The sequence below is a fragment of the Puma concolor genome, chromosome E2 (assembly GCF_028749965.1).
Source record: "Puma concolor isolate L17-30 chromosome E2, mPumCon1.1.hap2, whole genome shotgun sequence".
In the NCBI taxonomy this organism is placed as follows: Eukaryota; Metazoa; Chordata; class Mammalia; order Carnivora; family Felidae; genus Puma; species Puma concolor.
The window spans coordinates 33,976,093-34,084,438 of NC_141681.1; the positions used below are offsets into that span (position 1 = coordinate 33,976,093).

The 108,346-nt window shown below is 54.0% G+C and overlaps 1 protein-coding gene across 2 annotated transcripts; it reads right to left on the minus strand.

Moving 5' to 3' along the window:
* Positions 1 to 634: 634 nt before the first annotated feature.
* On the minus strand, positions 635 to 84,498 carry NKD1 (NKD inhibitor of Wnt signaling pathway 1). Of its 2 annotated transcripts, XM_086689461.1 has the most exons (10): positions 84,292 to 84,498; positions 84,131 to 84,163; positions 83,275 to 83,408; positions 29,335 to 29,401; positions 15,444 to 15,550; positions 12,258 to 12,353; positions 6,968 to 7,115; positions 6,348 to 6,432; positions 4,842 to 4,969; positions 635 to 4,126 (listed from the first exon to the last, which is right to left on the minus strand). In XM_086689461.1, exons 1-10 carry the CDS (start codon positions 84,314 to 84,316, stop codon positions 3,537 to 3,539), a joined length of 1,413 nt encoding a protein of 470 aa, XP_086545587.1. In that variant the 5' UTR covers positions 84,317 to 84,498; the 3' UTR covers positions 635 to 3,536. The 2 variants fall into 2 exon arrangements, with proteins under 2 accessions (XP_086545587.1, XP_086545589.1); XM_086689463.1 differs by lacking the exons at positions 84,131 to 84,163; positions 84,292 to 84,498 and adding an exon at positions 80,834 to 80,953 and having other exon boundaries at positions 83,275 to 83,399.
* Positions 84,499 to 108,346: the final 23,848 nt, after the last annotated feature.

The window sequence follows — 108,346 nt, forward strand, 5'->3', positions numbered from 1 at the left end:
TCACAGAGAAAAGTGCCTGAGTATGAATACTATGTTACTCCTTGGGTAAAAATAAAAGAGTGGGGGCGGGAAGGGGATTAAGCAGCAATGGCAGTGTTTTCTTTCTTAAAAATAGATCTGAAATAACTATTGTAATCTGTCAGCATTTGTAAGATCTGGGTGGTAAGTTTGCAGTTACTGTTACACAGTTTTCTGTTTCAAATCTTGTTTGAAATATTGAATAAAATAACAAAACGGGGCAGGGGAGAGAGGAATGGGAGGAACACAGAGGATTTTTAGGGCCGTGAAAATACTCTGTATGACATTAGAATGATGGATATGTGATTACACATTTGTCCGAATGCACAGAATGTCCAACACCAAAGAGTGACCTCCCCACCCCCGCAAGGCAAACTATGGACTTTGGGGTCATTACAGTGTGTCCCCGTAGGTCCATCCTTGGTAAAAAAAAAAATGTTACCCTTCCGGTGACAGATGTCGATTATGGGGGAGGCCGTGCATGCATGAGGTAAGCAGTATATGGGAAATCTCTGAACCTTCCCGTCAATTTTGTTGTAAGCCTCAAAGTCCTCCGAAACAAGTAAAGTCTTTTCAAAAAAAAAAAAAAAAAAGTAACAAAACTTAAGTGGAGAGATATCTTCTATAAATGCATTTATTCTTGTAAATAATGGCAGCTAACATTTTCATAGTGCTCCCATGGGCCGGGCATATGTTAACTCACTGAATTCTCCCAACAACCCTGTGGGGTAGGTCTCTTATAATCCCCCTGTATAAAGAGGAAACTGAGGCTTGAGAAGTACGGTGTACGACTTGGAACACAACGCTAAGGAAGTCAGAACTTGAACCCAGGCAGCCTGGCCCCAACGTCTATGCTCTCAACCACCAGGCTTCACTCAACAGCCCGGGAAGGTAGAGTCAGGGATGCTGAAGGGAAGTGTACTTTTTACCGAACAGCATTTTGAACTATTCGAATCTTTAACATGTGCACCTGTCACGATTTTTCAAAATGGTATTTTAAATAAGTCCCAGCCACTAAGAAATAGAATCCTGACAGGCGTGGGGCTCGGAGAGATGGAATGGGACGTCTTCTCAGAGGCTGAGGAAATGCTCTAAAGCCACCGCAGAGATACTCCCTGTGTGGACACAATTCCTGCTTCTTTTCCATGTTGCAGCAGTTCTGGTCCTGGGGCCCCATCAGTGTCTGCCTGCTTAGCACCCTTCCTCTCCTTCCTTCTGGCACAGACCCCGCCCCCTTGCTGCAGGTTGGACATGTGACCCCAGGTGGGCCACGGGGATCGGCCCAGGAATCAGTTCCGGCTCTAAGCCCGGCCAATCAGCAGCCTGCCCTGGGCTTCCCGGGGCAGAAGATGCTTTTCCACGTGGTAATGGGGCTCAGAGGGCCAGCAGCCCCCTCCCGGTGACCCAGTGGTGGAAGTATGAACCCAGAGAGGGAGGGCTTCATTCAAACCCTGGCTCCTCTCCTCTCCAAGCCAGCTGCTTCCCTGCCTTCCCTGCTTTGGTTACATTCCCACTGAGTTGGATGCTAATAGAAACCCACAACTCAAAACAAGGGAAGCCCTGACCCAGTGGTTAAGCACTCCAGTGGTTAAAGGGATCACGGGGAGGGAGGGGGGGATGGGGAGACTGGAATCCCAGCTCTGCCACCTGCTGTGTGATCTCAAGCAAGTTAGTTAACCTCTCTGAGCCTGATGTGCTCCCCCAGCTCACTATCAAAACCAACTCCTTACCAGCCACATTAAACCAAAACCAGAGGCTCTGGAAGAGGGGGTGCCAGCTGGCAACCAGGCAGCAGAAAGGCAGGCAGCTGGCCACTCCTTTTTTTGTGTCCCTCCACTCACTGTCTGCCCTGAAAGAATGTCCATGTGACCCTCAGTGACAGCTCTCTGGCCCCACGGCTCCCAGTGGCTTCAGTCAATGGGGTCTCGATAGGATGCAGGGCAGGAAGGAGTGAAGCCAGGATATCCATCATATTTCTCTGTAGGGTCCCCATAGGCTGGCTGCATCCCAGAGTGAGGGTCCCTCACGGCTCCTTCAGGGGGCCCCCCCAGCCCCACCCCTCTGCTGCTGAGGATGACACCCCCCCTCTCTGCTCCACTGCAGGGGCAGGAGCCACCCCACACATTGCTAGCCCCTGATCCTGCACTCTTTCGAAACGGAGGCTCTGCCCACAGTTCATAAATATTCCCTCAAATTACCCAACGTGTGTGTCATCTGTTTTTCATGGGACCCCGACTAGTTGCCAGTGGTCCTTTTCCTAGTCTCTCCAGGCCCTTATCAGATAAAATCCTGCTCTGTGGAGGACACTACTCCAGGGTCCCAGCTCCGGCCACTGTCCTCATTTCCCTCCAAGCTTCTAGATTCCAGCAAGCCTCTCCCAATCTGCCAGACCCCAAACCCCAAAAAAGGACCTGCCAATGAGAAGCAAGTGACCATTCGCATCTGATGGAGAGTGGTCTGAACAGGAGGCACACAGGGTCACATCTGGGGTCAGGAAATGTCTAGAGAAGTAAGCCACTGATCTCTGCACACCAGAACAGGTACCTGAGAGTGTATATTTATCGAAAGATACATAGAAATGGACAGATGGCACCTGGGTGTAGATACAGGAGCTCCGATAGAGAACCGTGTAGGAACGTGTGTATTTGCCAGCGGCAGAACACGAGGTCTCTACATCTTCGGCCACAACCAACAACACACAAGCGCCTGATCTTGGAAAACCACAGTTGTTTCTGTGGTTGGGTTCCCTCTCCAGAGGTTTCCAAAATGAGAAGGCTGGTTTTGGGGGCAGTCTTTAAATATGTGTGTGTATCTTTCTAAAGAAGAGAGAAAAGCGGAAGGGAGGACCGGAAGCGTATTTTCCTGTTGTGCATGGCAGAGAAGAGGGGACCGGTTCTGGGCAAGGACGTGATCCCACTGGAAAGGCGTGAAAGAGAACGCCAGAAAGGACAGCTAGGGTTCCTAGGTTGGGACGTAAAAAACCACGACAGCCAGGAAGGTCATGCGTCTGCAGTCCGCTGAAATCCCTTGTAGCACGTTACAATCAGTTAAGGGCAAAATAAAATCAGAATGATACTAAGAGGTAGCAGCTGTTTATCTTCTCGGAGATTTCGAGGGTCTCTGGAAGCGGGCCAGGTAAGGGCGTTCTCCTGGAAGAGACTGGGGTAGGGCACCGTTCTGGCCGGGGGCTCCCCCAGAGCTGGGACGGGCGTGGGCCAGCCTGCGTGGAAACCGCAGCTCGGGAGCCCGCGCGAGCCTCCACCGGTCGACAGGCCAATTCCAAACCCAGAGTCATTTCTCGGGTAAAGTTATGCAGTCCTCACAACATATAAATAAAAGTTTAGTTCTGTGTTTCCATAGATCTTCTACATGGAGGCTAGCTGAATATTAGTGGAGTAACAATAATTATTAATAACAATAATCATCATCATAACAATAATTAATAGAATAATAATGCCTGGGTGGGCAGGGGGAGGGGGGTCCTTCATATGGCAGGGCGGGGCTTCCTGGGGAGGGGTCTATGTCTGGTAAAAGTGGTGGTAATGGTGGTGGTGTTCGTGGTGGTGGTGATGTTCGTGTCTCTGCACCGCCTGGCCGGCCGGGCTCTCGTACACCACCACAGCGGGCAGGTCCCTCACGCGGTCCCGCCCCGCGACACTGCCGCCCACGGCCAGCGGCACCTGCGGCCCCCGGCACCCCTGCTGGCTCTCCTTGGCTCGGTGCTTGTGCTTCTTGTGCCCGAGGGGTGCCAGAGTGGGGAGGAGGGCCGGGCTGGCGGCCAGCTGGGCGGCCGGGGACACCGCGGGGACGGCGGGGCCCAGAGGGGGCTTGCTTCTTGCCCCTCTGGCCACGTGGCCCGCACCCACGCTCTTGCCCTGGGCCTTGGGGGACCTCACAAAGTGCTTGCTCCCATCCTGGGTGCCCCGGAGCCGCTGCTGGACCTCCGAGACCTTGGCGAATGGGGCGTCAAGGAAGTGGAAGGAGCCCGGGTCCGCGCCTTGGGGCTTTCGGTGTGGGACGTGGATGGCTTCTGGCTCATGGGAGCGAGACCGAGTGGGGTTGGAGGTGCGGGGGGGCAGCTCTGACTTCTGGGCCACTGACGGGGAGCCTAGGAACCAATTTAACAGATATTTCATGAGCACCTACTGTGTGCGGGTGCCGCACTGTGCCCCCAAAACCACGCCCACGCCCAGTGCTCCCGGAACACTAACTGTTCTGACAGCTCTTCTCGCCCCGCCCCCCCCAGCCCTGACTGCTCCACGCTGCCTTGGAGGAACCTCTCTGGAACGGAACTTTGCCATCTGCTAAACGGGAAGAACTGTGTCTTCGTCGGGTCCTTAAAAAGAATTCATTCCCCTTCCAGGAGACGGACGAGAAAGAGAGACAGAGACCCTGCTACGAGTCCGAGGTCATGGGAACACGAAGGAAATTCAGGCATCTTCCTTCACTTACAGAGGTGATCGACACAGGAATTACACGTGGGAGGAAGGGGAGAAGGGGTGGGGGTGTGAAATGAAGTGGGCCGCCTCTTCATTTATTTCAGCAAGGCGTCAACACATGTCAATGGCTGAGGAAGACAGAGCAATGGCAAAGGGCCTGGGGTAGGGGCACAGAACTACTGTGTTCATTGCATTGTAGGCCCCAAGATGCTCTTTGATTTTGTTCAGCTTTGTGCACGTGTTAGTCTTTTAAGTGTTTTTAATGTCATCTCCTCCCAGAGGACTCTGTAACCCGTCCAATCAAAGCTGTACCTGCCCCCAGCCCAGGGGCATGATGAATGCCCCCCACCCCACCCCACCCTGCAGGTGTAGGAGCTCCCTTACCAGGCCCGAACTGGGATGTGTAGTTCTCTATCCCGGCGAGATCTAAGTAGTGGTTTCTCCTCTCAATGTTCTCGTCCACGCAATGGTGGTCGCAACCAGACTGCTCCAGACGGCTGTCCCCCTGGAACCTATGACAAGGAAGCAAGTGAGTGGGTGGGCAGCAGCCCCCCCCCCCCCCACCTGGGGAGCCACCAGGAGGAATCCTTCTGAACTTTCCATTCATTTCCTTCTGGGTCTTGGGAAGGGGGGTGAGGGGAAGGGAGTGGTCATCTCGGCAATCTGTGTCTCTATTTCCTTCCCTGACGGCGGAGATAAGACCTCTTCTGGCCTCCCTGGGCCTTCTGGGAGGACCAGATAGGTATCTGCTTTGAACAGATCCAAAGTAAAGGTGAGAGGTTACTGGTCAAAGCTTCAGGATGCCCCAAAGTCAGGCTTCAAACCATGTGTGCCCATTGCAGACAAGAGGCCTAACTCCTCTTAGGGCTGGAGCCCCAGAGGGTGTGGACGGAAGCTCCCAAGCCATTGCCACAGAGGGTGGCAGGCTCTGTACCCTGCCCCAAAGCCCAGAATGGGCCTTACCAGTGTGTGCGTGTGTAAGAAAGGGGGTGGGGACAGAGGTGCCCCCAGAGGCCACATTTCTCCCACTGCGGGAGCCTGGGTTCCCTGCCTCTCCCCTCCAAGGCTCTCTGATCTGCCAGCCCCACCTCCCTCACCCTCCCCACTCCCCAGCACAGCTAGCCTGTATGCCCAGATGCCTGGATTCCCAGCCCCCTCCCCACAACAAGCCTCGGCCCCTGCTTGGACTGCCTTCTCTCTCTTCCCTCTGGGCTCCTGCTTCTCACATTCCGGCCACTTCCTTTCCATTTCACAACAGGTACAGACACCCCGCCCCTGCCTTTCTGGGCCACTGAGGCCTCCTCTCGCCTCCTATACTGCCTGCCGTTCCTCTCTTCTCTTCCCTTACCTCCCTGCAGTTAACAAAATAACAACAGGCGGAAGAGAACTGCAGCCTTAGAGTTTCTTAGCCATGATTCTGAAACCCAAAAAGCCTGAAGACCGAGACTGCTCATGACCTGTCAGGCAGCCATGCTGCCCTAAACGGATGTGAAGGTAGCCGTAGCCTTTCCATCACTTCATGCAGACAGTCCCGCGGCTCCGTGCGGAAATGTCAGTGCACTAAATCCCAAGGTGCTGCCCAGACACCACACAGAATACGTAACTACGCCAAGAACACCTTGTCTCAAACCCGGCGAATGCTGAATGCCAAAACATCTTGAGCCCAAAGCGTTTGGGACAAAGGAATGCGGACCTATATTTAGTTATTTTTAAAACCTCAGCTTCATTTGTGAGCCTGTTCTCTGAAGTCACTGCCCCCCCCCCACCCCGCCCCGAAGAGAACACAGTCGGGAGCCCTCCCCCCCACCGCCGCTCAGGCGGCACACAGCTGGCGTTCCATATGTGCTCAGGTGCACTGGGCTGCCGTCCACCCTCCCGCAACCGGTGTACCTGAGCGGGGCTCGCTGCTTCTTCTCCCAGCTGCGCAGCTCCTCGGCGGGCTTGGTCTCCGCTCTGGGCCTCGTGCTCTGCAGGTCTGAGTCCCGCCCGAGAAAGAGCCGGGTGAGTGGTTTGCTCTTGCGTCCGCCAGCTTCCTGGCTCTGCTGGGGTTTTCTAAGCTCCCTGGCATGCAGCCCTTGACAAGTGGCCCACGGCAGCTCGCCGTGGCTCTGTGGAAGGGGTTCGCCAAGCCAGGACCAGACAGGGGGGTCTCGCGGCTACTTGTCCCCTTACCGTCTCCCCGGCTAGACTCCCCTCCTCCCCAGGCTCCTCAGCTGACATTCAAGGCCATGCCCTGCCCAGGCTCATCACAACACAAGCCTTCACTGTAGCTGCAGCTATGCCCACGCGCCCCTCCAGGGCTTTGCCTCCACAGGGCCCCCCACCTGTGATCCCTTCCCTATCCAGATCCTGCTCTTTCAAGGACCCGCTCAAATCCCGCCTGTCCACAGAGTCGCTCCCAGTGGAAACCCCCAGGACTCGCTCCCGCTCCTCCCAGGCAGGGGTGTGATCCTTCCGAGAGCTTGCAGTGGACTGGCCCCTGTGGCCCGGGCGGCCCTCCAACCCCTCACCAGGGTGATTGAGAAGGATGCCCTTCTTGCCCTGGCTTCCATCGGGGGCCACGGTGAGTTTCACCCGCAGGGTCTTGCTGGACGTCGGGGAGTGGTTGACGGAGGAATCAACCACCTCATAGATGGTGTGCAGCAGGCTGGTGATGTCCTGCAGGGGAGCGAAGCAGAAAGGCACCCGGGGCTTCAGTCTCAGTGTCTCAACAACCCAGGAATCAGAGGGCCCGGTGAAGCCCCACCGGCTCCCCCAAAGTCAAGACGAAGGCACAAACTTGCACGTGAGAGGTTCATTTGAGAAGGGGTCCTAGGACACAGAAGCAAGGGGGCAGCAAACAGTGGACGCCCCGAACGAGCAGGTATGGCCGTGGCCAACCAGGCTCAGTCCACTTGGGCCCTCGGAAAGACTGTGTGGAACCCACCTCGGCAAACTCCGTCCCTCGGTGGTTGAGAGTTGCCCCCCCCCACCCCCACCCCCACCCCAGGGATGCTCTAGCCCCTGGGCTTCCGGGCTGTCTTGCAAAGGCTGAGCCGGCTCCCGGGCACCAGAGAAAGGTCTTATGGCGGGCACTGTCCACCACAGCAGCAGGTCAACCTAGAAGCAGGTCAGCGATCTTGCTGGGAACAAAGGCACCCACAGCACCTGCTTCAGGTCTGGTGAGCTCCTTCTGAATGCAAATGGAAAAGCAGATGTGTCCCTAAAGATGAAATACCCTGCAAGAACTTGAGCAAATCTCATATTGTCTCTGGGCCTCAAGCTGTCCCCTCAGCCAGAACACTGGTGTCCAACCCATGCTCCGAGAAACATCTCAGACGCTTCTGACCGGCGAATGCAGGGATAAACGGGGTCTCCCTTTGTTCTGGGCATCCGCTAAGGTCGTTTGTCTGAGGCGGGGCTTCCGGCTTTACATGGTGTAGGAAACCTCTGGAAGAGATGTCTGCTCTCTATAGGTCAGGCCCACAGAAGGCCGGTTATCTGCCCTGCGGCTCTTCGTAAACACAGACGGGCTCAGCCGTCACTTCATTCCGTACCCATCAACGGTGCCTCCCACTCACCACAGCTGACTTGCCCTGTGGCCATGCGAGCTGAGTGAGGGTCACCCCAGAGGTCCAGAATCTCCTGCTAAATCTTCGGACTCTTTGATACTGGATAATTCTCATTTAGTTTTTCTCAGCTCCCCACCTCCCCACCTCCCCAGCCCCTGGCGACCACCATTCTACCCTCCGTCTCTAAGACAAGCCATTCCGGGTGATCGCACGGTATTTGCCTTTTTGTGACTGGCCTTGTCATTTTAGCGGAAAGTCCTGGAGGTGCGCCCACGTTGCAGCACGTGTTAGAACGTCCTTCCTTCTTAAGGCTGAATAATGCTGCATTGTGTGGATGCGTCTATCCGTTCATCTGTGGACGGACCCTTGGGTGGCTTCTGCCTTTTGGCTGTTGTGAAGAACGCTGCTGTGAACACGGTGTGCAAGGATCTCCTCGAGACCCTGCTTTTGGGTGTGTACTCACAAGTAGAATGGCCGGGTCCCGTGGCGATTCTGCGTGTCGTTGTTCGAGGAGCCCCCGTGCTGTTTCCCAACTCCAAGCAGTTACATCGTCTCACACCCCCACCGACAGCACGCGGGGTTGATCGTGCCCCTTCCTCAGCGACACTTGCTCTTTTCGGTTTGGGGTTTGTTTTCAAACTTTTTTAATGGTTTTTTTTAATGTTTATTTATTTTTGAGAGAGAGGGAGAGCGAGAAGAGAGAGAGGCAGAGGAGCCGAAGCAGGCTCCGTGCTGACAGCAGAGAGCCCGACACGGGGCTCCGACCCACGAACCGTGAGATCATGACCTGAGCCGAAGTTGGACGCTCAACCGACTGAGCCACCCAGGCACCCCGTTTTTGATGTAGTCAACGTATCTATTTTTACTTTCGTTGCCTGCAATAACTTAATTTTTTTTTTATGTTTCTTTTTGAGAGAGAGTGTGTGTGTGTGTGAGCAGGGGAGGGGCAGAGACAAGTGTGGGACAGAGGATCTGAAGCCAGCTCTCCGTTGACAGCAGCGAGCCCAACACGGAGCTCGAACAAATGAACCGTGAGACCATGACCTGAGCCGAAGTCGGACGCTCAGCCGACGGAGCCATCCAGGCTGATAACTTAATTTTTAACAAAACCTTCTGGGGGGCTGGGCTGGAACATCTGTGGAAGCGGCCAATTTGAGACCCAGTCTTGCTGGCCTGCTCAGCAATCCCACCTCCTCTGGTGAGGCCCACAGGGGACTCCTCTTTTCTTCCCTAGGGCTGCTCTGCACAGCCACGTTTGCCCCCTCCCTCTTACCATCTTAGGAAGCCCAAGAAGGAGGCGTCAGGAGGAGGAAAGTGACGCCCTCCAACATCATCCCCCCCCCGAGCGTCATCCCAAGCCAGGGGGCCCAGGGATTCGGGCTCTAGGAACCGGCACGCTCTGGCAATCCCCGCTGAAAAATCAACTCTTGCCTGCATGGGGCCCAGCACGCAGAAATAGGTGCCTGCGAATATTTATTGCCCAAACGAACAGGCGCTTTCTTCCGAGTTGGGAAGCTGGCCCAGACACCGGCTCCGGGCTGCAGCCGCGGTGAGGAAGGAGCCCCTCTGCCCTCGCACACAGAAGCATGCACGCAGACAGCCGGAGAGTATGGAGGGGACCGGTACTTATAGCCAGGTTTGAGGAGTGGCCTTGGGGCTAAAAATAGACCAAGGGAAACACTAGGCTGGTTTCTCCCTGGACCGGAAGCCAACCTCCTCGCTCCTCAGCAGAAGGGAGACACGATCCAGCGATGCCTTCTCCAGGCCGGGCGGGAGCACCTTCCTTGGAAACCCTCGCTTCCCTGCTCTTCCTCTGGTTGCCAAGACGCACAATCAGACAGCAGTGTCTGCGAGCAGGTTCCTGTGAGGCCTCCAAGGTTGGGGGGCCGGGGCGGGGGGAGGCGACCCTTTTACGGTCAGCACGTGAGGCCCCTCAGCATTTCCAAACCAGAAAGGAATGAAGAAGGCAGCGACCAGAGGCAGCATGGCCTTCACCACTGCACGCGTCAGAAGAGAGGGCAATGCCACCACACCCCTGAGAAGCCCGGCCTGGCTGCCTGCGTGGCCTTAACAAACAGCTCGGGGCCTCCGCAACTCAGCTCGCCTGACCAGGTTTCCAGATTGCAGTGTGTCCCCCTGTGAAGATAATTACACCACGGCTGCCATATTCCCAAACAGGATGGGGAAGAACGGTGGCTCTGACTCTGGAAAAACCATAACCCCTCACACAAAGAACCACAGCTGGAGGGGACGGGGGTTCACCTGGACCTTCCCCAGCCTCCACGAGCAAGGTGTCCAGCCAGGAAGGGTTTCGCTGCTTCCCAAGTACCCAGGCCCCTCTCGGGGGCCTTGCCTGTCCACGATCCCCTAATAACAGCCCCTTGATTTTATTTCATGAGCCAAACGCACGTTCACCTTCAGTCTGTGTGGCTCATGTATCACATAACTTCCCCTGGGCTCCAGAAGGAGCACCTGACCCAGAATAGGCCATCTGAAACATCACAAACCCATGGCAAAAACGACCGGGTCAGGGCCACTCGTGCGAGGCAATCGGAGCCTGTGAAATTCAGTTCTGGAACTTCCACATGGTGGGGTGGGGGGTCGCTGAGAGTCTCAGATAGAGAGTAAAATGTCAGCCACCACCTTGCTACTGGCCAGGGGAAAGGCTGCCAGACATTGAAGGAACACAGAGGAAACAGAGCCGCGAGGACAGCTAGTCCTGACGACACTGAGCCTCTGGATCCAGCCGTGCCTGAAGTCAGTGCCCTGGACCACACTGCAGTTACATGAACCAATAGATTCCTTTATTATTATTTTTTTTAACCTATAGCAGTTTGCTGGGATTCTGTCACGTATGTCCCAAGGAGTCCTGAATTATTAAAAGTCACTCATGGCTTCTTCCCCCTGTTCTAACATTCCTTAAGCCCCGGCTGAGGAAGAGACGCCCTTTTTTCCAGCCAGGTCTCCCCTCTGGCAGCTTCTCCTGCACCACCCACAGAAAAGAAAACCCGTAGCCCTGCACCAGGTAGGGAGACAAGACAGCAAAGCTTCTCTGGGCACACCCCTGATGCCCTGGCGAGCCAGAGGCGGCCAGCCATGCTAATCTCGGACCCCTCTGCAGACCTGTCTGAAAACCAGAGCTTCCTGAGGAGGGAGACGATGTCACAGAGGGAACAGTAGGAAAAGAAATAAGGAGGCAAAAGGGGTGATGCCAAGGTCCAGGGTAAAAGGGAGGCAGGGACTGCAAGAATTCAGACCAGGTCATGCTCTTGCTTAAACTAACCCACCAGTGGCCTCCCTCAGCACCAGGACTCAAAGCCAGGGCCTGCCCTGCCAGCTCCGGCCGCAGCCATGTCTCCTGGTGAGCCCACCGGTCTCCTCTGGTTCCTTAAACACCCGGAGCACTCCTGCTGGGTCCAAGCCCGGGACTCTGTCCCCACAGGGAGGCCTTCCTAGACACACTGGTCCCTCTCTGTCGCACTGTTTACTTCCTTCACTGAACACGTCACCGCCTACGGTTACCCTGTGATTGCTTGGGATCTGCCTCCCGAAGCAGCTGCCAGAGCCACAGGCTAGGAACTCTGTCTGCACTGTCCCCCCTGACCTTGTCCTCACACGTAGGGCACAGTGGATGCACACAGGGGGTGCTCAATATTCAGACGGAGGCGTGGGAGAAGGGTGAGAGGCACACAGGGAGGAGAGAGGCGTGGCAGGAGGGCTGAGGGGAGAGACGCAGGTGTTCGGAGGGAGTCGGGTGTTGAAGAACAGGCCTGGGACACGGCCGTGCACAGAGCTGCTGACACAGCCCTCGGGGCTGGGGGTGCTCGTTCCTGTGTGGGCGCAGGGAGGCCCCACCGGGCCTCTGTGTGCCCCCCCTGGCCCCAGCTCCCGGGCAGACCGGCTGAGGTGGGAGGTGGCCTGGGGTGGTCCCAGCTCTGGGACTACAGACGGGAGGAGGCAGGACCTCAGGCACCTGCCTCCTGACCTTCCTCTTCTCTAGTGGGAGCAGTGCCTGGCCTGAGTCCCAGGGAGCCGGCCGCCCCTTCCTGTCACCTCTGCCCACTCACCAGGCAGCTCTGGGACATTCCTCCAGGTCTCCCTGGAGCTCCAGCGGCCCTGCTCCCCTCCCCACGTCCCACCACTGCCCGTCAGGCTGCCCGTGGGGGCAGGACCGGCCTTAGGAGAAGGAGAAGGGGCAGGAGTGTTCAAGGGCATGGCCAGTGGCCCCCTGCCTGCCACGTGCACTCACCTCGCGCGTGACCTTGCCATTATTGTCAAAGTCGTACAGGGTAAAGGTCCACTCCTGCCGGCTGTCCTCTTCCACAGACACGTCACATTGTAGCTCCTGGGCATGAACAGACAACACACGGGCGTGGCTGGAGCGCCCAGGGGCCAGGTTCTGGGGCTGCCACCTCCCTGCTGCTCTCCCCAGACCTTGTGTGAAGGAAGAGCAAAATGACCGAGACGTGAGGGATCAGAGGGGAGGCCAGGCTGGGCACCGGAGGTCTGGCCCAGGGAGGCGTGCCCACAGGGGTGCCAGACCGCATCTGGGTCTTTGGAGGCAAAGGAAACACCAGGGGTGTGAGTCAGGGGTGTGAGACGAGGCTTCTTTGTGGCCTCAGGGAAACTAAACCTGGACCAAGGGACAGAAGTTACTGGAAGACACAGGGCCCAGTAATGAGAGGCTATGGCAGGACTCCCAGGGTGGACACCTGACCCGGAAGGCAGGAGAGGGTGAGCATTAAAAGGTAAAGCTCCAGGTCAGCCCAGATGCCAGCCAGTGCTTAGCCCTCCACAATGGTGTGACCCAGGGCATGGCTTCTCTGTGCCTCAGTTTCCCCTCATATAAATCATGGAAAAGGACAGTACTGTTCTCCTAAGGCTGTTGGGAGCATGAAGTGCCCCGCCCCACATCCCCTCGGCTTTCCCCTGCAGCCATGGTGGACAGTTCCCCAACCTCCCACCCCAAGCATCCAGCTTCTGTGTCTGAGTCCCGGCTGCCCTGGCGGGGATCCACCCATCAACCCACTGGCATTGGCTTCCCTCCATTCCTGCTCCCTGGGATCACCTCCCAAGTCCTTGCCTCAGGGTCCACCGTGATGGAACTGGAAAAGCGTGGAACTGCTTGGCACATAGAGAAGTCCAATTAATGGTAGTAGCTGCTGTGATCTTTGCTGTAGTGCTAACATAGGATGTACGTAATGTTAACAATGACTTCATTATCATCGCTCACATAGCCCAGCGTGTCTCACCACAGGGACCCGAGCTGGGAGGTGGTGAGCTTGGTCACTGGCAGCACGTATACAGGGGCCAGTGGAACACCACATAGAAAGTTCTAGAAAGGTGGGCTATTTTGGAAAAGAGAGTCACAACGTTCCATAAAAACAAGCGACGATGCTCCCAGACCACTCTGTGCCACGTCTTGCCTCCGCTCCCCTCTCCTTTTGCAGGAAGACAGGCTCGGCACCCCCAGAGAGGGGTGGTACCTGGCCTCTGAACGCAGGCAGGAATGTGCCCGCGCACAGCGTCCCTGCCCCCAGCCTCTGCAGCTCGAAGCCAGTTCCCTCCAGCAGTCCTCGGGCGGCCCACGCTGAGTTCAAAGTCGGCCTTCCCTCAGTTGTGACATGCCCGTCTGATACCTGCCAAGTGGCCACTCTGCTCTGCGAGGCACCGTTTCATGTAGCACAGCACTTGCCCTGCACACACACACACACACACACACACGCACACACACACAGCGGTTACCCGATTCCTTCTCCCTGGCCCTTGTGCTCAGCCCCGAAGACAGCTCAGGGCTGAGTAACTATCCCTACCCCCACCTCCCTCAAGCTCTGTCATGTGCATTTTTTTGTCCTCGTGCCCCCACTACTGGGACTTCTCAGGTGAATCCTCCTCATGGGCCCTGGCTGAGTCCCAGGCAGTCGACCCGGCCCTTTCCAGAAACAGGCCTCCAGGGAAGCGAGACATCAGAAGCCTGCCCTCTGAGCTGCCGACCACCCCAGAAGACACTAGGGACGCCGGTGGGCCCCAGGGCGGAAGCTGGCAACCTCAGCTCCCCGACCAGGTTGTGCTCACCCGCCTCAGCTCCTGCATTCGGGGCCCGCTGTGACCTTTCACCCTCTCCCGTGTCATCCCCCCGAGCCCCCACCATCACCGCTCAGCACAATGCAGCTTGTTATTCCCACACAACGTGTGGCACCGGCAGGCCTCTGGGCCTTTGGTCCTGCTATTCCCTCGGCCTCAAGTGCTCTCCTTACCCCAAAGGCTCCGTGTCATGACCTCTCGCGACTCCTACTCCTGCACTCAGAGGCTCCACTCAGACGCCCGTCCTCTCCCACCCGTGCTCGCAGCCACCGCTGCGCAAAAAGTCTGTCACACCGCATCCCTCCAGCCTGACTCAGGTGACCACCCCCTCCACGTGCTCCTAGGTCCCCATCCCATCGCCGGCTGTGCAGTTCCTGGGTCTGTCCCCTGTGAGGGCAGGAGCCCTGCCCAGTTCACTGCTGGGTCCCCTGGTAACCAGCAGCTGTCAATCAAGCTTGGTCAGAAGGAAGAAGGAAAGTGCTTCTGTGAGACTGGGACACCCTTTTAAGCACGTTAGATGCATTAACTCACCATACTTACAATACCCCGATAAGATGGATACTGCTCCTACCCCCCATTTCATAGGTGAGGCCAGTGGGGCAGTGGCAGAGCTAGGAAGGGAACCCTAGCCTCCTGGTTCCAGAGCTATTTGTGGTCTCGTGGAGGAAAGTAGAGAAGGAAGAAGGGAGGGGGAAAGGAGGGCAGAGAGAAGCTTCCAGAAAGCGCCGTGCCGATAAGCCTGGGTTTTGCTCTCCAAGCACCTGGCCCTGCTCGCTGCAAAGAAGGAGCTTAATACCCTATTTGGGATGGGGCAGGACAGACAGACTGCAAGCTCTGGGAGGGCGTGTTCCTTGTGCTGTTCACCACACAGGGAAACTGAGTCCCAGATAGGGTCAGGGACCTGTCTAAGCCCTCCTGCCCCCTGGGCACCAGCCCATGATGAGAACAGGCCCCAGGAGTTGGACAGGAATTGTTTCTCTCACTGGTGAGGAAATCTGAGGCCCAGAGAGGGAGGCGGTCACCTCGTACAGTAATGGCTGCACCCCCGTCCATGCTCGCGTCCTTCCCCCGGACCACCGGGCCACAGCCCAGCGGGGGCCTCTGGCCACCACCCCACGCTGCACGGCTAGGGGCCAGGGCCGAGTGGGGTGGCAGCGGGGAGTCCTCAGGGCCTGTGCTGAGCTGGGACGGCCCCAGACGTGGCAGGACAAACCTCCCACAGAGGGCCGCTGTTCACACAGGAGGTGAAGGGCCTTCACATCTGGAAGGGCCGCAGCCTCCCTCCTCGAAAAGTACCACTGAGAGGAGAAAACCCTTCCCTCCAGAGTCCGCGCCAGGAAAGGAAACTTACTTCAAATTTCAGCTGCTTCTTGGGACCCGGGCAAGATTCACTCGCCTTCTCCCTCCTCTTCTCGTCTCCACTGGCCAGCCCGTCTGTCTTCTCGGGAGGAAGGGCCACTGCGGGGACGGCAGGGGAAAAAGTATGAGGACAGTCCCCAGCAGGGCCGTGGGGCCCCCGTACCCACCGCGGCTTTGTTCTGGGGACCGTGTGCAGGACCGCCAGGGTGCCGGGCCCCTCCTGTCCGGCCGGTGTGGAGGCCAAATGACTTTGTGCTCTCTGGGCTCTGATAACATCCAGGGCTGCCCGAGGGCAGACCGCTCCCGGGATGCATCTGTGCCAGCCTCTCAGATCACCCAGTGGGCCTCTCAGACCTCCATCCCCTGCCCCAACGTTACAGCTCAGAGAAGCAGCCTGCAGCCGGCCAGGGCAGTGCCAGACCACAGAGGGGGGTCGCAGACCAGGGCCGCTTTCCACACAGTCCCGCTGCCTTCCCTGCTGACATCCTGGCCTCCTCAAAGACGCCGCCTGACCACCGGTGCGTGGTCAGGAGGAGTGAGGGAAACGGGGAGCGCGGTGCCTCTCTCAGCCAGTCCGGGGAGGTTTAGTCTCTGCTTGGGCCCGGATCTTTCTGACACTATGTGTGACCCAGGGCGGGTCACAGAACTTGTCCAGACGTCTCAACTAGTCTCCCCCGCTGTAACACGGGGATCATAACAGTCCCCTCCCCAGAGGATCCCTGTGTGGACTGAATGAGCTATGACTGTGAAAGGCCAAGGCCCTAGGGCCAGCACACAGGGTCCTAGTGATTAGTAGTGTTGGAGGAATGATGTCTCCCCTGCCCCCCCCCCCCCCCCGACTCAATCTCTTGGGAATCAGCACAGCTGTTAGCTAAGTTTTCTCAAAACTGAGGCTTCTGGAATACAAAAGGACACAGAAGCATCCTATCAAACACAGGCAGCCTGGCATGGGGAGCAGGACAGGGAGGGAGGAGCTGACGATAAGGACGCTCGGGTCACCAGTCAAGACAGGCGGGGACAGGAAGGCCGTGGCGGCAACCGACTGACCTGGCCCCATCCATAGCTCCCCTCCCGCCTGGGCCTGAGCGCCCCCTTCTTTCTGTTCACTCCGGGCACACCCAGAGAGACGCGGGGAGCCCCCCGGCCCGCGATGCCCCCACAGCAAGGCAACCATTCTCTAGGGCTGTCAGGGCAACCATTCCCCAGTTGCAGTCGCAGACCCCAGCTCCCTTCTGGTGCTTTCACAGAATGCAGCCAAGGAGGACATAGGGAGCACTTGATGGGGCGAAGGCGACCAACGCTGGCTGCTTCTGATATACTGGGTAAGACCAGGCCCTGCCCTCCCTGCTCCTCCAAAAGCAGAGACCGCAATGGCCAGGAGGTGTGCCACTCCAGTGTGACCCGAGCCCCGGGACAGTCAAGTGGGCAACCAGCCAGTGACCCGAGGACAGCCAAGCACACAGCCTAGGCCACCCTGACTCCCCCGTACTGGCGACCCGCTGGGCCAGAGCAGCCGCCACCATGGAACCAGACAGGGTACAAGGCAGAGTCGCTTCTACGAGGCGACAAATAAGTAGGCACTGCTGTCACCTCTATTTAAAAGAAGGCAAAGAGGTCAAGAGGCTTGTCTGAGCGAGTCGGGGGGCTGGGTCTCTCTCCATGCCCAGCCGTCTGCTCTAGGAGCCCCCCAGCACCTCTAGGGGGTGCCAGTGAGCTCGGCGGGAGTGTCCTGGTTGTGAGGACCGACGTCCTGGGTCCATATCCTGACCCTGCAGCTGGCTGGCCTGGGCAACTTTGGGGTAAGGCGCTGGACTTTTCCGGATCTCAGTCTCCTCGTATGTTAAATGGGGATGAGATGGTTTCTTCCCCACAGAGTTATGGGGAGGAGGGGGACACGGTGAGAAAAGTGCCTACTTAGCACGGCAGCTTACGGGCGATAGGTGCTCAGTAACACTGGCTTTTGCAAATGATGGAGATGACCCATGAGCCCTGCGGATAGCCCGGATCCCAGTGCCCCCCCTCAGCCCAAAACCGCCCCACTGGAGAAACCATGGTGCTCTCCTGACCTGCAGGGCGGGGAGAAGAAAGAGAAACAAAGGCCAGCCCCATCTTCAAAGCTGCAGCTCCCTCCACAGAGGTCCCGGCTGGAGATGTAAGCCAGCCAAGCTTATCGAAGCCAAACTTCAAGTTCAAAGAGAAGTTATCAGAAAACCACCTTCAGGTTCAACATTGCCTTTCAAGTTCCACTTGATAAAACCCAAAGAAAAGAAACCTCTGTCCCTGCTCTCTCCTTTTCTGGAGCACACCCCCCCCCCTCCACATACAGGCCCTCCTCCCTTCCACTCCCCTCCTCTCTCCTCACCCGGGGCGGGGGAGGGGGGGTGTGGGAAAAAACGTCCCCTCCACCGCTCACCCTCTTTATGTGTCTTCTCTAAGGACAAACGTGGTCTGGATTGCCTTCTCTTCACCAGGGGGTCCCTCATCCCATCCCAGCTCAGAAAACCACCCGGACACCCATGGGGCTGGCCACCGACAGGCGGGGGAGACTGGGAGCCACCCTGCCCCAGAGCCCTGGGGGCCGGGAACAAGGAGAGTAAGCACCCTTTGTCCCCACCAAAGGCCCTTCACCTGGTCACTGTCCCCTGCCCAATGGCCAGAGGAGGTACCAGAGAGCTGGTCAGAAAGCCTGGCGGACCCCAGTGTCAGAAGGAGGGACTGGAACTCCTGTGAGTTCTACACCCACATGTGAACCCTCTCGAACCAAACAGCATCAACTAGCCCCCGGCCCCACCTGCCGTGTGCAGAACAAACCGCCCTCTATCCATCAACCCCGAGGCTCACGGGCAGGCACAGCAAGGGTAAAGGGTGCTCACCTCGGGCTGCCCAGGTCCCACCAACCAGCAAAGAGAATGGCATTTTTGTCAAGATGGACTTTGGCTCCAGATTTCGAGCCCTTTCTCTGTCTCTTACTCCTGTTCAGCCCAGCGGATTTATTTTCCCCCCGGAGATGATCTTTTGGGGGGCATAATTTCAGAGGCACTCTGATCACTCTTTAATCATTCACAGTAACAGCTGGCCATCCAGCTAATTTCAAAGAAGAAAGGAGGGCTGGAGGAGAGGTAGGAGAAGAAGGAAGGAAAGGGATAGACTGAGGAGGAAAGCAAAGCCTTCAAGTTCAAAGACTCGTATTCTGGGTTTATATTCTGGGCTCACAGTGTCTGTGAAGTACCTTTGGATGAGAGAGCAGGATGCCCTGGGAGCCAAACCCACCCAACGCCTATTTTTGTAAATAAAGTTTGAGTGGCGCACAGACACGCTCATGTGCACCGTGTGTGGGTGCTTCACTCTACAATGCAAAGTTCAGGAGTCACGACAGAGACCGTATGGCCCATAAAGCCCAAAAGATGTATTCTCCCGGCCCTTTATAGAAAAGACTGCGGGGGCACCTGGGTGGCTCAATCGGTTAAGTGTCTGACTCTTGACTTCAGCTCAGGTCACAATCCCACAGTTCGTGAGATCAAGCCCTGTGTCAGGCTCTGTGCTGACAACGAGAAGCCTGCTTGAGATTCTCTCTCTCCCTCTCTCTCTCTGCCTCCCCCTCAACAATCAATCAATAATCTTTTTTTAAAAAAAGAAAAGATGGTGAACTGTACTTAGGTAAATGCAGCCCTCCCTCCCCGCTAGGGTACCCTGATAAGCAGGGTGCAGGCTGGATTTCACCTGCTGGTCACCTGCTTAACTGGAAACTCTTGTGCAGTACACAACCTGCCCAACCATACACAGCAGGCATGGAAGAGAGAAAATGTCAACTCTGCTTTCTTAAAACCAATTCTCAGCTCAGATGAGTCTGGGGGGCAGTGGGTAAGCTCCTTCTCCTCGGAAACTACTCCCTGTCCTTCCTCACACCATGGCTGCAAGGAGCCTGCTGGCTGTGTTTACCAGATGATGGCTCTCTCCCACATTAGCTCCCAACCTGGCATCTCTCCACCCCCAGCAACTGCCAGATTAAATGCATTACTTGACCATCTTCACCCGGCTCGCTTTGATGTTCCCTTCTCAAGCTTCAAAATACCTTTTGGAGGGAGATCAGACAGCATTAAACAGAATTACTAATTAATTAAGCAAAGTTAAATTTTAAACACTGTTTGTTGTGTTAGCCAAAAGCCTGAACAGAACAGACTTTTTTCCTCCACTGAGATCAAAGACAGTCTCTTCCCTGTCCCTCCCCCAGTTTAAAAAGAAGAGGGGGCTGGGGAGGAAGAGAGGGAAAGAAGAGAGTGCAGGGGAGCGTCAGTAAGCAAGGAAAGACCCAAGTGGGGGTGATCTTTGGGGGTGGCCGTGGGGTCTAGACTCCCAGCCCTCACCCTGCACCCCCAGTCCCAATGGGAGGCATCAACAGCTCATTTGGGACTGCATGCTGGGAGAGCCACGGTCACTTTCTCAAGACTGTTTAGCCTGGCAAATAGCAGTGACCCAGGGAGCCGGATGGCACAGCCCACCCAGCCAGAGCTGCTGACAGCCGGCGCCACCCAAACAGTGTGAGACTCAGGCTGTGAAATAAAACAGACCCGCCCTCCCGCAGCCCCACCCTCCCTGGCACCCAGGTGGGACCAGCACCTCAGCGTTCTTCCCCAAGGGGCCTGGGCTCATCTGAGAAGCAGGTTGTGTACTGCACAACTCTAGGGGACTCCGTTCACAGGCTGGACCCCAGATGCCTGTGTACTGCTGGTGACAGTTTTCAGACAGACGGCAGAAAGGTGTCTTGAGGGGGGCTCCTTTCTCCAATTTGCACAAATGCATTTGTTACGCGCAGAGCACGGTCTGTCCCCACCTGGACTAGCCCTTCATTCTGCACAATCTGATCTGGGGTCTCTTGACAGCTTCACAGGAGCCTGCCACATGCCGGCAGGCAGACTGCAGGTCTCGTGGGAGCCAGGGTCCTGCTGGCTAGTGCCCCTGGGATGCCCAGAGCACACAACACGTACCACCCATGCACAGGGCAACCATCCCACCCCAGTGTGCTCAACTGCACCAAATCCCATAGGCAGACGCAAGGAAGCCTGCATAACAAACACGCCATAAATTCTGGCCTGATTGAGACTAGGAACCGGAGTGAGGAAGGGGGTGGTTGAAAGAGGTAGGTCTGATCCTGAATCCCATACTTAGGCTAAAATCCCAACCCTGGACGATATCAGCAACTGCCAGCTTGCTTTAACACAATCCAGAAAGGCCTGGTTGATAATAAACTTTGGAAGTAGGGGACAAGTCTGAAACACAGTTATGACTACATCAACCCCACCAAAGACCAGAAATCACTAACACTCAAAGGCATGGCTCTCTTAGCCCGGTTACCTGCCACGTTCTTCCCAGTTGATACGACGTAAAGATTTAACGCAAGCCAGCGCTTCCTTGCCGGAGGTTGGACCCCCGCCCTGATGTCCCCACAGGCCTTTCCCAATTGTCCATGTACAGATTATCTGCCGCAAATATTTTAGTCTCAGGGTGGCTCGCCAGGATGTTTCTGACTCCCCAGCCCTCCGCCAGCAGCTGCGAGAGGGAATGCAGAGGAATTTTAATATTAGCCTATGCCAAATATAATTAGGCGCGTAAATCTGTTGCCAGTAAAAAGAGAAAGGTATCATATGTACATTCCAGGCCAAATGGTTTCTTGTGTTATCTGCACGAGGCTCTCCTCAGGGAGCAAGGATCCCAGAGACACACAAATCTGTCTGTCAACGAGCGCAGCCGTGGGCTGGTGGAGTTAGTGGGTGTGCGCGTTACTCCATCAGGGCCTCTAAGTAACACCAGGCAGGATAGGTTACTGTTTGCATCTTACCAAAGAGGAAACTAAACTCAAAAAGCAAAGTGGATCAAGCCATTTCCCTGCCGAGATCGATCTGCCCGCCGCTGTCTCTCAGCCCTGTCTCCCCACAGAATCGCTTTCCAGTTTTTGACCCAGCCGTGCTCTCACACTGTTATCCCTGCCAAGAACGCCTGTCCTGGCTCTCCAGCTCCTGCTCACCCTTCAGGTCCTCAGCTTAGGCCTTCCAACCTGGGAGATGGTGCCTGCATACCCCCGGGGGCTAGGTTAGGGTTCCCTGCTCAGTGACACTCTCTCACACCGCCGTTATCATTACTCAGTTCATCCTAGCTTCTCGCTGTGGCCCCAGAATACGGTACAGTGCCTGTCGCACCACATCAGGTCCGCCAACACCATCATCACCGTCAAAACGACGGTAAGTGGCAGCACCAGGATTTGAACCCAGAAGGGATAGAAACAGAAGAACTAAAAGCCTGGTTTCCTGACTCCCCAACCACTGGTCTCTCCACTCTGTCACACAATCGTTGACACCTGTTCCTGCCTGTCTCACAACCATGCTCCTCCTTCTGAGCATCTGGGTTTCCTCCGGTGGCCGCCCCCCTCCCATCCCAATCCACTTGGTTTACAGAGGGCTGATTCGACTCCAGCTTCGGGGGTGCACCCAGCGCCCAGACCCGACATGGTATATTTCATCCCGGTGGCCACTGTGGCCGCTCTTTGGTCAGTATAACGGGAGAGTTCGTCCTGAAGCCAATGGAGTGAAAGCTTGTGGGCCCCTCACTTGCGTGGGACAGGCCCTAAGCAATGTGTTCACATGCTCACTTGCTTTTCTGACACTTTCCAATTAGGCATTTTAACCCCAGTCAGCTACGACCCTTGTCTCTTCCCATTCTGACTTCTGTACATCCTCTTGTGTCACACAGTTGGGGTGAACACAGGCATTTCTGGAATCGAGCTAAGGGAGGGCTGAGTTGGAGATACAGGTATTTAGGTTTAACAGGACACATATATAATCTGGTTCAAAGTTATAAAAGGATCATACAAAAAAATAAATCCATAAAAGAATCATGTGTTTCTTTTCTTAAAGAAGGCCCCCAAGCCGGATTAAGTTCGGGTCCCACAAAACCTAGATCCACCTGTGCCAGCAAAGTGAGAATCACACTTTTGCAAGACGTAGTGAGACTTGGGGGCTTTCTTTCACCTGTGATGGTTGAGTTCATAGAATGTGAGCACCTAGAGCTGGGTAGCCATCCTTCCCACCTTAGCAGGACAGACCAACAAAGGGGCGGAGGGCACCGGTGACGGAGACAGAGGGAGAGAGGATGGGAGGAAGGCAGCGAGAGTATGTGCGTGTTGGATGACACAGTTTGAGCTCCCAGATCCAGCTGGCCCTTTTTGGGCAAGATCCACCCTAGAATTTTTCAATATCGTGAGCCAAAGCTTCAGCAAATTTGGGCTGAATGTCGAAAGAAGCCAAAGAATCCTGACTTAACTATCCATCACTCTGAGCCCCTGCTTGTCAGGAAAAACCACCACCAAAACAGGAAGTGACATGATGAGTATTCTCCAAGGTGGCTTCTGGCACTTTCCACCAGCGGGTGTCTACCCCTTCCTGAGACCAGAAATGCCAGCCAGGGTGTTTTTCTTCACAATCCTGCCTCCCCAGGGTGCACTTTACCGTAGGGAGAATTTCTTTAAGGACCGGTTGTGACTAAGGGGAAAGAGGAGAGGAAAAAAGAAAACAAAGGAAACAAGCCTTCCCAACAAATAGCATTCTGGCCTTTTCCCTCATCAGAGCATAAGGTTGATGGCCACTCTGCTTTGAGGTTTGTATAGGCTTGAGACGAAACATCTGTTCAGGGAGGGAGGGGGGGAAGCCGGGAGAGGGAGCAGGAAAGAGAAAAAAGCCTTTTGGGGCTAAAAATACCATGTCCCTTCCACTCTCCCTCGGTCCCCGCCCAAGTTAAAACATGTGATGAAATCCAACTTTTAGAATCTAACCCCGAGCTACTTGAAACTACTAAAGCCTCTTCGGTATCTGACACAAGTCAGAATTTCCACTGTTCCAGCTGAGCTTTTATGAAGAACAGACTTGAGAGAAGCTGCTGTCACCGCCGACACCCGGGCTTCTGGGGGGACTGCCGCGGAGTGGAGTCGGGCCTCGCTGACACTCGCAGGAGCACAGGCTCTGAACTGAGACACGGCAGCCAGCGGGGTGTGGCCCGCCTGCCCTCCGTCGGGGGGGGGCCCCGCTGCTCACCAGTCGTGTCTTCTTCGTCTTGGGCTTCCAGGGAACCACCGGCCAGCCCCGCCAATTGACCGGCCCTGCCAGGGAGTGGTGCGGAGCCGCCTGTGGTGACATCCTTAGAAGTCCCCTCCCTCCCTCCCTCTCTTTCTCCCCCCAGCTGCTCCCTGACCTCCAGACTCAGTGTCCAACTGCCTACTTGGCCTCTCTACCTGGATGTCCAACAGCCATCTTGAACCCAATGTGCCCCCAACAAAAAGCCTCCACTGTCACCCGCCTAAGCCTCCACGTCAGAAGCGGCACCACCACTGCCTTCCGTCCTTAAGCCGGACGTCGAAGGCGAACCCGGGATCCCTTCTTTCCTTCATCAACCTCCCCTCTCTCACCTCTACCCCCAGGGCCACCCACTGCCCTCCAGCCCCCCAGCCCCGATGCTGGGTGACGTCATCACCTCTCACCCGCACTACTGTGACCGTGCCCCATCTCCATGGCCTCCTTCCTCCCCACACGCGGCCCATCACGCTTTCCGGAAGGATCTTGTTAAAACGGATGTCAGAGGCTGGCACTCGCCTATGCCTTCTCTTCAAAGGCAGCGTAAAACCCAAGCGTGTGGTCCCACCCCTGCCCACTGGCCCACCCTTGTCCCCAGTGGCTCCTCCTACCACATAGGCCTCACTTTTGTTCTTCCCTAAACCCCAAGTTCCTTCCACCTTGGGGTTCTGCTTGCTCCTCCTGGCTGCTCTCCCTTCACATCCTCCCAAGGCTGGTCCTTCCTCAGCTGAGATGTCACCTCCTCCGAGAGGCCTTGCCACAATCTACCCCTCATGGCGTTTTACCACTACCAAAAATTTGCACGGCCGTTCTCTGGATTATTCAGTCACTACCTGCCTCCCTCAGGCGAGCACCCTGCCAGTAAGGCCCACCTACCTGGTTCATGGTCGAGCACCCAGGACTCAGCAGGGCCCCACGCCTGCAGGCGATGCTCAGCTAAATACTCCCTGAATGAGCAAGAGTCAGAGGCCTGAGCTCCATTCTCAGTCTGCTGTGTTACCTTAGACGGCTCACGTCCCCTCTCTGGGCCTCAGCTTGCCAACTACAAATGAAGGGGGCTAGAGGCCTTCCCAGGGCTCCTCGGGTCTGTGAGTGGTTGACACATCACACCTGGGGGCCGAGACAGACGGACCTGGGCCGCAAGAGGGAGTACACAGGACCTCCCTGGGTGGCCCGAGGGAGGGGACTGTCTGACTTCATGCTGTTGACTTCATTCTTCCAGTGAGTATTTATTGAGCACTTACAGCATGCCAGACTCTATGTCAGGCACTGGGAGGAGACATTCAGAGATGCTAATAGGATTAAAGAAACTTTGAAAATAGGTCTTCTTTGATCTGGACTGGTAAATAATTATAAACACCAGTTGGCTCCCCTTCAAGAAAAGACCCATAAAACAATAAGACTCATGACAGCTCACAGACACCGGGCACTTACTCCGCACTGGGGCCGTTCTCTGGGATTACATAAATGACCTCACGGTCTTCACGGGAGCCCTGAGGAGGAAGTGCTAATGATTACCCCCCCCCCCCCACACAAGGAAAATGCAGAACAGAGAAGTGAAGGGATTCACCCCAGGTCACCCAGTGAGTTGTGGTTTAAAGCCAGGCTGCTCTGGGGCCCGACTTGCAAATTCCCAAAAGGTCCAAATAAAGATAGGAAGGTACTTCCCCTGGGTTCCGAGGGGGTGGGGGTGAGACAAAGTTCGGGGCCCATCCAGAGTCAGGCAGGTCCTAAGCTCACAGTGGGGCCACTCAGACCCCAGGGCCTCAATCCCAACACCATGGCCGTGCTGGGCAGGACTAGCTACTCTACCACAGCCTCAGGCTGGGGAAGTGGCGATCCCATAGGCCCCGTCAGGCCAGACCCAGGCTGCGCAGAGGGAGGCCGCCCCCCCCCCCCCCCCCCGCAGCCCTGGGTCCTGGAGGGAGGACCTGGGCCCCCAAAGGGAGGGGCCTCCTGACTTCACTCATCCTGAGGGTTCCTTGATGGGCGTTCTGTGAAGTCAGCTCTCCACAGATGCCAGGCAGGTTGCTCTTTGCCTGCTTTCATCCCCAAGTGGAGGTCAGAAGACAGGAAACAGACTCGGTGTTAGGGTCAGTGGGCAGATACTAGAGGGGGAGGGGCAGAAGTGAGTCAAGGCACGGGGAGGGAGGGGGGACCTAGAGAGGAAGCTGCATCCTACGCCGAGTGGAGAGGACACCCCCAAACACAGCTCTTCCGGGGGCCATTCAGGGTGACACAGGTCAGCCAAACAAGGGTGGCACCCGTTTGCACCTCAGGCCACAAGCCACAGGCTGCCACCGCCTGTCCTACGGCCCAGCCGGGGAGGTGGGGAAGCCAGGTGGGTACTGGAGTGACGAGTGGGGCTGGCCGCCCATGCTCAGACCCCAGCCGGGCCAGCAGAGGGAGGGTCCCTCTCCCCTTCTCCCCTGGAAAGCCAGCCTCCTGTCCACCCCTGCCACGCCCAGCCAGCTCTCCTGGCTTGGGACTTTTGATGTTTACTTTGTTCTCTCCACAGTTCAAAAGGAGCTCGGAAGCCTCGCACCAAGCCCAGACTTAATCTGCCGTCCCGCGAGCTCCCAGCTGGCCAGTTAAGGCGGTTAAGATGCTGGATTAGGGCCGGCTTTACATAACAACGCAGGAGCTAAAGCTGTCCTCTCCTGGGATGGCTAAAAGACTTCTTTTTATCTTCACGCCTCAGATGGCCTTTTTTCTCCCTTAAACAGCCCTCCAGCCCGCCAAGAGGCAATGAACTTGGCCAACAGGAAGACAAAGGAGAGAGTCAGGATTCCGCGCGCTCTCCCTTGGCCGGGTAGCACAGAGGGACGCCCCCAGGCCAGGTGGATGCTTCTCGGGGGCTCAGCAGCACCTGCTCTTACTGTGGCCACGTCCCCCCATTCTGGGGGGTGCGGCCTCAGGCCTCTGCACCGAGGGCGACCGTGGCACCACAGGCAGTCACGGGCCCAGCATCCTCCCAAGGAGTCCCAGGGCCACGCGGGCAGCCCAGGCGCACACCAGAGCAGTCTCGCTCTTAACTGCTTCATCTACGCAGTGCTCTCGCTTTTTAATGCTGTGGTTCGTCTCTCAATTCATCCTCCTTGTGAAAGTTTGAACATTCATCACTATCGTCCTCTTTGTGCACACTTTCTGATTTTAGTATCCTTCTCCCACGCCCAAGAGGAGCTACTGTCTTTGTGTGTTGAGGCCTCCAGCCACCCCGTGATATGCACGCGGTACACACGCATATGTGCAAGGAAATACGGAGTGCTGTGTCATGCCCTTTTTTACATAAAATATACTGAGACATGCTGCATCTTTCTGCAACCTGATGTGTTTTGTATTTTGTGCTTCTGCGTCAGCTTTGGCTTGAAGAAAGAGGCCGAAAAGCTTGACCGCCAACAACTTAGTCCGACCCCTAGTTGGGAAACTGAGGCAGGAGAGTGGCCTGAGCCCCCTCCCTCATCAGTGGTGGCACCAATGTGCCTAGACATCATCAGTAATGAGCAAGGTGCCCAGGCTGCCCTTCAAGGCCAGGAATGCAGCTGGGGCAGGGGGTGGGGGGGGGCATGGGGTCAGACTGAATGATGCCAACCTCACACCCTTTTCCCCAACGGGAGCTGGGACCCCCAGGCACCTCATATTCATCCCCCATCCATCAACCAATGTTTGTAAGTGTCGCCCTCCCCGTGTCTCAGGGATTCGTTCTCCCTGCAAGGAGCCCACAGCCTCCGTGCACCCACAGAGTCCGGTTCCACATCCTCACTCATCATGTTACAGAGGGCAAGGGGGGCCCAGAGCTGGAGGGACCTGGCCACAATCCACAGCAGGTCGCTACCAGAGCTGGGAGGGGAGCCAGGGCCAACGTTCCTTCTACTTCATTATAACAGCATGCATGCTCTGAATGCAGACATCAGAGGGAAGTGGATTCCATGGGCGGGCCATTTCATGTCTGATTGAAGGCAAAGACACCTCACTTGAAATCAGTTACATGATTTCAAACTGAGCCTCAATGGACAGAGAACTGCCTTGTTTTGAGCAGTAACTAGAGGCTCAACAAATGATGGATAGAAAGACAGATAGATGATGATTGGAGGATGATGTTTCCGTGGATGAAGGGATGATTGAATCCATCCATGGGTGGAGGATGGATTATGGGTGGCTGAGTGATAACAAAGAGCTGGCTGGCTGGTGGGTGGGTGACAGGAGAGTAGAGAGGAGAATGAAAAGGCAATGGATGGATGGATGGATGGATGGATGGATGGATGGATGGGGCGTGACCAGTGGGTGGGTGAGTGACAGGGGAACGAAGGGACAGACAGATGAGTGGTGGTTGGATGGGTAGTGAATGGGCGATGGATGGAACAGGTGGAGGGATAGATGAACAAGAGAATGAACTTGCTAATGAGTTATGGTGCGAATGAGCAAATGAATACCTAACAGGAATGAGGGCTGATGCCCATGTAATCAATGTCCGGGATCAGCTCAGTCCCTGAGGGCTTACACCCTGCACACCCTTATCTGACTCCCCAGATCTCTCGGCACCAACTCCTGACATCTCTCTCCATGGAGCCAAAGATGACAGCTGAGGCTTGAGGGGAGCCAGGGCATGACAGAATCAGAGCTGCAGAGCCCCTGCATGCAGCCACCAGGTCTTCAAGCAAGCACGCTCAAGGGAAACACCCCCAAGCCTTCACAAAGCCTTCCATCCATGGGACTCCCCACCCTTGGTTCAGGACCTGCTCATATTTGAGTCTGATAGATACCTGGGTCCCAGCCTGCCTCCAGCTCCTGGGCAACTGAGTGGATCTCTTAAAACAGTGCTTCTCAAAGTGCACAAATCACCTGGGGAGTCTCTTACAGTATAGATTGGATGCAGCAGGCCTGGGGCTGAGCAGGGGGACCCTATGCTTATGACAACTGTCAAGCTGGATGTGGCCACAGCCCTCAGGCCTGGCCCAGGCTCCCCTTGAGAAACCCTTGGCACTGTCTGCTCTCCTCTCAAGGCTCTACAGGGGCCCAAGGCCTAGGTCCCCCTAAGACCCTACCAGTTGCCTGTCCTCACCTCAACAGCGAGGCCCCTACCATCCTAAGGCTTCCCCAGTGCAGTGATTCTCTTCTCAGATTCTGAGCGTAAAACGGAAATGCTATCCCGCTTCGCAAATGCTTTCCAATCAATGCCACCTATGCTTGCATCAACTCAGGGAGTCCAGCAGGGAGAAGGCTCTCATTCCTGTTCTGTAAGTGTGGAAACTAAGGCTCAGAAAGGTGGCGTGCCTTGCCCAAAGTCAAGTCGGTGCTCCAGTGTCCGCCTCCTTTCCACAACAGGTGCTTCCCCTTGAACAAAGACAGGAATGAGCGGAGAGCGGCCAGTGGGGCGCCATTTGTATGTATTCCAGCTGAGCGATGTGAATGACAAATGGGGAAATAGATCAGCTACGTGCCGAACACAGTTTGAGGGGCCAATGAGCTGCTACTGTGATCACCCCCCAATGGGAAAGCTGAGCTCCAACAACCTGTCCAAGGCTCCACAGCCAATACAGAGCAGAGCCAGGATGTGAGCCTCGGGAGCCTGGCTCCACTCTGGGCTTGGACCTGTGAAGGGCGATATTCCCTTTTTGCCTCTCACCCCCACTCACCCCCACTGACAGGGTCCAGTCCTCCGCCTGGTCTGCAGATTTCCAGGGCACACAGGGCACACGGTAGACTAGATGGCCCCTTCCCCATCTCACTGCACCCTGGGAAGAAGAGAGCAATGGATTCCAGTACCTTCTAGCCGAAAGCCTTCCTCTTCCTCCTCACTGAGCGTTTCTCTGAAAATTTCACCCACGAGCTCCTAGAGGAAGACAAAGCAGGGACATTAAGCAAGAATTGGACAGAGTCAGGTAGGAGCCTGGTGTTGGGACGTCATGAACGTGTGCCCAGCTGGTCACAAGGAAGCGGGGATCCTGCTCTAATTCTTCCAATGGGAATTTAGGTCAACTGAGGTGGATCCTATCACACTTGAAAAGTGAATTATCACCATGCTTTTCAGGAAGTAACTTTTTCTCAGCTCACTATAAAATACTATACCCGACCACACTTCTCCCTCAGAAAGGAAGTTCCACCGTCCACCCTGGAAAAAGACAGAGACAAGATGAGAAAATGTCTCTCATCTACCCCTTGGAGTCAACTCGACTCCAGCAAGCCGCCCCTGTGGGTCCCGAGAAGGGATCTCAGTTTGAATGATTCTCCAGCAGAGGGTCCCGGGCGGGCCGTCTCCATGGGTTTACAAAGAGGGCCTGGAGTGCCCAAGGGGAGGTCTCTACTACCCTTAACATAAACCCCAACTCTTCAGCATCACATTCAGAAACCTGCATGCTTTGGCTCGGGCTGATCTTCAGACAGGCCTGCCACATCTCCGCCGTGCACACACCTGCCAGAAACCAGCCTGATCCTGGCACATGCCTTGCCTGGTGGCATCCTTGAGGATGCCTGGCGGCTTATCCCATATGGCAGAGTTGGTCCCAACCAGCCTGCTCAGGCTGTCATTCAGATGTGGTCAGGTTGGCCAGGGGACTTTGGTTGGGAAATTTCTGGGATGTCGACAAAGGTACGACCTATCTCACCCCACCCCTGCAGGATGACTCTAGATACGGAAGAAGCAGGGCCGGCATTTGCCAGACTGTCTTCTGCATTTTTTGGTATTCTGCCCGTAAGAGTTCTGTGATCTAAAAAGATTGTTCTGAGGTTTCGCAAGATCCCGTACTGAAGAATTTATGACGGTAATGGACACTGTGAGTATCCAAGTAGTAACTGAGGCTACGTTCCCCAATTCTCCTCCTATTTAGACCGTGGAGATTTGTTTTACACAAGCATCACATGGGATTCGTGTTCCGAGGAACCCACTTTGGGAAATGCTCCTCTTCTGGGGGAGAGACAAGGTTTGAGAAGTTATACCGCCTTATCTCTTCAGATGCCACAACAATGCTACGGCAGCATTTCTCGAACCACAAAATGACAAGCAATAAAAAAGCCCAAACTCAGCAGCTGTCATCAACTTCTCTTTTTGAAAAAAAAAAATGGGGGGGGCAAAGAGAAAAAGAAATGAGAACGTACCCTTCTCGTTGAAAACTCAGAAGGAAAAAAAAAAATCCTGCACCTCAGATGCTTAACAGAAAAATCAGGGCTTGCTTTGATTAACCAAACAAAAATAATGCTTTGTATATCTGATCTTATCAACTGGACACAGCTGGAGCTAAGTCTCTTCTCTTCTTTTCTCTTCTTTTCTTTTTTTTTTTTAAAGGATCAACAGCTGACATTTTATGGATCAGGGCCGGTGTTCACCTCTCGTTCTCCTTTCAGATCGTTCGGGGGCGTCACACACTCTTTCCTACGGTTGTGAAAATGTGGCCACTCAGACTCCCGGGGTCCCACTGACTTCAAAACCAGGCTGCTTGATTCCTGGAGAGAGGATGGCTTCTCCCTCCTCCTCCGCCAATTATCATAATCACCGAACACTTCCCGGGCTTGTAAACTGGCTGTTTGTGTTAACGGTGCTGGAGTTGACAGGGAAGCAGGGAGCTGGTGACAGGGAAGGGACGCACTCAGGTGGCATCATTAGACGGCTGGGACGCTCCGGCAGCCAATTAGAGCCCATCTTTCATGCCAGAGGAAGACGGATGCCATCTCCCCATAAAGGAGCACTTCCTCACAGGAGCAGCTGACGGTCTTCAAGGGAGTCAACAGCCCGCTTCACGCTCGGCTCTTCTGGAAAGCGGGGGGCTCAGTGCTGACCTTGGCCCACCACCCTGACCGCTGCAGGCAAGGCAGACAGGACCTGCCAGACCCATACTTTTGAGCGCACGTGTCTTCTTATTGGCAGACTTGGAGGAGTTTAAAGACTCCGTCACTCCCAACAAAGCAGCCGTCTGGAACCCCGATAACGATGCCTCACAGTGTGTATCATGCACTCTGAGAACTGTCTGCTGTGAGGACGAAGCTCTCTGACACAGCAAAGACACATCTCTGCATATTAAAGCAGGCTTCTGGCAAGCTCCGGGGTCGGCCTCTTCCTGCTAAACCTTACCCTGCTCTGTATAACCCTGTGAGAGCTCCTTTGCATCACGGTCCACTGACATACTGTGCAGTTACAGAAGCTCGACATTGGCAAACGTTCATTTCATCCGCTGAGCCAGGCGGCCCGGGGCCAGTGCCATGCAGTGTCTGTGGTCTTCAAGCTTTGAATCGCTAAGCTAGAGGCAATGCAGTGTGGGGCCAGACACAGGATCACGTCCTGGCTCCCTTGCCTCGCTCGCCCTTGGACCGGGCTGGCATTGCCCAGCCACTGCCTTCTTGGGACCTCAGTCTATTTCTCTGTAAAATGGGCACAATGATGAACCACAGCAACGATAGGACAGCTGACCTTCTCGCATGTCTCCTAAGTGCCAGGCACCGTGCGAGGCACCTTATGAGTATATCATCTCCCTCAATCTTTGCCACGGCTCCGCGCTTTCTATCTCTCAAGGAATAAACGCTCATAAAAATGATCTGCAATTTGTAAACTCAGAGTTATAACTGTTATTATTATTTTTTCTACAAAGAAAGCACCCTCAACCCTCCAGGGACATAGAAGACAGGACATAATGGTAATGACAGCCACTTGCATCATTTACCAAGTGCTCCTGGTGTACGAGGCACTGACTGACAGACTCCTCACAAGAACTTCCAGAGAATGGGGTTCCCAACAGCCCTGGATTTAAGTGAGGAGGCCCCAAGGGGCCAGGCGAGTGGCTCTGGATCATCAGCTAAGATTGGAGCCATGCCTGGCTTGGGCTTGTGCAGTGGAATCAGGGCTCCTGTGGGCACGGGGACGGAGGCAGCCAAGAGTCTGGGCACTTGCCAGGGACCACGGATCACACTTAAAGAAGTGTAAGAAAAACAGGCTGGCTAGTGGCTCCGTGGGTGGTGGACAAGTACTCCTGTTTGTCCTGTGCGACTAGAAGGGCCCACGGCTCCTCCCCGCCAGGTCTGGGACTTGGCAGGGCCCTGGCCGGGAGGCCCGCCTGCGAGGTTTGGGGCCAGGCCCTCAGGACCACCCTTCAGGAAGGCGCTCAGACCCCTCGACAGCCACGAGCCCTGCTGGGAGCCCCAGTGCAGCAGGTGCAAGGCACAGTACTGGAATGGGTCAGACCCTGGTTCAAATCCCAGCTCTGCTTCACACAAGATGCATCATTGGGGTGAGGGAAATTTCTCGGCCTCCCCACGTGTACACAGGGATGATAGCACTCATGATGCCTCGGGGCGGGTTGTGAGGGTTAAGTAAGCCATGGCAGGTAAAGTGTTTAACGTTACACCTGATACGATTGAGGCTCATGAGACCGGTAGTTATTGTTTCCTACTTCTTCTTCTACTCTGATTGTCAAATGGCTACCAGAACTTTGCTCAGAGAAACTCAAAGTCTCACCAGACCCAACATGCCCTCAAAGACACTGGGAAACACCCTCCTACCCGGCATACTGTTTTTAACGCTTCGCATTTAATCCTCAGGGCAATCCTTTGAGCTAATACCATTATTGTCCCCACTTCGCAGATGAGAAAACTGAGGCACAGAGAGGTTAAGTGACTTGCCTAAGGTCACACAGCTAGTCAGTGTCAGAGCCAGGATGGAAGGCAGGCTGCCTGGCTCCAGAGCCCACACCCTTCACTGCCCCCCCTGTAAGAAGCCCCAGTATGGGGCTTGGGATGCAGTGACTTCCCTTCACTGCTGCTTTGTCTATTCGGCCATCATTCTGGCCCCTGGTCCCAGGCCCTTTTTCCCCTGACCCTCAGGACAGTTGGCCTCAGACGAGGCTCTAAGTTCTGATCAAAGGCCTCTCTGGACCCCCAGGCCTCCTGTCGCACCCAGCCTGATGCCAGGCTGCCCCCTGCTCAGCGGTCAGGCTTGGTGGCCTTTCAGGCCACAGGACCCAGAGCCCCCTCCCTCCCACGTCCCAGCACCGCTGTTCCTCTGCCCCACGCTGGGCCCCAGGAAGAGAGGCCAGCTCCTCCGGGTGCTAAGTGCAGCCAACACCGACCCAGAGTCCAGAATTGCAGGCATGAGGCCTTATAAGGCCTCCGGGGACGGGAAACCACATCAAAGCAGGGCTTGGGAGCGGGCTGGAGTTCGGTTAGGGTTTTTCCTCTTTGTCTTTGAGACTCGTACTCCTGAGCTTAATATCTTCCCCCACCGCCTGCCCCGGCAGTCCTTTGCCAATCTTTCTGTTCTCTAAGAGCTAACAGATGTTGGTGCCACGGGTTTCAAAGAAAACTCCTGGTGCCCACAGAACACGGCACAACTTATAGATTCCAAGAATGCACAGGGTTGGGACATGCCGGGGGAAGAGAAGGGTGGGGGGCACGACCCAGCCACCCAGTAACCCTTAGATCCAAGTAGTCCGCCCTGGAGCTGCCCCAGGAAATTTCTGGCAAGCCCCCTCTTCCCAGCACACCGTACAGACGCAGCCCGGCCAGGCGTGCCTGGGGAACCGGCACCGCCGCGGGCAGGCAGGCCGTCCAGGGCAGGGATGCTCTGTCCCCGGAACCCGGCCGAACCTGGGAGCCCGGGCCCCTGCCGGCCCACCCTCAGCAGCTGAGTGGCCGCAGACGCCTTGCTTAACCACTCTGGCTCCCACTTTGCTCTTCTGTAAAACGGGGATTTAGATGTAAAGAAAGTCAACGAGAAAAGGGAGACAAAATACACGTAGCGGGATACGCTACACATGAGCTTTTCTTCTCCTTCTGTAGGGCCCTTCTTTTGCCACGTGCTTGGAACATCCTCACATTTTATTCCTGCAAAAACCTAACGTCCAGTGGTTCAACGCCCCAGGGTCCACCCCCGGATGACATTCTCATGAGAGCAGCAAGGAGGCACGTTTAAGTTCAGTAGTGTTAAGGGTATAATGCTACCTGTACATCTAAGAAAATACCAGACCCAACGTCCACGTATCCCCATGGTTACCCCCAGGAGGGAGGGACACGAGAGATGGAGAGTGAGAAACTTCAACTTTCTCAGAAGCAGTCTAATTTCTGAGACGAGTATATTAATGTATCACTTGCACCACTAAAATCTAATTTAATAAAACGCCACACAATAACCCGCTTTACAAGAAGGACCTGGGGCTCAGCCAGGAAATTAAGGGACTGGTCCAAGGTCACTTAAGGAGAGAAAGTGACAGAGCTGGGGTTAGAACCCTCCCGGCCCCGGGCCCCTTGTCTCTAGAATGGGGTGGGGGTGGGGCGTGCAGGATGATGCTCATGGTCCCCTTGAGAAGAGATCTTCTGGGGCTCCAGTCGCCCTACCCAGCAGGAATCAGGAGTGGAAGGAAAGCCATGGCCATCCACTTTCGGGGCCTCAATGTCCCCATCTCCAACGTGCACTTTAACCTGTGGACCTTTGTTACTTCTGTCCCTGAGAGTCACTCTACCCACCAGAATGGCAGGTCAAAACTTCGGGAATTCCCCACTCCACCCCAACCTAGGCACCATGCAACCCAGGGCTGAAAGGTAGGCAACGTGCAAACCAGGGCTGAAAGGTAACCACTGGTGAAGAGCCAGGGGTGGGAAGGTTCCTGGGGCCCCGGCTCCAGTGACAGGCCAGGAGGGACTGGGGGTTCCCTCCTCCCCGACGATGGGAGGGAAACAGACTTATTCCTCCTGGACATCAGCAGAACCTAGACCTGACAGCTGCTTCCAGAAAGACACAGCACCTCTTCTCAAACAAATGACATGTGGGGCAGAGCCCTCCGACATTCCCCTGAGGACAATGCAGCCCCCCCATGGCCATGTAGCCCCCATTGGGGGCTCCGGGCTCCGCCTGCCCAGCACCTGTCCCCCAGCTAAGCAAATTCAGAGTCCTCCCCCTGGGGATGCTTCTCACAGCGGCTGGCGGGAAAGAAGTCTTCTCCGGTGCCAAGGCTGTGTATAATCTCATCTCCAGCTGCTTGCGACAGCGTACCCCAGAAGCGAACTCACAAAGGGACAGAGAGAGAGACCAGTGCCCAGGGGAGGGCACTTGTTCCAAGGCCCTAGGCCAAGTCGTTTCTAGAAGTCAGCTCCCCAAGGGCAAGCAACTGGGTCTAGAACAGTGCCTGATATATAGTAAACAGCAAGTATCTGTGGGATGAACCTTGGGGCCAGATACACCCTCGCCTGTGCTTCCTGGGGGAGGGGACAGCTACAGAAGCCACTGAGCTGCCCTCGTCGCTTACAGCAATTCACGGTGGGCTTCTGCTGCTTTGCCATTGAAAGCTGTGACCCCCAGAGCCTTCAGAACCACATTACAGCCCCCCTAAAATCAGAGCCCAAGATCCCGGCCAAGCTCAGAGGCCAGAGGGAGGAAGCTGCTGCCACCTGCTAAGCAGGGGGGCACCTCCACGGGTATCCCCAGCTGGAGAAGGGCAGGGAGGCTGAGCAGAAGTGGCCTGCCTCAATTCCCAGAGCTGACCTGCATGTCTGGCCTACAAGGACCAGGCCTTCAAGACTCCAAAGATGTGCAACGGTAATTAAAATTCCTTGGATTTCTCCCCGACTGTTTTTATCTGCTCAAGATATAATCCCTCTGTTCCCATTGGCACATCCCAGCCTCTGCCCCCCACATCCCAGGGACTCCAGCCTGAGCCGGCTTTCTGGACTTGAGGGAACACTTATCAGGAAGGTGGACGGTGGTGGGCAGGGGCTGGGATGGCAGAGCCGAGCAGGAAGGACTTCCCACCCGGGGCCTGGCCCTGGGGCCACCACATCCCTTCTTCCACTGAGCCTCAGGCCCTAGACCCTACAGGGTGCAAATAACCTCCGAAGATGGCTTTGCCCAGTCCCGTGTCCTGGAGACACAGCTGGCCATAGGCGGCAACGGGCCAGCAAGGTCCACTTCCTGGGCTGTCACCCCAGCAAGCTGCCGGCCTCCACCTACCGTCATCCCAAATGCCCCCAGAACTGGGTCCCACCTGGGCGACCAAGAGTACTTCAAGTTTTTCTTTAAATTGGCCCTCTCTCTCTCTCTCTCTCTCTTTAAAACCTAGTCTTACCGATAAGATCCGTGAAATCGTGGGTGTGATGTCCGAGTTATGGTCGGGGTCGTCAAAAATAGAATCCACGTGAAACAAATGCAGAACCATGAAAATACAAGCCGTCCGCCGACCTGTCTCAAGCCCCATCCCCCCAGCAGAACGCAGATCACAGATCACACCTGGGGAACTACAAGGTTTCAAGAGCCCAGAGCTGAAGTCCTCTGCCCCCTCCCCCACCCCCAGTGATCAGGCTGGTTCCCTGGACAGGTGGGAGGGGGTGGGGGGGGGGGAAGAGACACCACATGAGACAAGCACCAGACGAGGACAGAAGCAGGAATGCTCTCACGGCCCAGCGGCTGCTCCTCCCGCCCGGGACAGGCCCTCCTCTAGAGCGGGTGTCCGGGGACCATGAATCCTAGGCACAGATTAAAATAACTGATGCCAAGAGAAGACAGCAGAGCTTGGCATGACCCAGGACCTGCCTTGATCTCCAGTCTTTGGGACTTCAGAGCTCTCAGGAGGAGGTGACCCAACGCGAGGCAGACTGTCCGGGGCTGGGCGGGACGTGGGGCCTCAAGGGTCTGCTGTTGGCGTGACGAGAATTTTCCTACTAGATGGCAGTTCAAAGGAGTTTCTACAGTGGAAACCAGGATCCGATGGGCCTGTCAGGGCGTGGGAGTAACTGAGGTCAGGAACATAAAGGACTCAATGATAATAATTACCAGCATTTCTTTCGCAAGCGCCTGACGTGTGCCAAGAGGTCTGTTCTGCCAGCACATCAGGGGCCTCGCTAACCGCTCCCAACAGCCCTGAGAGCCGGGTGCCATTGTTACCCCCTGCAGCCAGGAGGTTGGAGAAGTCAAGTGACTCACAGGAGGGTCCGACTTGAGCCCTGGCCCCTCTGTTTTATACCGTGTGACCTCATACAAACGATTTCCCCGTCAGTGCCTCCTCGGTTTCTCCATCTGAACAGGGAAGTGACAGCAGCCGCCAGCAGGACCACTTACAAGGGGAGAGGAGACTGCGTGTGTAAAGGGCCCGGCACACCCACCGGGTGGCCAGCGTGCCATCACGCAGCTGTTCCCTCTCTGCTCTCAGGGGCCCCTGTCCTTCACTCCCCACCCTCCCATCCTCTTGTCTACCCCCCACCGCCTTCAGGGAGGCCCCACAGCTGATCAAAGCCGGACCCGGGAGCACCTCAGCCACCCACAGGCCTCCAGCTCCAGCCGGCGGCTGACACTCAGCGCTTCTCAGTCTCTGCCCCCCTCCACCCCCGGCCCGGCCCACGGCCAGCCACGCTGCTGACCCTGCTACGCCACGGAGCTGCCCGCCACTGGCCTGCCACACCACGCAGCCGAGCGCTGATAACAGGAGAGGCCGAGGGGGCTGTGGGGCGCCTCGGATCGCTGAGCAGCTGGGGCAATCTCTGCCAGCGGCTCCTGGCCCTGGGACAGGGCCCGGGTCTGCTGCCAGGGGCCAGCGGGTACGCCCTGCTGAGCAGGGTGGCCGCGAGCCAGGCTGCTGGTGACTGACAGCGCTGTCATCTGTCGCCCGGGAAAGCGGCGCCCCCATAGACGGGGGTCACCTTGTTGCGGGAAAGGATGTGCATCCCGCCCGGGGCAGAGGTCGGCCCGGCCAGGAGCCCTGTGTGGCCTGGGGACCTGGGGAAGTGTGTTTCTCTCAGCCTCAGGAGTGAGGGGCTTTGGCTTCTCGTTTCTCCTCTCTTGGACACATGCACATGCATGGACACACTCAGGCCACCCCGTCTGCCCTAAAGCTCTTGCAGAAGCCGTCGTTCTGCCCCTCCGATGTCTGCCCCTGCCAGGCCTCCCTCTCCTGCCACACCCCTGCTCCCAGGGCCTCTCCCCAGGCCCCTCACAGGCTGGACCCCACCTTGGGGTCTCCCGACCCCTGCCTGGGCTGTTTCTGCGGTCTGGGGAGCCCTCTACCCTCAACTGCTGACTGCCTGCTCGTGAAGTCCTGTCCCCGGGGCCCCAACCAGCATGACTGCTGACCCTCAACCGCCCCCCATGTCGCTCTTGGGCAGAATCAAGGGTCACACGTCTGGTCTCCCTAAGGACTCAGTTCATTTGGAATCTTAACTGTTTATGTGCCACCAGATCTGTGCCTGTCAGTCTCCAAGTCCGTACCTATAAAATGGGCCTGTGACACAGACGTGCCTAGAATGTCCCATAAGAAGGCGGACATGGAAGAACGGAAGGGTTAGCGGCACTGCTCGGGAACCCAGGCTCCCAGGCGCCGGCCGGTGGGAGAGCAGGTGAGGACCGCCGAGGGGCCAATCCTGTTGTGCTCCGAAACAAAAGAGGCATATTCTCCAGCACACTTCTGGAAGGACACGCTATGCTTTGCATGTAACAGTGGCTACCCTTGGGGAGCAGGCATGGGCAGCCAGGGAGCCGTCCCCTTCAGTTGCCCAGCTTTCTGGACTCTCTGGGTTTGTCCTGTCTCTCCCCCGCTCCCATCCCCTCCCCTCCTCTTTCTCTCTTTTTTAACCAAGAACGCGCAATAGTCTTATACTCAAAAGACACTGAGCTTTCTAAAGCTGTTGCACTAAAGGGAACGATGTGGCTTCACCGCCCACTCCACACTCACCAAGCTGTTCCACAGGCATCTCCGACTTCACGCGTCCAAACGGACTCCCGCCGGCCTCCCTGATTTCCTCCCTGCACCCAACCAGGGCAGCACCCTCCTTCCTGTTCTTCAGGCCAGCAGCGCAGGGGTCAGCCTGCCGCTGCCCTTTCAACCCTTCCGCCAAGTCCCTACAACATCCTGCCGGCTCTGCCTACAAAATGTACCTGGAACCCAACGCGCCCTCACCTCCTCCACACCTAAGGTGCACGCCAAGCCAGGGAGAGAGGTCCCCCTCTCTCACTGGGACGATGGCCACCATTTCTTAGTCTCTGCCCTTCCCCCTCCATTCTCCAAAGTCCTCCTAATGCCCTACAAAGCCCCACCCAGCCTGTCTGCCCCATCATCTACCTGACCTGCTGTTACTCCCTTTCATGCATTCTGCCCCAGCCACCCTCACCTCCTTGCTGCAGACCTGTCGGGCACACTCCCACCTCAGGACCTTTGTACATGCCGTTCCCACCGCCTGAAACTCTTTTCCCACATATCCTCTCCTCCTCCCCTCCTTCAGGTTTTGGCTCACCTCATCACCTGGGTGAGGTCTCCCAAACCCCTCTATTTAAATGGCAGCCCCCACCCCACCCCCCGCCGCCTTCCCTCACCCCTTCTCTGCCTTAGTTTCCTCTGGGGCACTTATCACCATCTGGCGTACCAAGTACTGCCCGACAGAGGAGGCGCTCCATGAATACGTGTCAAACAACTAAATGCGGTTCTGAGTTTACGGACCCAGAAAAACATTCCCCGCATTTTCCTGAGAGAGACAAGCAGTCGCCACAGAGCGGAGAGAATACGATCGCATCCACGAAGATCATCCGCATGCGTTTTCCAGGCACCGCGGTCACACAGGCGCATTTGGAAAGAGCGGCAGCAAAATGGTCCCAGAGGTTGGGCCTGGGCGCTGGATGCAACATTGTCCAATTGCTTGCTGTGAACGTGCACGACTACTTCTACAATCAGAAATGACGGGAAGCGTTTTGAAGAAGACACACGCAAGCAAACAGAACTGGGGGCCCACGGCGGTTCGAGAAGGATTCGCAAACAGAAGTCTGCCGCCAGGTGGTGTGGTCTGAAACTTTCCAGTGAAATGGGTGGTTTCCAGATCCCATCTGGGAGGGAAGCAGGAGTACCAGGCCTCTCTGCACCCCAGATCCCACGGCCCCCTCCCACGGCCCCACCACGTGCACAGCCCACGAAGAGAACCCTCCAGGAACCCGACTGTTTCCCAGTGCTCTTGGCTGTGGGTGCGTAGGAAGCCGGGGGCGCTGGCAAGACCCTTCTTTGTGGTCATGTAATGCAGACAGGCTTTGATTCCAGAAATGGCAAGAGGCCAGCTGAGCATATAAAACTGGGCTGTCGCTAGGAGCGGGGGAGGGCAGCTCTCTCTCTCCCGACCCCAACGGCTGCACATCAAATTCTACTATTTCCATTCTCAGGCAAGCCAAAATCTTTTTTTTTTTTTTTAAGGGGGGGAGGGGTTGTAGGAATCCGAAAGGTGGCTGCCTGCTCCCATGGGTCATACCAGGGACCCCTGCCGCCACAGTGGTCCCGCCAGAAGCCCAGGGAAGCCTAGGAGGTGCTAAGCCTTGGCTGGCATCCAAGTTCTAAGGATGCACTTCGACCTGGGGACAAGAGGGCATTCACAGCAGTGACTGTGTCCATCGCACCTTGTCCCACTGCGGTCCCCGGGTCGTCTGACTCACCTTGTACCCTAAGAGGTCAAGAGGGAGCACTCACCCCCTTATAGACGAGAAGGCTTTTAGGCTGTGAAAGGGGAGGCAGGAACATGCAGTACAGTCGGGAGGAACCAAGACCCCCGAGAGGAAGGCCAGGGCTCCTGACACACGACATCTGGCGTGTTCCTGGACGCAGAGGAAGAGTGGCCTGCAGACGTGTACAGGCAGCCCCTCAGATCGCAGGCATCCGGGCCACACCCGAGCCCTCGTGCAGGGGTTCTGACCTGAGGGAAGGTCCACACCCCCTGAAGACTGGCCCCCCAGGAAAATGCCACACAAACAAAACTGCACGCTGAACCTTTCTGCGAACGTTTCAGGTTAAGAACCTCTCGGAGGACACATGGGGAAACTCAGGCCTCAAAAGGAGATAGCGCTTGCCCCTAGTCGCAAAGCGTGGCACAGCCACAATCAGGATCCAGAACACTCAAAGCAGGCCGCAAGAGCCAACAAAGGCCAGTCCCCCCCACAGGGGCCAGAAATAAAAAGCAGAGCCCCTCCACTCCACCAGAAGGCAGGGAGCGGGTGCCCCGGGTCAGCAAGTGCAGACTCAGACCGGTGTCCCCACAAGCAGGGTTCTATGGCTCGTGCAGTTTGGGGAGGATCCCAGGTTCCTCACTGTGGGATTTCTCAAACGTTGCAGCCGATTCGCATCGGGAGCCCCTTGAAGTGCTCGCAGTGCACAGGTTTCTCCAACTTCCCGAGACCCTTTGACTATGGCCCCTATTTCGATCCCTTGCCATTTCCGCATGCTACCCACACCCACCTTCAGGAAGCTTTCCCCACCGGCGGCCCACCCCTGGGAGGCGTCTTCAGAGGACTTCAGAGAACTGCCCGCCTCCCCCCTGCCCTCCGCCAGGTAGCCCTGAGCCCCGCTTCCTCACCTCCAGTGCGGGCCAACTCTGAGCCAGAGGTTACCTTCCAGAGCTCCTTGCAGGATAAGGCTCAGACCAAGATTTTTCCTGAAATTGCACATAGCTTGCCTTCCCTTTGCCGTGCTTTCTCCCCTTCCTTCCTGATCTGCCCTGGGAGAACATCCTTCGTGAATCACTTGCACATGATCCTTGTCTCAGGCTCTGCTTCTGTGGTACCTGATGGCTCTTCACTGAACTACCAGTTGATTGGAGGAATCTGGACACGTTTGGTGAATTCACAGGGAACAGACAGGCCGACCAGCAGGTTGGTTAGTCTCAGACAAAGGGATCACCCCACAGCCAGTCCAGCAACATGAGGAGCCAGGCGTCCCATGCCGGGACTCAGGTCTCACTGGCAGACAGAAACAGACATTTTCTCCCACCCACCACTCACCCCACCCCCATGTCAATATACACCTCTCTCCATCTCTGGGGCCTAACTCAAGTACAGGGAGCCCTTCCTGAGCACTTCATCCTCCAGGGACCTTCTCTCACTGAACGTCCATAGCTCTTGGGGCTGGATTCACAGATGTACCTTCAGGAGAAATCCAAGGCTGAAGGAAAGCTTTTTATCCTTCTCTTTGTCTCCATAGTGAGCACCTGTGATTTGGACAAACAACTCCCCACCCCATCCCCCCAACATCCATTTCTCCTTCTTCTGGTAACACCTTGATTTTCCCTGGAGAGCCACCCCTCCACAGGCTTGCCAGACTTCACAAATAAAAACACAGGACACTCAAATCTGAATCTCAGATGCACTCATGCAGCATTTGGGATATACTTGTGGAAAAAAATGTTGTTTATCTGAAATTCATAAAACTAGCTGTTCTATATATTACCTAGAAATCCTAGCCCTCCACCACTTTCACTCATGAGGTATGGACAGGGTTGATTTGTCCCCCTAACCAGAAGGGTGGGCACATGTTCCAGGCCCGATCAGTGAGAACTCTGCACATCCCTGGTCATAGCGATTGGTCAAGGCCAGACACATGACCCGAGCTTGGGTCAAAGAGATGCTTCTCTTCGACAGCTTCTCTTTTTCTGCTGACATTAATGAGATGTGAGGGTGGGAATCTGACCCTGAAGAAAACATTTTACCTCTTTACAGAGAGATTCTGTCTAAGAAAGAAGCCAACACAAAAGAAAACAGAACCAGGAGGTGAAATCATGGAAAATGGGTCCTGACAACACTGTCTGAGTGCCTGGATCAAACTATGCCTGAAGCTAGTCCTCTCCCTCGACTTTTCAATTACATGAACCACTAAATCACCCCTTTTTACTTAGACCAGTTTGAGCTTGTTTTCTGTCACAGGCCCCTGAATGAGTGCTGCTCAATCCGGCCTCCTCTGACGCCATCCACCAACCCTGGCACGATGCTGTGTGGAGTCACGCTCAGCAAATATTTCAGTCGCTTGTGTCTCTAACTTTACACTTTACTGTGGCAGGTGGCATGGGATTATGGGAAAGCCTGGGCTTTCAAGTCAGACAGGCCCTGATCCCATCCCAGCTCCGTCCCATTCCAGGGCCTTGCCCTACTTCCTCGAGCCTCTGGGACCCTCAGTTTCCTCGTCTGTAAAACGAGGATACTACTGACTGTATCTGTGTCTATAGCCATACAATTTTCTGCCCAAACCAGGTCACTTTTGAGAGTGAACGGGGGAGCTATTAATAACCAGGCCAGGACAACAGGAGTGACTAGGAGTGTCATGGATAAATGGGTCGGCAGTAGCCCTACCTACAACTGGCCTTGCCCACCTGCACCCACCCCCGTGGTCAATGCCTTCCACCCTGTCTCCCCATCACTGCCCTCTGCCCAGGCCACTCCCACTATTCTCTCCACCTAGGTGCCACCTCGTTCCTTCTCTTCCAGCTCAGCTTTAATGTTCCCTCCAGGGGAAGAAGCCAGCCCAGGACCCCCCAGACTCGGCATGGCCCCGCACTCTGTGTCCCCCCCCCCCACCACCTGGGATGCCCTCATTGCAGCCCTCGGCGCTCTGTACGACTACTTGTGGATCGCCAGTCTCCCCACAAGGCTAGACAAGCGCATGGAGGACAGGGACCCCACATTTCCTCACTACTGAAGGCCCTACCGACCTGGCACAGTGCCTGGAAGGCGTAAAACATAAGCCAAAAAAGTAAACAGCTAACTCTCCTTTTGCCTCCTGTCTGCAGGTCTCGTGTTTCTTCCGTGTGTCGACGGGACCGTCGTGGGTGAGATGGCCAGCAGGGACGAACGGGGCTGTGAATCACGGAGCAGGGAGGGCATGGGGCAGGGGTGGGACCCGCCCCCTGGCAGGCCAGGACACGCTGATAATGTTCTCAGAGCCGAGGGCTCTGGGGACCGCAGCCCTGGGAGGCCCCGCCCAGCCCAGCGGCCCGCAGGCGGTGACGGCGGCAATGTGCTGGCCCTACGACAGTTTTCATTGATCAGGGGCCAGTGTGGACTGGACCTGGGCCGGCTGCCTGTTCCAGAATCCAGCCCTGGCTCCTGCTCAAAACACAGGCCCGGCGTCTCCCTGCAGCCTCAGCCAGCTGTCCTCAGCGGCGGCCAAGTCGCTGCCCAGAATGCAAATTGGGCAGGTGCAAAGGGCCTCTCCAACCCGAAACTGAGGCCATGACATCCCACACACAGCCCGGGTTGTTCTACTCGTGAGCAGACAGCGTCCCCTTGGGTTGCCGGGCCCCCCGCCCACACAGCTCTCCCGGCCTACCCCGGGGCGGCCTCGCCCGCCTCATTTCTTGGTTCGGCCGGGCTCCTAGGCTGAGGTCAGCTACCTGGAAAATGTTTTGCCGACTGGCTCCTTGGCTCACACCCTAATCCGGATGGCACACTACTTCTTTATTTCCATGGGATCCCTCCCCTGCTCTGCAGCCTTCAGTGGCTCCCTCTTTCCAACCAACTCAGGTCCCGGTTGTTTTGCCCTACTTTCCCAGTCCTGCTCACCGGGACACAAACGGTTATGGCAGGAAAAAAAACGCTGGCCTGGGAACGTCATATTCTGCCTCAGTTTCCCCATTTGTATAAAGAGAGGAGTCAAGAGGGTGTCTCCAAAGGCTTTCCTGCTACAGCAGGCCATGATTCCATGGCCTCATGGTAGGGTCAATTCAGCGAGGCCCAGACCTCCATCCTTCCTCTGCTCTTTTTAGGCCCCTTCATAGGACCGTCACCACTCACAAAGCCACCAGGCAGGTCAGTCTCTCAGGACTGTCTGTCTCAGGAGCAAAGGAAAGATTTATGAGATTTGAACATGTCCCTCAATCAGATTCTGGATCAGTCTCACAGGTCGGTCTCTCAGCCCCAACACCCTGCTCCAGGAGTGCTGCGGTGACCCCAGACAGAAAGTGATGTGTGGCTCGAAGACTGAGAAACAGCAGACACATACCTGCATGAAACACCCCAGGAAGGACCCCAGCAGCCTCAGCTTGACAATGTGCATCTCCAAAAATAATGACTAGCGGGCTAATTTTACAATAGGTTGAGTCCTAATGGCCGTGAGCTCATAACTGCACCACAAGGAGCCTGAAGCATCGCTGAGTGGGGTGGGGCCCAGCTTCTGCCCCAGACCACCTGGTTCTGTCACCTTCCAGCTGTTAACTCCTCTGTGCCTCAGTTTCCTCCTTTGTATTGCAGGGAAATGATATTATCAACCTCCTGGAGTTGCTGTGATGATTAAAGCAATATTTGCAAAGCACTTAGTGCCTGGCTTATCAGAAGCCCCACATAAATGTTTGCTTAATAAATAAAAATAAACACAGAAGGATTGATATGGGAGACGAGAAGTTGAGCCCAAGAGTCCTGGAAAGGACTGGGCCTCTTCTGAGGCTGCACTAGACCTCTCATGCCAAAGGCGGATATTCCACTGGGCCAGTGGAATGAACTGGGAGTGCTGGCCACCCAGGACTTCCGTACGGAGCATGCTGGACCTCAGAAACACAAACCCAAACAAAAACAAAACCCCCTGAGTTTCTTGTAGGCAGCACATAATCCGGTTATTTTCTTAAATCCATTTAGCCACTCTGGGTCTTTTGATTGGGGAATTTAATCCATTTGCCTTTAATTCTTGACAGGGAAGGATTCCCTAGTGCCATTTTTTTCATGTCGTCTGTTAATTCTTATAGCTCTTCTGTCCATCTTTCCCCTTCTTGCTGTCTTCCTCTGTGTTTTGTGATTTTTTTTGGACTGACGTGCTTTGATTTCTTTCTGTTTCTCTTTTGTGCCATTTTAAAATTTTCTCTGTGATTGCCATGGGGCTTACATAAAGTATCTCATAGTCCCAACAGTGTAGTTTGAGCTGCTAACAGCTTGAGTTCAATTTCATGAAGAAATTCAACACCTACTTCTCCCTCCCAGCCAAACTTTAGGTGACTGTTGTCACAATTTACATCTATTTACACAAATTACACCTATTTACATCTGTTGTCTATCTATTAACACATTTTTATAGCTATTTTTCATATTTTTGTGTTATAACTTTCATAGAATTCAAAATGATTTACCCACTGCCATTACAGTATTCTGTATTTGTACATTTTTACTAAGGAGTTTTATACTTTCTTATGCTATTGCATTGCTATTGAATGCAACTTGAAGAACTCCTCTTCCGCGTTCCTATAAGGCAGGTCGGGTGTCCCTCCGATCCCAGCTATTGTTTGTTTGGGAAAGACTTTATCTCTCTTTCATTTCTAAAGGACAATTTTGCTGGGGATAGTAATCTTGGTTGGCAGTTTTCTTTTCTGAGCACTTTAGTTTATTTTATTTTTTTCTTCTTTTTTTAGAGAGAGAGCATGTGTGAGTAGGGGAAAGGGGCAGAAGAAGAAGAGAGAGAGAGAATCTTAAGCAAGCTCTATGCTCAGTGCAGAGCCCAACGTGGGGCTAGATCCCATGACCCGGGATCATGACCTGAAGAGTCCGACGCTCAACTAACTGAGCCACCCAGGCACCCCATCTTCTTTGAGCATTTTATTTATTTATTTATTTATTTTTAATTTTTTTTCAACATTTATTTATTTTTGGGACAGAGAGAGACAGAGCATGAACGGGGGAGGGGCAGAGAGAGAGGGAGACACAGAATCGGAAACAGGCTCCAGGCTCTGAGCCATCAGCCCAGAGCCTGACGCGGGGCTCGAACTCACGGACCGCGAGATCGTGACCTGGCTGAAGTCGGACGCTCAACCGACTGCGCCACCCAGGCGCCCCTCTTTGAGCATTTTAAATATATGAGGATACCGAAGATATATTAGCACTCCCATTTTCACTGCAACACTATGCACAATAGCCAACATATAGAAACAACCTAAATTTCCATCAATAAATGAATGGATAAAGAAAACATAGTATACACATACAATAGAATATTATTCAGCCTTAAAAAGGAAGGAAATTCTGCAATATCCAGCAACATGGATGAATCTCGAGGACATGATGCTATGTGAAATAAGCCAGTCACAGAAGGACAAATACTGCATGATTCCCCTTACGTGAGGTATCTAAAATGGGCAAATTCATGGACTCGAAGAGCAGAATGGTGGTTGCCAGGGGCTGGGGGAAGAAGTTATAGGAAGTTGCCATTCAACTGGCATAAAGTGTCAGTTAAGTCAGTGAATTAGCCTACAGATCTGTTGTACAACATTGGATCGATAGTCAACAATATTGTACTGTACGCTTGAAATTTTGTTAAGGTGGGGGGCAGTGGGGGAGGGCGCCTGGGTGGCTCAGTCAGGTAAGCGTCTGACTTCAGCTCAGGTCATGATCTCGCGGTTCGTGGGTTCGAGCCCCGTGTCGGGCTCTGTGCTGACAGCTCAGAGCTGGAGCCTGCTTCGGATCCTGTGTCTCCCTCTCTCTCTGCCCCTACCACTTATGCTCTGTCTCTCTCTCTCTCTCTCTAAACTAAATAAACGTTAAAAAAAAATTTTTTTTAATTTGTTAAGAAGGTATACCTTATATTAACTGTTCTTACCACAATAAAATAAAAATAAAAAGATTTTTTTTAAGTTTAAATAAGAAAACCTAGGAGGACGACATAGTCTTAAAAAGCTCTATGATGCCACAAGTGAAGTTTAACACTTAAAAAAGATGTCAAGAGGGGCGCCTGCGTGGTTCAGTTGGTTGAGCATCCAACTCTCGATTTGGGCTCAGGCAATGACCTCAGGGTTGCAGGATCAAGACCCGCGTCAAGCTCCACGCTGAGCAGAGATTCCCCCCCCTTCCGTCTCTGCCCCTCTCCCCCACTTGTGCTCACTCTCTCGCTCTCTCTCTCTCTCTCTCTCTCTCTCTTTCTCTAATTAAAAAAAAGTCAAGAAAGTTGATTAGTTGTTCTATCTGGCTAATTGTTTCAAGGGAATTCATTTCCATATTCTCTATACTTTTGTATATGATGGAAATTTTCTGCAGTAAATACTTTTCTAAGTAGTGGGGGGAGGGGGGAAGGCAGCTTAGCTGGAAGAACAAGAGCTTGACTTTGAATCATCTTGGCAAAAGCCGCCAGACCCAAGACTCACCAGGAATAAGCTAGTCAACAATCAAGATCCTGTGATGTCAGGTTCTGGGAAATGCTAGATTTCACCACAATGAGATCACAACATAACAGGAGGACACCAAACATTGTGCGGCACCATGGGCCAGACACCCTCCGAAGCACTTTGCGTTTATGAGCTCATTTCATGGTGACAACAACTACAAGGTAGACGTTGGTATTTTCCCTGTTCTACAGATGAGGAAACTGAGGCACAAAGCAGTTAAGAAATGTGACCAAGTGGCTAAGAAATGGCAGCGCTGGGATTCAAACCCAAGCCACCTGGTGCCCCAGGCTGTGCTAGATCTAACCACCAGGCTGGACTGCCACTTCCTTTCGGCCCAGAGCAGATCAAAGTCCAGAAGAGTCAGATAAGGCACCAAGAAACACAGGTTAAAGTTACAGTACCACCACAGCTTTGGAAGGAGTTGAATGGTATGTGCACTGATAAGTTGATAACCAATGTATCTGCTGTTAGGGGATCTGGTCTGCCATTCTAAAGTTGTATTCTCTGTCCCACTTGTTTATGGGAATTCAACTTGAAATCAGCATTTAAAGCTTAAAGAAAAATCGGTTTCTCTATTATGGAAGTTGAATGAACTGAGCAGTGAAACTGCAAAGAGGTGTAGGTGGTCCTCTCCGTGTGCGGAAGTTACCAGGACGTTCTGGAATCCCATTAGCAGCAGGGCACCGACCCATCACCCACACCAGGCTGCTTCACTCATGACCCGCCTGAGCCGGCCACCCCTGTCATGAGGAGCTCCGCTCTACGGGACCCTGAGAAACTCCCTTCACTGACTAGCTTTGGCTAGTCAGACGATACGTCCCAGGTTCAGGAGCAGAGAGAATTCCAGAGGCGAGGCACGTCCCTCAAAGATCCTCAGGTTCCTTCAGATCCATGAAGGATAAATGCAAACCACAGGACAATTTTTCCATAAATCACTGGTTCAGACTGGAAGCCAGAGGACAAAGGTTACCTTGTTATCCAACATGGTACTTCCCCCCCCCTAAGTAATACAACGTTAGGTTGCATTACTGCAAGTATTGCATCTATATCACGGGAGGTGATGATTCCGGCATCACTGGAAGAGGGTATCTAGTTTTCCTACCTGGAAAACGAAGTTGCATTCATAAAGAAGACGTGACTACACTAGCCTTGCTATTCAAAGAGTGGGCTGAGGGCCAGCAGTCTCCACACAGTCTGGGAAGTTGTCAGGCAGAGTCTCGGGCCTCGCCTGACCTACTAAATCAGAATCTGCACACTTACATGAAATCCACATAATTCATATACGCATTCAAGTTTGAGAAGGCTTGGTCTGGGGACGACCAGAAAGATGACTGCATAATTAGAGCCGATATTTATTTACTCAGCAAGCCCTGTATAAGTACTTTATATGCACAAACTCATTTACCACGGCCAAGAAGTCTAAGGTAAGGACTCTGACTATTTTATATTAAGACAAAATCTCGCAGACTGTAAGACGTAGACTCAGACTCAGAGACGCTAAGTAACTTACTCCAGGGCACACAGCTTCAGAGCAGCAGAACTGATAACACAATGGGAGAGGTTAAGAACTCAAGGAGCAGCTGAGGGCTCTAGATGACCTGTGAGAGATGGTGGGAGAGGCCAGCTTCCTGCCTTCACACCCTTCAGCAGACGAAGAAGGCCAATTCTGGGTGTCTCCTGAAGGCAGAGCAGGACTCACAGCCGGGAGGGCCGAGAGTCTCCATCCTTCCGGGAGCTGAAGCCTTCCAACAAAGAAAGAGGCGACTCAGGATAATGAGCTCCCTGTCACAGGAGGTAGTCAAGCGGAGGCTGGGTGGCCTTCTGTATGGGATGTACTGGAGAGGATTCCTACTTTATGAAGGAGTCAGGCTTGACAGGTGGGAACTTCCTCTTTAATCCCAGGGTTCTAGGCAGACCAGAATGTCCCCCTTTCCCACCAAGGGCTGGGTGTAGATAACAGTGGCCCCTGGGAGACTGAGAAGTCTCTGGCTTTAAGAGTCTGAACAGAGGATGCAGCCTATTTTTAACCCTCCTGCCCAAAGATCTCCATCCTGGATCCGACGTGTGGCATGGGTGGTCCTCAGAGAGTAAGTAGAACTAACTGACCCCTGGCTGGGGATGGGTGGGGAGGCGGGCAGACACCCCTCACTCCCTCTGAAGCAAGGAGATACCTCTGTGGCTCCGTGACCCGAGCTTTGGCAAACAGGAAAAAACCCTTGAAGAAGATCCTTATTTGTTCGCCCATGGCCCAATGCCTTGGCTAACCAGACTACTCACAAGCGTCTTCAAGTAACTGCAATTTGTACCCAGCTTGTCACGGAACAGAGTGAAAATGGAAAACTCTGATGGGGACCTGTCTCCTAAAATGTCAGGCCATGGAAATCTTTTCTGAGGCACACAGCACGGCCGAGGGTCAGAGCCTGCCCGCTGGAGTTGAAATCCCAGGTCCGCCCATGAACTGACCACACCGTGCCTCGGATCCTTGTCTGGAACATGCAGAGAGTAACAGCACCTAACTCCGGACACATACCTAGAACTGCACCAGGCACACAGCGAGCACATCCGATGAATAAACACAAGAAGCGGACAGAAACGTCCTTATAACTCCAAAGAAGGGCCAGCTTTACCGGCTACGTTCATTAAGTAGCACAAAGACTCAATGAAATAACGAGCCTAGCGCCCCTGGCATGTCCGTGGCAGACGGAAGTCTCTCGAGAAATGGTAGTTGTTATCACTGGTGATCCTGCTGCTATCATTTTTATTACTTTAACCAGATTCTAGCTGGAGAGAAGAGAAGAAAATCAGCACGGGCCACACTGTGCAGCCCTGGGAGGGGGGGAGGGGGGGTGCTGAGGCACAGAGCAAGGCCGAAGAGGGCAGCGCTGGGGAGGAGGGGAAGGCACCGCCTGGGCAGAAGCTTGGTGGCTGGATCTTGGAGGCAGCTAGGCCTCTGGAGAGCCAGCTCCACAAGCCTCAGAAGTCAGGCCAGCTTTCGGTTCCTGGCATTCCGGCCCCAAGTCCCTAGTCGGGCCTGCTGCCCAGGGTGCTCGGATTCTTCCAGGGCCCGGGATGTGCTTCCAAGGCAGCCTCATCCCCGACTCAGACCCAGCATTCCTTGGCTGGCGGGGACCACGTCTCCACGAGGCTGACAGAGCCCAGCTGCTGGGACACTTTCTCCTACACTCCCACCAAGGCCCCGTCCAGCCCCTGAGTGGACCGAACTGGAATTGCCAGTGTCCCGGGGCCCTGTGCCAGCCACATGTGTGGTACAGTGAGGGGCTGTGGCCGCCCCTCTTGGTCCCCCTGGTGCCTGAGTGGTGGCAGGCACTGCGTGGTCAAAATCTGAATCTAATGACAGGTTTCCCCTGGAACAAAATGCCGGAACAGGCCAAGTTTTGAGGAAAAAGAAACAAAGGAGAGCAGCATATCCTGAATCTGGGAGCCTCCTCGATTCTTATGGGGGGGGGGGGGAAGGCGGCTGGGGAAAATGCCATGGCCTGGGCCCCCCCAGCAGATCACTTCATCAGGAAGCTCTGTGCAGTCAGCCTGGGCACCCTTGTTCCTGATGTCTGGGACTTGCTACCATCTACAGACGACAGCCTGGAGCCTTCAGGGACACAGGTGCTACAGGAGAGGCTCTGGGGTGTCACAAGGCCCTCCTGCCCAGAGTTAGGGAAAGATGGGCTCAGCAGGCACCATCCTAGATAGAACCGACCCCTAGTTTATCCTCAGAGGCCAAAGAAGAGAAACCAATCAGCCCCAGTAGCTACCAATTGCCATGTGCCTGTGACACAGGGTCACTTATAAGTTGGCAGATAATTGTAATTATTGCTGGCATTTACCCTGTGCCAGACATTGTGCCACAGGCTTTACATGTATCTTCTTTTTAAACCCTTGCAACATTCCTTCTATTATTATGCCCATTCTACAGATGAGAAAACCAAGACACAGGCTGAGTAATGACTAAATCACCTATTTGGAGAGTAGCAGCTCTGGGACCTGTGGGCAGGAAAAAAGATCCCTCAGCCCAGTTGCATCGAGCCGATGTACTAACGGTCCCGATTTGTCCACCCTTCCCTTCAACCCACAACCCTTCGGTGGTGTCCTCCCACACCGAATCTGGGCTTAGCCGTGTGACTTGCTTTGGCCAATGGGACTGCAGCAACGTGACGCAAGCAGAGACTTGATAAGGCACTTGGGAACTCCACTTCCTGCCTTAGACCTCTGTCCCTACAACGCGATGTGCCCGGGCTCACTTGCTGGAGGAATGCGAAATGCTCGGGAAGGAGAGTCACCTTGTCCCAGTCCATTCTTTTCCAGACCAGGCAGCTGCCAGTTGACCTGTCAACTGTCCTCAGAAGCATGAGCAAGCCCTACCCAGCTCAGCCCAGCCTAGCCCAGACCAATGAAACTGCTACAACCAAAGCATACTTGCATGAGGAGTAACTCACGGTTAAGTCACTAAGTCATAGGGTGGTTTGTTACACGGCAAGAGCTAACCATATACATACAGTTATTTATATACATGCTTACGTATATACTTATACATAGCACATAGTTATACGTTAAAACACACACACACACACACACACACATATATATACACTATCTCACTGCCCAATCTCTCTCTTTTTCTTAATGTTTATTTATTTTGAGAGAGAAAGAAAAAGAGAGAGAGCACGAGCAGGGGAGGAGCAGAGAGAGAGGGAGAAGGAGAGAGAGAAGCCCAAGCAGGTTCCGCACCACCAGTGCAAAACCTGATGCAGGGCTCGATCCCACGAACCATGAGCTTACGACCTGAGTCGGAAATCAAGACACTTAACCGACTGAGCCACCCAGGCTCCCCTGCCCATTCTCTTTTGACATAGGAAATAAACCTCAGGAGAGGCACAGGGTGAACAGTGATACTATTTTGAGTGAGAAACACATTAAATCAAGGGGTTTCCTTTAAATGAGGGATTCTCAAAGGGTTTCTGTATTTAGAGGCGGCTTTGAATCCTACAACTCTTGACAAGACCCGTGAAGGGATCGAGCCACGTCTGCCATCATGACCCTGGTCACTGCGCCATACCTGTGCGCTGTGTCCCCCAAGCGAAACCACTTACTGCCCTGCCCTTCTCTCTCCCACACTTACGAGGCAGCGCTCTACCAGGATACCAGGAGACACATCATCTTTCTTCCACGCAAGCCGACACGAAGCTACCCGTCCATTTTGATTTTCTGCTGTTGTGGAGCAAACCACCCCCGAACTTGGTGGCTTAAAACCACCGCCGTCTAATGTCTCACGATGCTGTGGATTGACTGGGCTCAGCCAGGCAGCTCTGCTCGTTGGCCCCGAATGTCTCGTGTGGCTGCCAGAGGCCGGAGCTTCCACGGAGCTGCCAGTGCGGTTATTGAGGGCACGTCTGGGCTGGAAACCCCAAAAGTTGTGCCCCAGACGTGGCTCTGGGATAAACAGCAAGGTGAAAGCAGCGGCCTTGGGACCGCAGAATCCCTGCTGGGTCACCAGGAGGCCCAGAGGCCCCTTCCAGACTGAACGTGTGACATGACTAGCGAGGGCCACTGTTCCTGTTTCCTGCACATACCCAGGGATGTCCGGGAGGTGTGAGGTCACCATACTGTTTGCAAAGACCTCGGTCTGGAATTGAGCCCCTGCAAGAGCCAGTCTCCCTTGGGCCCTGGGTGGGGAGGTTCTCTCCCAGGACAAAAAAGAATTGCATCTTGGCAAGGGCTCTAGGCAGAGGCCAGAGGGACTGCTGTAGGGAGGGCAGCCCGGGGGGAGCCCTTAACCGTTTAACTAAAATCACATTCAAGGCATAATTAGCAGACAGCTCCAAATTCATGATCTGAGGCCCATCGGCTCTAATGGACTAATTAGTTGAGACATCCTTGGGCAGGCAACACACTCTGGCCTTCTCACAAACAGCCCAGGGAGCTCCACAGATCAAGGCTGGCATCTGGTCCCGGAGCTGCCTTACTATGGCCGGGCAAAGAGACGAATGCGTCATCGGGCAAGAAATACACCTTACGGCACACGCGGCTCAGCGAGATCAACCGGGTGATCTCCCCACACCCGACTCCACCCTCCCCAGATCCCACTCGTCGAGCCCTCGTGGACTCACGGTGACTAAGAGCTGTTGCAAAATAGCCCAACGTCATCCTGGAGCAGAAAACAACCACCAGCTCTGTGGAAGCCCACAAAAGACCCAGAGCTACAAACCGACCACAGGGACTGGGCAGTAGCCATTCAGACAGCTCTTCACTCCAAGTTGCCTCTAAGCAAGTGGCAGGGGCCCCACACAGCAAGGAGGACTCAAAATCTCGGTAGGGAGTTGGCAGAAGACCAAAAGCAAAGCTTGTATCCTTGGGAGGCCCTCCGTGCGTCCAGCGTAAGAGCAGGTACATGCGGGGGATACGCAGTACGCAAGGCTGGGTGAACGTAAGAGACCTCACTTAACAGTGTGAGAGCACTCAAACCCGACCACTCTGCTTCCCAAAGGGCTCCTGGCCAGAGGAGATGGGGAAGCGGGCCACCAACCTGAAAGGACACCAGGTTATATTAAAACCCCATTTTGAGATCCGTCGTGTGCCTCGGCACAATAAAGGCACTGAGAATTCCCGCAGCAAAGAAACTTATTAATTGGTTATTAGATCTACTGTTTCCCAAACCTATTTGAGCATAGCATCTTTTACCCCCACAGAATTCCCAGCGGGATACTGCAGTGAGGAAATACTGTCCTATTGGAAGCAGTACTGGGGCTAGGTTATTTAAATGAATGAAGTGGGCCATGTTTAATATTCACATAGGAAACATATAGAACCTTTCATCACCAGGAAGCAATACGTTGTCATTTTTCTGAGAACCATCTTGGTTCATCTTCCCCCCTCCATCTTTGATAGCAACTTTTTTTCTTTGCAAGCACTAGAAAAACTGATTAAAGAGAAACCTATGTGTATGAGAAAACACGGGCAAGAGCCATGATGAGGGGCCACAGAGAGAGAAACAGGGTTGGCGGGTACCACGGGGCTCTGGGAGGCGTATACCGTGTCCAAAGGCACAGCCACACTCAGCTCCAGCTCAACGGTACCAGGTTAAGAAGCTGATGCTAGTATTACCAGCTTTTCCAATTTTCAAGAACTCAGATATCTGGGCTTGTAAATGAAAACCTCCATTTGTAAGCCATTGATCCATTTGTTTTCTAATTGAGCCGGTCAAGCAAAATATTCCCAGGGACAAGATTCAGGCCACCCAGTTGCAATCTCTACCAAAAGGAAGGGAGTCAAACATTAACCAAACTGGTGTCGGCAGGCAGAACTGTGGGATGAGAGCACTCTTGCTATCTCGGGTGCTATGTCTTACATTCACCCAGCACGGGTACTATGTTTCCTGTGTGGACCTGTGCTTACATCAGACGTACCAAGGGCCTCCCGAAATTGCAGGCTTTGCCTTTGCAAAGGCTCCACCCCAAGCAAGAGGCCCCATCCTCTGCGTGGGCTCGCCCTGGTTACACACAGGAAGGGGTGAGCTGTGAGCTGGCACACAATGAGAGGCCAAGGCCACCAAGAAGACCTGGGGGTGCCTGGGTGGCTCAGTCAGTTGAGTGTCCGACTCTTGATTTCAGCTCAGGTCATGATCCCAGGGTTGTGGGATCAAGCCCCATGTCAGGCTCCATGAGTGTGGAGCCTGCTTGAGATACTCTTTTTCTCTCTCTCTCTCTCTCTCTCCTCCCCTTCCCTGCCTGTGTGTGTGCTCTCTCTCTGTCTCTGTGAAAGAAAGGAAGGAAGGAAGGAAGGAAGGAAGGAAGGAAGGAAGGAAGGAAGGAAGGAAGGAAGGAAGGAAAGAAGGAAGGAAGGAAGACCCATCGTGGTGCCATAACACTCAGGTCTGTTTTTAAAAATACGCTATGTTCTCAAGCCAAAAGTAAAAACAGAAAACCAACTTGGAGAGACCAACAAAGGAGTGGCCCATGGGACAGATTGAAGGCACGTGTGTGTAGCACGTTCGATTACACGGCAAGGGACTCAGTAGACCCTCGGAGTGGCCCGTGTCATGGGCAGCCAGGGTTTTATTTGAGTACGTGTTGATTTCATTCTCACAGATGAGGCCCATGGACAGACTTTAACGTCTCCAGGGTGACCTAGTAACACATGCATCCCCAGAGACACTTGATCAGATGAGGCATCATGAAAGCCATGACCCAGTCACAGCCTAGTCCTGTACCCCAACAGGATCCCCGGCTGCCCAGGACCACAGGCCTGCAGAAAGGCCTCCTGGGCATCCTCAGAACCATGAGGAATGGTTCTTAGAATCTGACCACCAGCCACAGCAGTGCAAGAAGTGCATGCAGGGTGGCCATCCAATAGGAACCTGGGTGTGACCCTCCTAGCAACGCACCAGCAGCCCTCCAGGGGACATGCCACTCCACGTGGACACAGGGGCAGAAGCTCCCAGAACATGGAGCTAGACGTGGCCAGCAGAGGAAATCCGCAGAAAAGGAGGCCCAGGCACCAAGAGACCCTGCAAAGGATACAAGGGTGCGAGCGGGGGCTGGACAGACAGACACCTGCCCCCAAAGTGTCATGCTCCCCTTCCACGGTGTGGGCTTGTCACTGGGAGGTGGCTGGCCGGACAGAACTGTATTTCCCAGCACCCACTGTATTGGGGCAGGGCCATGTGATTTCATGCCACGGGCCATCTCACAGTCAGGGATCTTAAGGAGTGGGTAGTTTTTTTTTCGTTCTTTCATGAATGAAAGAATTCATGCCAGAATTTTGCCAGCTAGAAGCGAAGGATTTGGGGAGCCTGAGCTATGAGACGGAAAGAGCCTGGGCCACTAAATCACTGCCCGGGCAAGAGTCACCTTCCAGACAAGATACCTGGCACATGGCACGATAAATAAAATCCTAGCACAATGAGCCACCCCAACGTCAGAGTCTATTTGCTACAACAACTAGGGTCACCCCATCTAAAACGGGAAAGGAAAAAAAAAATGCCATGGGTCAAGAAAACAGGTCCTCACCAGAGTGAGCAGCTCAAGGCAACGACCAAAGCAGAAAAAATTAGCCTTAAGTCAGATCAGCTACCACCTCCTACATGCAGCCCACCTGAATGCCCCCAGATAGAGGTGAACTTTGAGACCGTTGGGTGCTCAGTTATGCCTACCACCTTGATCAAGAGTGACTTGGGGCGCCTGGGTGGCTCAGTCAGTTGAGCATCCGACTTCAGCTCAGGTCATGATCTCGCGGTCTGTGAGTTCAAGCCCCGCTTCGGGCTTTGTGCTGACAGCTCAGAGTCTGGATCCTGCTTCGGATTCTGTGTGTGTCTCTCTCTCTGCCTCTCCCCTGCTCAGGCTCTGTCTCTCTCACTCTCAAAAATAAATAAACGTTTAAAAATTTTTTTTCAATGACTTATGAGAACTTATTTTGAAAAAAAAAAAGTTACCTACCGAGTGTATTCTGCCTACTCAACAACCTGCCAGAAAGGCATTCCCTATGTCCACTGACAAGCGAGGGCCACAGGATGAAGAGATTCAGGGACTGGTCCAGGGTCACACAGCAGGGAGAGGCGGACTGGGTGTTGATTTAAGCTCCTGTTTTTTCCACCACCCCCTCCTGCTCTGGAATAGTTCACACCTTTTCCCACGAATCCCTCTCTGCACCTCCCACTACACTGGGCTCTTCCTGAAGCAGGTGCTGACGCTGTCCCTCCCACAGCTCAGGGTGCCCCTCTGGGGACCCCTTAACACGAATTGCAGGGAGTCACACGCCAACCAGCAGCCTCTCTCAGGCCGACTTCCAGTGTCTCAAACTGAGCTCTCCAATCCAGCCCTGTCCACAAAAGACACCCAGAAGCATGATGACGGACGGACAGGCACCGCTTCCGCTCCAGACCACCGCTTGATCGCAGGAATTTAGCTGTGGATCGATGAGCATATTAATCACTAGTTACTGGCATTGAAACCAGGAATCGCTACCACTGAGGGGTCTGCATCTTCGCTGCCTGAGGAAGAAGGGGGGAAGGAGGGGCCGAACACCTTCAGGGGTAGCTGCTCCTGTACATTCTGTTCTGAGGCTTGCCTAGTGGTCATTCCACACGCCAAGCACCCATCTGTCTGGGGACCCAGGCAGGGCCCCGGGAGGAGGGAGGCACACCAGCATCCAATCCCAACTCTGAACAAAAGATCAAAAGATGGGAATAAGCTGTGAAGCCAGCAACCAATCTCAGGAACTCAGAACCTTCTAGAAGCCAGGAGTGGAGTTGGCGGGCTTTGCAGATGCTGCCCCATAGCAGGGTTTGTCAGCCTTGGTGCTGCAGGGGCCAGATAATTTTGTCGTGGGGCTGTCCTGTGCACTGTTCGATATCTACCAGCACCCCTGGCCTCTACTCAACAGATGCCCCCGCCCCCCCCCCCCCCCCCCCCGCCCGGTCTGACAACCGAGAATGTCCGCAGACCTTGCCAAACGCCTCTGCCCCCACTGGATGCCCCGCTCTAACTGGTGTAACACGTGGTGACCACACCAAAATTCAGTCCTCTCATATCTGGACTTTTAAGTGAGATGTCCTGATTTTTAGATTTTGGCAACTAATTAAAATAATTGTTTTATGCTATGAGAGCCAAAAAAAACATGTGTGCGGGGCTCCAGCCGAGCTTCTGCTAAGTCCAGATGGAAGACGAGAAAGGACACAACCCCCTTCCCAACACCAGAGCCCCGGGGCTCCCTAAAAGCCAAACTTGGACCCCACAGCCCTCGGGAAGGAGCCCTCAGACGTGAGACCCATACCACTGAGGCAGAGGCAGATCCGGAATCTGACTCCTTTCTCGGGGAACACTGTCATGACACCGCTGGCTTGTCAAATGCCCCCTCCCAGAAATGCAGGCCGGCAAACCCATCCGTCCCCAGAAACCCAGAGCGGATTCCCTTTGCAGGAGAGCTGACTTTCCTCACCAACATCCCACCCACCCCCACACTTCACCCCTTCTCCCCAAAATACAATTACCCTCCTGCTGATGCTCTTAAAGCTGGGGCCCTGAGCGGTTCTGGTCTGTGAAGCAAATACCTGTGAACCGCCTGCCTATAAAAACAGCCGGCCTCTGGGCACTGGTGAATGTTTCAGTGCCAACGTTTCCCCCAGAGGACTGGTCGCGCATCTTCTAGCCCCTAGTTAAAGAACTTGTTCTGAGCAAGGTTCCTTTACTTCTAGCAAAAATCTGGGTTACTAGGGGGAGGGCAGCGGAGAATCTAATAAATCTTAGAATATACTTCTTGGCTAAAGGAGAAAAAAAAAAAAAAGCCTACTTACTGGTGTCATGAAACACCTTTCCTGCTCTCTGAAGAGAGCCGGGTTCAGAAGTTACTATTGTATTCAAGCTGTATTAAATCAAGCTGTGAGCGGCACCAGGGTTATGCTTTTAAAGAATGCCCTGAGCCAATTCTGATGTTTAAAGGGAAAGGGAAAAGTTTCCAAGGCTTCCATAAATTCCGAAGAGAGGAAGTTTCAAACTTGGGTGTTCACAGTCCGTGGCCCCCACATGGAAACAGCTTGGTTTCATGTATTTGGTTTTACTGTTCAAACTTGAGGGTCTTTTAACTTGTTATTTTTACAGGGCTCAGAAGAAAAGGGAGAGGGAGGCATCTGCTCACCAAGTGCCAAAGAAAAGCCCAGAGCCTCCCTCAGAGGGCCTCTGCCTGAGGCGGCGGTGAGTAGGGGTGTGGGGAGGGGACCCCCTGGCTCCTGGCACACCCTTAGCACAGCCCCTCCTGCCCGCTGGAGGCCAGGCCTGCAAGGCCAGCCGCTAATTAACTCCGACAAGATCAATTCAGGCCAGAGCGTGAGTGGAGAGCAGGCAGGACAGTCATTTGGCCGTGGCTGGGCTTCGGCCGCCCGCAGGCAGCAGGAGGAACAAAATGGAGACTTTCCAAAAACAAGAGGAGGCCCAGCCAAGAGCCGAGGAATCCTAAATTTAGTCCCTGGGGGGAGACGGCTGTGTCTGCTCAGCCAGGGCACCAGTGAGGCCCAGCATCTCTCGGAAATGTCAACGAAACCAAACAGGCCCTCCCAGGCCACCTCAGCCCCAAGCCCTGACTCCAAGGAGCTCCCCCTCAGTCAGGAGGGGTGACTCACACACACCCGGTTCCCCACGGCCGGTCCCGCTCTCCAAGTGCTGTCTACCCAGGAGGTGGTCAAGGCAAGTGGAGTGTTCCCATTTGACAGGCAGGAACACTGAGTCCTAAGAGAGGCAGTGACGAGGCACAACAGCCCGGAGTTTGGATCCGATACCGAGCTTCATTTTGGATACTGACCTGGAAGAAGGCCCCTTGTCACTCCGAACCTCAGTTTTACCATCTAGAACATGAAAGTGAGAGTGCCTACGTCAAGCAAAATTTAGACATCCGTTATGTACCGATATGCACGTATCATACATACGCACACGTGTGTGTGTGTTTTAAAAAGAGACTCCTGGGCTGCACCCCAGACATATATAGTCAACAGCTGTCGCTCGTGCGGCCAGGCACCCCTCCCCCAGCTGTGCCAACAACACCCTGATATTCCTTGGGCCGCTGCCCCTCCCCCTTTCAGACCCTGTGGCTGATCAGAGCCTGACCTGTTTCCACAGGGGTCCTCAAACACCTACTGAGTAAGACTTGCCGGGGGTTGAACCCAGAAGTTATTTACTTATTGAATTTCCCCAGGTTAGTCTGATGCACACAGGGCCAGCTGCCAGAAAAACCCCAGAGGGCTCAGAGGCGACGTTCAGAGAGGGTGTTATTCCCCGCCCCCCCCCCCCCCCCCAGGAAACTGCACATCTGCAAGGGGTCTCGGATTCCAAAGGGCCGTCAGGACAGGACCCTCTCCTAGACCTGAGCCAAGATGAGCTTCCATAGGGCAGAGAGCAGACAGAACGCCGATCTGACCCCAGAAACACCTGCTGGCCCTTCCCCCAACAGCATCCGCCTTCGAGCTGCACGGCAAGGATGGATGCCCAGAGTCTCCAAACCGGGCCTCCCCTTGTCCCCTTGGCCATCACCCTTCCGCCCTAGGCCAGGATCACCGGATGTCCACCCAGCCACAGGGCAATTTCGGCATAAGGAAGTCTCCATAGCAACCCTCCAGCTGGAGTAACTAATGAGTCACCTGGTGACCAGATCGGGTGCAGGGGGACCATGGAGGGACGGGGACAGGGTGATGCTGAGTGTGTAGGGGTGAGGGTTTTCCAGCTAGGACGAAAATACCGAAGACCTTTCCATGGGTGAAAGAAATTTCTAGAAAGACGTTTCCTTCTGCTGTTTCCTTCTCCCTCGCAAAAAGCGATCTTTAAGGGAATATTTATTGGGGCGCCTGGGTGGCTCAGTCGGTGAAGCGTCCGACTTCAGCTCAGGTCACGATCTTGCGGTCCGCGAGTTCGAGCCCCGCGTCGGGCTCTGGGCTGATGGCTCAGAGCCTGGAGCCTGCTTCCGATTCTGTGTCTCCCTCTCTCTCTGCCCCTCCCCCGTTCATGCTGTGTCTCTCTCTGTCTCAAAAATAAATAAATGTTAAAAAAAAAAATTAAAAAAAAAAATAAAAAATAAGGGAATATTTATTAGTCATAACAAAAGGAGCTTTTACTGAGCACCTTGCCTATGCCAGGCACAGACACATCTGTGTCCCTCAACTGTGATTTCACGTGCAAGATCTTCACTGAACTCATACACCCTGGTGAGCAGACACAACTGGTAGTCCCATTTTACAGACAGGGAGACTGAGGCCCCGGAAGGATCAGGAAAGCTGCCTCAGGCCACATAACTGGTAGGAAGCAGACCCAGGATTCAAATTCCTCTGAACCCCAGAGCCCATTCTTTGTACCCTCTTCCGCACAGCCCATCGGCACCCCTTTTAACCTCAGTGTTCGCTGGGCGGGCCAGAGACCGGCTCTGGATCCGCTTCTGCCTGACTCAGGGTTCGCTCAAGCCCCAACGCCACGCTGCCTCTAAGCTGTGAAGCAGCAGCATGATGGTGGTAGTGAGCGCCCATTTTTATGGATGCACTAGTTGGCACAGAGGATGTCTCTTTTTCCCGGGGTGCCGCCGTGGACCCCCCGAGCCCCAGTCTGGCTACAGCACAAAGGAAGGGGGTGGGGCACGTGACCTGTAACAGCCAGCCTTCCAGCCAGCCCAAAGTAACGTATGGGGTAAAGGAAGAAGCACCAGTTAATTCCAAAAAATACCCAAGATGGAACAAGTTAGAAGTGACTGAGTCCAGCTACCCCTCTCCACTACTTACAGACGGGGTAGGTGAAGCCCAGCAGGGAAGGACTGTGTCCAAAGTACACAGCAAAGCAATTCCATTCTGCAAGTATTAATGGGTGCCTACGACGTGTCAGGCGCTGTGCTGGGCCTAGAGCTACAGGGGTTGAGAATAACTGCCCTGGACACCACACAGCTGATGTTCCTGCGGGAGGTGAGCAGAAACTCAATCATCACGTGAATAGATCGCTAATGACCAATGGTGATAAGCACCCCAAGAAGTGGAAGGAGCTGGGTGTCATGAGAAGGAGCAGCAGTGAGGAAGGAAACTCATTTCGAGTGGGGCCTCAGGGGAGGCTGCTCTGAGGCAGTGATGTGAAAGTTGAGTCCTAAATGGTAAGGAAGGAAGACCCAGGCAAACTGTATCGGGAAGAACATCTCAAGTAGAGGGGCCAGCATGCGCAAAGTCCCTGAGGTCAGAGTGTGATGGGTGTGTTCCAAAAGGACCAGAGTGGCTGAGACCGAGGTAGTGAGGGGAAGGCAGTAGGAGGCAAGGAGGGGGAAAGGGGCAAATGGTACTTAGTCTTGTCCACTATGGGAAGGATGTGACATTCTTCTAAAGGCTTCAGGCAGGCGTGGTAGGGATTTAAGGAGGGGCATGATTCTGTAAAATCCCAATGTGTACTGGCTGAAATACAGAAGGTAACATCACGGGCTGTTGGAACCTTCCAGGTGAGATATGAGGGTGGCCTCGACCAGACTGGGATAGTAGCGAGCAGCAAATCTGAGATGCATTTAAGTCACGGAATTGACAAAAGTGACCATCTGTCAGCTATGCAGTGTGGAGCTGAGAGAAAGAGTTGGGAATGACCTCCAGCTTCCAAATGGAGCAGCAGGTGAATGGAGGGCCAGTGGTGGGTTTCCCAGGAAGATGAAGGGAGCCAGTTTGGACATGTTATGTTCGGTGTGTGAGTGGCATGGGGGGGAGGGGGGGTCAAGCAGTGGGCACCCAAGACCTCCAGACCACCTGAGACTCCCAAGGCCCCCACTCGCCCCCCAAGGCCATCATGTGCGGGAAGCCCGGGGCATCTAGCAGGGGGAGCGGCCAACAGGTCTCCCCCACCCCCACCGTGCTGCTGACCGGCCCCTCTCACCACCTCCTCGCACAGAAGGCAGAGCCTTGGCATCTGTGTCTCTCAACTGTGATTTCAGAAGACGGAATTTGGTTTTACTATGGAAAGGCAGCGGTCCCCAGGCCAGGGTCCATGTCACTAACAACTTCCAAGGCTTTGAAAGGGAATTTTAATCCAATTGTCGGTGTCAGTGGTCAGCCCCTCTTACCCCTCCACCTTCCTCCCGGCTCTCCCTTTGCAGGTGGCCCCAGGGAGAAGATGTCCAGCACCGCCCCGGCCTGGCCCTGACAGCTGGACACCCGCCTGCCCAGGAGAGGCGGCCATGAGCCTCTGCCACAAGCCCGGCAAAGGTCACTGATGAACAGCCCCCAGTGTGAACCCCCCAGTGCCCGGCACGGTGTTGGTATGGCTGGGGGTGGGAGTGACCAGCGCTCAAATACCCCCCAAGCCACATGCTGCGCTCAGTGAAAAGCGCTGTGCATATGTTAAGGTCTGCCCAGCAACACATTTCCAGATGGAAAAACAGGAGAACAGACATTATGGTCACTCTGTAAGTTCTAGAAGGAGAAATCCCGCCGCACCCCATGCCCCTGCCCTCGGTTCTGCCTCCAGAAGCCTCGCTTATCACATATGAGTAAGAATTAACAGTAACTTCCCTATTTATTGGGTACTGAGCAAAGGGCTTCACATTTAATCTACACAACAGCTCTGTGGGGTAAGTACCATCTCTCCTCCCATTTTACAGATGAGGAAACAGAGGCACAGAGAGGTTAAGGAACTCACCCTAGGTCACACAGCTAATAAGAGGCAGAGCCAGCATGTGACTCAGGTCTGGCTGTCCCTGTAGCAAGGTTTCTCAGGCTTCATTATCTGCCCCCTGCCCCATACAGAGCCTACTTAAGACGTTTTTTCCTAATCACTTGAAATTTTAATACCACAAATATACTGTGTAACTATTTATGTAGATCTATATGTATATTTGTGCTTCATACCTATAAAGAGTATCAAGTTTTTGCCCCTGCCCCAAGAACCAAGTTTTGCCTACTTGGAGGCAATATCATCAAGAATGGTCTAGAATCTAGACCAATGCTGCTTGATAGGAATCAAACGCAAGCCATATATATAATATATATATATATATATATACATATATATATATACATATATATATGTATATATATATATATATACACATATATATAGTTTTAAATTTTTCTAGTAGCCACATTAAAGAAAAAGAAACCGATGAAATTAATTTTAATGATGAAATTTCATCAGGGCGCCTGGGTGGCTCAGTTGGTTGGGTGTCCAACTTCGGCTCAGGTCATGATCTCGCGGTTCGTGGGTTCGAGTCCTGCGTCGGGCTCTATGCTGACATCTCAGAGTCTGGAGCCTGCTTCGGATTCTGTGTCTCCCTGTCTCTCTGCCCCCACCCCCCACTCATGCTCTGTCTCTCTCTCTCTCAAAAATAAATAAACATTAAAAAATATTTTTAAATAATGAAATTTCATCAATGTAGCTAAAATATTGTAATTTCAAAGTATTATCATTATATGTAATCAATGTAAAAATTGTTGACAAATTCTACATCCTTTGTTATTATACTAAGCCTTTGAAATCTGCTAAGCATTCGCAATCCAGCCCAGCCATATCTCACATTGTCAACCGTGTGGAGCTTGCGGTTACCACAGTGGACAGAGTTCTAATCACCCTGCTAAAGCAATATTGTTTCCCTTGAGAGGCAGGGATTCTGGGCGCTCAGATGCCTCAGCGCGTAGCCCGTGCGCGGGGCATTGTATAAAAAGGGTCCGGGTCCAATCATCCGGCCGTGGAAAAGCACCCGCTGCCCAACCCACGGGCCATAATGCCAGCGGAATCCAGCTTCCCAAAATATTTACCAGAAGGCACTGGGCACCAGACTCCATTCTGTAAACTTGGATGCCATTCCGAAGCTGAAGCGATACATCTCCTGGAGAACAAGATAAACTCTCCCTCACATTCTAAATACTGAAAGGGAGGTGAGGAAGAGAACGAAATAAATCAACCGTCGCCAACCGCCCAACTTAAAAGGGATTTTGGTCAGAAGCAAGAAGGGGGCAAGGATGCTGTCTCCTTATCAGGCACATGGCAGCTCCAGGCACAAACACAACTTCTGGCAGGCATTCTTCTTCTATACCAAGGGGGGAAGGGGAGAACCAAGTCTTAGTCCGCGGAGGTCGAACCCATCCTCCTCGGGTCCAACCAAGCCAGTATCTTTTCCCCTGATTTCCGGGAGAGAACAGTCCCTTCCGTGAACTGAAATCCTGACCAGCTCCAGGAATGAGGCCCGTAAGTCTCCAACCGGCTGGGGTGGCCCAGATTTCAGACGCCTCACTGCGGGCGTTATCAGACCAGAAGTCTTCGGGACTCAGGAAACACGCCCGCTGCACTGTACAGCACCAGTCAAAGAAGCGGCAGGATGAGATGGTTCTGGAATGTGGGCGGAAGGCCAGTCTCCCTGCCTCCAGTAATCACTGCGGACACTACGGATTGAGTAAATGAGTAAATGCCGGACGTGGGTCCTCTCGCTTTATCCTCCCGGGCCTGAGTGCCAGATAACTGGGGAGGCCCCACGATGCGCCTGGAAAAAGGACACTCCGATCGCTGTGGACCCAGAGTCACACACCTGATAAATGGCAGACGGCTCTGACCCGGGCGTGCGTTCTCACCAGCCGGGGGTCTCACACACTGGCGCGCCACCCCGCCTTCTTCCCCTCTGTGCCTCGCGCCTCCAGGCCAAAGCCCACCTCTGCCACATCCCTTCCCTGCTCTGTGACCTTAGGCTTCCTTCCATCTGCGTAACAAAGCCCCCAAACGCCCGGGGAGGGGTGAGAGAAGGTGGGTGCTTGCCCAGCAGCACCCCTCCCCGCCCCGGACCCCCATCTGGTGTCACCCACTCCCGATTCCAGAAATGCGGCCCAGCCTCTCCAAGGGCCCATCCAAGAAGCGGGCTTCCTAGCATAATATTTTCCTCCCACGGAACGTGAGAATAAAGGGCTCTTTGCTTGTCTCCTGAAATAACCAGCTCTCACCATAAAGCAATCTTCTGCCCAGTAAAAATATTTCTGTAAAACTTGGTAACTCTATCTGCGGTTCCTTTTCTGAAAGTCAAAAATCTTGGAGAGTGAAACATGGCAGCGGCAGACTTTACGACAGGCTCGTGAAGTCATGTCTACCCAGACCTTCCCTCCTTAATACTGTGATTAATTTGCTGTTAACCACAGGGACTTTGTGTCTTAATACTCTCAAAGCAAAGCACCAGTTCGCATTTCTGCAGAACAATACCCGCCAGCCCAGACCTGGTGTTCAGCCAGGCAGGCGGTGGAGCCACGGACCGGGGCGCTGCTGAGATCAGAGAACTCCTTCAAGTCCCCTAATGCACAGCTAAGCCGTCACCTGCGGCCTGACCTTGGCGGGCAGGAGACACAGTTTTTAAAATAAGCGAGGGGTGTCCTGAGATTAGAATGTAACGGCACTCACAGCGAACCCAAACCAGCCGCAAGACACCTGGATGAGTCACGAGGCCTCCTAGGTCTTAGTTTTCCCAAACGGAAACAGAGGTGATCGGCCCCCAGCGACTCCTCAGCAGAGATGTTCTCTCTGAACCTCTTCATCCACCAAACAGCAACCAAGCCCCTTCCAGCTCTTGTGCTGGATCCCCGAGAGACGGAGTGGGGCTTCCCGGGAATCTTCCAGAACCTACCAGCAGCTCTGGCGGCCTTACTGGGTTGGAGAGCATGGTTACAGAGGGCTTACTGCAAGCCAAGCCTTAAGTTGCTACGTGCATTATTTCATTTCATCCTCAAAACGACTCCAAGAGGTGGGCGCTTTTATCCCCCTCTCATTTTACAGGTGAGAAAATTAAGACCCAACGTCAATATGGTCACCACAGCTGCCTATGAACCCAGATCCAAAACCCAGATCCAAAGCTCTGTGGTCCCTGGAATTAGGAGAAGACCCACGTAAGAAAAAAAGTACATAAATAATGAGGTTAAAAACAAAAAAGCCATACAAACTTAGGCAGAGAGTCTTAACTGGGAGGTTATGGGTGCCCTGAAATTGGAATTAAAGGTGTAGAAGAGCATTTCTGTGAAGCGAATGACACCATCAGATTTAGCAGACTCTCAAAAGGGTCTCTCAAAAGAGAAGCTAGGGGTTTGAAAGAAAGGCCCGTGTGGGCTGCATGGAGGAGGTGGCAAACTACCAGGGCCCAGGAGCAGCTCTCCCCAGATAGGCAGCTAATTGTCGTCTGCTCTGTCCCCACCCACGCTCGCCAGCTGCTGACAGGAGCAGCAATCAGTGAGTTTTACTCCCGGGACCAGGCGGTGCACAGATGTTGTTGGTTTCGCCCATCCAGTGTGCTTTTTCCTCACAGGTGCACCAGTGAGGCGCCCACCACCGCCCCCCCCCCCCCCCCCCGCCGCCCTTGAGGTTTGGGGCTGATCCCAGCCCCCACTCCAGGATGACCACGTGACCCAGGACCATCAGAGGCAGAGGCATGGTTCTGTGATAGGCTTGTGAGCCAAGTCAAAACAATGGGAGCCTAGCTTGGGCTTTAGCTGAAACATCCTCTTCCAGCCTGGAACAGCAGCCCGGAGCACTGGGTGCCAAACTGCCACCACCTGGGGAGAGTCTGCCTGAGAACAAAGCCGAGCCCAAGAAAAGCAGAGCAAGGCACAGACCACAGACCCGGGACAGAGTTGGAGCTCTCTGGAGTTGGAGTTAACACAGGCCAATAACACGCCTGTGTACGAAACAGTGGAGTGGGTTTAAAACCCAAGGGATCCTGACTAAGCCACCCCAAGAAAGGTTATACTGACTTAACCACAACAACCCCCTGCCCCACCCCTGAAGCTGCTGTCCCCCTGAATTTTGAAAATATTAGCCCAGGGGAGAAACTCTGGCTTTGCCAGAAAAATGGTAGAGTCACACCTGGAAATCACATCGGGTGTGTATGTCGAGGCAGAGGTGTGTGTACAGAAGCGAAGCTGCAGAAATGCACAAAGCCCATAAGCAACCTAGCTGCCCAACGATAGAGAATCAGTGCAACAAATTATGGTCCATCCTTAGAATGGAAGGCTTGAGAGCCATGAGGAGCAGTAAGATTAAATGTACTGATAAGGACTGATTTCAAGATACACTGTTAACAAAGCAAGATTACCGACAGGCAACTGAAGTTAAAACAAAGTCTCCTCTATCACTTTTTCATGATTTCCCACCTTAACTCCATTTTCCAATCAACCTACAAACACCAGTGCTTCCCAGTCCTGTTGGCCAAGAGGGCTTGTGCTATCTGCAAGGGAAAAGGGTGCATCCGCACAGAGCGAGGCGAGAAGCTCCTTGAGGAACCGGAACCAGATGCCTGGAGAGAGGGCGCTGGCAGGACAGTGGTGGAGATGGCAAGGAGGCTTCCTTTTTATTACATAACTTTCACTACTACTTTGAATTTCTTTCTTTTTCTTTTCTTTTCTTTTCTTTTCTTTTCTTTTCTTTTCGGTTTACACTGCTTCATTTACGAAAAGGAAAAAGATGAGGACCCTCTCTGAGGGGCAGGGGAGACGTGAGCAGAGGCTCTCTTCAAGGGCTCAGAGCAGCACGGCTCTGTGCAAGGAGGTGTGGACCGGACCCTAACTCCTGGCCCTCTGCGGCCGTGCACCCCCTGACCAAGCCGTGAGCCCGTCTGAGCCTCATCCACCTGGCAGACGCTTCTGGAGCAAAAGGCCCTGAGACACGGTGCCGGGCCACGCAAAACCTGCCCCGTGGACTCTGCAGTCTGGCTTTAGTTTCCTCCGTTCTGGAAACATTAAATGCCTGACAAATGACTGCGAGGAAGGCTTTGCAGACCATAAGGCTCTGGCCCTGCCTCCTGGAGAAAAGATGGCCCCTCTTGGCACCTGCCCCAGGAGTGGGTTTTGCCTCCCAGCTCTGCACACCAGAGCCAAGCAGGCAAGTCCTCGCCTAAGAGCCCCGGAAGCAAGATGTCAAGAAGGCCCTTGCAGATTAAGAAGGCCAGGAAGGCCTGATCTGTGACACCAGGAGAAGATGCTCCAACCCACCCACCTGGAAGGACCCCACGATCTCTCCCATCCCCCACGCAGCAGTGGCCAAGCAGTGGCCCTCCGAGGCTGAAGGAAGCCATGCCTCCAAGGAGCAGGGTCTGGAAAGACCCCAAGAAGGGTTTCCGCAGAGCAGCGCTTTCTGGGGGCAGAGCTCTTTCCACCACCACCTGCTGCAAATAACCCCTTTGACCCTCCCCCCTTAGGATGGGGTCAGCCTGATGTGCTGGAGCACAGGATTTTCTCCATTGGTCCAGAGCTGCGCTGTCCATGAGGAAGCTGCTAGCCTTATGTGGCTATTTACATTTACATTTAAATTAATTCCAATACGATATAGTTAAAATTCCGTTCCTTAGTCACAGAAGCCACATCCCCAGTGCTCAACGGCCACAGGTGGCTAATGATTCCTCTGTGCAGACACAGAGTATCACCATCATCACAGAAAGTTCTACCGGACGGCATTAGTCTTGAGGTCCTTTTAACATCTCCTTCCTTCCAGTTATAAATCGAGGGTCCTGGCAGGTCTTGAAAGAAAGGCCAGGTATCATAACTGCCAGTAAAGCTCTAAGCCCACGTATAGGTTTACAGAGCCACAGCCGTGCGGAAATGCACAGAGAGAAACAGAACCATTGACTGAGCTCGTCAGGAGTCAGGGACTGTGCCCCCTTCTCCACCCCTCCAGCCCTCCAGATGGGCAGTGCCCTCCCCGCCTCAGCCCTCCCCCTTCAGCCCTTCCCCAGCTGCCCTTCCTACAGGGTCCAGGCCAGGACAGCTGTCGGCCAATACAGAGAGGCTTGGATTCAGAGAGCATCCAGGGGGAGGGAGACCCAAGTTCTCCGCATCTCAGACCGCACGCGGGAGGTTCTGATGCAGATGGTCCTCGACTGTGCCCTGCGCCCTTCCCAACCCCACATCCCCCCTCCCCCCACCATCTTCCCTCTCCACCCTCTCCAGCAAAGCTTCTCCACAGAGTTCCCGCACATGTGATCCGTTTCTCATCTCTCATTCTCTTCTAAAATGTATTGGCTTTTTGAAAAATACAAAAGTAGCCCATGCTCATTGGACCAAAAAAAAAAAAAATCAAACAATGTAGAAACGTATAACGTGAAAAGTGAAATTCCTTCTCTCCTCACCACCCCCCACCACCCCAATCCTTAGGGAAGCAGCCTTTGGCAGTGTATCCTTCCAGATCCTTCTCTGTGCACCTGTAAACAGACAGACACAGGCCTGAATAGATTTTTGCATCCCGCAAAAACGGGACCCCGTTATACTTATGTTTTGCTCTTGCTTTGCTCATTCAGGAGCCTTTCAGGGCCTCCTTCCCGTCAGCCCACTGCCCACCCTAACTCACCCTGGTTTTACCAGTTGCAGAGAAATCCGTGACCCAGCTACCCCATGGTCTGTTGTTAGCCTGTCTCCTGGTGATGGATATCTGAGTCATTACACATTTTTCACTCTTGCAAATAACGCAACCCAGGATGTTCTCACGAGTATGTGCTCGGCTCACGTGCAAGGCTTCCCCAGTCCCCTCATGACCCAGGCCTGTCCTGCCTCTGCTGTCATTCTGCCAAGACAAACTCCCGCCACACCCGGCTGTGAGCAGCAGGTTCCTAAGTCCAATGGACACCTTGAAGTCCTTTTTCCTACTCAGCCACTGGGCAGTTTCTCTCCAGAAGACACATCCTCTCTGCAAGACTACCTTCGTGGCCCCCAAGAAATCCCACCTCCCAGTATTTTTGCCCCTTCCCCTAAACCTGGGCTAAACCTGTGACCTGCTTTAACAAGGAGAACATGGGGTCACCAGTTCCGGGCCCAAACCTTCAGAAGGCCTGGCAGTTCCCACTTCTGCACTCCCGGGAAGGCCGCCACCATGTAGGGAGGCAGATTACCCTGGGACCGCCATGCTCTGAGGGAGCCCAAGCTAACCACGTGGTGAGGCCACGTGGAAGGGAGCTAAGGCCCCGGACATATGACCCAAGTGGAATTCTTGGCCCCTTGCTGCTTGAGCCACCCCAACTATGCCACGTGGAGCCACAGACAAGCTGCCCCTGCCTGGTCCATCCCAAAGTGCATAATGTTAAGCAAATCGTACAACATAGTACTCTGTCCAGACCCTAAAGATTCAGCCATGTGTTCCTGCAGGATGCAGCTGCTGCTCAGAGGTTGGTTTCTCAGGAGGAGGACGTGGGGGCCCGCAAAGGATGCCTCGTTCTCTTCATGCCCTAAGCAAAGGGAGTAGGTGGGCAAGAGAGCACCCCTGGCAATCCTGGGAGAATCTGTTGTGACCAGAAAGTCAGCAAACCGAAAGACCCTGAAGCTGAGACAGAAAACTTTGGTGCAGAGAGGTTAGGGAACTTGCCCAAGGTCACACATTTAGTAAGAAGCTGGCCTAGGGTATCCAGGCTCAGAATCTGTACCAGTGACCAAACATCAGTGTCTCCTAACACCTCAACCCACAGTAAGAATTACATTTTAGAATGGGCCTCCCTATATATGGATTTGAGTATAGATGTGTATGTAGATATACAGAGACCTAGATTGATCTAGCTATCCATCTATTATCAATAGACATGAATATCCATGCCTACAAACTAAACACAAAGTTACACAAAGCAGTATTTCCTCTCACTTTCGTCATTGTTCTCTCTTGTTTTTATTCTATTTTTTTTTTTTAATGCTGGTCACTAAATTGATTTCATGAGCCACGAAGGGGATTATTACATATAGCTTAAGGGGGAAAAAAAATCTCCTCTATAACGATTTAAGGCAGTTCTAAAACCAGATTAACCTGAATTTGAATCTTGCTGGAGCAAGATTCCACTTCCACACCGAGTGACTTTGGGCAAGGAGGGAGACTCCTTTCGAGCCTCAGTTTTTCCAGCAGTAAAATGGGGACGATCCCAGTACCTGCCTTACAATGGCGCTGTGAGAACTGAGTGGTAAGAACAGCGCCTGGCTCAGGGCCTGACCTACAGCAGATGGTTCAGCATGGGGTGCAGAATATACTGAGCACTTAGGAGCCCCATTGAGGGTACAGCCACAGAACACTGAAAACGGAGGCACGTGCCAAGACCAACCAAGGCACCAGGCTCTTCGGAATTTCCAGGGCAAAGGAACAAGAAGGGAGTCCCCAGTGCCCACTGAAAGGGCAACTTCATTCCTGGTCTGTAGTTTTCTTACATCCTCTTTTTGCTTTTGAAGTCGCTCTAGATCACTGGGGGGGAGAAGGGTAAAATAACAGAGTTTAGGTCAAAAACTGCCCTGTAACTGGGCTCCCTCAAGAAGCCAGGTGTAGACTGGCCGTGGCATCCCTCAGCAGCACCCCCAGACCCACTCAGGGGAGCTGCTGGAAGCCAAAGCCTCTGTGTGAGGGGCCTGCCAGCATGCGTAGCCTCCTGGAATTAGAAAAACATCCTTGGGCCTGAGTCCACTTGGGAGGCTCCGGTCTTCCCCAGCCCTTACCTGTGGCCTGAAGGCAACAGGGGCCCTTTATGCTCTGCCCCAGCCTCTCCAGGGCCCCAGAGCAGTACTCGAGGCCGGGGGCCCCGGGCAGCACACAGCAGGCCAGCCAATCAGCTCCAGAGGCTTCTCCCCTACCTCCCATCCAGCCAGAAAGGCGAGATCAACAAAAAAATAAAATCAGGGCGCCTGGGTGGCTGAGTCGGTTAAGCGTCCGACTCTTGGTTTCGGCTCAGGTCACGATCTCACGGTTGGTGAGTTCGAGCCCCACACTGGGCTCCGTGCTGACAGTGCAGAGCCTGCTTGGGAGTCTCTCTCTCTCTCCCTCTCACGCTATACCCTCCCCCGCTCTTTATTGGCCCACCACGGCCTGCTCTTTTCCGCATCACGTGCAGTGCACACGCGGGCGATCATCAGCAAGTGACACCGGAAAGCTGTAAGAGAAGAGACACCTGCTTTCCTCTCCCTGATTTGCCAAGAGGAACTAACTCATCTCGCTCTTAGAACAACTCCATGAGCTAGGAGCCAGGACTCTCCCCATCCCACAGATGTAAAAACTGAGGACCAGAGACGAGCCACCCGGCTGGGGAGACACGCAGCTAGGACTCAGACCCAGAGAGTCTGATTCCGAAAGTCACACCTCCGACACCTATTCTGCGCACACGCCGGGCCTCAGCACAAAGGGGCCCGAACCGGACGGCGGGTCTAACGGAGGTCAGGAAAACCAAAGCAAGCTTGAAATATGGACTACAGCGGTCCACCAAGCGGCCCAAACCACATCTCTCTGTGCTCACCCCCACCTGCTCCTCCCAGAGCGTTCGGCCAAACTGAAACCTACTGTCCCCGACTCCCCAGCACCCAGCCTTCGCTTGGGCTGCGCTCTCTGCTCGGACGCAGCCCGAATCCAGCTCTGCAAGGCTGGACCCAGGACTTCCATTTGCTGAGCCCACCTCTCACCTGCACCATATGGGGGAACAACACGTGCAAAAGCTGCATGTAAAGCCTAAGACCTGTGCGTATACGCTATCACCAGGAACACACTTGTACCCCACGGACGTCTCATCTCACAGGCCAGGGCGCAACAGGCCAAGTCTAGCTGCCCGGGCCCGCCCAAAGAAACTATTTTCTAAAAACGGTATTCGGTTGATGATAATCTCTTTAAATCAGAATGATTTCACATAAAAAGCCGGACAGCTGGAGGGCACCTGGGTGGCTCGGTCGGTTAAGCACCCGACTCTTGACCTCAGCTCAGGTCGTGATCTCACGGTTCCTGAGTCTGAGCCCCACATCAGGCTCTGTGCTGACAGCGCGGCGCCTGTTTGGGATTCTCTGCCCCCCTCTCTCTCTGCCTCTCCCCTGCTTACGCTTGCTCTCCCTCCCTCTCTCTCTCTCTCTCAAAATAGATAAATAAACTTAAAAAAAAAGCCCAGATGGCTGGATTCTCTTCATGATCAGAAGGCAGGGCCAGAGCCACATTCCCACACCTTGGTCAGCAGGCTGGAGCTGAGGGGTGCTGCCCGCTTGAGACAGGACGGGTGCCCCTCAGGGGCCACCAGCCCCCACCCCTCCCGCTGGTCTCCACCCAGCCTGCTGCGCTCATTAATATGACTTCTCTTCCCTTTTCAACTCTGACCCCTGCCCTCAGCCTCAAAATCCTTCAGAGCCCTCCTCACATGCCATCTCCTTCAAAAAGTCCTCCCCAAATCTCCAAAGCCCGGTGCCTCTTGATGGCCTTATAACTTGTACTGAGCACTTACTTACGTGCCAGGCAGTTAGAACCATTTTGCAGTTTGAGTCCCCACAAAAGCACCCTGTGGAGCAGGTACCTTCACCATCCCCGCTTTACAGATGAGGGAACTGAGGCCTGGAGTTGATTCTTCTATTGCTATCCCCAGCCCCGTCCATTCCCTGCCCTCCTCGACGCTGCTCTGTGCCCCCAGGAAGCCGACCCCCTTCGACCAGTTTGCTGAAGCGTCCTGCTCTCCTACTCCTGGTCCTCCAGCTGCTGGTGGCCTCCTCAAGGGCCCCCTGGATATCCTCTGAGAACCAAGTGTCATGCCTGAACCAATGCAGACATTCCAGAATCTCTCACTGAGCCCAGAAGATACAGTCACTTGACTCCTCTTTACCCTCCACGGTATTTTTACAACCGAGAACCGGTCTCCACATTCCTTCTTCCCCTGCATGAGCACTCCCCCACTTCTGTCCCGCTGGCCCCTCACTTAGGGCCCGCCACTTGCCTCCCCTCTAGACAAGCACTGAGGTCCATAACGTGTTTGAGAAGGCCCCCGGGCCCAGAAGGTGATCCCTCCTCAGCCAAATGAACCGCGATCAGCATCTCAAATGAACCGCCCTCTAGACTCCAAGGCTTTCTCACTCGCTGCTGGCCCATCTAGCAGACATTCTTACAACTATTACACGGCCCTTCCCCTTGCCTTGCTCTCCACCACCCCTTCCGCGATTCACCTCTGGGCCTAAATCACAGCTCCTCCAAGGCCACCTCTTACCCAAGGCCAGTTGGCGCTCCCTGCTCCAGACTCTCAGAGCCCCCAGAGTGTCCTCCAACACTCCGCTAACATTGTCTCCATTGTGCAGTATCCACCTTCCCAAACTATGAACCCATCTTACATGGGTACCGATGCAAAATCCAGAGGAAAATATCAGCAGGTCCAATGCAGCAACATTTTAAAACAGCAATGTCTCATGACGAAGAAAGATGGAGTTTAGGGACGCAAAGGAAGTTGAACACGAGGAAGTCTAGTGATGTAAATCACGCATCTGAATCATCTATCACATTAGCAAAGGATGAGAACGCCCCAAGAGCACTTGACAAAGTTCAATCATTATTCCCGGTTTCAAAAATATTAGCAAGCCAGGAGTTAAAAAAAGCTTTCTGAACTCGATACGCAGCAAACAGTTATTAAACAGTAAAGGGGATTCTAACCAATGCAATAAGATAAGAAAAACGGACGGGAGGCAAAGATGAACGTTTAGTTCCGCTAAACTCGAGGTTAGGTGAGGCGGGAACCGAGCCTTATGCTTCCTAGTTTCCACGACATCGTAAGCACACTCGAACACCTAGGGAATGAACGGCCACCCAGATTCACTCTGATCCCGAATCCATGTTCTCAAAGCACCCAGTACTCCTCCTGTGAGGTACGAATCACAACTTCAATTGTGTCATTTGTTTTTAAAACTATTTTCCTTTTCCTACTGGAGTATATACAGTCCGTGAACCAAGTACCAGCTCTACTGGCAGAGCAAATGTATACCTGGCCTAAAATAGGTACTCAACATCTAAGGCATAGATGCAGGACCGACTTGAATAAAATGCATTCATAGTTGCTAAATAATAATAAATAATTTTATCCTACTTCTCAGCTGGAAAACCTGAGGCCTGGAGGAGGGAGGGGAGGCCACACCACTGCTAAGCCCCCTCCCACCACCCCCCAGGACCCCTGGGTCCTCTGAAAGGCAGCAGCCACACACAAGGCCACGCACACAGGGCGCCCCCCACGTGGCTCCACACGTATGGAGAGTGAAGCCCAGACCAATTCCTTGGAGCCCTCTAAACAAACTCACACCCGGGGCACGCCCGGGTAGGCAGAGCCGCCTTTCTGGGGCCAGGGATGACCCACGGAGGGACCTGAGCTTTTCCTCGCAAAGCCCTGTGACTGCTGCCCACATGGATAAAGGGCCCCCTCTGCTTCCCCGCGAAGTTATCAAAGAATTACTTATGTCTCTGGAAGTGCTTGTTTGGAAAAGGTTCTCCACCCCACCTGGGCTTGGCAGGAGGGGGCAGCATCATCAGGCCTGCCCTTCGGGGAGTGATCAGGCTTTTCCTCCAGCCCCTGAAGGCTCTAGGCCATTCTTCATGCAGAGAGTCTGAAGCCAGCCCTAAAGAGGCAGGCAGCCTCCCAGGATAAACGGAGCCCGGTGACATCAAAGATTCCAGATTAAACAACTGAGGCCTTCAGCTCTCTCTGGCGTTTCTTCCAGGATATTCTGGGCTCCTGCCTCAGTTCTCCCTCAGATGGAATGGCAGATATTTTGTTTGTGAGAGTCTGAATTTTTTCCTACCTCGGGGAGAGGGGGAGAGGAGGAGAGGGCGGAGGAGAGGGGAGGGGAGGGGGAGAGAGAGAGCGAGAGGAAGAGAAAGAATGTCTGTGAGAGACAAGAGCCACAAAAAGAACATGTGTGAGTGAAAAAGAAAAGGGAAGTCAGGGAGGCAGCCGGAAGCGCCTGCTTTGGAATCCAACAAGCGACCTAAAAATTCCAAAAGTTTCTAAATCGAAGCACACTGGGAACTCACAGCCAGCAAGTGAGACTATAAGCACCCCCCAAGCTAGTACTTGCGGGGGGGGGGGTGCCTGGCTCACCAGAGGTAGCAGATCTCTTCTTGGCCAGGGCACTGGCCCCTTGACCACAGGGTTCCTCGGCACTCCCTTTCCTCAGACACATCTGGTAAACCAAGGCAAGGGACCCTCTACCCTCAGGCACAGGCTCACAACCGTTCTCTGGGATTGGCTTGTCCCTGGCTCTTGTCCCCTAGCCCGTGGGGTGCCTCTCTCTGCCTTGAGCAGCCAATCCAATCCCACCCCTCAGGTCCCCTCTATCCCCCCACAACTGGGCTTCTGGCCCTACAGGCGCCCCTCCTCTCCCCTCAGGGTAGCAGGGGCAATGAATCCATCCAAACAGGCGGAGTAAAGCCCCCAAGTCCCCACGTCCATGACGATCCACATTAATCACATCTAAGGGGCAAGCTAATGGCTGGTGGGGGGCACACTGACTACCCACCCGGTTCCACCCCACATACCTGTCCAGGGGGGCAGGTGGCTCAAACATGCCAAGAGCCACTCACGCACAGGGCTCTTCAGAAAGACTGAGCACCAGGAGAGATCTGTAGTCCCCACAGGCTGCGAGCCCCTTGGGGTCCACCATCCCAACCCAAACACCACCCAGTTCTCAGGGACAATAGCAAGCCCGGGGCCTCGGTCGGCTACTCCTTGCGCAAAAACCAACCTGCCGTTCCTCACGGCCTTTCCGGTCTCTGCTCGAATGTCACTCACACAGCTTCTCCCAAGGCCTGCTGCCTGTTAATTTGGCTGTTTATGTGTGGATTTTTTGTCTCCTCTCTTAGACTAGAAGCCACAGGAGGACAGGTGCCACATCTCTTTTCTGTGCCACTATGTCCTCGATGCCTGGTACAGCTAGGGAGTTAATAATAACAATTCATTATTAATCATAATTAATAGCTGACGTCCTGAAAGAGGGGCTCTTCCTGAATTCAAGGAAACACAACACGCACCGGCCTGGCCCAGGGGAACTTTCTTCTCAAAGAAGAAGAGTTTTGAAGGCAGGATGAGACGCTCCTCGAAGTCTCCCAGAGACCACATCACAGAGATTCGTTTAAGCCTTCAGAGTATGACGCCCTCGCCCACCCCTGGCACCACCCTGAGGGACCCAAGTCCTACTGGAAACCAGAAGCCCCCCCCCCAGCACCCTGCCCAGTTCAGACTTCCCCAGTCTCTCCTCCCTGCTCCCCAGGGGTAAAGAAAGCTGCCAGGTGGGGCTCTGAAGTCCCGGGTGCCACGGACAGAGGAGACCCTCCATGGAGAACCCAAAGATGCCAGCAAGTGGAGGCCCAGAGGCCTCCACCAGCCTCAAAGCAAATCATCTTTTAATTCTGAAACACCAAATATTTAATTTATGCTTTACCTCAAATGTCAAGTGTACCTCCCGGCACATAGCTTTGAAACCACGTAAGGAGGCCTAACGCTTTCCATATGGTGAAGACATGGGGCCTTTTAATTGTGCCAACTGGTATCATTCAAGGGTAATTCCCCTGGAATCCGGCAACTCGGGCAGCAGCTGGGCCAGGAGCCAGCCTCCAACCCCATCACCCATCCGCACACGTCCCCGCGGGCTCCAGCCCGGCCTGCACCCTCCCAGTCGTCCCCCAATATCAAAATGCGCTAGGTGCCCCCTAATCAAATTACCAGCCCTCCTGGCAGCCACCTTCGATCCAGAGGCAGGCCGACCGGCACCACGGCTCTCAGCCGGTTTCTTCAGGCAGTTTTGCCATAAAAGAACAAAAGGGCCAAATGCGGGGCCGGTGGGGGCAGGTGGGGAGGGGACCGCCTTAAATCTGGTCATCCACACTCACGTATGCTCTCGCATGTACACGCCGCGGGAGCAGATTCTGCTTCTCCAGGTGTTTTCCTATCAGGCTCTCTGGGTCCATTAAGCTGTTCCTTCCACCTACCGAGCTTTTTTACTTCGCTCATTATATTATATTACATTTTCCAGACCCAGTAGTTCCAATTGGTTCTCTTTTGTAACCGCCTGTTGTAGCTTCATGTTTCACTATCCTTCTTTATCTCTTTGAGGTTATGCTTATGTAAATTTCTAATTGGTTAGCACATTGTTGTCTGGCATATAAACTGTTCGCTTTGTTGTTCTTCACTCGTAACGTGGACACCTCCTATTTCTCATCACTTTTCTCCTCTGAGCTCCAGTTTCCTTGAAGTTTGTCATGTACCCACAGAAAGAGCAGAAGCCCCGGCCTTAGCCTGTGTCCCTCCATGTGCTTCTATACGGTATGGCCGGGCAGGGGAGGTGGGAAACCTCTGGATTTGTAATCTGGGCTCCCGTCTCCACCCCCACCGGTGCCTCAGCAAACCTCCCGGTACCTTTCTCCCTTTTGAGCTCTTTGAGGAGTCATCTGCCATAACCCTGCCAGGGATGGGAATGTTATTATACCCATTTTGCAGATGAGCTTAGGTAAAATGGCTTATACAAGGTGACCAGCTCTGGTGGCAGAGCCTGACCTCATTTATTTTTGTATTCGGGAGGTCAGGCTTAGGTTGGTGCCAGCGAGGTCACCCTCTCACATCCCAGGACCTTGCATGCAACCGGGACCCACCCTGAACATTTACTAAGCTACTCAGACCCGGTCAGGGAGGAAGACGGCAAGCAGGGGCCCCTTCTGCCTGCCCCACAGCCTGCCTCTTCCCAAAGTACTCAGCAGCGGGTCAGCATGCCATCTCTCTGGACATGAAGCGTGGCGCCCTCGGGGCAGATGGTCCAGCACAGGGCTTTACCACACGTGGCCTCTGTGGTCTAGACAGTGCTCCAGAAAGGGAGAAAGACAGAGTTCACACAAGCTGGCTGGCAACTTTATAGGGTTATAAGGAGGAGTAAGATAATGTAAGCAAAGTACTTGACATACACGTGGCACTTAATAATTAGTTCTCATCGCAATAATAATAATGCTACTTGGATGAACCACTAATATGTTTCCAGCCACTCTGGTGAAAGGCCATGTGAAGGAGTGAAGACAGAGGCCACCACCAAGCCGGGCCTGGAGCTGGTGGGGGGACCTCTGACAGCCCCTGGAATCCGGCAGACTCTGGAGCCCACACCCTACCTCCCGCTGCGCTAATGGAAGAACCCTTTCTGTGCCACTGGGAATCATGGGAATTAAACTGGACAAAGGTTGCTCACTGCTGTCTTACTTACCATTTCTCGGTGTTTCCCAAACTCTGAGCATCCTGTTTCCACAGTCACGACTTTGACCACTTGTACTTAATATTTTTCCCGGAATCAACTTTCACCGCTCTCTTTCAATTTAGCTTCATCCTAAGCGATAATATCCGTGAAATCGGGGGTTTGATGTCCTAGTTACTACCTTTCCTGGGAAAAGCAGCGCTTCACTATTAAGATAACAAACACTCCTCGAGGCACCACCTGAAATCATTGCACAGGCCCCCACCATGCAGGCCTACACGTTTGGGCTTACCCTGACCTCTCCCAGGGTGGGCTCCCCAGCCCCCGCTCTGCAGATGCGGTGGCTGGGCCAGGGACTGATAGGAACGCAGGTGTCTGGACCCTAGTCACCAAGCATAACTCCCAAAGAAGCAGAGGCTTCCTCCCCTTAATATCCTGGATGGCGGGGCCCACCCTCCGCCACCACTAACATATGTCACGCTGATGGCTCTGTGTCTCACATCTTCAAAAGTGCTTTGAACAAACATTAATGACCCCTCAGTGTTTCTCCGAGAGAGGGGGGCGAGGAAGGGAGGGGGCAAGCACCACCCCCACGCTGTCCTCAGCTGGGGGAAGAAACCAGGCAACAAAATTCCGTGACTTCACCAAAGCCACAGACTTAAGCTGGGGCCCCCTCCCCACCCTCCCTCATTTCCCCCAATGGCAACTTTTACTGGCTCACATTCCTCTTGCTGGGAACACTACTATTTAATTAAAAACGACAGACTTTTGTTTTCCTCTCCTTCCTTCCTCCTCCCTCCCATCCTCCAGGACTGGATGCCAAGGAGACCCACCAAAAACATGCGGGTAACATTTGTTATGGCTTTGAAGATAAAAGTCAATTGAAGTAAGCCCTCGCTGTATTTCAAGTTTCCCCTAAAGCATGGAGCAAGCTGCCTGGCAGTTGAGGAAAGGAAAAAAAAAAAAAAGGTGGGGGGGGGGGGGGACTGCAAATAAATGTCATTCTGCAGGAATACTTTGTAAAAATAAACAGGCTGAAAAAACCCAAAACTTGATTAATGGAAATCCACTCAGTTGGCCTCTGTCTTGAGCTACAAATGCATTTGTTCATAGGGCTAAATCGGATCATTTTCACTGGGCTTTAAATAAGTAAGTAGATCAAAAACTATAAACGCTGGGGGAAGAAAGGGAAGTTTGTGGCTCTGTTTCTCAAGGGCCCCAACCGCAGTGCCCCCCACCCACCAAGTTTTGACCTTTCCTAGGGGAGAGCAGCTCCAATTCCAGCCCAGCCAACAGATGAAGAAAAATGGTGAAGAGAAAGCCCCCAGCTAAAGCGAGCCACCAGAGGAGGAGGCGGGGGCTTGTCCCAGACCCAGAGGTTACTTCATACAAGAAGTATGACAAGAGTCGACTTTATCCACAGGCTCACCTCCCAACACCGGCCCCCTGCGACGGGGCTGCTGCAAAGAGCCCAGGTGCCACCGCCCGGAAACACACGCACACCTCCAAAGACTCCCCAGGCCCCTCCCTAGCCCATGGACGAGACCAAAGAACTAACCAGACCTGAGACTCAGTCTGTTCCCCCTCTAAGTTAAAAAAAAAAAAAAAAAAAAAAAAAAAAAAAAAATTAAATGTCACATCAAAAAGTTGATTGATCCTTTGATCCTTGGCTTGCTCGAGTTCCACGCAGACCATCTGAAAGCCCCGTGCAGAGTTCCAGAGCTCACAGGACATCTGTGAACACCAGTCCCAGGCCAGGAGCTGGGGCCTGACTCACTCGCTCCCCTGTCACGTCTACTGCTCCCCCAGGAACAACTCCAGCCTCGGGGACCTACTGGGGCAAGGCCCGGGCTGCAGTGGAATGAGACCCTCTCTCTCCCTGTGGGCCAAATGACGGGGTCTCAGTGCCCCCCAAACCTACCTACCAGGTCTCAGTGCCCCCCAAACTCTGCTACCCAGATCACAGCCCTTTCTACTGGGGTTCCTGGGCAGATGGCACTGATGAACGCCACAGACACTTGGAACACATTTGGAGGCCACCACAGTCCTGCCCTCCACCCAGACACCCCTCCTTCATGCCTTCCCTGTCTTACTAGCCACCCCCCTCCAGATCCACCTTTGAATGCTGGCGCAGAAACAAGGCAAGAAGTCAGAGCAGGCCCCCAAATCCCTCCAGCGCAGACAAGATTCCCCACAGACTGGACCTGTACCACCTCATCACCTAGGACCTTCCCCCCAAACAGCCCTCTTTCCCCAGCTGGGCAGGAGACTGCATCACCTGTGCCACCTCTAAGGTTCCCCAAGACATGGGGGTACAGGGTCATGTTAGGGGGCAGGGGCAGCTGAGAAGGGGCTTCTGGACTTAAGCTGTGCCAAGAGGGTGCTAAAAGTTGGGGTGGGTGGGTGAGGAGGCCCGTCTCTGAGGTTGAAAGGAGGGTAGGAGGGGATCGTACCCGGGTTCCTCTGCCAACGGTGCCCGCCGCCCGCAGCTGTCTGGGCCCAGAACTGCCGCCGGGGCAGCGCTGCCTCCCGATCCACTCCTCGATGCCTTTCCGAGCCCAGGCGGCGCTCACGGCGAAGCTGTCACCTGGGGCGGGGAAGACACGAAGCCCCCTGAGTCTGGCCCCTGGGCGAAAAGTTACCCGAGAGAGCAGGGCGAGTGGGCGCGGCAGAGGCAGCGGGGGCCAGGAGGGAGTTGAGAGCCGGGACACAGTCCGAGAAAGGGACGCAGGTAATCAGGAGAAAAGGGGTCCAGCGAAGCCCCAGGAGCAGGGACCTAACGGGGTGCGCGAAGGGGGAGCAGCACCCCGGAGGAAGGGTCTGAGGATCAGAAGAGCGAGCGCCGGAGGCCGCGACTGCGGAGGAGAGGGGTGAGGATCAGAAGATGGGTGCAATGAGCACGGGGTGAGGGGAAGAGGGAAACGGAGGGTGAGGAGAGGGAAGCAGCGCGCGCAAGAGCCCAGATCTCGGGGGAAGGGGCTGAGGGCCGGAAAGAGAGGGAGCAGAATCTTGGGGGAAGGGGCTTAGGAGTCTGAAGAGGGGGCGCAGTGAGCGCGGAGGGCGGGGACGGCGAGAGGAGGGCTTGGGGGTCAGAAGAGAGAGCACAGGACGGAGAGGAGCGGGTGGATGGAACAGAAAAGGGGGGGGGGGGGGCAAGAAGGCTGCTCCCGGAGCGGGTCTGTGAAACTGGTGGCCGGAGTAGGGGGTGGGGGTGGCCCTGGTAATAAGATCCCGCGAGCTAGGCCATTCCGCCGCCGTCCGCGGTGCTTCCCCGTCCATCCCCCCGGTCGGTGCCCCGCGCGCCCCTACCTTCCGGGCTCTCCCTGCGCTTGCACACGGCGGCTGCAGGCACATCGCGCGCGGCGGCGGCGGCGGCGGGAGCCGGAAAGAAAGGAGAGGCAGAGAGTTAGCAATCGCGGGGGCGAGGACGGCCGGGGCCAGGGGGCCGGCGCGCGGGCGGGGACACTGACCCGGCTTGGAGTGAAGTTTCCCCATGCTGGGGGCGCGGCGGGCGGGGGCGTCCCTAAGCCATGCGCCCGGTCCGCGGGGCCGGCGGCTCGCCGCGCCTCGCCTCGCTCTCCTCCTCCTGGAGAAACCCCGAGCCGAGCGGAGCCCGAGGCGGCGCCGGGACGCGCTCTTGCCGCCGTAGCCGCGGCCCGACTGACGCCCGGGCGCGCCGAGCCCCCAGCCCGCCGCCGCGGCCCGCACCTCCCCGCGCGCCCATTGGCCGGGCGCGGCGCATCAAAGGCGAGGCGGGCCGCGGAGGGGGCGGGCGGGGGACGGGCGGGGGGCGGGCGGGGGGCGGGGCTGCGGGACAGGGCGGGGCCAGGCGCCGCCGGGCGGACACAGCGCCCCCCTCCAGGCTGCGGTCTTCAGCCCCGCGCGCGGGGAGCTGGAGGGCCGTGGGGGCCGGGGGGCCAGGGGGCGAGGGGGCGAGGAGGTCGGGACCCGGGACCGGAGAAGCGAGGACTCGGGACCGGAGTAGGGGGCGGGCCTCTGGCCAGCAGGCGTATTGGGACAGACACCCTCTTGGGTCCTGCCTTCTCCAGAACCACCGCTCCACTAACGGTACTGCGCCTTCCCTCCGCTCTATTTTTCCTGGAGGAGGGCAGGGCAGGACTCGGCGGCTCCAATTTACGGGTGATGAAACTGAGGTCGGAAAAGGAGACGCTACTGGGGCGCTAAGGGTCTGCTGCCAGCCTGCTTCGCGGCCCCTTCCCAGTCTTCCCACGACCTGACTTTTGCAGAAAGGATTCGCTTATTACCCATGTCTCCCCCTCCCTCCGCCCCTCTGTAAGTTTTGATTTGGGAGTCCAAGAGGAGCCCCACCGCGCCTGAGCCTACTGTGAGCCCGGCCCACTCCTGGCGGCTACAAGTGTCCGAAAGCCACGAGTTGCCAGCCAATCACTCGGATGTCTCATACCGGTGCCCGTGGGTGCCCTCCCGGGGTCGAGGCGCGCTGCCAGCTGCGCGGCCCGGAAGGGGGTAACCGCTGGGCCTTTGATCTTCCTTGGTTTCCGCTCCCCGCTGCAGTTCGCCAGACCCATGGGCTTGTTTGTTTTGTCTGGGGAAGTTTCTGCGGAGGGGAGGGAGACATCAAGGGGTTCCACCCCACCTTTGTGGCTGTCAGGGAGAATGGCTGCTCTACTGAGGACACGGTGGGCCTGTCAAGTTGGGCCTGGTACCCGTCAGCCTGGGCATGGGGAAAGAAAACCCTGTGAGAAGAGTGAGAAGACCAGCTCTGCCCCGGGGACTGAGTTCTCTGCGTGAGCCTCAGTTTTCAGGTCTGTAAAATGGAGGCTCAAGTCTGCCCTTTTTGCCAACTCCTTAGAGCGGCATTGCCCAAGAAAGATAATGTGAGCAACATGTGTAAAGCTAAATTTTCTAGTAGCCGCATTTCTTTTAAGTAAAAAGAAACAGGGATTAAGAGTAGCGTATTATCGCGAAGAGCACTGAGTTACGTGTAGAATTGTTGACTCCTATATACACCTGAAACTAATATAGCACTGTATGTTAATTATACTAGAAGAAAAAATTAAAATAAAAGTAATTTTTTTTAATTTTTTTAATGTTTATTTATTTTTGACAGAGAGAGAGACAGAGCATGAGCAGAGGAGGGGCAGAGAGAGAGGGAGACACAGAATCCGAAGCAGGCTCCAGGCTCTGAGCAAGCGGTCAGCACAGAGCCCGACCCGGGGCTCCAACTCACAGACCGTGAGATCATGACCTGAGCCGAAATCGGACGCTCAACCGACTGAGCCACCCAGGCGCCCCTAAATTTTTATTTTTGATAGAGAGAGACAGAATGCAAGCAGGGGAGGGGCAGAGAGAGAGGGAGACACAGAATCTAAAGTGGGCTCCAGGCTCTGAGCTATCAGCACAGAGCCCTACACGGGCCTTGAACTCAGCAACCCTGAGATCATGACCTGGGCCGAAGTTGGCCCCTTAACCAACTAAGCCACCCAGGCGCCCCTAAAAAAATTTTTTTTATGTTTATTTTTGAGAGAGAGAGAGAGTATGAGAAAGCATGAGCAGGGGGAGGCGGAAAGAGAGGGAAACACAGAATCTGAAGCAGGCTCCAGGCTCCCAGCTGTCAGCACAGAGCCCCATCGCAGGGGTTTGAACTCACAAACCTGGAGATCATGACTTGAGCTGAAGTGTGGTGCTTAACTGACTGAGCCACCCAAGTGACCCAAAAGTAAAATTTTTTAGAGGCTTGCAAGAACACTAAAAGAAAAAATATATAGGCCATATTACTCATCAACACAGAAGAAAGCAAAAAGAAACATGAGATTAATAATATATTTTATTTAACCCAATATACCAAAAATATTATAATTTCAACATATAATGAGATATTTTACATTCCTTCTTTTGCGCTAAGTGCTTGAAATCTGGTGTGTATTTTACACTTAGAGCTCATCTCCTCCCAGACTAGCCACATTGCAAGAGATCAATGGCCACGTGTGGCTGGTGGCTACTGCATTGGGCGTCATAGCCCCAGAGCATCTACATGTCACAAAAGGACGTTGGGAACGGCACAGGCCTCCAGAGTCATAAATTTCTTCACCCACCAATGTCTTACTTCTATCCTCCAAATCCGTCCTCTTTGGTGAAAATGAAGGCTCATCTTATAAGCAGGTACATTAATGCTGTTAGCAGGCTGGTTTCATTTGAGGAGTCCTGGGACTCCCCAAAGTAATGTTTTTGCCATTTTATATTGCACTTCTTTACCCAGGACCTACCATATGCCAGCCATCATCCTGAGTCAGGCATAGCCCCCAGAACCACAACTGTCTGATGCAGGCTTGTACTTGGCTTTAAAAAGAAAGGAAACCATTAGGCTCAGAGAGGTGAAGTCACTTGTCCAAGGTCACACAGCTAGCCAGTGGCCTGGTGAGGACTGAACCGAAGCCTGTAGATTCCATTGGCCGGGCTGTTTTCTCTATACGAGCCTGCCCCAACACAGTCTAAGCCTCACATTCATTAGAGAGAGTCCCCCATCTGGAGACCCATTCTGATGATGTAGCAGCTCTGTGACAAACAAACCCTGTTTCAGGCACTTGCGATCCGTCGCGGAACAAAACAATCCCCAGCTCCCACTCTACCGAGAGGAAGTGAGACAAGAAACAATAAGCTTAACAAACGGGAACATAGTGCATGCACTAAGTCAGAAGGTGACATGCCAGCTATGCAGCGGCTCTCCACTGAGGGCAATTTGCCCCCCACGGGACATTTGCTAGGACACCTAGCAAACAGAGAGTCGCCACTAAACATCCAACGATGCACAGGACAGCCCCCACAACAAAAAATTATCCAGCCCCAAATGTCAATGTTGCCCAAGTGAGGGCTCCCCCGACCCACCCAGCAACAGGAAAGTGAAAAAGCAGAGCAGGAGAAGGGGAGTCTGGAGCAGGAGGGAGGTGGGGGTTTTGAGGGTCTGATTCAGAGCAGGAGGCCTCCTGTGAACCCCCTCCAGAGGAAACGGAATTCTACTGGGGTCGCTCTTGGTCTCTCTCATCGCCACCCCCCACCGGTGCCGGGGTGCATCTAAATCAAAGCAAAAGTCTGCGCGTTCTTTCTCACAGTGCTCAAAAAGTTGGTTACTTCCTTAAACCGGCCATGGCTTTCTTCTTTCATGAGAAAAAAGTCTCCCCTGTTCCCCTTGGGAATTTCCTTTTACAGTTCAAAAAGAGATAAAAGCAAGAACTAAAACTCCACAGTTACCAGTTTGAGTCTTGGGGGAAGTAAATCCCAAATGTCCAGCCCAGACACAAAGGGCCCCCTCCACCTTCAGCCTGGCCCTTCCCAGCCGGGCAGGCGCCGGGGACCTGGCTGCCATTGGAATCGTGACACCACCACCCCCACCAACCTGGCCCCGGGGCGAGAAACCAGAGAGGTGGGCCATGCGCTGAAATCTTAGCCTGTCCAGGACTCCGAGGAGGGGCTCCCCGGGGGGCCACAGACCCACCGTCCACCTGGGGTGGCTATTTGGCCTCTGCTGGCTCCCCGCCCCACGACTCACTGTCTTTTTATGTGTTTTAATAATTTATCTGGCCCACTTCTTGGGCTGAATACTTACAGTGACACATCTTTTTCTTTGAAGATTTCCCATCCTTTGGGGGAGGAGAATGAGAAAGGATGGGAAGGAAGAGATAAGAGAGAGAGATTATAACAGAAACGGGTTTCATGGGGCTTGAGATTTAGCAAGGCTGGTTTAGGTGAAATCTGTTAGATGTCGAGCTGGGAGGTTTTTTTTTTTTTTTTTTCCTTTTAAAAACCACATCACCCTGGTGGGTCACCCCCACGCTTGTCCCCAGGTTAAAGCACTGGCTCCCTTCAAATGCCACCTCCTAGAAGTAGCCCTCCTTGACTTCCCAACCTGAAGAGCTCTGAATAGCCAAGGTCCCCTCCCTTGCCTCTCGGTTTGGCACTCCTTATTTTTTTAATGATGGCACTAAATTCTCCTCTCAGAGTCTAGGCTCTTTAAAGGAGGGGCTTTGCCCGACTGCCGTCTCTAGATGCAGTACCCATCACTGCCCATAGGAGGCGCTCTAGATGGAATGAGAAGAGCCCACTGAGCCCCACCTCCACCCTCCCCCTTCCAGGGTACGCTGTCAATGAGAAGGTAGGACACTGCCAAGAATATGCCCTGGGATACACTCAAGAGAAAATGAATGCCCAACTCCGCCGGCTCCCCCCCACGCCCGGTCCCTGGGCTGCTTCATCCCGCCCTCCTGCAGTGCGATTGGGCATTGCTAAGTGGCCTGCAAACCCCGTTTGCGTAAGGAAGGGAGAGGTGAACCGGTCTGCACGAGAAAGTCGCAAGAATTTTGGAGAAGGCCACGAGGAAAAGGAAGGAAAGCATGTCAGGGGAACCAAGGAGCACGAGAGAAGGGCAATAAATAGGGGCCAAAGGAGGGGCAGTCCGGTGAGGAGGGGCCGGCCAGTTAATGTTCAGGACAGTGAGGTATAACGTGAGATCGGCAGGCGTCACCTGCTCACCTCTATGGTGGGATGGCCCTCGGTCGCTCCCAACCTGGGCAAAACCCTAATCACGTCTCTGGGTTAGTGGCACAGGACAGAATGAAGGAACGGGCCCAACATCGGTCGTCATAGGGCAACGGGTCACACAGGTCGTCGGCAGAGTGGAAGTGTTCATCCGGGGGAAGGATGGGAGCCGGGCGCAGCCAGGAGGAACGCGGCCCCAGCGTCAGTCCTTGGAGATGAGGTAAAGGAGGCTGGGCTTCCCCCAGAACGAGGGGTGAGGTCCCCAAGCCACTCGATTCAAGTCGTACAGGAAAGAGGCTCCAAAGACAGCTACTCGAGCCTAAATATTAGCTGAACTGAACTGGATTTTTGTGCCACCAGCCTCTCCCGGGTCCGGGGTGTATCAGCAAGTTCAGAGCACGGGCTTCCCAGAAGGGAAGGAGAGAGGGAGGAGCGTGCCTGGCCTCAGCATGATGCTCCTTGGTGACGTCCTGCCCTCCTCCAATCCCTGCCTCTCAGCCCTTCTTCCGCATCTCTGTGAAGCCCTCCCAGTTGCCTTACCTGTGTGTCTACTTCCAGACTTCTTTCCACAAAAGGGAGAAAGAGGGGCGCCTGGGTGGCTCAGTCGGTTGAGCGTCTGACTTCAGCTCAGGTCATGATCTCACGGTGTGTGAGTTCAAGCCCCGTGTCGGGCTCTGTGCTGACGGCTCGGAGCCTGGAGCCTGTTTCCGATTCTGTGTCTCCCTCTCTCTCTGCCCCTCCCCCGCTCATGCCCTGTCTCTCTCTGTCAAAAATAAATAAACATTTAAAAAAAAAAAAAAGGGAGAAAGAAACTTCCACCTTCCCAAGCCTTTGTTTTTCAGTCACATGCTGTCAGTCTGGGGCCTACTCACCACACTCAGTCTGTATGTCTATAAAATAGAAGAAAGGATCCGGCCAGTCAGCATTTCCCAAAGCAGGTCCCATGGAGAACACCAGAATTGTGAGATGCTATCCTTATGTGAAAGAAAGGGCTCCATGTGAAACTTTGGGCAGCCCTGGCCTAGCCACGGGGAGATAAGTTCCTTTTCTGCAGGACCTGTCAGAACCTTCAGTAAGCAACGGAGTTTTGTCATTCTTCAAGAGGACGACATCACAAGCAGTGTTTTTCAAACTCACTTAACTGGGGAACCCTTTATTGGAAGCTTGATTGCAAACAAATGTTCGTGGAACACACGTTGGAAAATGCCAGACTAGACGGCTTCTAAGAATCTTTCCAATCTGAGATCCCAAGTCCTAATCCAGGGGCCTAGCCTACGACGGTGGCAGGAAGGAAACTCAGTGAGGACAGAGCCAGCGTGGGAAGGCCCCCTGAAGGCATGCACCCGCGTGTGTCTACGGCGGGCACTTAGCGTGTCTCAGGACGTGTTCGCCCGCCTCCAGGCCTCTGGGCAGTTGGACACCCCTGTGCACGAGGCTCCACGGCCACAGTGTGAGGCAAGAAGGAAGAGGGTCACTACAGGGAAGTTCATGGCCAGCTGGCCTCACCGGCCCTCTCTCCCTCCTCCTCTTTTCCCTTCCCCTCCCCTTCCTCCCCCTCCTCCTCCATGGCCTCCACCACCAGAATCTTCTCCATCCATCCCACAGAGCGCAGCTTCAGGGGGGCCCTGCTGCCATGTTGGTACCCCGTGGCCCCTTCACTCCTTGGCCACAGCTGGTTGGACGCCTGACTCATGAGCCAGGATCTCTTTGCAGAATTTGAAGTGAGAGGCCCAGGGCCTGTGGTCGGCATGCTGGCGATCTCCAAAACCGAAGGGCTCCATAGTCCCGGGGCCTGCAGCGGCTCCTTGGGGCCCACGTGAGCCAAGGAACAAGCAAAAAGAAGCAGGAGCAGAGAGAAGCAGAGACAGCAAACCAGGTGGAGAGAGCCACACGACAGACTGTCTCAGTCCCCGAGACCGCCTATCCCCAGCTCTTAACCTTGTTACTTCTGCCTGGGTGTTCTGACCTTGGGTCCCTGACAGGCCCTTGGCCCCCCTTTCTCAGGGGGCTAGAGAGGAGGCTTCCTTGGAATTTAACATGCAGACGAATCCCCTGAGATGCTGTTAAAATGCAGTCTGGGGTGGGACCTGAGAATCTGCATTTCTAACAATCTCCCAGATCCGACTGCTGCCGCTGGTCTGTAGACCGCCTTTGAAGCCCAGGAAAGCCATGCCTTCGCAGCAGCTGCGAGGGTTTATAACTTGCTTCTTCTCTGAGGAAGTAGCAGGACTTGGAGAAGGAGGGACAGAAGTCAGGGAGGGGGGACCCGAGAAATAAACGTGTTTCTCTTTTACTAATTAAGTCATTCCACAAAGATGTGAAGCAGGCCTAATTTATACCAGGCTCTTATGTTAAGAAAATAGACAAAAATAAGTCAGTGAAATAAATGGTGTGTCTATGGGGGAAAAAATCAAGTGGGAAAGAGGGAGAAGAAATACCAAGGAAGGGTTTGCAATCTTAGGTGGGGGGGGGGGGGGGGTCAGAGAGTAGTCTTTGAGTGCAGACTTGGAAATGAAGAAGGGAGCTATAAGGATGCATAAGGATACTGGAGGGAAAGCAGATCCAGGCAGGGAACAGCTAGTGCAAAGGTCCTGAGGCAGGGACATAATGTGAATGTTTTGGGTACAAGGTGGGCTGTGGCTCCGAAGCATGGGGGTGTGGGGATGGGATGTTCAAGGGGGAGGGGAAGCTGAGCTTGCCAGGTGGGAAGGCTCATCCTGAGAACTTTGTGGGCCTTGCCAAGGGCTTCAGCTTTACTCGAGGGAGAGGGGGTCGACAGAGAATTGTGACCTGGAGTGCCCGGGCTACCGTGCTTCAAGCAGAATGTGGATTAGGGGGTGGCAGCATGAAGCCTGGCAGAAGCAAGGAGACCAGTGACAAGGTGACTGCAGCAACGCTGTTGTGACATGATGGTGGCTTACACCTGAGTGATAGCAGCCAAGGAGGTGAGACGTAGGATATGACTGTATTTGGAAGTCAGAGGCAATGAGGTTAGCTAATACAGTGGACACGGGGGTGGGGGAGAGAAAGAGGAGTTGTGTGAGATGCCAGAGCTCCTGTCCTGATCCCTGGGAAGGAGGGAGCCTGCAGATGGAGCTGTGCGCAGGGCCGGGAACCCCGGGGGCTCCGTCTGAGCAGCTACTTGGAAGAGGCCTGTTGCATAGCCAAGCAGCAAGGTCAAGTAGGCAGGTGGATCCGAGAGCCTAGGGTTCAGAAGCAAGCTGCCGGCTAGAGAGATACACCTGGGCATCACGAGCATCTAGAAGCAATTTAAAGCCTGACATTGGACGTGATCCCCTGGGGAGGGAGTGGAGACAGAGAACAGAATAGAACCCTGGGACCCTGCCAAGTCTAAGGGTCAGCAAGTGTCTTCTTAGAATCTCAGCACCCCCGCGACCTCTTGGACTCCATTCGGTCCTCGTGGGTTCCCCTCCTAGAGAAACCCCCTCTCTTCTCGGTAATTCTTCTCGTACCTGCTCACCACCGCCTGTACCGCCCCCCAGGCTGGCAGATTCCTGGCTCAGCAGCTGGACTCTCAAAGTACTTCTTTGTTCCAACCAGCCCTAGAGATAAACGAGACAATGTGTGTGAAACGCTTAGGGCCTCCAGCGCAGGACCCTGCCGGATGCCAGCTCTCCCTGATGCCCTGGTCACAGCAGAGAAGCCGGCTCTCTGCGTGGGGGCCTGAGCCTGAGTTCGTCGGGTCTGTGCCGGCCTCACCTCTCCATGCCTGGCCCACAGTACGGGCTTTAGAAATGTTGGGGCGCCTGGGTGGCTCAGGCGTTTAAGCGTCCGACGTGGGCTCAGGTCATGATCTCCCAGTTCGTGGGTTCGAGCCCCACTTCAGGTTCTGTGCTGACAGCTCGGAGCCTGGAGCCTGCTCCGGATTTTGTGTCTCCCTCTCTCTCTTCCCCTCCCTGACTTGTGCTCTCTCTCTCTCTCTCTCAGAAATAAGCAAACATAGGGGAGCCGGGGTGGCTCAGTCAGGTAAGCATCTAACTTAGGCTGGAGTCATGATCTCGCGGTTCATGAGTTCAAGCCCTGCATCGGACTTTGTGCTGACAGCTCTGAGCCTGGGGCCACTTCAGATTCTGTGTCCCCTTCTCTCTCTGCCCCTCCCCTGCTCATGCTCTGTCTCTCTCTCTCTCTCTCTCTGTCTCAAAAATAGATAAAACATTAAAAACAATAGTAAGTTGGGGCACCTGGGTGGCTCAGTCAGTTAAGCACCTGACTTGTCTCTGGTCATGACCTCACAGTTCATGAGTTCAGGCCCCACATCAGGCTCTGGGCTGACAGCTCAGAGCCCCGAGCCTGCTTCAGATTCTGTGTCTCCCTCCCTCTCTGCCCCTTCCCCACTTGCACTCTGTCTGTCTCTCTCTCTTTCTCTCTCAAAAGTGAATAAACATTAAAAAAGTAATAATAATAAGTAAACATGAAAACAAGTTTATTTTTCTATAATTTATTTACTTTTTAAAATTTATATCCAAGTTAGTTAGCATATAGTGGAACAATGATTTATTTTTTTAAAAAATGTCTGCTGTAGGCAGGAATGACAGCACATGAACCCATCTGACTGGAGGGGACACTGTCCCCCATGGCCTCTTCGGGTCCTCTCCAGGCCCCTCCCACATCATTTTTGTTTCTTCTGACTCTGTGCCCAACGGGTCACTGCCACCCAATCGCTCCAAGCAGCTTCCGCTCCCAGCCAGGGCAGGGGGACAGATGGGGGCCATGCACTGGGCCACGGGCCGCGGCTGTCCTCCCCTCTGAAACCGCAGGGATGGGTGTTTTCTCCTCTGTTTGCATCTTCCCACAGCTACTGGGGGTGCATCCTCCACCTGGCGCCCCTTTTAGCTTCATGATCTGCGGACTTCTCTGGGTGACAAATATCTTTGTACTGAGCGCCCCCCTCCCCAACCCCTCCCTCTGTCCCTGGGTTCTGACTTTGTGCAGGCTTCTGTCTGCACAAAGGGACCATTGAGAGGCAGGCTGTGGGATGCCGCCTTTGATCTGGGGTTCTAATAACGTGTGTATGTTTGCGTCCCAAAACAATGCAGCAGCCTGGCTGACTGGAGGGAGGCAGGGAGGGCGGCGGTGGGGGGGAGAGAAGGTCCACAGGATGGTTACAATGCAGGCTGGGTTGTGAGTGTTGACCAGCTCATTTGGAGAGCACCTCCACATTCTCGCTAGTAAGGTACACGCATCACACGGAGGAAGGCCCCGGCACAGTTTGGTATGCCAAACCAAGGTCTGAGAGGTCACTGGGAGGTCTGGTGGCACATACCCAGCCTTAAGAGACAGCCGCAGCTCAACACCAGCTACCACCCGAGGGCCCGGAGCTGCTAGATCTTTGGATTTTTCAAAAGGAGCTGTGAATCCGCGTTTCTAAATGAAATCTTCGAAATTTTTTAAGTTGGCCATGAATTGTTAAAAAAAAAAAAAAAATTAAGTGTATTTATTTATTTTCGAGAGAGACAGAGACAGCACGAGTGGGGAGGGAGGCAGAGAGAGAAGGGGAGAGAGAGAATCCCAAGCAGGCTCCACGCCATCAGCGTGGAGCACGACATGGGGCTCGAACTCACGAAACTGTGAGACCATGATCTGAGCCGAAACCAAGAGTCGGAGGCCTAACTGATTCAGCCACCCAGGTGCCCCACGAGTTGTAAAGATTTTAAGTGCGGCGCAGGCCATAGGGAGCATGCATCCCTACGGGAACCCAGCCTGTGGTCACTAGTTTCACCCTCTGCTTAGGTAAACTCATCCAGAGACAATGAACACTGGAGAGGGAAGGTAATAATTCAGACCCGGTCCCAGGCTCTCTCCAAAAGGGAAAACTAGGGGTGGCAATGCCAGCCCGGTGCCTGATGCTCCAGTGTCCCCCCAATTAATGTTATTCCTTCAGTTCCTTGGCAAAGGGGTACCCAGTTTCTCCAATGTGCCGGGACCAGGCTGGGCAGGAAGGATGCAGGAATTAACCAGGTGGGGCTCCTGCCTGCCCTTGACCAGGCAAGCAGACAAGTGTGAGAAGCTAAATTGTACTGAAAGCCCACTGTTGCCAGGCCCTGTGTGAAGGGTTACGGGCATTTTGTCATCCCACATGATCCTTACAACCCCCTGGAAATGAAGGGACTCTGATTATCATTTCCACTTTGTAGATGAGGATACAGGTTCAAGGAGAGGAATGGAGCTTCCCAACACAGTTGCAGAGACTGGATTTCCCACTGCTTGCCAGCCAAGCCCTTGCGTAGTGCAAGATGGGTCGTCCAGGTTTATGCCCACATAACGCTTCAAGTTGGGCAGTGTGTACATTGTGCAACTGTACATGCCAACCCATGGTAGAAAAAATTATGACAAATTAAGTGTTTATCAATGTAAAAGCCTGGGGCTCAGCCAAGGAATGTTGAGTCTGAGGCCTCCCCTGAGACCCTTCTTCCCGGCACAAATCTTGCTTCTGGTGAAGAAACGAGTCCCTCCTTTACCCAGACCTCCTGCCTTCCGTGGGTACCCGAGGGAAACCAAGACCATGCAGAGCATCAGTGCTTCCTGTCTCCCATATCTGCCCTCAGTTTTCTCATCTGTGTATGGGGATTACAGCTAAGAAAGGAACATGCTGAAACGACTGGAGAGGGATTCTAGGCTATTCGAGATGGCTCTGCCTTCCTCACCTGCCAGCTGAGCGGCCTTGGCTGGATACTTGGCCTCACTTCCTCCGTCTGTAAAATGGTCTGCAGTTCCCCCGCTGAGGGTGGGCTCTCCACAGACGTGATCCATCATTCATTCATGCTGCCTTGTCGTCAAGAACATCACCTCTGTGACCTCCCACCATGGGAACCATGCTCAGGATGGGCCAGGCCTCCCTCCTGCATAGACACTCGCATGGCTCTCAGTTTCATCGGGCATCAGACCATCTTTCAAGAATTCACCAGGCTGCACGTCACTGTCGACCTTTGGTGTTTACGACGTAGGAGGAAGGTGACCGAGGTCCCACACTGTGTGAGGTGAGGTGGGGCCCATAGTACCTGCTGTCCTCTGTCGTCACATGCTGAGTCTTGGATGTCTGGGGGGGGGGGGGTACGGGGAAGGAGGAAGGAGGGACTGAGAATGGGGCCTGGGAGCCCCGCCCCATCTTCTTCCTTCTCGTCCCCTAAACATTAACCTGTCTGCATAAGAGCATGCAGGGGGCCTAGATGGTCCAGGGGGGCAGACAGAGGACTAGCAAACCGCTGAAAAGCTCTTGGGCCTCACCCAAAACCCAGACAATGGGCACAAGATCACAATAAATAAGGTTTTAAACAGAGGAAAGCTGTGGTCCCTCTGGGAAGTCAAGGTAACCTTGGCTCTCCGTTCAAGTTAGCAGGTTTTTCTGTCTTTTAAGTTTACCTATTTATCTGGAGGAGGGGGGCAGAGAGAGCGGGAGAGAGAGAGAGTCCCGAGCAGGCTCCTGAGGCCATGCCCTCTCTCTGCTGTTCTTCCCCCTACCCTCTCCACTCCGGGCCCCTGCTCATCCATCAGGGCCGGTGTAGATGTCACCTCTTCCTCCACGTGCCAACTGTCCAGCCTCCATGTGAACCCCCAGCTGGAGCCCTGGGGAGGTCTCGCCTCCAGCCCAAGTGACTTAGTAGAAATGGACAGTTCCTCACGGTTCCTCACCGTCCCCAGAAGGAATTCTGGAGCCAGCTGTCAACATAATAGGGAAGGAGGAACTGAGGCTTGGGTTTGCAGGAGGCGCTGGAGGGGGGGTCCTTTCCACTTTTAGGCAGCCACCTCCCGAAGATCAGGCCCCACACAACTTCTGGCCAGAGGACCAAACCCAGGTGGCCTGGGAATCTGTGCGGTAACAGAACATCTGCACTGACCACCCCGTTCACGTCACACCGAACGCTAAGTCGGAGGTGACCCGCTGAGGAGCTGTCATCAGGCTGCCCTACACCTCGTGCGGGACAGGCACCAAGCTGGGTGCCCTACACAGTGTTGGGACAAACCCAGTCTCGAAGAGAGGAGATTAGGTACATGGGAAGTGTCACCGTGCATGCAAATAACCACAGACCAAGGTGAATCACCAGCCAATGTGTGCAAACACTCGGCACAGAGCCTGCAAATAACAGACCTGTGATAAAAGGGACCATCGTATCGTCATCGCCGTCATCATTGTCATTCATGAAAACACCAAAAAATAATGTTTTCTTTAGCACTTTTTGGTTGTAAACGGCAGTGACAAAACCCAACTGAAAGTAGCCCAAGCAGAAAGGAAATGTATGGGCTTGGGGCGCCCGGGTGGCTCAGTCGGTTAAACGACCGACTCTCGGTTTCGGCTCAGGTAAATATCCCACGGTCCATGAGTTCGAGCCTGGCGTCAGGCTCCACAGCAGTCCAGAGCCTGCTTGGGATTCTCTCTCTCTCTCCCTCTCTCTCTCTGCCCCTCCCCTGCTCATGCTGTCTGTCTCAAGATAAATAAATAAATAGAAAGAAAGAAAGAAAGAAAGAAAGAAAGAAAGAAAGAAAGAAAGAAAGAAAGAAGTTAGTTTATGAGGTCACATAACCCAGGTACTGGGAAGACAGATCATGAGCAGCTTCAGACTTATAACCAAACAACCTTGTGTTCAGCGTGAAAACAGAATTATTCTTCCCCAGCTCAGGAGAGAAAAATCCTGGGGAAGGACTCTGATTGGTCCAGGGTGGGTCATGTGCACATTTCTGAACCAATCACTACAGGCGTTTGGTTGGTCCAACTTGAGTCAGGTGCCCAACCAACCCTGTGGCCTGATGGAGTTGAGTGGTGTCTCCACCCCCAACCACAGCATTGGATGGGAAGGAACAAGGCATTGGATGGGAAGGAAGCAGGGAACAGGAGTCATTATCTTACCTGAGGAAGGCAGAATATCCTCCTAACTCCACCCTCCAATGCACAAATGGGTAGACTTGACCCCATGAAATTGGCCCCGGGGAAAGGGAAATAGAAAACAGTAGAGACACAGGAATGAGAGACTGAGCAATCTGAGTGGCCAGCGAGCAACCGTCCTTGGTGACACGGGTGAACATGGAGACCAGAAGCCACAGATCTGAAGGAAAGCTGTGAGGGAGCCAGAGGTTGAGAAAAGAAAAAGAAAAGTCTGTATCATACTCTGATCCGGGGCTGCCCTCCGAGGCCTGGTCTCAGTGTTCAGGAAGATGATTTTTGGATTGTCTCCTGGTGACTAGAACCAGAAGACCCCCTTCTCCAGATGGCCCTGGGCCTCCAAGGATAAAGGAAAACCGTTGCCATCCCTCCCGGGGAACATAATACATGACAGAGGAGCCACTCCACGTGAGATCCCCATAGCCACCCTGACAAACCCCCAGGGCCAGGCTTTCTGGGCATCTCCGTTCTTCCTTCCATGACCCATGAGGTGCCACGTTGCGTCCATTCTCTTAGATCTGCAGCCCCTCCCTCCACACTGCCGCCGCCCAGGTGTGACTGATTGACGATGGCCACTCTTATGTGTCACTGTCCCTACTTGTCACTGTCCCTGTTAAGCAGAGCTGCTTATTTCCCCCTGAGTCTGGGCTGGCCTGTGACCATTGAACCAACAGAGTATATGGTGGCAGTGGTGAGCCGCTCTTGTTTTCTCCCACTTGGAATGTTTGCTTCTGGAACATTCCCTCTCAGAACCTAGCCGCGATGCCAGAAGCCCAAGCCACATGGAGAGGTCATGTTTGCATGCCAGCAGACAGCCCTGGCTGAGTGTCCAGCCGGCAGCCAGCAACAACGGCCATTGTGAGTGTCTAACATAAGAGAGTCCCCAGATGACTGGGGTCCCTGTCGACATCACGTCCAGCAAGACTGTCCCCGCTGAGCCCGGCGAACCCCTCAAATCACCAGAGACAATGAAACGGTGGCTGCGTTGAGCCACTGAGTTTTATGGTGCCTTGTGACACAGCAGACGTACCTGAACTCCAGGCTCAAGACTTCATCGTCTCCTCTGGCTCAGAGGCAACCACACGCTCACCGACTGATGTCCCAGCCTCCACATCCGTCTATTGCCCAAAGCCGTTTCCCACGCGCAGGACTGATGATGTCCTGCTTCTGCTCAAAGCCTTCAATGGCTTCTCATTGTCCACAGAAGGAGGACATACCCCAAGGGAGTGTGCATCAGAATGACTGGGACGGTTTTTTCAAAATACAGATATTCCACTCGAGGGCTTGGAATTAGGGTATCAGACTGTGGAAACACCGCTGGTGTGGTAGATGAAACGATTTGTCCACGGCTCTTCCTTGTCTACCTCTGAACGATTCACGGTGAGCGGAGGAGGCTCTCCCATACCCAGGAGGCAGGACTTGGCCGTGGGATTTGTCTTGCCCCGTCGAATAGGGGCAGAGGTGACACGGTGCCAGTTCCAAGCCAAGGCCGTAAGAGGCATTTCGTATTTCCACCCCTCCCTCTCACACTTCTACTATTCACCGTGAAGGATTTGCCCCAAATAGCCTTTCAGCCTGGGTCCCCAAATGAGAGATACGCAGAGCAGATATGAACCCAACCCCTAGTCTGGCTCAGCCAATTCTACTCAGATTCATCAGTCACCCCAGTTGGTTTTCAGACCTGTAGTGAGAAAAAGAAATCTTTGCTGTCATATGCCTCATGGACTCACTTGTTATGCAGCATTATTGCAGCCATATCTAACTAATGCATCAGGTGATTCTGAAGCATATCCCCGATTAAGAACCACGGGCCTACGGGCACCTGCCTGGCTCAGTCGGTAGAGTACGTGATTCTCAATCTCAAGGCCGTGAGTTTAATTTAAGCCTCACGTCGGGCATGGAGCCTACTTAAAAAAAAAAAGAACGACTGGCCAAAAGGATGCTTAGCCTGGCATTCAAGGCCTTCATCAGTCAGTCTCCCATTTCTCTCTCCGGCCTTATCATCTCACTTTCTCTTCTGGACCCGTCAGGACTCTGCGTGCCAAAGCAGAATCTAACCTTGATTAATCCTAACAGAGAAGGGACTCACAGGTAGCTGTAAAATCAGACTGAGAAAATAGGCAGGAAGCAAGAAGTGTCAGGCAGCTGGGACCAGGGTCAGAAGACACATAGGTGAGAAACAGACCACCACTGGCTACCTGGACTCTGGGTGCTGGATCCTTAGGCCGCTGCTGGCAGGGTGGGCATCTCTGGCTCCCCCTGCTTCTCTGAAGGGGGAAGCATCCCATTGGCCCAGTCATGCCTTAGCCATTAGAAGAGAAAGAACAGATATATGACTCCTGAAGAGGATAGGGTCAGATGCTAGGGAGCCCAAATCCCCAACATCCCTTGGACCTTCATACTTTTTACAAATATAAAAACTCCTGAACTTGTCCTAGAACATACAAGTGCCCTGTTAATGTTTCTCAATAAATAGTAAAATATTCTAGAATATTCTAGAATATTCTAAAACATTGCTCAAGGCCGTGAGTGAACTGAGGCCCTTTTGATTTCCCTTTCCCAATTCAGTGAGTTCAGGTCCTTTCTTAGGGCGGCTCAAAATCTATCCCTTCCCTGAGGCCTCCCCCCCTCTGCAGGTGGGAAGTGGCATCCTCTCCTTGGCACTCCAACACACGTGGTCTGCCTGTCTTTTCTGAGCTGCAACTGGAGTCACTGATGAATTTGTGAGGCCTGAGGTCTTCCCAGGGCTGACGCCAGTGCCTGGTGCCTGGTAGGTGCTTAGGAGACACTGGGAGGACACCTGAGCAGGGAGGCCTTTTGCCAATTGAGAAATTCCAGCGTCTCTCTATACCCTCAAAATTCGAGCAGCGGGAATACGAGTTGAGCTTGGGCTGATATATATGTATATATATATGCCTGGCCCAGCTTAGCGCCTGCTGGTGCAAGGCCACAGTGCGAAGGGCCTCTGGGGTCGAAATCCCTCATTCCTCAGGTCGGTATTTCAAATAACCACCTCCAGCTTTTGAGCTGAGCACGTTGATTCTCCTGTTTGGAAGTGCTTTGCAATTTGGCAGCTCCAAGGGGTGCACCCTGGAGCCAGAGTGGGTGAGCTCTGATCCAGAGAACGGAGGCTGCTGGGCCTGCCCCTGGGCCTTCTTTAACTCTGGCCTCACCATGAAAATCATTCCCGGCTTCAGGTTTCCTGGGCGAGTATGAAAGAGCTGGTGAGGCCGGTAGGTCCGCCCACGTCTCCTCGGACCCCTCTGCCTGACCCCGATGTGCGCCCTGAGTCCCGATAGCCAGAACCTGTGTCTCGTTGTTGGCAAGCTCCCTTCAGGCGACTGGAGAACTCGGCCAACACCCAGCAGAGTGAGGGCATCGCTACCCCTGTTCCCTTACTCCTCTGCAACTCTGAGGCATGACGCATACATCTCCAGGGCACCCAGGTGGAAGGGAGCCCCCGTGACCCTCCGGCAGGTCTTTGCATGACAGCCCATCCTTGCTTTGCTTGATGCCCTATCCTTGCTTGATATCACGTCACATCCTTGATATCAACTCCATCCTTGCTTGACCCGCCACCCTTTCTTGATATGACATCCTTGCTCAATACCCCAGGCTTGCCTGAGATCACTTCCCTGCTTTGCTGGCTATCACGGCCTCGATATCACATGCTTGCTTGGGTATCTGTGCCCTAACTGATACTTTCCCTTCCTGGCCCCGCTTCCCCACCTCCTACACATTCCCTCCTCTTGGGAGCTGCTCCCGGGAACCCAACCTAAGAGAGCAGAGAGGGAGGGAGACCGCAGTGATAAATGTCGCCACTGTTGATTGACTGCCACTCCACTTCAAGATCCTTCGGTGCCTTCTGTCTTTCGTTATCTCGACAGCAGGGAGTTTTCACTCCCGTTTTACAGAGGAAGAAACGGAATCTCAGAGAAGTTGAATAACCTGCCCAAGGTTATATGGTTACTGAATGTTGGGTCAAGATTTTCTCACTACTATATATATGTACTGCCTCCTGTTCGACAGAGGCTGTGTGTGTATCTGTAAGTTAAAACTTGAGAATAAAAGCCATAACCGTATGGCATGACCCCATAAATGCAGGGAATGACAGTGTCCCCCCACGGGGAGATGGGAGGTTGTGATCACCATGTTTTTGTCTATCGGGCATGTCTCCCCCTCTTCGCCGCACCGTTTTGTGACCTCAGACAGGGGTCGGCATGCCATCAGAATTTCTTTCCCCAGACCTGGCCCTTGATCTCAGGGGTGGAAGTTGGCTGCGATCAAAGCAGAAGTTGACAGATCCCTTGTTCTGACATCCTCTGAGATACAGCCTCCAGATCAAATTGTCCAGTCCTTTCTCCAGTCCTCTGTGGGGGGTTCCAATGGAAGGCCCAAATGGCTCAGGTGAGTCAGCGCCTGGGGCTGCCACTGGTCAACAAGACACCTCACGTGATCTAGAAATTGGTACCGGAAGTGGCGTGTGGAAAGCGACCCAGCCCAAAAATACGGAATTGTTGGGTACGTAAGCCAATAAATTCCCCCTTAATTGTGTAAGCAGGGTTGAGTGGGATTTTTGCTCCTATTGCCAAAAGGATCTCGAGGGATCTACACGTGAGAAGGGATGGAAAACCCCTCCTCAGGATGTAGCTTCCGTCAGCTACATCCTTCTGTTTGTTCTTCTCTTCGTGTGCTTAACTCCTTTCCCGGTGCTTTTCAAGGTCACACAGGAGAAGGAATTGGGTGGTCAGCTCGAGCACGGAAACACGTGGAGCACCCAGGGGCAAGCAGGCGGGGTGCAACATGGCGGAGGGGTGCACAGTGCGGCAGGAAGGCCATGGGCCAGGGGAAGGAGAGTTGGTTCTGGTAGCACCCCTGACTCACGGTGTGCCACTGGGCAAGAGTCTCCCCCCTCTCTGGGGCTCAGTTCCCCTTTTATAGAATGAGGGTGCATCTCTAAGGTCCCTTCTAGGTCTAACAAGGTCAGATGCTTGGGGTACTCGTGAGGGCACGTGGCCCACATCACCTGCACAGACTGACAAGGTGGGAAGAGGCATCAGTGCCAGGGTGCTGAGTCCTTGTGAGCCTCTCTTTGAAGTGGGAGCCTAGAGATGCCACGTCCTGCTCTCTCCACATTCTCCTCTCCTGTCCTGCACCACGCCCATCACGGCAGAAACAGCTAACCCCGCCCCAGCATCTCTGTCCGTATTTGTTTTAGAAATAGAAAGGCCACACAGCGAGAGCCTCCACTTTCCAGCCTCCCTTGCAGCTAAGTGTGGCCCTGCTTGCCGGGGATGCGTGCACCTGCCCTCTGTTGGCAGGTTAGAGCACACACAGGGGGCCAAGATCCAGCTTCAGCCATACGGGGTGGGCAGAGAGCCAGATGGAAGTGGCCTGGGCCCCTGACCCACTTGACGGAGTCCACTTGCCCTCCACTTCCAGACTACTCCCCATCTTGGTGTTTTTTATGTAGGCAGAAGAGCCTTCTATCTTATCTAAGTCGCTGTACTTGGAGACACTATTCTTCCGGCAATTTACCCTGTGCCCTAACTGACACCTCCTCTCCCTGATCACACTAAATTCTCAGAGGCCTCACCATCCAGGGCCAAGGAGCTAATCTCCACCATAAAGAGAGGGAAGGGAGGAAGGAAGCAAGGAAGGAAAGAAGGAAGGAAGCAAGGAAGGAAGGAAGGAAGGAAGGAAAGAAAAAAGGAAGGAAGGAAAGAAGGAAGGAAGGAAGGAAGGAAGGAAAGAAGCAGGGGAGGGAGGGAGAGGGACAGAAGCATTTATCAGACACTCATTCCGTTCCAGGTATTTGAAAGCTTGAATTTTATCATTGGCAGCAAATACTCTCCATTATTTTCCTTGAAGTGACACGCGTTTCATTTACTGGCTGCCAGGACTCAAGTCAGAATAACCATAATTTCTCGGTTAGTTTTTTTTTTTTTTCTCAAAGTAAAAGCGGTGTTCAGTTAGGTCAGCTCACAACTCAGCCTACCACGCAAAGACTTCTCCTTAAGACAATTACCGTATTTCAGTCTGTAGGAGGAATGTTTTATGCATTTGGTGACCGACAATATTAAAATGGCTGTCTCCAGGGTCAAGAAATTAACACATATTAATCCATGTCCCCACCTCAAGGGCCTTCCTCAGTGATACCGTCTCTTTCTGTGTTGTTGCCATTGTTAATGGTTGCTTATGTATTTATTTATTTTGAGAGAGAGAGAGAGCACTCGAGCCGGGGAGGGAGAACGAGAAAGGGAGAGAAAAATCCCAAGCAGGCTCTCTACTGACAGCCCCATTTCGGAGCTGGAATTCACAAACCGTGAGATCAGGACCTGAGCCGAGATAAGAGTCCGACGCTTAACCACCCGCGCCCCCAGGCGCCCCTCGGTGTTTTGTGTTAACTGTGAGGGCATCATGCTCCAGCATCAGTGGGTCTACCCACCATTGCTCCTGCACCATTGGCGTGGAAAGGGAAAACGACAGCTCAGAATCATTAGGAAAATAGTCCTGACCTTGCAGACCCCTGAAAGGGTCCTAGGGAGATCTCCGGGCGTTCTCAGACTGTGCTTCGATAACGCTCTGCCTTTTGCCATTCTGCTTTTATATGTATATATATATATATATATATATATATATATATGCATGTAAACACACGTGCACGTGCACACGTGCCCACACACGCCCGGCGTCTATTGTTTGATTTTTAAAAGGGCATTTAAATCTCAAAAAAGAAGAAGGGCGTCCTCTCAGAAGAAAGGCAAGTCCGTTAAACGGAATGCATTTAGATGTACGAACAACCCACTGCATTGTGCTCCCTTTTCTGGTTTTGCCAGGGCCAGGGGGCAGATGCTGGCAGGGAAAACTGAGGTTTGGAAACCGCCTCCAGCCGGACACACCCCTTCCTGTCCAGATGACAGAAATTAGGCCCTGAGGGCCGCGTGCGTGCGAGCGGGGCGGGGGCACACGGCAAGAAATGGTTCAAGAGAGCCGGACCCTGGCTTTGCCTTCAGACAGGGCACTGACTGGCAGGAGGACCCTGGGTGAGCTGTCACAGCCACCTGCTCCCCCCCCTCCCCCACCCAGGAGAGCTAGGAGCAGAGCGGCCCCGGTTCAAGCCCCCTCCGGGCCTCCACCAACCTCCCCGGTAACATATGCGCGGAAGTGGGATGTCTGGAGTGGGCGGAGCTCTCATTCCCTTAATGAAGATCCTGGAGAATCGATTTTATTCTTTAGCTAGCTCACCCTGCTTGGCCCCTGCCCAGCTCCTTTGCCCCCCACCCCACGCAATCCGGCATCCGCTGCCTGGGGGTCCTTCCCTAGAAGGCACACGTGCTCACATACCTCCCTATGGGCGCAGCACACCCCTATGTGTCACCCCCCCCCCCCCCACAACTCACTCTCACTCTGGGGGTCTGTGACAAAGGAGAGCACCCACCCGGCGGGATGGGGAGGCGGGAGCTGCCCAGGTGTCAGCCTTGAGGTAGAGGTAGCCGGGACCCAGGACCGGATGTGCCGCTGAAGGAGCAAACCTAGAGGGGACGGGGCCTGAGCGGTGTGTGTGAATGTGCAGTTTAGGGGGTACCAGGCGCTCACCGCCGGGAGGGCAAGACCCAAATACAGTCAGATTTACCCTGGAAGACACCTGCCGTGGCCCACGGAGTGGCCTATGTCGTTCTACGCGCTCAAACCTTCCCCCCAGGATGCCAAGCCAGTGGGCGTAAGGAGCAGATCTCCACCTCTTCTCCGAGGAGCTGGCTTCTGTGGCCGGTGGCGATTGTGAAATTTGAACCTAACTCAAAAGCTTCTAAAGTCTGGAGGATTTTAAGTCTGCAGCCGGCCAGGAGGAAACTACACATGTGTGGCTCTAGAGCTGACTCCAGAGGGGCGTTCTGGATTTGCTTGTCCTTGCTCGGAGGGGGACCCGCCCGACCTTGCAGGCTCAGTGACCTCCTCTGTTTTAAGGGCTAAATCCAAGTCCTGGTTCCAGAGCCACCTGCCTTGTCCCTCTCCCTTGGAACCACCAGGAGGGTGGGAGCCTGCTGCTCCCTGGGAGTCCTCCCGTCTTCTTCAAAAGGCGTGTCTCGTGTCCTTGAACACACAGGAACGAGGCTAATGTCCCCCCATGACGTCTACTCACTGCTAGTTGGGAGGCAACCCATGTCAAGTCATACCAGGTTAGTTGAAACTACTAATAAGAAACAGAAAAAATAAAATAAAAGCTAAAAGGACTTCCATGTCGAGGCAAGAGCTGCCCTCTGGGGGGCACCTGGGTGGCTCAGTCGGTTGAGTGTCTGACTTCGGATCAGGTCGCGATCTCACGGTTTGTGGGCTCGAGCCCCGCGTCCGGCTCTGTGCTGGACAGCGTGGGGCCTGGAACCTGCTTTGGATTCCGTGCCTCCTTCTCTCTCTGTCCCTCCCCTGCTCACACTCTGTCTCTCAAAAATAAATAAATGTAAAAAAAAATTAAAAAAAAAAAGAGCTGCCTTCTGCTTCATACATGGTCGATAAATCTGGGTGTACTCAGGCAGTTTCCCCAGAAGCAGGACCCCCTTGAGGGAGGAGGAGAGAGCGGGACTGATGTCTGCTGCCTCCGGATAGAGCAGGGAGAGGGGTGCTGGATGATGTGGTCAAGAAGGAGCAAGACCCCATCGCCCCCAGAAATTTCTGTTCAGGGATCCCTGCCGTCGTGGAGGGGGACAAGTGTGGTCAGGGATGGAATTCATATTCTACCCCCAGGCTTTCTCAGACAAATGGAATCACCAGTTTGGAAGGGGATAGAAACCACGTCGGACCAAGGAGCCGGAAATAGGGTCACGATGATGGCAAGATATTACAGTGGGTAACATCACGGGCTTTGAGCACCCAGCCCGTTGCCTTCAAGTACCCACAGCTCTGCTTACTAAATGTCCTCGGGCAAGCTACCTCTAACCCAATCTCTGCCCTGGCTTCCTCATTTGGAAAACGGAGATGACAATCACTTACCACCTCACCATGATGTGGAAGGATTCAAGGAATTAATAAAGATACAGCCCGAGAAGCGTGCCTTCTAAATTCCTATCCTGGGCCGTCACCTTCAGTGTCGTATCCTGATGTGGTAACACAAGGGCTTCATTGGCCAGCAGGACCCACATTCCTAGCTTACTTGTCTTGCCTAGAGAATATCATGCAACCCCTCCGAGCCTCAATTTCCTTATCTGAGAACCAAAACGACTGCCTTGAGCCTTATCATGAAGAGAAATGGAATTATGGAAATAGTTACTCCCTAAACTATAAATGGCATCCTCTAGGATTGTGCAGTGCACGATCCGGGCAACCATACCTAGCAGCCCCGATGACGAACATAAAGCAGTTGATGTGTTGTGCCTCTGTCTGTGTAAGCTTACATATCAAACCATCGACTTCAGCTCAGTCTTTTCCATGCACCTTCCTCCATCCTTACAATGGACGTCAGCACGGGAGGAAGAACTGCCATCCCCAATCTGCAAGTGCCTCTGCCCTCAACAAAAGTTTCCAGCAAGAAATAGCCCAAGCCCTGCTATATTGCAGGACCAAACCCCATGGATCAGCTTCCAGAGTGTGAAGCAACTCACAGCAGGGTAAGGAGAAGAAAGGCCGAGACAGCAGGGACGTCTTCCCGGTAGGAAGGTCCCTGGGGAAGGTCTTGACTCGCATGTCTCGAAGGAAGGAGGGTGGTCACCCCTGGGTGATAGTGGCAATGTCCGCAAAGGTGAGGAGGGGCATGCTTCCGCAACCACGGCCATGCTGTCTCTCCCGGTGGCCCTTTTACGTGCACCCAGAGCGGGAGTGAGGGCGAAGGCAGGGAGAGACTGGCGGACTGACCCTTTGTCCCGTCTCCTGCACCAGTCGGTTCATCCACTTCAAATGGGACAGCTCAGGGGGAATCCTGAGTGACACCATTTTTCTATTACCCCTCATTACCGTCACTTAGATCTTTTATTTTATTACAAACATTCTTTAGCCCAGGCACGGGCTGATCTCCTAATTGGAGCTGCCGCTTCCACCCCCACCCAGATCAAAGCCTCCCTGTTTGTTTGTGGAGGACAGAGGATGAACCGTCTTGCCGGCCTTTGAACATGAAGGCCCCTTTGTCT

Excerpts from the sequence above, each read along its gene's own strand:
- NKD1 (XM_086689461.1), bottom strand. The coding sequence starts at position 84,316 with ATGGGGAAACTTCACTCCAAGCCGG. Across the intron at positions 15,551-29,334 it reads GGAAGGCTTTCGGCTAGAAG|TGGCCCTTCCTCCCGAGAAG; the intron begins GTACTGGAATCC and ends CCGTCCCCGCAG. Across the intron at positions 6,433-6,967 it reads CATCCTTCTCAATCACCCTG|ACCTGCAGAGCACGAGGCCC; the intron begins GTGAGGGGTTGG and ends GGCGGGACTCAG.